The sequence below is a fragment of the Micromys minutus genome, assembly GCF_963924665.1.
Source record: "Micromys minutus genome assembly, chromosome: 1".
Lineage (NCBI taxonomy): Eukaryota > Metazoa > Chordata > Mammalia > Rodentia > Muridae > Micromys > Micromys minutus.
Genome location: NC_137969.1, coordinates 112,162,386 through 112,278,911, shown reverse-complemented (window position 1 = coordinate 112,278,911; position 116,526 = coordinate 112,162,386). Strand labels below are relative to the sequence as shown.

The 116,526-nt window shown below is 43.9% G+C and overlaps 3 protein-coding genes across 3 annotated transcripts in view; 1 reads left to right on the top strand and 2 right to left on the bottom strand.

The window, feature by feature from the left end:
* Positions 1-31,441: 31,441 nt before the first annotated feature.
* Positions 31,442-38,167, bottom strand: GCM2 (glial cells missing transcription factor 2; the record flags this gene model as incomplete). Its single annotated transcript, XM_080910624.1, has 5 exons — positions 31,442-32,374; positions 33,079-33,204; positions 33,920-34,032; positions 34,170-34,422; positions 38,078-38,167. 5 exons carry the CDS (start codon positions 38,165-38,167, stop codon positions 31,442-31,444), a joined length of 1,515 nt encoding a protein of 504 aa, XP_080766750.1.
* A 5,980-nt stretch (positions 38,168-44,147) lies between these two features.
* Positions 44,148-94,117, top strand: SYCP2L (synaptonemal complex protein 2 like; the record flags this gene model as incomplete). Its single annotated transcript, XM_080939648.1, is given in 29 exon segments — positions 44,148-44,237; positions 45,436-45,573; positions 45,659-45,782; positions 49,918-50,018; positions 50,473-50,497; positions 52,202-52,287; positions 52,395-52,483; positions 54,948-54,982; positions 56,119-56,261; positions 58,977-59,029; positions 59,801-59,846; positions 62,441-62,533; positions 62,634-62,694; positions 70,100-70,245; positions 72,306-72,399; positions 72,806-72,924; positions 76,024-76,168; positions 76,673-76,722; positions 78,543-78,669; positions 80,452-80,468; positions 80,472-80,574; positions 86,505-86,575; positions 86,739-86,799; positions 88,672-88,746; positions 89,754-89,929; positions 90,888-90,979; positions 93,238-93,363; positions 93,365-93,382; positions 93,994-94,117. Coding segments are annotated over 29 exon segments (2,628 nt in total).
* Positions 94,118-104,250: 10,133 nt separating this feature from the next.
* ELOVL2 (ELOVL fatty acid elongase 2) overlaps positions 104,251-116,526 on the bottom strand; it is a gene marked incomplete at both ends in the record, with an annotated part of 14,780 nt that continues 2,504 nt past the window's right edge. Inside the window, 6 exons of the mRNA XM_080940496.1 lie at positions 104,251-104,376; positions 107,252-107,386; positions 107,781-107,905; positions 110,382-110,553; positions 112,394-112,471; positions 115,180-115,367. Of these exons, the coding sequence (XP_080796622.1) occupies positions 104,251-104,376; positions 107,252-107,386; positions 107,781-107,905; positions 110,382-110,553; positions 112,394-112,471; positions 115,180-115,367 (824 nt within the window). The remainder of the gene's footprint in view (positions 104,377-107,251; positions 107,387-107,780; positions 107,906-110,381; positions 110,554-112,393; positions 112,472-115,179; positions 115,368-116,526) is intronic.

The window sequence follows — 116,526 nt, the reverse complement described above, 5'->3', positions numbered from 1 at the left end:
TGATGTGGGTACAGTAAATAAATGACTCGCGCCATCCTGTGTCAGTGTCCGGATCCTTTCACCAGTGACAGCAGGGTGCTCAGAAACCCCTGTTCTCTTCTTTGCACAACAGAAACCCAGGAAACTTTGCAGAAAGAAAAGGAACTCAATTATTTGAGGCTTTCCATCTTCAAGGCATTCAAGCTGCAGAAATAAACCTGTGAGGTCCCTCAAAGTCATTACGTCCTTCATCGAAGGCAAATGCTTTTCTCTAGATGACTGCTAATCTGCACTGAAACTCTATAGTCTCCCTCCTCACCCCCACCCCACCTCACCCCTCCTCACACCCCCTCCCCACCCTTTCTCACTCCCCCACCCCCTCCTCACACCCCCTCCCCTCCTCACCCCGCCCCGCCTCCCTTAGGTACAGAGTCCAGGGTATGGTCCCTTACTGCATTTACTGGTCAAGTGTCAAGTGACCAGTTTGAGGTTGTCCACAAAGTAACCACTCTCAGATCTGTGGTAACTGTACTCGAGTTTTTCATTAAATAACTGGAATTTTCTTTAATATTTTATTTGAATATTGAATAATTGATTTATATAACTTTTTAAATTTCAAAAATATAAAAATTATTACAACAATCCAAGGGGCAGAGCGTGGCTCCACACCAGGACCAGGTGCTCTCCTAGGGTCGTGTGGGACCAGAAATGATTTAGGTTTTAAATGTTTCAGAACTTTGGAATGCTTGAATGTGTTGAAGTAGTGAAAGATGGGGCCTAATTCTAAGCCTGAAGTCTAGGGATGTTTTGTGTCTACCTTTGCTACGTGGCTGGTTTGAAGGTAACTTTGTACGGTGCTGTAGTGAGCTTGAGGTTTCAGTGTCATGTGACTGTCACATGAAGTGATGGTGCAATTGTCTACTTTGGGGATTGCAGCGAACACAAAAATGCTAGGTTTTGCAACACCATGGACTTTCTATTTCTGGATTAGTTGCTCAATTTACATTTATGAAGCAGATGAGGACTGTATTGGTTGGTATACACAGATCGAGCAAACATTTGCTAATATGTATGTGAAACTCTTTCGAGAGTATGGGAGTCAGACATTTCCATATTTTAAAAAAGCAATGTGGTGGTCACATCTATGTTCCTGATGCCTTCAAGTAGTATCTCCATATACCTGCAAACAAATATATGGAAAATACAAAGAACAAAAGAGGCAGAGAGGGTAAAGGCTCCTGTCATTTGGCTCCTACTGTGACAAATGAATCTACACAACTTTATTTAAAAATTTTCATTTTTCCAGATAGGGATGCATGGACGTGGCTCCGGTGGTCTTTATGACTGTGATTGGACAAAGCGAGGTGCAGCCTGACCATGCTCTGTGTAGCAAGGATGCTCACTGGCTCCCTCCAAATTTCTGCTTTTGTTCTGCATTTCAACATGTGTCTCTTGACCATTCCTGGCTTTCAGAAATCTCTTGCTGTGCTAGAGACTTTATGCTAGGTCTTCAGATATCACCGTTAGGAAGACAGCTTACTGTAAAATGTCCCTTACAGTTCAGTCCTTCCTTCCAGGATGATGTTCCTTCTGCTGTAACACTTTTCACTTGAGGCAACTAACACTCAGAGGACGCTTCCCTCTGACGTGCAGTAACTGAGGCCCAACAAGAATGTGTCCCAGCTGTCCAAGTTTCCATGGCTTCAGAAAGCAGGCTGGCTCTGTCACCAGTCATGAAAGCACACACGATGGCAAAACCACGTGGCTCCTTGTTTTCAGGGTGTATCTGGAATGTGATGAGGCTTTAGATCATGGGAAGTGTCTATGAATTTATTGCTTCTTCAGATAGGAGACATTTTCTTCAAAGCTACACTGGAACAGGCTGAATAACTGACGCCATAGTGAGATGCCGTATATGTTTAGGGTTCCTTCACCTTCCTCAGCTTATGCCTAGGTAGAAGGTCCTAAGGAATGACAACAAATGCTGTCTTTATACTATACAAAGATACCAATCAAAATATCAAGGTATCAATGTAGAAAAATTACTGCAGAAACTACATCTAAAGTGTAGATTTAAAAAAGATTGTGGTCAATAGGACAAAACTGCAACCAACAGATTGGGAAAAGCTCTTTACCAATCCTACAACTGATAGAGGGTTAATATCTAATATATACAAAGAAGTCAAGAAGTTAGACTCCAGAGAACCAAATAACCCTGTTAAAAATGGGGGGCAGAGCTAAACAAAAAATTCTCAACTGAGGAATACCAAATGCCCAAGAAGCACCTAAAGACATGTTCAACATCCTTAGTCATCAGGGAAATGCAAATCAAAACAACCGTGAGATTCCACCTCACACCAGTCAGAATGGCTAAGATCAAAATCTTAGGTGACAGCAGATGCTGGTGAAAATGTGGAGAAAGAGGAACACTCCTCCATTGTTGGTGGAGTTGTTGGTGGAAATCAGTCTGGCAGTTCTTCAGAAAATTGGACATAGTACTACCTGAAGACCCAGCTGTACCACTCCTGGGCATATACTCAAAGATGCTCCAACATATAACAAGGACCCATGCTCCACTATGTTCATAGCAGCCTTATTTATAATAGCCAGAAGCTGGAAAGGACCCAGATGTCCTTCAACAGAAGAATGGATACAGAAAATGTGGTACATTTACACAATGGAGTACTACTCAGCTATTAACAATGACTTTATTCTTAGGTAAATGGATAGAACTTGAAGCTATCATCCTGAGTGAGGGAACCCAGTCACAAAAGAGCACACATGGTATGTACTCACTTATAAGTGAATATTAGCCCCAAAGCTTAGAATACCCAAGATATAATTCATATGAAGCTCAAGAAGAAGGAAGACCAAACTGTGGATGCTTCAGTCCTTCTTAGAAGGGGGAACAAAATACTCCTGGGAGTGTTGCAGCAAATAGTAAATGAATGGTTTATCCCTTTAATGGCCCCTGAGGTCTCACTTTGCAGATGCTGCTCTATCTATCAAGCCACTCTCTACACAAGATTCCTTTCCTAGGTGGTTCACTCCGCCCACCGTACTGTTTCTGTCCCGAGTAGATACGGCTACCCTGTTGTGTTCCTTTCCACTACTGCCCAGCACAAACATTACTCCAAAGCCCGATAGTTTTTCATGGTGGGTTTATATAATAAATTCTCAACCCACAAACCCTTTACACAATATGATTATATCCAATGTACGAAGATGCAAACTGCCCTTCCATATAGACCTATAGAATCCCTTGAAATATTCATTTCTACCTAATGCCAATTAAGTCCACCTGGATCCAGCTCATCCTTCTAGACATCCATCTTGATTTCCTTTTCTCTCCACCCCCTCTTCTGTTTTCCTACCTTTTCTCTGCCTACCTCTTCACTATCCAATTACTTATCACCTTAACATCAATCTACATGGGAAGAAATACAGGAACAAAGAGTGGAGCAGGAACTGAAGAAAAGGTCATCCAGAGACTGCCCCACCTAGGGATCCATCCCATATGCAGCTACCAAACACAGTCACTATTGCTGATGCCAAGAAGTGCTTGCTGACATGAGCCTGAGATAGATGTCTGCTCAGAGGCTCTGCCAGAGCCTGATAGAGATGAGGATGTTTGCAGCTAAACATCAGACTAAGCACTAGGACCCCAGTGGAGGACCTAGAGAAAGGACTGTAGGAGCTGAAGGGGTTTGCAACCTCATAGGAAGAACAACAATATCAACCAACTAGACCCCCCAGAGCTCCCAGGGACTAAACCACCAACCAAAGAGTACACATGGCTGCAGCTGCATATGTAGCAGAGAATGGCCTTGGCGGGCATCAATGGGAAGAGAGGCCCTTGGTCCTGTCAAGGCTCAATACCCTGGTGTAAGGGTGAGGTGGGAGTGGGTGGGTGGGAGGGGGAGCATCCTCAGAAGCAGGGGGAGGGGGAGGAGAGTGGGAGAGGGGAGAACAGAGAAAGGGGATAATATTTGAAATGTTAATACATAAAATGAAAAAAGGGTTTGTGTATTTGATGTATACTAATGTATATGAGTGTTTTGTCTGCCTACCAGAGGAAGGCACAGGATACTGTGGGATTACAGTTATAGATCCTGTGAGCCGACATGTGGGTGCTAGGATTTGAACTCAAGACCTTTGGGAAAGCAGCTAGGTCTCTTAACTGACAAGCCATCTCTCCAACCCTGATGTTCCTTAACTGAAATGTTTTCCCCCCCTTTTCCCACACGAGCAAACACAACTCTGAACAGTGTCTCGTGGTACTTGGTCTGTTTGGCGCCATGCGCTTTCATTTAGCGGCGCACAGACTAAAGCGTATTTGATTCGACCCCAGTTACTTTTGCAGTTGATGGAAGCACTTCAGATCGCTGCCCCGTCTTCCCAGCTACCCCATCCCCCGCCCCTTCAGGGGCACACGCCTGTCTTTTGGGGGAAATCGTTCTTAGAGGTTTATCAATCCTTTCTGGTTAAGCAACAACACAGAGCGTTTCTTTAGGCAGAAGACTGCATCAGATTATTCCACCAGTTAATAAGAATGTAAAACCCACGGGGAGTTGAACGAACTGTTTATGATCAACCAGAGAATCAAGGACAAAGCTGATCTGATAGTCATGTTCGGCTGGAAAGTATTTGGTTTCTGATTATGATATCTAACTTACAACTTCCTTTTTTTTTTTTTTTGTCTTTAAAGTTGCTTCACTTCAAAAAGGAACAATCACTTTGTTCCAAAGCTACATGGCCACCATACCATAGCTCAGCCATAAGACTCCTGGACTTATCAGCATGAGAACTGTCAGTGGACAGGGTCCTCAGCTGTCAGTGGACAGTAATAAATCATGTGGATATGTCTAGTTGTGGCACATCACTGTGGAGATTTAAGGTCTCTAACTTTAACTTAAAAGGTTAATGCTCTGAGCTTCACAGTGAATTTAAATTATTGAAGCTGATCAATTTTCAAAATGTTTTAGTGGGACGATTTGAAGAACAATAGGTATACGTTAAAGTTGGATCCACAAATTTCAGAACATTGACCATAGAATAATCCTGGGTGATTTGATGTTACTGTAGCTTGATTTAGGCATCCTTGGATTGCATCAGTTTTTAGTCTTAGGGAGGGTATGGCTCATGAGTGAAGTACATCTTCAGATGAAAGTAAGATACGAATGGGGAGTTCTATTGGTAGTACAACTCGATTACCAACTTCGAGAAGGTATAATTCACCTGTGGCTGGTGGTAACAGGGGCCACTCTCTACCTTGAAACTTCGAGTTGCACCTGGATCATTCTGATTTCTGAAAAGATATTAAAATGTTCCTGGAAGCAGTGAAGAGAAAGAAAGTTCTAGACACTAGAACCTGGAAGGTTAAGGCAGAAAAAGTCTACACAAAGCATTGTCATAAAAATAATGTAATTCTGGGACTGGAGAGATGGCTCAGTGGTTAAGAGCACTTGTTCTTGCAGAGGACCCAGGTTTGATTCCCAGCACCCACAAACAGTTCACAACTCCAGTTACAGGTTGCATACAACACACAGACGTACGTGCAAGCAAACCATTCACATGCATAAGATAAAAAGAAGCAAAGCTTTAAAATTAAAGTTTTGGGCTGGAGAGATGGCTCAGCGGTTAAGAGCACTGACTGGTCTTCCAGAGGTCCTGAGTTCAAATCCTAGCAACCACATGGTGGCTCACAACCACCTGTAATGAGATCTGATGCCCTCTTCTGGTGTGTCTGAAGACAGCTACAGTGTTCTTACATATAATAAATAAATAAATAAATCTTTAAAATTAAAGTTTTGAAGATGTACTTCAGGACCATGCTGGTGTGAGCACTGGAGAATTGGCTCCATGAGTAATAGGCACTGTTCTGAAAGTATGAGGGTCTGAGTGTGGATAGTCAGCATCCACAGGAAAACCTGGGTGTGTTCACATGTGCCTGTAACCCCAGGGTACTGGGAAGCAGAGACAGGGGGACCCCTGGTACACACTCACTTCCAGGCAAGCCCAGATTCAGGTGAGAGACCTGTCTTGTAGGGACTGTGGGAAAGTAGGACACCTGGCCTCCTCTGGCCTCTGAACACACACTGCACACACAGAGAGAATGTCTCCATAGACATCCTTTTACTCAATCTCTCTCCTGATAATGGCTAATGGGGCACAAAGCATTGGGAACATGAGGGGGATGAGTCATGGAGCTGGTCCTGAGGAGGGATACGCTGCTTTAAAAGGGACCAGAAAAGAGAGTGCTCATGAGCAAAGACATAGATAGGGGAGAGGGTGGGCTTAGGGTAGCAGTATCCAGAAGGGAGAAGAAGAAGGTAAGATTGTGCTTAAAAAAGCAGCAAAAACCACTTAGCACCCACTTCAGAATCTGGAAGATGGGCTGTTTGTCATCTTCCAACCACTGTTCAGACCATCAACCACCGGTGCCACCACGTCCAAGTGGAGGACCACCCTGCCTACTTGTGCCCGGCGCTCACAGTCAGCAGACCACCCACCCAACGATGGCTCTCTGCTCTGTTCTGGAAACTGAACCATTTTTGATGAAGTCATTTTGCAAACTTGATTTCTTAAGCCAAACTAACCGACCTCTGAATAAACAACAGAAATGGAAATTGTATTTTGAGGGCAGTGGTGGAAGAGGCCGACGGAACGGTCAGCAGAGACCACAGACATGTTCGGGAGGATAGCAATGATGGGTGCAGATGTCAGTGAATATTTAAAAGGTCAGATCTGTGAGAACCAGTCAGTTTGAAACCTCACCTCCTCTTCTGGTTAAACATGCATGTGCCCTACGTATCCAGTCAAATGCTTTAGAAAGGCTTCGCCTGAGTCATATTAACTATCGAGCAAACAATTTTCAGGTTGGAAGGTATTTCCTGTTCCTTCCATCCTCTGAAGATATAGGGGCGAGTCAACAAGAGGCTGCGTAGCTGTGAAGGCAGTGAGGGTGTGTGTAGACTACAGACGAACCTCTGGTGTCCTTCAGGACACGCCCACTTTGTTGTTTTGGGCAGGGCCTCTCACTAGATGCCAACCAGGAGACTAGATAACCAATAAAGCTTTGTCTGTCTTTGCCTTTGAAACTGCAGTGTGCACCACCACGTCTGTCCAGGTTTTTTTGTTTGTTTTCACACGCATTCTGTAGATCGAGCTCAGGTCCGCATACTCGTGTGGCGTGGAGCAAGCACCCACTCCTGAAGGTGGAAACCGGTATTCGCTGCCTGCATTCAGTGACTACTTTTACCAGCATAGCACAGCAAGCCTCCAAACTGGTTACTACTCAGAAAGCAGTGTGTCTAACCTGAGAACAAGGAAAACCACCACCCATGGGTCTCCGTCTCACGCACAGTAACAGTACTGTAAACTATTCGTGTAACACAACCGGCGACGACTCGGAATTTACGACGGACGGTTCAGCCGTAACACTCACCGACTTTCATACAGCTTCAACAAATATTCTATGCTGACCTTAAAAAGGACAGTCATTTAGAGTCTCAACCACAGAACCGTAATAAATATTCATCCTCTCACATTTACTCTGATCAAACTGCACAATCACTGCTTAAATGCACAGTTACTGTAAAATCTCAACTAGCTAATACGAGATTTAAATAGGATTAAAAAGGATTATCGTGGAGGGCAGATGGAGGGGAAAATGTGCCTTTTAATCACCCAGCAGATAAGGTCTGGAGAGGCCTTAGAAGAACACGGCATCAGAATATTTCAAAGCTGCCATTAATTTTGAAAACAAAACGGTCCCATTGAAGAATTGCTGAATCAGCTAAAAACAACCGGGGGGGGGGGGGCGCAAAACCGAAAAGCAAAGCAAAGATTCCACTTTGGTCAAGTGGCAGGCAAACTTACAGAAATCAAAAGAGAGATTATTGTAATGGGGAAAGAAAGATTTGTCCCTACCTCCTTCCCTTGCCCCTCTCCAGACTGGACCTCCTGAAGCCCAGACTAGGTTAATCACTCCTAATGGTTTTGAATTCTTGGTCTTTTCTGCCTTTACCTTCTAAGTGTTAGGACAGACAGAGCCACACCAGGCAGGAAACGATTTTGCCTCAGATTGTAAATCCAGAGTCAGCCCGGTTCGAACATTCACAAATTGTTTACAAATTAACTAATGGACCACAGCCGGAGAGATCTCTGAACAGGCCGCCCACACCCAGCTCTGAGGAGAGGGGAGGACTCTCTCTCTCTCTCTCTCATCACTGCCCGTAGGCAAGAAGTAATGTCTGCTCCCGCTACCACTTCCACTCCATTGGTAAAACAAGTGACCCTATTAGAATCTTTTACCGTTACAACAAATGACATAGTGACAACAAATGGCATTGCACAGTGACATAAATCCCGTTTCCCGTGTTCTATAGCTGCATGCTTCATTCAAGGCCCAGTCTGGCGGTAAAGAGCCAGTCTTTATCTGGCACACTCTGATCCTTTGGAGCTAAGTCCTCAGGGACAGATGTAATGGGGGTTAGGGACAGGAGATTCAGACCCTGGAGAGTAGATCTGGATTGAAGAGGACAGCTAGGCTGCCCCTCTGTGCCCTGCCTCAGCTTTCATCTGCACACACCCTGGAATGCCGCAAGGAGGGCTGGAGTTGGACTTTTCTTTTTTTCCTCCCTCCATTTATTTCCACTTTAAGATCTGCTCGTACCATCCCCTATCCAGTCTCGGGCTTTGCTCCTAAAAGTAGTTTCAATGCACCCGGAGCACCATGAGGATGTGTAGGGGATCCAGGGCACCGGGCTCAGGCTAGGGGGTCTCTCTGAAGAGGGGTTGGAGCGTAGCGCCAAGTCCTAGAGAGCCCCAGGGAGCCTGGGAAACTCTGGGGGAGACCTGGGAGCCCCTGGGAGTCCTGCGGGAACTAGGGATCTTAGCTAGCCCGGGAAGCCAGGCTCCTGCTCACATCCTTTCTACCCCGGGCCCGCCGCTCCGCCCTGGGACCCTCCTCCCGCCCGCCCGCCAGCCCGTACCGGCGTCCAGGTCCCGCCTCCCAGCGGAGAGTAGCCCTGGATGGTCTGGGTACCGAGGCCACATGCCCAGCGGCTTCGAAGCTCCGGTCGGGCTGGGTCCCGCAGCCTACTCGGGATTACCCGCCGGCGCGGGCAGCTTACCTCGATCGCTCCCTTGTGAAGCTCCAGCGCCTTGTGTGTTTCGTATCCTAGGAAACGGCCAGGGCGCGCCAGCCCGCGCGCCTAGCCCGCTCACGCCACGCCCACGGAGGGCGGGGTCGATCTGACACGCCACGCCCACCACCGTAAGTCTAGCCTTTGCGATTCAGGGAACACCTGGCTAATCTGTTCACCTGTCAATGTTTTTTGGTTGCAATATTTTTTAAAATGACTAACAGTGTTTATTTGTTCTTGAAACATTTTATTATATAATTGTCCTCTTGAAATTATATAGTTTACCTCTATAAGGTGGACTTTCTAGATATGCTTTTGTTGGCTTTCTAAGGTAAAAGTAAGGTGATTCAGAACTTGTTAGGAAATATATTGAAACTGGCAAGCTAGACTACTGCATAGTGAACTTGAATACTTATGACTTAGCACATTGGGTGTGTGCTAGGTTCCTTTCTTCCACTGACACAGAGAGGCAACACTTCACCACCATGAACAAACTCTCTGTGACTACAGATTGACAACTAGACTTACGATAATATGTAAATCAAGACAGGAACTAACACACAAGCACTGGACACCTTAAAATCGAATAGATCACTCATCAAACACTGTAGAATAAGCTAAGTCTGTCTTTAAGGGAAATATTTAGTCCTGTGTGAAGTAGTTTGCGCAGCTTGCATGTTGTAAGACTTTAATAGATAAGACACTGGATTGTGCATTTGAGTCATTCTCTTGTGAGCTAGGACAGGGACAACAAAATAAATCACGGGGGATGGAAGAAGGCGTAACAGTGGTGACATGCACGAAAGTACAGAGTGATCGTCGGACAATGAGGTCGTGGAGATTTGAAGGAAACAAGAAACATAGGCAATGTTCCCAAAGAGAGAGTTAACTCCTGAAATCAATTTTTATTTTTGAGATTATAAGTGTACCCTTTCTTTCCCTTTTCTCCCTCCAGACTCTCCCGTATAAACTCTCAAACTCACAGCATCTTTTCCTCTCATTCTATGTTGTTATGTGTCTATACGCATACACACGAATACTTCTGAAAATAACCAGCTCAGTCTGTATAATGTAACCTGTACGTATGTTTTCAGGGCTGATATTCAAAGCTAACCACAGGTGTGCTCTTCCCTGGGTAAGATCATTTCTCCCACTCTCAGGGTTCCTTGTTACCTGGAGTTCTTTGTGTATGGTTGAGACCTTGTGGTTTTCCCCCACATCCACCCAAACTCTGGCCCAGTCCACTAGGAAATATCTGCTGCTGTTGTCCTGGTTCAGCTCACGGTAAGTCTTGTAACTTCTGGCATTAGAAGACACACTCCCACAGCAAGCTCTGTAACTCCCCGGCTCTTACATTCTTTCCACCCCATCCCCTGCAATCCTCCCTGAACCTTAGGTACTAGAGTGGTGTGCTGGTTGTATCCACTGGGACTGGCCCCACAACTTTGTGTTTGATTGGTTGTTTTGTTTTGTTTTTTTTTTTCCCAATGATCTCATCTGTTGCAAAGAGAAGTTTCCTTCATGAGAGTGAGGACATGCCTGGAACTCAACATGTAGCCCAGGCTGGCCTAGAAAGGAGAGCCTTGATTACTAGGCTAGCTCTGTGATTTGGTTTTCCTCGGATTTAGTCCAAGTCTTGATTCATTAAATCGGTTCTCGGGCTGTGCAGCCTGGGAGAGGCCTCCGCTGGCCGGGGACTTGTGCTTTATGGACTGTGTTTGACGCTCTTGCCTCTCAGCTCCTTACACTGGACAATTTCTTGGGTCTGTTCTTCTCCCACAAGACTTCCTATGTCTATTTTCATTTATTCACTAAGAGAACGTACGGGGTTAGATGGTGGTATGGCAGAAATAAAAAGAAGAAAGTGTGACAAATGAGTGAACAGCGACTAGTGTAGAGCAAGAGGAGGGGCCACCGGTGGCACTGAGAAAAGCCAGGGGAGCCCCGAGTCAGGAGAAGCGAGGAAGAAGCAGTGCCTGGCCTGTCAGGGGTAACTATCAGGTACCACTGAGAAGGGGGTCAAGGTGAATAAATAGATCCTATCATAGTTTATCGTGAAACAGGCGGTCGAAGTAGAAAGTATGTTGGGCAGGGATGGTGGAACATACCTTTAATCCCAGCTCTCAGGACCCTGGGGGAGAAGACTGAGAGTTCTTAGGCCAGCCTGGGCCCCTCAGCGTCTTAAGCCCGGTAGAATGATGTATGACTATAACTCCAGCACTGGGGAGGTGGAGGCTGGAGGGTCAAGGCTAGCCTCAGCTACATAATAAATTTCAAGGCTAGTCTGGGACACATGAGATCATCGATAACATAAAACAAAATACCCCCCCCCCTTAATTAAAAAACCCAAACCCAAAACAAAACAACATTAGATCAGAGAGATCTTACTATGGGGAAGCCTACTCCCCATATGAATCAGTAGGGACCCAGAAAATTCCCCGGAAGTGACATTCCGATTTACATTTTATCTAGGTGAGTGAGCACAGAAGAGGAAGGCTCAGGACTCAGTGGTGTGTCTGGAGTCCAGAAGAGAAGAACGGGGCCACTGGAACAGAATCGGAAGGAACGACGGCATCCGAAGAGAGCAGAGAGGTTGGAGAGAGGACACAGAACTCAGGAAGATATAGGAGGTGGGACAGACAAGACGGCGACCCTAGATTACCGGTGGCTAGTGGAGCTATGGCTAAGATGACCAGAAGAGAGGAAGATCTAAGGGTGGCACAGGCAAGCGACACGTCTGGTTTGAGAGCTATTCAATTCGAAAGGAAGAGAAGTTGGTTTATATAATAGACGGTTGTAACTTAGTGTCTATCGGAGGTGTAAATGCTGATCTCTGATACTGTGAATGAAGTCAATGAAGCCGTGGGCGTGGAAATTAAAGCTACAAAACTGCAAGAAAAAAAAAGGTACAAGGCTTTGGAAAAGCCCGTATTTTAAAAAAAAAAAAAGATAACGGGAAAGAAGAAGCGATAGAGGGATGTGGAGGTATTTCATGAGGAACAAGAGGCCATCAGGAAAGACAAGGAGCAGTGAAAACAGCTTAGAGCAGGCAGCTTAGAGCATGGCAGGGATAAACAACCCCCATGCGCACGCTTAAAGCCCAGCTTTCTCCCAGGGTGCCACAGGAAGAGCAGTCTCTAAGCATTCACTAGCCCTTCCCAAAGGTGCCTAGTGCCCAAGCAGGCGTCCCAGACCCGCAGAAAAGACCAAGGTGGCCAAAGGCAAGGCCTATTTCAGCACAGCAGCAGCCAGCAGACCAAGGCGTCGCCAGCAGCAGGTCTGAATGAGAGATGAGTTTATCCAGGAGCCGTGGCTGCTGTAGTGCCCGGCCAGTAAGTTCTTGGTGTCAGCATAAGGACATGAGTTGGGCTCCTTAGAATTCATATAAAAGCCAGGCAAGACAGTGCAGGTCTACAAATCCAATGCTGATGCTTGGGACACAGGGGGGTCGGGTGGAGAGAACCAATTCCTGGAGACCCCTGGCTAGCCAGTCTATGCAGACAGTGCACTCCGGCTCAGTGAGACTATTTCACTGAGATGATGATGTAGATCAAAAAAAAAATAAGATGTAGAGCAAAAGAGAGACATATGACATTGAGTTCTGGCCTCCACATGTTGCACTCAGTGGGTGAATGCACACACACACACACACACACACACACACACACACACACACTCACTCACTCATACAAACACTCATTCATATACACAGAGAGACATACAAAGACATATGCACACACACACATACACATAGATATACAAACACACAGATATGCTCATAGAGGCTCGTCCATGCACACACGAAAACACACAAAAAGATAGAGAGGCATACACACAGATACACAGAGACAAACACAACACAGATGCACATATACACATACCAACACCCACAAATACACAGACACAGATATATACACAGACACATACACACAGACATTTTACCAACAATGAGCACAGCATAAATGAACTTCTAAGGGCTATACTTTAGGGTAAGGAATGAAACAGCAGGAGTGAGGGTGATGTAATAATCAGTTTATTTTGGTGTTGGAAATAATGGACTAAGCCATCAGGTAGCATTAGCTCTAGGTGCTAATACCAGATCTGGGGATTGAAGATCCTTATAGTGTCTACAGGCTTCAGTCTCTGTTAGATGTGAATGGAAAGTTTCAGGACTACCCAGGACTTGGGACGAGCTGTTTCTCTAGACACTCTTGTGGTGGCTCCTTTGAGTAAATGCGGGTGTTTGGAAACCGCTGGTTCCCAGTGTTTTCATCTGGCCCCAGTGCTGTGGCCAGTGTTTGAACAGCAATTCTACCAAGCAGTTAATTCACATGGGGTTTACTGCAACAGTGTACTAAAGACATTTAGATACATGTCTTAACAACTGTTCCATGAAAGTCAAGATTTCTTTACACATTCATGTATCCTTAGAACACACCCCCACAGAAAGGTTGTTTCTATTTGTATTTAGTTCTAGTGTTTCCAGCCTGTGCATGTGGTGGAACAAACGGTACAGAATGTTTGGAAAGAAAAACTACAGGAAGAGCACCATGTGCTTGGGTACGAGGGACAGAAGCACAGAAGTGCTAATTCTCCTAAACTGATCCAGAATCAGCAGATCTCCGTGAAACGCTGGAAGGGATTACACAACAATCCAATAAACTTATTCTTATCGATAACTGGACCTGGTGGTACGTTCCTGTAATCCCAGAACTCTGGAGGCTGATGCAGGAGGGTCTTGAGTTCAGGACTAGCCTGGGTTACACAGTGAGTGCAAGGACAGCCTGGTGTATAAACTGAGATCCTGTAGAACAACACTGGGGGCTAAGAAGGAGGAGTTGATGAATATGATCAATGCACATGTGTATGTCATTGTCAAAGAACAAACAAACATAAAAGTTAACCACCAAGAAAATGAGCAGCCCAGGTGGACTACCTAAATGAAAGACTTGAGCAGGGCTAAGTTGCTCCAGGAAGAATGAATGAATGAAGTGAGTCATCATCACATGATCTGCAATAACCCAGTGAGCTTGTCTCCCTCTCAGAATGATGGTGCCCACCTTTCCAGTTGCCAGGGTGGGATCTCAAGGTAAAGGACTGCCCAGAACTCACTTTGAGGCCACCACACTCTCAACCCCTCCTCTTATGACTTTTTGTTTTGAGGCATGTCTGATATTGGTTGTCACGAAGCTGAAAACCACCCAGTGCAGACATGAAAATGCTCATCAATTATGTATCTTCGAAAGGATCGGACATAGCCCAAGCTGGCCTTGAACTCACATTTAGAAGGCTGGGCTTGAACTGATGTTCTTCCAGCCCGAGGATCCAGGTTGGAAAGGGGAAATGGTGATTCCCACTGAGTCTTTCTGAGGGTAAACTCTGTGGTCACATAGCCCATTGCCTTTGGAGTACTGCAAAGTTTGAGAGCAATCTGACTTCCTTTCACTAGGTCTCTCCTTTTAAAGCCTCCACTGCCTCCCACTAGAGACACACACTGGGCTCTAAATCTCCATCTCCCTCTCCCCCTCCCCTTCCCCCTCCCTCTCACCCTTCCTCTCCTTCTCCCTCTCCCTTCAACCCCCCACCGTGCATGTATGTGCAGGTACACGTTTTCACTCACACTCAGATGTCAAAGGCAGACACCAGGCCCCCACTCTATCAGTCTCTGACTTTACTTCCTTTAGTTAAGGTCTGCCACTGAACCTGGAGTCAGGCTGGAGTCAATGCCCCTGTCTCAGCTCTCCACAGCACTGGGGCCATACACACATGCGGTCACACCTGGCATTTGAACTGAACTCTAAGGATTTCAGTTAGGTTCCTAGCACTTTAATAGCAAGTGCTGTCTTCCTGAGCTGTCTCCTCAGCATCTGCAGGGTCCAAACCTTTAACAGAAACACTGGAGACCCAAACTCTTGTACTTGATCACATTTTTTCAAATGTGCTTCTGACTCTACATATGCACCATCTTACCAGGGGAGGATGTTCATCCCAACTACAATTACACAGAGTAGCAAGGTTATTGCTATTCCTTTTATTTTCTGTAAGCTACACGTTCTTGTCACAATCAGATGTCAGTTTTAAGAAAACGTGGGAAGTCTTATTTACATGCTATACCAGAAATAGCCACAAGGTGACAGTGTTCTACAATCTACTCTCTCTTCCTCCCTCCCTCTCTTCCATCCATCCATCCATCCATCTTTTCTTGATTCCTTTCTTTCTAGGTTTCCTTCTCTCAATTTCTTTCATCTGTTCACTTGTCTGCCTATCTGTCTGTCTACTTTTTTTTCCAATGGGAATGTTACACAAGTTTATTTGTGAAGTTTTACTTTTTTTCATTTCTTTTTTGATTTGTTGAATATGTCATATTTGAGTACACTATAATTACATTATTTGCAAATCCCCTCCTTCCTAAAATTTATGACCTTTTAGATAATTATATATATATTTATTATTATTATTACTATTTATTATTATTATTATTATTATTATTATTGATACAGTGTCTCACTCTGTGGTCGAGGCTAGGCTGGAGCTCACCAAATAGCCTAAGATGGTGTCAAATCACAGCGATCTATCTGACTGATCTGCCTTAGCTTTCAGAGTGCTAGGATTACAGGTCTGAGCCGCCATGTCTGGTTAGGTATTTGCTTTTTGTTACTTCTTTAATGGAAAATGGCGTTTTCCCCATATACTTGAATTACAGTTCCCTTTTCCTCTTCTCTTCCCATTTTCTCCCCACCTCTCTCCATTCGGATCCACTCCCTTTCTCTCTCACTAGGAAACACACGGGATTCTAAGGGATAATAATAAAATAAGGTAAAATAAAATATAATATAGTAAGACAATCCCAACACTAACTCACTGGAATTGGACAGAACAAAGAAATACAAGGAAAAGAATCTGAGAAGGCACAAGAATCTGAAGCCCACTCAGGACTTGCACAGAAACACTAAACCAGACGCCATGACAGATCGCAAAGGGCCTGGTGCAGACCGGTGTGGAGCCTGTAAGTGCTGCGTCAGTCTCTGAGCTCATGTGAGAGTCTTGTTTTTTTGGTGTCTGTCCTTCATGCCCCCTAGGTTTTGTACTCTCTCTGTCTCCTCTTCTGCAGAGTTCCCAGAGTTCTTAGGGGAGAGATTTGGTGGAGACAACCCATTTAGGACGAAGGGTTCCATTCATACTGTCAGGCTGTAGGTCTCTGTATTTGGTCCCTTGTGCTGCAGGAGGGAGCTTCTCTGATGACGGCCGAGCAAGACCGTGATCTGAATATAGCAGAGTGTTATTAGAAGTCATTTCATTGATGCTTCGTTTTAATAGATCAGCAGGAGTTTGGTTACCCTAGGTCCTGGTGCTAGCAAGTCGAGGTTCTTGGTCAGCTGTGGGAGTTTCCTGGTGGAATTGTTAGGGTCACTTACACATACTATCATATCACCTGCAAACAAAGATACTTTGACTTCTTCCTTCCCAATTTGTACTCCGGATCTCCTTCAGTTAGTTGTCTTACCGCTCTAGCTAAGACTTCAAGTGCAATGCTCAATACGTTTGGACAGAGTGGACAACCTTGTCTTAGTCTAGATTGTAGTGAATTGCTTTGAGTTTCTCTCCATTTAAGTTGTAGTCGCATTTCTTTTATGACTCTGGGTGCCCTTGTGTTTGGTCATAGATGTTAAGAATTACAATGTCCTCGGTGAATTTTCCTTTGATGAGATGTAGTGTTCTTCCCTATCTCTTCTGATGAGTTTTGGTTTGAAGTCTATTTTGTCAGATATTAAAACGGCTGCTCCAGCGTGCTTCTCATGTTCAGGTTATTGGAATAGCCCTCTCCATCCTTTTACTCGCGGTGATGCCTGTCCTTGATGTTAAAGTATGTTCCTTAGATGCCACAGAAGGATGGATCCTGTTTTTATATCCTGTTAGTCTGTGTCTCTTTATTTTGGAATTGAGACCATTAATCTTGAGACATTAATGAACAGTGTTTGTTCATTCTTGTTATTCTGTTGTTGTTATGGGATGTGTGCGTGCATGAGTTTGTGTGCATGCATGCTTGTGCGTGTGTCTCCCCTCTTTTGATTGACCAGTCTGGAATTATTTATTCTAGAGTGTGGTTAGCCTCTTTAGGCTGGAGTTTTCCTGCTAGCCCCTACTGTAGGTCTGGATTTGTTGACAGCTATTGCTTAAGTTTTTTTTATCATGGATTGTCTTATACTTTTATGTTTTGTGATTGAAAGTTTTGCTGGGTATAGTAGTCTGAGATAGCATCTGTGGTCTCTTAGAGAAGTCCAACTGTCCAGGCCCTGCTGGCTTTTGGGGTCTCCATTGAAAAGTCAGGTGTAATTTTAGTAGGTCTGCATTTCTATGTTACCTAGTCTTTCCCGCTTGCAGCCTTTAACCGTCGTTCCTTGTTCTGTACATTTAGTGGTTTAGTTACTATGTCTTTCCTTGTTCTGTACATTTAGTGGTTTAGTTACTATGTGAGGGGGACCTTTTCTTCTGGTCCCATCTACTTGGTGTTCTGTATGCTTCTTGTACCTTGATGGTCATCTCCTTATTTAGTTTATGACAATTTTCCTGTGGATTTTTTCTTTCTTTTTGAAAATATTTTCTGTGCCTTTGACCTGGGTCTCTTCTTCCTATTATATTCTTATTATTCTTCAATTTGGTCTTTTCACAGTATCCCAGATTTCCTGAATGTTTTGTGCCAGAAACGTGTAGATTTATCATCTTCTCTGACCCAGGTACCCATTTGTCCCTTTTTAAATAACTTTTTTTATTCATTAAAACATTTTTTTTTTTGCAGTGTTGGAAATTGAACCCAAAGCCTTGGGCAGGCTGATTATCCTCTACTTCCCAATGGCAATACTGTAAATTGATGATAATGATTGTGCATATTTATAAGGTGCAATGTGGTGAATGTGCCAGTATGTTGGCAGAGCTGACCAGTACTCAGTATTCTTTCACTCTGCCTTCCAGGAGCCGAGATTACAGGCATTCACTACCACTGCCCCTCACTTTTCGGCATACAAATGCATAATAAACAGTCCAGGGGCTTTGACATTGGAATCACCTTGAACACTTACCCTGTGCCTAACACTTATAGAATGCAAGAGTTTCTGTGCTCATTTAAAAATCATAAGTAAACCTTAAATCTTAAGAGAAGTTTTAGATTTGCAGAAAATTGCCAAAATCGTGTGCTACTGTGACTATCTTAACATTTCTGTGGCACACCGTCAGGGCTAATTAATTAATACCAATACATCAACATTCATTAAAGACCATTGTTGGGGTACAATGGCAGCTGGCGTCTGGACAAACCACACCAGGCCAATACGGTCCCATGTGGAAGAGGCTTTTCGGGGATGACGGAGACAAGGGGAGAGAGAAAGGAAGAGAAAGAAAGAGAGGGGGCGACAGGGGGGTCTGCCTTTTATTTAGGCTTTGACATAGCTGCTCCCAGGTGTAAGTGGGGGATTGAACCAGTGCACACTGAGAATGTTTGGCCTTTGCTATGGCAACAAATGCTCTGGGTCCCTGTCCTCTGCGGTGGCAGGCAGTGCTGCTGGAGGCTAAAGAGGTTCCTGATCCCAACAACCATTGTTTATCCCCCTCCTTTTTACATTTGTTTTTATGTGCAAGCGTGAGTGAGTGTGTGCGTGTCTCTCTCTCTCTCTCTCTCTCTCTCTCTCTCTCTCTGTGTGTGTGTGTGTGTGTGTGTGTGTTCCACGTGTGTATTTGGATGCCAGAGGACAATTTACAGACTCCTTGGGTCTCAAGAACGGAACTCGCATTATCAGGCTTTGTGGCCAGCATCTTTACTGCTGAGCTATCTGGTTGGCCACATACTTTCTTTTGTTTCTTAGAACAAACAGAAAACTTTTTATGCGTTTATTGTGCAGGGGTAAGGGAGTGCCCGAGGGTCGGCTTGTGAAGGTTAGAGAAAGGCATTTGAGGGTCAGTTCTCTCCTTCCATCCTGTGAGTCCGAGCATCGGATTCAGGTCAATCATCAGGCATGGTGGCAGACTCATTTACCTGCTGAGCCATCTCGAAGGCCCAAATTAAAGCTCATGGTGTTTCTCTTATGATCTTTTTCTGATTCGGGGTTTCATCAAGAATATGCATGGGCCCTGCCACTGCTCCCAAGACAAGTCACAGCAATTCATGTGGTGGCAGCTATGTGGTGCAGCTCCATGACAGAATCGGAGTCGCATGCATCTCCTGTCACAAGCCGCCATGATGCCTAAGAGGAAAGTTAGGGCGGATAGAGCAGCGAAGGTGGAGCCCAAGGGCTGCTCAACCCCAGAGGCATGAGCTTGCTAAAATGGATGCAAAGCCGAAAAGGGTCACGGGAAAGGTTAAATCATCTGACCAAACATGCAAAGGGCGGATAGGCAGAAGTGGCTGACCTGCAAACCACACATCTGCCTGCAGAAAATGAAGCTGAAAAACCAGAGTCCCGCCTCTAAAGAAGAGAAAGAAGCTAAGTCTGACAAAGCATCCATTACATCTGTCAGAGGTTCCAGTTTCCCTTGTACAATCCAGAGGAATATTTTTTTAATCAACTATTTGGTAACTGCAAGGTTTTTTTTTGTTTCTTTTTTTTTTTTAAGTAGCTCTAGAAACATTTTTAAAAAGGGAGGGAATCCCACCTCATCCCATTTTTAAAAGTGTCATTTTTAAAAAGAGTTTAAATAATTTGCTGGTTGTGTATTTATTTATTTATTTATTTATTTATTTATTTATTTATTTATGTATAACCAGAAAGTGGCAGGATACTGAATCAGGAGAGGCTGTGACTGTCTCAGGGGTCACCATAATTTTCTGTAGAGGGGGCTAGTTTTATATTTCACAATAAAAGCATACTAAATGGCAATTTGGAGTCTTAGCTGTGTATTTGCATCTGGAACATTTTCAGTTACATTTGGTCCCGTGTTTCTAGTAGAACCATTCAGTGAGGAAGCCAGTCTTTGGTCCTTGCCCTGTCATGGTGCCTGTGGTCATGGACGTCCTTTTCCCTAACTGTCGTGACAATGTGCTGCAAACTATGGAAACTTTGAGTTTGCTCTGCATGTGGCATAAAATTGGGAGTCAGTGGAATTGACGCATGAGCATTTGACAGTTGTGTGAGATCTTACAGAAACTTGCCAAATTGGAGGCTGGAGCATCACTGGAGTAAGTTTGAAGAGAAACGACAGGCAGCTCTTCGTTTGCGTACAGGAACACAATGTGACTCTTCAGAGTCTGGGCATGTGCGCTAAGAACTGAAATGTCTGCGCACTCCGCTCCTCAACCAGTAAAACCTCGGATGTGAAAGAGAAGAATACAAGAGCGTATAGTATATTGAGATGTTGTATGTGCAAATTCTTCAGAGTATTTAAAATAGAGATAGTACTTGCTCTAGTGATTTTAATTTTTTGCATAGATTTAAGACACTTGATTGCAATTTTACACGGCTTCTTGGGGGACATTCTCTGCAGTATTCTATACAGCAGCCTGATTATCTGTCTACAAGGAAAAGGCAGGACAGACAGACAGACAGACAGACAGGGAAGTCCTTTTTTAGCCTTACAAAAGAAAATCCAGCTGTATGCTCTACACGGAGGACTCCCCTCCCGTTAATGAAGTATCATGAGATTCCTCAATGAGGATGCCTCTAAACTACCATAGAAGAAGAGGGAGGAGGAGGTGGGGTGGTTACCAAGGCTAAAGGACCCTTCTTGTTTGGTAGTTACAAAGTTTCAAAAAGCATCGGCAAACCTTTCCCAAAGGACTTCTAAACTAGTTCTTTCATTCCCCTTCTAAATAGGGTTTTCACTGTGGCTACAATATGTTAATTTTTTTTGGCATTCATGCTTGATGATTTTTACAGAATTAGGAATGCCAGTTACCAGCATCTGAGTGGCTGAGTGGCACGGAAGACCTGTGACCTTTCTCACCTATCCCATGCTGTTCCCAGGGGCCATAGTCAGAGCTGGTCCTTATTCAGAAGATCAAAAGACAGCAAACTCCAAACACCTGATTAGAACAGACAAAACATCTCTAGAGGGCACTCTTGGGATCTCAAAGCCCCCCCCCCCCAGGGGGGAGGGAGCTGGGAACTGGAGACCTGACCTGTCAGCAGCTGGTGCATGGCTGTCCAGCTCACCTCATTCCTTCCACTGATCAGTCCTGAGTTTGTCCCGCTTGGGAGGAAGTAATAAATTATATCACCTCAGGTGTGCTGTTTCTGTCAAAATGACTCTGTGGAACTGATCACTATCAATATGTCCCTAGGGCCACTGACCTTGTTTATAGTTTTGTTCATTGACTTAGAAAGTTTTACAGTAACATGATATCCAGTCACTGCCCCAAGTGAAGTTCAAGGGCCCTGAAATACGATTTAAAACCTACTTGAGAGACTTGATGAAACCCGGGGATGGGTGAAAATCTAAATCACTTCTCTTCCCCCCCCCCTTAAAATAAATTGTAGAGCTAGGTCACGATGGGATTTTGTGGGTATGTTTTTATGAAACAACTCTGGACATCTATGCAGCTCTTTGTAAGCATGAAAAGTGACTCTGGCCTTCATATATGAAAAGAAGTATTTCTGGCATGGCTTTTTTAGGAGGACACCACTCTGAGGTTCTACAGGTCTCTAATATTTAAGTACATTTCTAGTCCTTTATAGAAGAAATTTTATGGCAATTAACTTTGCCAGTTATAAACCTTAAATTTTAATTCATATCACAGACAAGAACTCTCATGAACATATGCAGAATAGAATTGAAGGACTGTAGATGCTCCACTTCTCTACACTCAACTAAGTGACAGAGAACCATTCACACAGAGGCTATTGTTTTATTCCAGGAAAACCAAAGAATCTACATTAAAGAAGTTGAAATAAAAAGTATAATGAGATACCATATCTTGGGTGCAGACTTTGTGTGTTTTTCTAATTGTACATTCAAGTCACCACAGCCTGGGTCAGTATGTAGATTGTTCACAGTCCCCTGATATCCTGGGAGCCAAGAGCAGCCAGGTACTAAGCTTCTATCCAGGTGCTCTGAATAATCTCACAAACCCGGACTCATGGAGTCTGTGCTCTTTTATGGCTCGTGGCTGTTCCCCTGCATCACCACAGAGGGCCATGTCTCAGTCTTGAAATCATTGATCACATGAAGCATGGACCTAAGTGTAAGCCTTTTCTCACACACTTGTTGGCCAGTTTGGTTAGTACAAAGCTGCCATGGCGATCCCTTGTGTATTTTGTGGAAATATATTCTTAGTTGTTTGGGGTGTCTGGAATTTCTGGGTCCTAATGCGTAGGGGTGGAGTGGTTTGTTTTAGGTAGTAACTGCGTGGTGAGGGACTCAGCATGCTGTGCTCAGGAGTTCAAGCCCTTCTTTGTTTTGTCAATAGTAATTATTGTCTATTACAACACATTGGCCATTCTCTGAGCTGTAAAAATTCCTGCTATAATTACATCATCCTGGTGATCAAAAACACTTGGCTTCCACACTTAATTTAATAGACAACATACCTTATTATTAGTCTTAAATTTCTAGAAAACCTCTTCCAATCTGCTGTTAATCTGTCTTGGGGTGGGGTTTGGTTTTTGCTTGGTTTAATTTCAGATGTTTAATTTTCAGTCCTAGCCTTCTTGTTTTGGTTTGGTTTTTGGTTGTACATATTTAGGGGGTAGAGCATGATGGTTGGGTTCACTTACATACCAAGTAGTAGCAAAAGTCAGGATAATTGGCACACCCAACTCCTCAAGCACTGGGCATTCCTGGTGCTGGGAACCATTGGACGCCCTTTTTAGTTCTTTGCAAAGTATATTTTAAATTGTTGCCCAGTGCGCCTGCCTGCTATGATAGCCAGCCCTAGAACCATTTCCTTTGGAGAACTGTACTTAAGTAAGCGCTGTAACCAGACCCTGTTTACTTTTCCCTCTTCCCTCCCCTCCTTAGCCTCTAGAGACTATAATCTCATTTTCTATGAAATCAGTGTTTTAAGTGTTTACCCATAAGGTAATGGTGTCTTCTTGTCTTTCTGTGTCTTATGTCACTTGACGTAATGTCACCTCATTCTATCCAAGTTGCTACAAATAATTTTATCCTTTGGTGGCTGAGTAATACTTCAAATATATGTCATCACATTTTCAAGATCTATTTCTCTAGCAACGGACACCTCAGTTTGATCCTGCCTTTTAGTTAATGTGAGCAGCAGAGCAGCGACAAGGAGTTCAGGTCAGACATGGGTTTTCATTACTGTGGATATATACTGTGGTCATTTTATTTTAATAGTGATTTTATTATATTAAACTTTTTATGAATTCTCTATACTGTTCCCCATAGATCCATTATAAATTACAATATAATTATACAAGTATTATATTTATATAAGAATGCAATGATAGTGATACATAATATCTTACAACAAATGCATATATAATACACATATACATATGTTATATTTTATATATATTTATATAGTCATATATATAGCAATTATATATATATATATGTATACATTATATTATATATAAGCACATGACTTCCCTTTTCTTTGCATCTGGCCTACATTTCCTTTGTTGCTGTTGCTGCTGACTTATTTACAGTCACTCCACCCAGGGTAGGGTGAAATCTCAAAGCAGTTTTCAGTCTCTTTTCCTGATACTGATCATTTGTTGTTGTTGTTGCTGTTTACACTTTGGGTACATTGGCCACTTTTATATCTGCTCTTGAGAAATATTTATCCATATCATTTGATTGTCTTTAATCAGATTGGCTTATTTCCCTCCACCTCTGAGGAGTGGCGAGAAGGCTTAGGGGATTCTGGACATCAGTCCCTTGTCAGAGGGATACAGGGATACGTTGTAGATCTATGGTCTGGTTTAGGGCAGTTCCCTGTCTGCCTCTGCTCTTGCTGCTTTTACAAAACACCTTCAGTGCCATGACCTTTGAAAGAACTTCCACTTTAGATAGCACCCCACTGCAGTCTCTGTGTCTTTAGTTGCTGTGACAATGGATGTGCTTTCAGTCAGTTGAGTATTTTTAACAGTTGTTACTCCCAACATCTGTGATATCCGGGATGGTTTTCTATTGGCAGGTTTTCCTTGTAATCTTGAGCTATTTTTCTACCTACATCTAGAAATGTTTTACATATGTGCCCTCTATATGAATCACTTGCCGAAGTCCCTTATATGCCCCCGCCCCATCTAGATTGGAACTGAACTCAGGACCTCACACATGCTCAGTGAGTGCTTCACAGCCTAGCTGTAGCCCGAGCCCAGGTCCCATCTCTCCGGGGAAGCTGAATTTTGTTTCAAGCACTCATTTTCAGTCTGGGTGACTCATTTCCAACCCGTGGGTGTTTGTTACTATCATTTTGTCTTGAGGTAAGATCTCACCATGTAATGCAGGCTGGGTTCAAACCTGTGACCCAGGGACCCACACGATTCTCACCCCTAACACAAGCTCAAAGTCGGCAGCCATTTTCTCTAGTCACACTTCTTCAGATGCCCTTTCTACATTCATCTTTCTATAAGCTCTTTTACATGTCCAAACCAAAATCAGATGCTGTACTGGACAATGTTTTTTTTTTTTTGTTTTGTTTTGTTTTGTTTTTGTTTTTTAGACCCCTAAAGCACAAGAAAAATAGAAAAATAGACAAATGGATTTATGTTATTCTCAAACAATCACATTTTCAGTCATCAATTCTGTTTTGTTTGGATTTGGGCTAGGTCTTGCTATTTAGTTACAGTTTGCCTACCCTTGTTTAAATATGTCAGGCTGGACTGGAACTTTCAGGAACTCACTTTACCTGTGTCTGCGTGCTGAGATCACAGCCCGAGCCACTACATTCAGTAGTTAAATCTTCACACACAAACACACACACACACACACACACACACACACACACACACACAAAGATATATATATATATATATATATTTCAATTTCCCTCACAGGGCAGAGTGTTCAATAGTCTGCTTTGAAAGTATCAGCATTTTTCTTATCTAAGACAGGCAGAACATCTTCGGGACACGGTGACTACGCAGACAGGGCCTGGCCTCGCAGCTTCTTGCATCTTGCAGACAGCATCTTTTTAATCTCATCAAAGATAAGCAGTCCTGGAGAAGATGTCATCACGTGGCCTTCTCAGAACTTCCGACTGATAATTCTTTGCAAGCAGATTGTGAATTGAGAAGTTTTCGGCTTCCTGTTCTTCTGCCAGGCCTGCTTTCCCTGCTTCAGGGACATTTATTCCTCAGGAATTGTAAAAACTCTTCCTTATGTTGGTTTTGATCATGGTATTTGTCTCAGCACCAGAAAAGTGATGGCTATTTCCACTTACTGTTTTACTTCTCCCCAGTAACTGTTCAGCTAGAGCGGCGTCCCAGCCCGCGCATGCGCATACTCACCAGTCTCTCTGCCCATATATCCACGTGCTCAGATCTCTATGCTTCCTTCTGCTGCCCATACTTCTAATTCCCCCTTTCTGGTTCCTTGTTTTTAATTATTAAAAATATTGATCTTATGTGCATTGGTGCGTTGCTTGCATGAAGGTGTTGAATCTCAGTTACAGTTTTGAGTTGCCATGTGGGTGCTGGGACTTGACCCCTGGTCCTCTGGAAGAGCAGTCCTAGTGCATTCAACCACTGAGCCAACTTCCCATCCCCCGCTTATTTGTTTTCAAGACAGGTTCTCTCTGCATAGCCCTGGCTAGCCTAAAATTCACTGAGTATCAAGGCTGACCTTGAATTTGTTGAGGAGATCCTTCACCCTTTGTGTCTCAAGTGCTGAGTCTGCTCCGTGCGAGACCTCTTAGACTGTTTTGTATTGCTACGAAAGAATACCACAGGCTGGATAATGTCTAAAAAGAAAATGTGGCTCTGGTGTTGGGAAAGTTCCGGATCAAGCAGCTGGCACCTGGCGCTTGGCTTAGACCTTCTTACTGTGGCCGAAAGTAAATTGGCTGTAGTGCTGTGAACAGGAAGTCAGGCCTGAGGCACAGCCCTTGGTATCTGATCTGCCCATAGACGGTTCAACTCTCAGCCTTATCACACTAATGGACACCCTCAAGCCACAGCGCCTGTTCCGCTTAACTTTCCTCCCTGGTGGGCATCACTGTGTGCCCTCTGTATGTTTTCTTGTTGACAGTCGTTTGCTGCGTAGTCAGTCTTCATAAACAGGATGTCAGCTCAGCAGAGGGCAGGCTTTGGATCTGCTCCTTTGCTGTTAAAGTTCTAGCACAGAAAGATGTCTAATGGTGAAGGGAAGGCTCCCGACACATGGTCAACTTAAATGTACAAAGCACTTTCAAGCTGGACCTGGTCTTCTGATTGTGTAATTCCAGCTGCTAAGGATGCTGAAATAGGAAGCGTAGAAGATTTAAGGCCACCTTGGGCTAGGTGCGAAGTTCAAGCCCAGCCTTGGTAAGTTAGTCAGAACTGTATCAAAAGCATAATGAGCTAGGTATGGTGGCACGTGCCTTTAATCCCAGTGCTTGGGATGCTGAGGCAGGAGGATCTCTGTGAGTTTGAGGCCCAACCAGATTCACAGAGTCAGTTTCAGGCCAGCCAGGGTTACATAGTGAGATCCTGACCATGGATAGATAATAGATAAATGGATGGATGGGTGGATGGATATATATATATATATATATATATATATATATATATATAGATAGATAGATATAGATATAGATATAGATATAGATATAGATATAGATAGATATAGATATAGATATAGATATAGATATATAGATATAGATATAGATATAGATAGATATAGATAGATGATATATAGATACATTAATAGATAGATGGCAAGTAGATGGTTGATGATAGATGACAGATGAGTATTTAGATAAATAGATAGATAGATAGATAGATGATGGATGGATGATGGATGGATGGATAGATAGATAGATAGATGAAAGAAAGAAAGAAAGAAAGAAAGAAAAAGAGTTGAAGATGTAGCTCACATGTTGTGGATTGTCCCAGAGATGTTTGTATTTTGATGCTAATCTCACTTTCCCAAGAAGGTTGGCCTAGTCAGGTGACTTCATCAGACCCTTCTTCCCACTTTAATTTGTAAAATAAAGGTGAGAGCTGGTGATTGGGCAGGGAGAGGGGAAGGTGAGGTGGAGAATTGAGGAGAGAGAGAGAGAGAGAGGGGTCACCAGAGGAGGAGGAAGAAGAAGAAGATGGGGTTGAAGCACATGGCCTGGAGAAACTACAAGTTCTAAGGGATTTCTTAGCAGGGGAACAGAGTAGTGTAGTGGTAGATCTGCCCAATCTAGGCATGCTGCTTGTATTCATATTAACTGAGTTGTGTTTTTATTGCATGGGCTTATTTGGGATGGAGAGGTTACTACAACACTCACATGGCACCAGAAAGATGATAGGACTTTGAGAAACATTTCCATTTTTGATCCTGTAACAGTTCTGTGGTAGGGTGCTCCACGGCCAGGATTCTGATGGGGAAACCACACACAGGGTGATTGATTACAGGACAATCTCGGTCACATAGTCAACCTCAAAGACAATAACTAAACACAAACTTCATGATTCTGGGTTCTGGGTTCCGCCATGTCTGCAGCACTCCATTCTGGTACCTCAAAGCTGAGTGTGCCCTCCATCATCCCCTGTCTGGAGAACAGCCACAGGTACCAGCTAGAGGAGGCTGTCCAGGTGCATTCATTTTGTATGTTTCAGATCTGGCTAAGTCACTAATACGAAATTAGCCCCTTACCAATTCTTTCTCTTTCTCTCTGTGTGTGTGCCGTACATATGTGTTCATGTGGGCGTGTACAAATGTGTGTGCCTGTGAAGCCAGAGGTTGATATCAGATGATGTCTTCTTCAAACCCTCTTTCCCTTCGCTTTGAGGCATGGTCTCTCACTGACCCTAGAGTTCATTCATGAACTCCACGGATCCAGCTATGTCTAACCTGCAGCACATCCCAGATGTATGCTGCTATGCCTACGTCTTACCTGGGTGGTAAAGAGCCAAACTTAGGTTCTCATGTTGTGTAGCAAGCACTTGATTGACTGGGCCATCTCCCCAGACCTACACTCTTGTTGTTGTTTGTTTGTTTGTTTGTTTGTTTGGGGCATGGCCTCACACTATATAGCCCTGGTTGGCTTGGCACTCACAGAGATCCTCCTGCCTCTGCCTCTGTAGTGTGGGGATTAAATTGTATACCACCACACCCAGAAGTCTTTAACATCTTAAATTGCTTTTTGTCAGGTACTTAGTTACTGGAAGAAAAATAATCAATACAAATTTGCAACATAGTTATCCTTATGTAAATTATGGTTGGAAACCTGGGAGAACTGTATCCAACCATTTTAAGGTCTGAAGAGTAAATATTGATGTTTCCAAGAGAAGGGAATCTGTCCCTGACTGCAGCAGCAGATCTTGAGTGTTTCTTGTCTGCTGGCCTGCTCTACAGATTTCACTCTTGTTAGCCTCATAGTCATGTTACCTGATGACTTAAAAACAATACAAAAAAAAATCCCTTTTCTATGTTTGTGTGTTATCTACACATAAATATAAGATATACACATGTGCATATATATGTGTACATATGTGCTCATTATATGATGGATTTATTTATTCCTCAATAGCGCCTATTTTATGTTGTAAATTATGTTGACAATGCCCTCCCTGAGTACCCTAGGTTAGCAACATACTAGAAGACAGCAAGCCACCCTCAGGTGGCTTTACCAGAAGCTAAAGCATAGGTTGTTTCCCACATGTCTGAGTTAGGGTTTTACTGCTGTGAAGAGACACCGTGACGAAAACAACTCTTATAAAGCTAAACATTTGGATGGGATAGGCTTATAGTTCCAGAGGTCCATCTGTTATCATCTTGGCAGGAAGCATGGCAGTGTGCAGGCAGACATGGTGCTGGAGAAGAAGCTGAGAGTTCTACATCTTGATTCAAAGGCACCTAGGAGGAGACTCACTTCTGAAGGCAGCCAGGAAGAGGGTTTCTCTTCCACCCTGGGTGGAGTTCGAGCATTGGACCTCAAGCCCACGCCAACAGTGACTTCTTCCAATAAGGCCACACCTCCTAATAGTGTCACTTCCCATGGGCCAAGCATATTCAAACTACCACACCACAGTAACAAAAACTGGTTCAAGGGCACATCAGGAGTTCAGGAAAAAACAAGTTCAAATTCAAAACTCTGATTCATACTGAATGCCATTGTTTGTATACTACTACAAAGAGAAAAAAAACCTGTAAGCTGGGAACTAGTGTGTGTGTGTGTGTGTGTGTGTGTGTGTGTGTGTGTGCATATTCATGAGTGTGCATCCATGTGCCTCCTAGTATTTCGTTTTCTCTAGAGAACACCTACCAATATGGAACCTTCCTGAATGCTGCACTTTCTGGCCGGAACTGTCCAGAATTCCACATTTTACTAAGTGGTAGAGGAGGTGGGCTCTGATGGGTCTGATGCCAGAATTGCTTAGGGAACAACTGCATGCCAGAAAGTATTATCGAGGTGTTTGGTCATGAGTATCTTGATTGACTGTTGAGTTGCCCTTAGCAGTGGGATAGCCCATCATGACACATGTCCAATCATCTGCCAATGTCCAATCATTTGGAGAATGTGCCCTTTGTATCAGTGGCCAGAAATTCCCCTGCGAAACTTTCAAATACTCATTGGTAACTATAGGAGTTTATGTTGTTTGTGTCTGTACTTTGTTGGATTATTTACCTTTTGGATTTTTTTTTTTTGGACATATTTACCTGTGTTGGAAATATTCACCTTTTTGAGAAAAACTTGAAATTTACACTTCTAGCCCAAGAAATACTCAAATCAAACTGTAAGGTGTTATCAGCTAGTAAGCACTTTTGATCTGTAATCTATGACAAGTTCCTGAGAATCACCTTGAAATAATTTTCCTGGCATCTGCACAAACTGACACAGGTCACTGGGAGCACTGACTCCTCTGTCATCACTCGCTACCCCCTTGGTTCAGTGAATGCCTGGTGTAGCATTTCACAGACTCAAGGCAACTTGTCCCCTTCAGAGAACCAGATCTCGAGGGTGTCCCAGCTGGAGCAGATGGTTAGCCACTGGATAACCAGCAACTGAGAAAGGACTACCAAACCCACCAGATTGTCACTGAACACCCACTGCTCCATAGATTACCTTCCATAGAACAAATACCAAGTGTATTTTATTAAAATAAAAACGATACTGAGTTGTGTCTCACCAGCAAGTTATAGGCCTGCACTTCTGCCCACAGCAACTCATGAAACACAGAAACTGTCTGGTAGAAATTGATATTTGAAAAGCCATCTGTAGCAAGTACCATGGGCTTATCCTCCTGCCTCAGCCTCAGCTCTTAAAGGAAATGGAAGATAATTTATTATGGGGCTAAACATAAGGTGATCATGAAGTAGGGAACATGGATTCAGGTTGTCCCCCAGTAACACATTCAAACATGGTAGGAAGAGCTTCATAAAGTTTTCATAGTAATAAAACAAAGGAACTCTTAAGTCAAGGCATTTGGAAAATCCATTTGTGGAAATACCAAGTAGGCAGGTTATATATAGTAAGGCAGAAAAAGATTTTTATTGGGTCTAAGATGCTACTTAATGACATTTTTAGTCTTTGGGGGAAGGGGAAATTGGGTCTTGTTTATACATCTCAAAGGGATTCACTTAATCATTTAAATGGTGATTCATGGCTATTAAGGGGTTAAAGTCACAGATCTGGCCTCAGACCTGCAACCTTGCAGTTCTCACGGAAGTTCTTGCCAGTCAGTCAACACTGCTGAGTCTTTAACACAGGTGAGGCTTGGCTCCCCCTCCTCTGGGAGCTTCAGTTCACAGATGTCATACAACCCCGAGTCATGGAGGGGTCCTCCTGGTTTACAGATTTATCAGCTGATATGTGGAAAAGGCTGCAGGGCTACAAAACACTCGCTACACTTCATACATTTCTCCCCAGGTTTTTGTGCTGATGCTACTTAAACAGCTTCTTGATGCTCTTCTTGGCTGTGTGAAATTCCCTAAAAGTCTAAAAGGCAAAGGTAAATGAGAGTAGGACCCTTAGCTAAGGGAGGTCAGGTAGGGACATTGCAGGTCCCTCCAGGTTGTTTATCTGCTCATCTGGGATGCCCTACTCCGAACAGCTTATGTGGCTGTGCTAACTTCCAACACCTATCATTCCCAATTCATAATCTCCCTGGTGCCTTTACGTTCGCTCTAGTGTTGTGTGTGTGTGTGGATGAACCACTTAAGTAATTGTCCCTTGGCATGCATTTCTTGCATGTACTTCATTGTCACAGTGTATGTATCCTGGGGTCCTCCTAAAAGTCCTCACTGTCAAAGCTAAAGGGCTGCCCTGTCCTATCCAAGTAACCCATCACAGAGCCCAGCCCAGACAGACACATATCCCACGCATCAGCGCCCTCCGTCCTGGAGGGACCTGTTTCTTGAGGGAAAGCCAGAGTGGGTCTGGCAGCCTGGCAGTCTCCAGGGACTTTCACAGCGACTCTCCCTGAAGGAGAGGCTGCCTGGGTGACTCCCTCTTGAGGGTCTAAGGCTTGTGGATAGATGGCCATCGGGAGGTTTTCAGAAGCATAGTTGCAGCAGGCAAGACTACTAACCTCCTGCACGCTGTCACCATGTTTCAGGGCTGGGTGCTGGTAATCCTGGTAAGCCACTGTGGTGGTAATCACTGTCTGCAAGGCCTGAGTGCCTGCTGGTGGCACTGGTAGGTACTTGCAGGGCAGCTCTAGGTTGTAATAAGGCGATGTGGGCACAGCCTGGCATGGCCCACAGTCAACCTTCTCCTCAAGGCCTGGTTTCCCATGCGTAGGTTTCCAGCCATGATATTTAGCTGTGAAATCCAAGCTCCTCTCATAGCTGCCATAGGAACTGACATTATATTGTAGTGAGTTTAGATGAATCCAGTCCGGGTCATCAGGGACAATGGAGGAATCTTTATACAGGGTGGGATATGGACTTGAACCTGTAACCCCAGGACTTGCCAATTCATAGCTCCAAGATGGCCCAGGGAAATAAATGCTTGGATTTGAATATTTCTGAAAGGGTAGTATTACATCTCCTTGAAAGGTGGGCAGGTCACAGGTAACTCTGTGAACATCAGAGTTGGGGAAAGAAGGGCAGGACTGCCCTGTAATCGGGAAGCTGGTATCGGCAGTCATATCAAACAGATCTGTGGGGTCCAGGGCAGGCATGCTATTGAGGTGTCCGCTGATGTCCTGAGCGCTTCCTGCCTAAAAAAAAAAAAAGAAAGGCACAAATACATACACATGACATATAATGCATACCATAACATATGATCTGTAAATGATATGAACATCTTCACCCATAGCAACAACTAACGACATAAATAAAATACACCTCTGTGTAGTGAACCATGCCCTGTCAAGGTTCACAGATGGGGTCTAGGGGTTGCTGATGGATGCCCTGGCCATGGGGCAGCATTTTAAATACAGGTTTAATTGTGGTTAGCAACTCCCCCCAGGGTTTCCGTAGCCCTGGAATTCATAGATTGGCAGGTGCAAGGGCTTGAAGAACGTCAGGGTCTGTTCGGCTCACGTTCTCTGCCTGTTTTGGTGGGGAATGCAGTTTGACCAAGTTGCCTGGGGAAAACGTGTCTGTTCCTTCATACAGCTACTTTAGCAGTAATGAATCATAATGAACTTAGAACACCCTGATCTCTCGGCGCATTGCACTGTTGGACAACTGCCCTTGTACAAGTCAGCAAACATCCTGACGTCTTCAGCCTCTAGAGATCACATACCTATTGTAAAGAAGGAATCAGAGCCCCGAGCCAAATGTTGATTCAACGGTGTTTGCTAGAGTATGTAATTTTCACATGAAATTCGCCCTTTGTAATTGATACCTGGCATTCACTTACAGCCGTCAGCGGCCCGTGTAAGTGAACACAGGCCTTTGGGTGGTGTCCACCCTTTACCTCAGGCTCCCCTGATCTTCTTTTCTGGGGTTGGTAGAAAGATGCCATCTGTCTCTTGAGGGCACTTCTTCTGCCTTCTGTCTCTGACTTACTCTCTGGTCTGGGGTGATCATGAACTCCTTTGGCCTGTGTTAATGAAGAAATTTAATTGTCTATTAGTTTCTCTAGAAGAAACTAATGACTGTGTGGGGAGCCAGTCCAAACTGGATTATGCCTTTCCCCAGTTGCCATTTACTTTTAAACTTTTCATCAAAAATGACTTAAGTGTTATTCAAAGTAAAACAGCACAGATAGCCAATGAAGTCATAGCTGGGCGTGGCAGCTCACACTGTTATCCAGCATTTGGCAGGCTGAAGCAGGAGGGTCATGGTATCTGCGAGGCCGTCTTAGGCTACACAGTGAGTTCCAGGGCATCCCAGGCTTTAGAACCCTGTTTCTCAAAGGAAGTAAAGCCAACAAGGACAATAGATATCTTAAAAGGGAGCTTGCAGCCCAAACATTCCCTTAAACAAATGTAACTAGATTCACACATCTGGTCCTTAAAGCACATAACTGTGCCATCCAAGGTACCACACAGCCATGATTCCAGAACTCAGCAGGCTAAAGTAGGCAGGTCATGAGTTCAAGACCAGCCTGGGCTACCCAGCAAGTTCCAGGTCTGACTGGATTCTGCAGCCTGACCCTGCCTGGGAAACAACAAAACCTATCCACCAGTGAGCTCACAGGGTTTCTGTGATTTAGTCTCCAGGGAGGCAGTTAGAATGGAATGTGTAACCATTCCATTCAGTGTACCTGGAGTGACAGACCTACTTAGTACAAAGGACCTTCTGACCCCACTCACCTGAAAAAATATTGCATTGCCATCAAGTCTCCAGAAGTTGGTGACAGGGTATCCACTGTGCCCTCGGCAAGGAACCAGCTCCAAAGCTGAATGACAGTTAGGGCAAGCTTTCTCTGCAAACCCCAGAGGGAGAAATGTTAAGTTCAACCAGTAGCCTAGAACCTTTTGAAGGAAGGTAGAAGGACACCAGCTAGGGACAGAGAACCCAGGACTCCAAAGCCACCCTTCCTGGGCCATCCTGCCCTCATACTTTGTTGTTTCAACCGGGCCTTGTCGCAGATGGCTGGCCTCAGCTGCAGGTGCGAGCCATCCTTCAGGGCGCAGGCGCGGGCGCACACCACCACACCTAGGCAGGACTTTTTGAGGATGTGGCCATTGTGGTTGTTGGTGTTGCGCATGGCCCAGCCGCTCAGGTGGCGCTGTGCCTTCTTCTCCTGGCTGCTGTAGATGAAGCGCACGTAGCCGTCGGGCCACTCCCTGAAGTGGTCAAAGTGAGCGGGCTCCTGGGAAAGATGGCAGACAGAACAGGATTTTATGTTAAGGAGCCTGAATCACAGGCACTGTGTCTTTAACTTTTTCCCTACACTGGAAGATAAAACAGGATTATTTTGTAGCTCTAGAAATGTTTATACCTCCAAATTATTTTAATATACTATATCAATCTCTAGCTGCATGCCTGACAGATCCTAAATAACGCATGTCTATGAGGTTCTGATGTTCATAAAGTTTCTAAGTGGCATCTGTATCTTAATATACCTAGCCCTTAAGCCATGTGTGGGCAGTAGGGACAATTACCGGGCCTATTTTATAAAATAGGTCCTGGAGATCAGAGAGATCAATCGACTTGTCAAAGTTCACACAACTACCAGGGCATGGTTACAAGCTATGTTTGACCTGTAGTTGATTCCAGAACCTAGGCCCTTTGTGGCTGACATTCTATTTAAACATTTCAAGGGCTAAAAGTCATCAGAATGCTTTCCCACTGGTATTTGGCAAATATCTTCAGGTCAGCAAATTTTCTCCTAAAGCTCCCGGCCCCCTGTCCTAAACCTGGCAATTGGTACAAGCCTGAACGATAAAGCTCAGAGGTAGTAAGTTTCCCACTGCACTCTGGCCTTAGCGCTGCAAGCTTCAAAAGGCACTCTGATATAGGACCTGATCCTCATGATAAATTGTAAGCTTTGGGAACAGAAGACGGTGTTTGAAACTGGACTACCTGCCCCCATATCAACAACATAGAATCTCTGTGCTCTTCAGCAAAGAACCACAGCTCAGGATAACGTCAAATCTAAAGTATTGAACATCAACTTGGCACCCGTATCTGCTGGTTCTTGCTTCATGCTTTATTTAAAATATAATAACTGTTCTTTTCTGTATAATTTTGACATACACGACCCTTTACTGAGCATTTTTTATTCACAAGATACTCTTGTGTGTTAATTTTGTTGCTGTTGTTTTTGTTGTTTGTGAGATAGGGTTTCTCTGTGTAGCCCTGGCTGTCCTGGAAATTACTCTGTAGACCAGGCTGGCCTCAAACGCACTGAGATCTGCCTGCTTCTGCCTCCTGGGTGCTGGTATTAAAAGCATGTGCCACTACCACCTGGCAATTCTTTTTAAAGGCAACCTATCATGTAGTCCAGGCTGGCCCTATGTAGCCAAGGATGACCTGAAATTCTTGGTCCTTCTGCTTTTATATTTTGGATGTTAGGATTATGGGTGTGAGGCTACCACCCCTGGTTTTCACCAAGCCCTGGAAGATTAAAGCACCTTTTAACCTCTGAATTTCACACCTCGGCTTTAAGGTCACCACAATGTAAACAAACGATGCCAAACCATAAAGCCAACGTTCTGTTTTATGGACAAGCTGTCAGGTCACAGACTGCTCACTCTTCCTAAGTCAGTATTTACACTGATGATCAGAATCTCCAAAGCAAGGCAACATTTAAAAACTTATAATTGACCAGCTGCCTTAAAAATAAACGTTTCAACTCTACCTCTATTTAGCAGTTGAGAGATTTATTTCATGCTTGTTTCTAATTGTGTGTGTGCATCTGTGTGTCTGTCTGTGTGGTATGCATACCCGAAGTAAGGCTTCATTTGCTCTATTGTATTGATAGCATGTGTGTGCACGTGTACACGTGTGTGTGTGTGTGTGTACACACACACACATGCTTATGCATTACAAGATGACAGTATGTCTGAGGAAGATTTGAGATTGTTATCTAGTTTCATCGTTTGATGACTGGACAGCAGCCAGAGACTAACAAAAGTTCAAGGGCACTCACAAGGTCGCAGAGCAAGTTTATCTCACTTGCCCACTGAGAAGGGCTGGCTAGAATAAGTTTCTCCAGCACATGTGTGTCTGTGCATCTGTGTGTTTGTGTGTCAGTGTATCTGTCTTGTGTAGTATGCATACCTGGAAGGAGGTTTCATTTATTCTAATGTGTTGACAGCACACACACACACACACACACACACACACACACACTCATGAGAGGGAGGGGGGAAGAGAGGGAGAGAGAGGGGAACAGAGAGAAAGAAAGGGGGAGGCAGAAAGAAGGAGAGGGAGAGGGAAAGGGAGGGGGAGAGGAGAAGGAGGGGGAGGGTGAAAGGGAGCATGAGATAATAACTGTGTTGTTATTGCTGTTTATGTCTCTGTTCCTGTTCTTTCTCTCGTGTTAGATATCTCCCGGTTAAAGACCAGACGGCTTAGCAGGTGAAGGCATGACCTTGCAAACTTGACCATGTGAGTTAAATCTTAAATCTTATGGTGGAAAGAGAGAACTGACTCATGAAAGGCATCCTGTGGCCTCCACACATGCCTCAATATAGGTGCACACATAGTATATGCACAATAAAAAATAAAAGCAGATTCCCTCCAAAAGGAAAGCTAATTTGGATTTATCAGGACGTCTACACATCTTTGAGGTCATGTCCTTATTGTATCATTTGGATCTGATTCTTCTATAAAATACAAGCTTAGATTGCTTTCTCTGGAGATTTCCCATGGCCGAAGTCAGCACTAACAAGACGTGCATACTGGGATCTCTTTACAGAATAGTTGTTCTGTAAGATGGTGAAGGAGATAGGCTGAACACTGGTGAGGGAGTCAAGGTCCTTACACACCTGGACATCAAAACAATGCTGACCTCCACCAGAGGCGGCATATCCTGATCACACATCACTCATCTCTGAGTGTTATCTGGCATAGCACAGAGGCCAAATAAATGTTGTTAAGTTTCAAACCCTTGGACCAGGACCTTACTGGAAGCCCACTTTACAAATGCTAAGGAAGCAATTCTCCTCCAGCCCCTAATTTCGTGTATGCATTTGCATTCATGAACAATACACACATACACACCCCATGTACACCACATACACCATACACACATCTCACATAGACACACACACACACCACATATACCACATACACCACACACACATCTCACACACACAGCACACACACACCACACACATATCTCACATACATACACACACACACACCCCACATACATCACACCTATACCCATCCACACCCATCCACACATACCACACACACACACACCTCACATACACCACACATACACACACATCCCCCACATACCACACCTACACCCATACACTACACACATATACACCACATATAACACACACACACACACACACACACACACACACACACACACTTTTCCATCATTAGTCTTGATCTAAACACAAATTGCCTAGCTCATTTCCTGGACTTGGTTCTGATAAAGAAAAAAACAAATTTACCCCAAAGGACAACCCTCCTTCTGCTGGGGCACGAGAGAGTGAAGCAAGGAGGCTTTGGCATCCCAACTGCAGGACCGTCTCAAGTACTCCAGACTGGACATGTGTCTCAGATTCCAGTCACTTCCTAGTGCCTGGTTTGGCAATGTGACAATTAGTGGTATTTACATTTCTCCAAACTTTCTCTTGAACTTAGAATAAGTGAATAAGGAATGAGGCTTATCATTGAGGCTTTGTTAAGTAGCTCGGCCTGGCTGTGAATTAGTACCAATCCAGAGTCTACGAGAGAGAGAGAGAGAGAGAGAGAGAGAGAGAGAGAGAGAGAGAGAGAGAGAGAGAGGTCTCCCATGAACTGGCTTGGGGTCTCCCCTTTGGCTGTGTCTTCCTCACCTGAGGCATCTGCGGATCATTGATGTCCCACGTGAGTTTCATCCCGTAGGAAAGCACAGGATCCGTGTCCTGCATGCTGTCTGCTGGCATCTGGAGGGGTCTCTAGTACTCTCTCGTCAGGATCCTGAAAGAGAAGTAAGAACAAGGCTTGCACAGGGGCACTTTTTTCCAAATGAGAAGTAGGGTGAGGGAGGTAAGGGGGAGGAGGGAGGTGAGGGGGAGGAGGGAGAAGAGGGGGAGGAGGGAGAAGAGGGGGAGGAGGGAGAAGAGGGGGAGGAGGGAGGTGAGGTGGAGGAGGGAGGTGAGGGGGAGGAGGGAGGTGAGGGGGAGGAGGGAGGTGAGGGGAGGAGGGAGACAGAGAAAGAGAGACACACAGACACAGAGAAACGAAGACAGAGATGGAGGAAGGAAGACAGACACATACAACACCCTCACACAGAGACAGACAGACAGACAGACAGACAGACACACATACAGGGGCGGGGAGACCCCCACCTCCCCACCCCCACAGTGGGTGCCCTGTCATTGACTGAGGTGCTGAAATGTAACCCTTTGAACAGAAACATCTTTAAGCAGGTTTGTACAGACACACCCAGCATCTCTGCCTCAGCTGCACCATTCCTGCACCAGGAGCTCCAGCTGCCAGCAGGCTTCTCTACCAGGAATCCTGGACCACAGGCAGAGTTAAGGTGAGCTGTGAGGCAAAGGGGAATTGAAGGTAAGCACCTGGCAGTGAGGAGCAAGTAGGACTGTTTCATTTATAGGACAGCCAAACCTGATGTTTGTCAACTCTGTTGGTTCTCCAGGGGGCTTAGGCTGAGGCTCTGGAACCAAAGGTTTCCAGCAGTCTCCCCAGAGCTAGTTCCAGGGTAGATGGGAAAGCTGAGGGACACTGAAGAGCCAGCAGCAGGCACCTCCAGTCTAGGTGACTCCCCAGTCACCTCTGTTCCTGCAGTAGTTTTTGCTGTCCCCCAAGCCTGTGCTCCGTGGTTTGGTCAGAATAAGCCTAGCATTGTAGCAAGTTCTCAAGACAGGCACAGCCTGGGACAGATCTTGGGAAGTAAAGCTGGAGGTTGGGGCCAGATTACCCTGGGATAGATGGAGGTCTAAAAAATTGTCTCCTTCTTTGTGTCTTCTCCCCTTCTCTTCTCCTCTCTTTTCCTCTCCTCTCCTCTCTTCCCCTCCCCTCCCTTCCTCTCTTCCTCTCCTCTCCCCTCCTCCTCCTCTTTTCTTCTTCCTCTTCCTCTTCTCCTCCCCTCCCCCACATCCATAGCTAAAGAAAGAGAGACCAGGATTTTTGTGTGCGCTCATTTGTCACCCAGAAGAACGTCCATGTCAAAGCAGGATGCATTGCTGTTGTTGCTTCTATCCCTAGATTTTATCCTCAGACACCAGAGAACCAGAAGGCTGAGAGCATCCACAACTGAGGCGAACTCCTCTCTCTTTAATCTGCCTCTCTTTGACAGCCCTGGCACGGGGGGGGGGGGGGGGGGGACACTCCATATAAGGAAGCCTCAAGCATCTCTCTCTGGCTACCACAGTAAGGCATCCTGGACCGCAGTGAAGGCAGGCTTCAAAAATCTCTTCCCAGAGCACTTGCCTTGCAGCGGGCACTGTTCCATTGTCAGCCTTAGCCGAAATAAAGAACTGCCTAAGTAGGTAAATAAATAGGGCAATCAAGAGATAATGAAGAATAAGAGCAGATCCCATAGAGCCTGTCACTGTCAGAGGAAGTGTTCCCAGTCTGTTTCGGTGCGCTTCCTGACATCTCAGATCCAGCAGAGAAGCATGGGTCCAGATTTGTTTGAGCAGTGCCAGGCCAGCGCCTTCCGTGAGTTTTCTCAGCGCCTGTGTAAACCCAGCAAGAGCTCTTGTGCTTTACTGTCAGGGTTTCCGTGCAACACCTCAGGAAGAAGGGATCGGACCCTGCACTCTCGGGCTCTCCCTCCCAGTCACAGGCTTACTAGGGAAAGTCAGCTCAACAGATCGTCTGGTTTCGCAGCAGCCAGCTATCCAGTTAGGACCCCGAGTGCAAGTGCGAAGAGAAGGCAGTGGGGGAGGGGAGCCCAGCTGGGGCAGCTCCTGAGCTTTCTCTGATCATCGCTCAAAGCTGGATTGATTCTTAGTCTATGTATGAAACCTCTTAGCAGATGAAAGTGATTTGTTAATCTTCAGAACGTCTCTCTTAACGTTCTTGTCTAAATATCGCTCACACAGGGTCATTCCGGAGGTGTAGTTGTGAACAAATCTGCCTCTCCATTTTCTCTTGGGCCCTCATGTTGCTGAAAGTCCAGCTACTGCCATCCGGTTGCCTTTTGGTTCCTTTTGTCTCTCAAAATTTAAGTTAAAACTAATTTTTAAAGATAGATTTATTTATTATATATAAGCACACCATAGCTGTCTTCAGACACACCAGAAGTGGGCATCAGATGGTTGTGAGCCACCATGTGGTTGCTGGGATTTGAACTCAGGAACTCTGGAAGAGCAGTCAGTACCCTTAACCACTGAGCCATCTCTCCAGCCCCAAGTTAAAACTATTGGCTTTTTTTTTTTTTAAATAAATTTAAACTTCATTAAAAGCAACAAAGACGATTTATGATTTTTGAAAGTGTTAAAAACACGACTTTAAAGACAGCCATTTAACATGACCTCTGAAAATGTATTTCTGGTCACACTGTTAGGATGCTCCTCGTCCCTATGCTTTTGAAAGATTCTAAAGCCGAGCTTTCAAAATCCAACGAGGAGCCAGCTTAGTGGGTAGGCACATTCAGTGAACAAGCCTAAAGATCTGAGTGGAAGCCTTCCAAAAAACGGAGGGAACAGACGCGTAGACAAATGTAGGTACTGTGACCCCCAACACACAAACAGAAGATGTAGTTTATATGTTAAATGCAGATTCATTTGATTGAGAGGGGAGAGGAAACAACCCAGTCAACACTCAATCAGGGTGCTGGTAAAACCCCAGGAGCTGGGAGGAGTATGAAGGAGGACCAAAGGTTCTAGGCCATAACAGGTTATATGAGACCTGGTCTCGAAAAAACAAAACAAAGCAACCAAAAGGTTTTTAGTTTGTGAAGAATGAAAACACACACTTCAGGTTGCCCTATAATTGAGTGTAAAGTATGTTGATAAAAGAAGTTAATCAAAGTGACATTACAAATAAGTTGTGATGCATTGGTGTCTGTCTTGTTGCTTTTAACAGCTTCTGAGGGTTGGGATACACTGTCACTGTAGGGTCTGGAAGTATATTATGTCTCCCAAATTCTGAAAATGGTTTCTTGCTAATACTTAAAAATACCAATTTTATTTAAATAATAATCATTTTAAATAGCGAAAGTACTGACTACTAAATATTGTATTCTCTAAAGTGGAATGTGTCTCAGTTGGATTGTGATCCCCACTTTTTAGAGGTCGCGCTCTTTCCTGCGTCACTCTCTGCACTGCCTTAGGAGGCTCTGCATTCACGTCTGTCACAGTCTTGATCGTATTTACTATGTACGAATCCGTTCGTGTGGGGGAGGAGCAAGCCTCCGAACCTGCAAGGTTTAAGTTTAAATTGGTAGATGAGTTATGGTGCGTTGCTATCTAGACCCTGGAGCTCAAGCCCAGGTTCCCGGGTTCATGGCAGGCTGAGCCACCTCGCCAGTGTTTACTTACGGAGGAAAACCAAAATGCAACTGTTTTTTCCCCCATGGAGTTTACATATTCTCTCTACAAAAAGCAGCCTGCCTCTAGCGCGCACACACAACTAGGTTAAATGAAGCGTTTGGAAACCAAGCTATTAAAAAAAAATTCTTAAGGTAGCTCAAGTCTGTTATCACAGCACCATGGGAGGCCGAGGCAAGAGTTCAGCCTGGGCTGCATACATAAGTATGACCCCTTTCCATCTGACTAAGGTGCTATATGACGCTTTATGGTATCAGATTGATTTAATAATTCTGTGTCCAAAGGCCACACCTCCTTCTGAACATAAAGTCCCCTTCCCAGGATGCTTTTGTTTGGTCAAGAAGCAGCTGGGATCCTGGCCTGGTGGTTTTTACTCTTTCTAAGCTTTCTAGGCTACAGAGTTCCCGGTCAGTCCCACCACACTCAAGTGATTCGCCCTAGGAAGTTGGTCAGTTTCCAGGGACCAGTAAACTTCACTGGCTTCAGCCACAAGGGTGCAAGCTCAGGACAGCTGCTCTTGAAGGTGTGTAAAGATTCTGCGCCTTCCTTTGCATCTGTGCCTGCAGGGCAGGCAGCCAGATCTTGCTGCTCGCCTGCTTTCTAGAATCTCAAACACCGGAGTCCAGGAGCAGGTTCATCCAATTGGAGCTTCTTGTAGAAAACACAAATCCAAGAGTCACCTGCGACTCGGATCCTCGCTTTGATTTCAGCGAGGATCTCTGACCATAGGAGGCAGGAGCTGCGCAGTTAGGCGCTGTGGACCTGCTGTGGATGAAAGTGGGCTGCGCAGTTAGGCGCTGTGGACCTGCAGTGGATGAAAGTGGGTCCCTTGAAGCCTCAGGATGCCAGTGGTGAGTGAGATCCGGAAGAGCAGCCCAGTCTTCCTTCCAGGGTCGGGGACAGAGGGAGCACTCTCTTTAGTGACACTCAGTCTAGGCTGCATCCCTGCCCCAGGGAGGCAGAAAAGTTTTTGGGGTATCAGGATATCTTGGGGTGCATCAATATCTTGGGTTTGCATGGGGCTATCTGGCAGCGTTCAGGGACAGAACAGGGATTCTGATCCTCTGCTCAAAACACCCCTGGGGAGGGGAAATGGAGGACTGGAGCTCCGCAGCTCTTTTGAAAGACCCAATGGACTACTTTTCCAGATTGGCTCCTGCAGACCTCTTTATCCCTTTCCTGTCCAGGCGACCTAGGGACCAGCAAGGAAAGGACAGTTTTGACAACAGATAGGGTCCTGAGCACCTGCTTTTCAGCTCCCAATTGCTTGCCATTGGCTAACCGGATGTTGAAAAAGCATAAACCTAGATGGAATGGGTCTTCTATTTCTCCTATTTTTACATAAGGACGATGAAAGAATTGCAAAATACAGCAACATTAGGGACTTTGATTCAGTTCCTCGAAACAGGACCTTTAACCTAAAGTAGATGTTTTGTTTTGCCTTGTGAGAGAGCAGCTCATTTGCCTAGGCCAGCATGGAATGTGGACGCTGAGGATATTTGAACTCTTGATGGACTTAAATGCTGGGATTACAGGTGGTACCGCCACAGCCCGCTGACGCAAAAAGAGCCACTTAGCAGAGGTTTATTTTGTGTACACTGTACTTTTCCACCAAATTGTCCAGGACAAATGAAGACGAAATGTACCAGCTCACTACACCTTTGGAAACCCCTTTTGTGGGTTGTAGATGTTTGTACCTTGAAATTTCACTGTATGGGCCCTAATGTTAAACTTTGTCACAAATATGAGGAACCTTTGAGTCTAATTTCTAATTACCATTTGTAATGTAAATTTTGGGTATGGGTTTGAACTTAAACATGAATTTTATTAACGCAGTGTCCCTTTCTATTTTAAAGCACTCTCTATAGAGATTGTTTATCTTGTCTGGACATTCATTCAGATGCTTTCTCTGCTTCTTGTGAGATGGTATTTTGTTTACACAGACCATGTCAAAGAAGGTAACTTTTTTTTTTGGGGGGGGGGGGGTGTTTGTTTTTAAACCCTATCTTACCTGCTGAAGTGCAGCTCTTCAGCAGTTAGTGGCTTGTGGGGTGGAGAGGATTCAGTTTTTTCTGCTGGGAGTGTGGTCATGCTCCAGTGAGTGTATGAGCAACACAAACTGGGCTCTGTATGTTTGTTTGTTTGTTCTCTGGGGAGGGCACAAGGGTGGGAGGGTGTGGGCCTGGAAGTAATGGGAAGTGAATGTGATGGGGTGCATTGTATGAAATTCCCAAATAAGAATATTGTGTTGGGAAAAAGAAACCCACGATCTTATTTAAACCCAGGATTAAGGATATACACAAATAGCAAACAAAACAACAAAAAACCTGTCCAAAAGAGCAGCATAAACATTTCTTCTATTTTTACAACTTGAAATGTGTTTTCAACCTTTATTTTTAAAAGAATGTCTCCTTATTGCACACAGAAGCATGAAAATTCTCTGCGGTCTGTTAGGGAAAATGCTGGAACTAGCAAGGCCCAAGATGCTTTCTGGGTAAAGATAGTTTATTTTCTCTTCTATATGTGTTAGAGTTAGGAGTGCTAGGTGGCTTTTCCATGTTCTTGTTCCGTAAGCCCAGAGCTGAGAAGTCTTGCCTTTCTCCACTGTGATGCCCTATCATAACCAAGTCTGCCCGACTTCACTCTGGCTAGCCCTTCAGAACCCCACTGTAAATTACCCAATGACTAGCATTTTTCTTCCAGGTAGAAGTAGCCGGCACTGAATAAAACATACTCAGTGCCTGTTATTAGGGAACTTGGGACCAGCAGAGAGCCAAACAACAGGTGCCCAGACCTAATTAGCAGGGTTGTAGAGCAGAATCATTGTAGGTGCCTGCATTGTTGAAGACGGTCCTGGAAATCGGTATCCCCCACTTCTGGGGGAGTCGGTTTTATTGAAGGATAGTAGTTTGGCTCAGGAGTCCAGACAGTGTGCCAAGACTAGAGGTGAGGCTGACTTTGCCTTGCTTTAGGAATTACCTTTTGTTTTCTTTCCTCTGTTGCTCTTCTGACCCTCAGTGGGGAGCTCGGGCTTGAATAGTTTTGGTTTAGATCGTGCAGTGCTCACGGCTAACCCATAACTGTAGTTTCCCGAAAGTCCATGGTTATGAAACTCACAGGGTCAATGGGGGTCTGAAGTCGTGTGAAATTCCGAGGATATGCAGCTGCTGCAGGAGGCCCACCAACCCCTCATCAAGAAGTTTTGTTCTCACAAGTGAAAGCTCCCACACCTTGATAAGTGATTGTCAATATTTTGCTATTTGTGTAGTCCTCACATTTAATCATTTTGTCTAAAGCCAACGAAAATTCTAACTTTTTTTTTTTTTTGAGTGCTTGTCTGTGGACACACTCTGCAGATTGAGACTGAAGTCTTTTATTGTATTTTCACTCTATATTATTTCACTCTGAATTATTATTTGCAACGATGATGTTGGCACAGGGGTCTTTCTCATGTTAGACAAGTTTTCTGCTACTGGACTGCATCCCTAGCCACAAGATTACGTTTGTTCATTTCTTTGGTAGTGCAGGGCTTTGAACCCAGGTCCTTGCCTGTGCTAAGTGAGAACTTTACCACTGAGCTACATCCTGGCTCTCACAGGCTTTTGTTGTTGAGCACAACATTAATTTGAAGTGTTGGTATAAAACAACTGTGCTTTGAAAAATTAGTAATCCACAAAGAATCTCCTTTCTAGCTCCAGTCTCTTATTACTGACGCATTTCATGGCAAAGGATTTCACATGATAGAAGAATATCTTCAGCAGAAAAAGAGCCATGTACCTCAGAAATATAACCATCTTCTCCTACACCATCTTGACAGATTGATGAATGAGGCAAGTGGACTTTTTGTTTGGGGATTAAAGCACCAATGTAGGTACAGCAGACAGAGCTTTGAAGCCAGTGTGTTCTGATGCCCAGGAACTGGATAAAAACAAGTTCCAGAATTGTTCCCTGCTGCTGAAATGTATCCAGAGATTCTTCAAAGATGACCCAGACCAAGAGGAGCCCTTGCTTATTCAGCAGGGATTGATCCCAAAGATAAGTGCCCTTTACGGCTGGAGAGTTTGGGTCAGCTCAGAGAAGCAGTGTTGGGAGGAGATGAGGGTGCTGCTCAGTGGTGGAGCACCTGCCTAAGGTGCATGAGCCCCCAGGTTGGGGAAGGGATAAAACAGAAACTAGTATGCTGGGGCCCACGATGTGGTGCATGCTTTTATTTAACACTTGGAGGCAGATCTGAGTTTGAGTCTGGTTTACAGAGCAAGTTCCAGGACAGCCAGGGCTACACATAGAAACCCTGTCTTCAAGAAACAAAACAAAAGCCTAGTACTAGTTTAATTGAATAGTTTTTTTTTTTCCTTTAAAATCAAATTTGATAAAAACAGGAGTCCATACTTGTTACTTCTGTCTCATAAGTTCCTGTTGGGTAGAGCTCAGCCGTCAGTTCTGAAGTTCTGGAGGACTGTGCCCAGACCTTATATATGCTAGGTAAATGCCCTGAGCCACATCCCCAGGCCTCAGAGCACATGGAGGATATATGGAATTGCATGGTTGTGCAATAATAATTTAGCCCTGTTCTTTGCAGGCCTATGTGGTGATGGCATTTTACTGGAGGGGAGGGAACAGAGGCTGCTGTAGGCTAGGCTGATCTCAAACTTGCCGCAAGGATGACCTTACCTCTGTTCACCCAACCTATAGCTTCTGAGTTCTGGGCATAAAACCTGGGGCTTTCTGCATGATACAACTAAGTGGCCTCCCAAGCCACTATTTTTGTTCTCTTAAAGTGTGTGTGTGTGTGTGTGTGTGTGTGTGTGTGTGTGTGTGTGTGTAGTGCCTGTGGCATCCAGAGGTTTTCCAGATTTTCCTAGAGTTTGTAGGTGATTGTGAGATGTGAGATATGGTTGATGGGAACCAAACACTGGTCCTCTGCTAGAACAGTTGCTCTCTTCTGAGCCATCTCTACAATGCTCTTTTATTTTTCTCTTTCTGTGACAGGGGCCTTTCTATAAAGTATCAGGCTGGTCGCAAAGTCCTAACAGTCTTTTGGCTTTGGTTTCCCACATGCTGGGCTTGCAGGCCTGTTCTGTGCTGCTAAGCCCAGTGAGTAATGGTTGCTAGTGATTGTTTCAGAGACTCTGGGGAAGATGTGGTGATCAGGGAGCCGGCTTTCTGTTTGAGTAGACTTCCTGAACATGATCAGACTATTGTTTGCTTATTCAATAGTCACCCGAGTGACATTTCACTGCTTTTAAAAATTAGCCGGGTAATCATGGTGTGTTAATAATATGGTATTGATTGCAGCTGGAAGCAAAGCACTTCGAAAACCTCTTACTGCAACTCTCAACACAGCGAGGTGTTTGCTTCTCTGTTTGTTGGAGAGAAAGTGAGGGAGAGCATGCAGTTGCTGAAGGCAATGGGGAGAATATTAATACATGTCTGCTCTACCACCTGCGGGTATCTTGCTCTTAGCGTCTACTGAGACCTGATTGGACCAAGAAAGTACTACCATTTTAAAATAAACTGCCACTCTAACTGAGGTGTCCTCTTCCCAGGGAAAAGAGTAAGCTGTAGGTTTTCTCAAATTCTTTTCTAGGGTTTTTATTTAATATTATTGAGTGTGTAGTGTGTGTGTGTGTGTGTGTGCAGGTGCATACATGCATGTGTGCCACAGTATTTGTGTGCACGTGTGTGTTTCTGTTTGCATACATACATGTTCATCTACATGTGTGTGCTTGGGTTCTCTCTCTCTCTCTCTCTCTCTCTCTCTCTCTCTTTCTCTCTCTCTCTCTCTCTCCCTCCCTCCCTCTCTCGTGTTATGCGTAGGTCAAAGACAACTTTCAGGTGTCAGTTCTGTCAGATTCTGGTAATCAAACTCGAGTCATCAGGCTTGGTGGCAAGTACTTTTACTTGCTTGGCCATCTTGCCAGCTCCTCTCTGGGACCCTGCAGAGGACACTAAAGACTGTGCTTTATCTGGGCCTGGTGACTAAGGTCTGGAATCCCAGCTGTTTATGAGTCTAATGGCCGGGAAAGCAAAGTGGTTCTGGGCTTCAGGATGAGTTCAAGAGTGGTGTGGGCAGCTTAGACATTGTCTCGAAATAAAAAGTAAAGAAAATTCCTCCCATGAGGCTTCTCCTACTCTTGGGAGTTCTTTATCATTTTTCCTTCAACCTATATTTTTCTTTTTCCAACAGTAAAATAACATAATGGGTAAAAGAGAACTAGGGATATAGGTCAATTGTAGAGCACTTGCCCTAGTCTGGATGAGGCCCAATACCCAGTACCACTGAAATACAAAAGGCATGAGATAATTTTGTATTTGATGTTCCTTAGTTTCCAGATGCCCTAACTTGTGCAGATAATAGGAAGCAAGGAAAAGGAGATGACCCTCAAAGAAAATGGGGCAGGCATGTCCTACAGGCACTTTGGAACCTAAGCTGATTGTTGGGAGGTTGTGGGGGCGGCTGTGAGTTAAAATATGCCCCAGCCTGATTTTTCTATTTAGGTCTTAAAGGCTATATTAGATACTCCATTTATGTCTATGATAAAATGCCTTAAGTAGATTTTGGCTCACAGTTTGAGGGTATAGTCGATCATGATGAGAATTCCCACGGAAGCAACATGAAACAGTTGGTCACCTTGTACCCACACTCTGCAAGCCAATCAAACTGAAGGCTGGTACTCAGTTCTTCATTTTTATTGAGTCTAGGACCCCGGCCCATATCATGGTGCCATCCACATTCATGGTGGATCTTCCATACCTGGGTCATCTTCCTGAAACCCCCCCTCACAGACACACCCAGAGGTGTGTTTCTGTATGTATGCCCCTCCCTCCCTCTGTGTGTATGTGTGTGTGTGTGTGTACTATTCCAAACCTAGTAAAGTTGACAGTGAAGGTTAGTATCAGTATATAAGAATGAGTCACATCAAATCCTTACTGGATTTTGAAATGGAAACTTTCATGTTTCCATGGAAATTGTACCTGGTGATGAGACTGTCACAACTATCTCAGGCACCTTCTGAGGGTCTATTACTTGTGTGTTTTGACCAAGGAGAGCAGATGGGCCTTGTGGAGAAGAAATGGATACTGGGTTCTGTATTAGAAGACCAATTATCAGTTCAGCATACAGTGTGCTTAGGCATTAATTCTACCTCAGAGAGCAAAAATTCTTTGCAGAAAGCCCACATCTAGCCCTGTCTCTAGGATCCAAGAGTACTCGGTGACACATCATTGCTCTTGTCCTGTGAGGTAGACCATGTACCATTGGTGCACATAAAAGGGCTTAGGGAATACTTCCTATTACTAAGCAGTGATCAACTGTGCAGTAGCACCCCCTTTTCCAACTCCACTCAAGAGCTGTTCATCAGGAGCACATGCTGAGTGTTTTCTTACCCGCTTCTGTGTCTGTCTCTCTGTGTCTCACTAGAGACTACATGCTATGTAGGTGCTCTACCCCTAAGCTATATCTTCAGACTTGTTTTCTTATGAACAGCTAGACTCAGCAAAAATGGTCCCAAAGGTGACCCATACTTTGAGTCCATCTGTTTCAAGATGCCACAGAAGTTCATCCCAACCATCCCAGGCAGAGCAGCATGGCAACTGGACATACGTTCCTATGAGGGAAAAAGTCCAATGAGCTAAAAGCTCTTGGAAGAAGATGGCAAGGCCCGAGGCATATTTCCTATAGCTTCAAAGGCTTCTGCAGCAATGCCCAAACTGTTCCTCTTGTTTGTTTAATTTGGTTTGGTGAGAGGATCTTGCTGTGTAGTTTGGGTTGGCCTTGAACTCTCAGCGGTCCTTCCACCTCATCCTCCCAAGGCTTGCTCCACCACGTCCAGCATACTTGTGTTTTTTGATTGTGTTTGATAGCTTGCTTCTCCAAGCCACATTTGTTACCCTGTGCTGCACAGGTTCACCTAACCCTGAACTCTTCTGAAGCTTCCACTGTGGGGTTGGGTACCAATCCTCATCAATCTTACTGATGTGTGGGACCTTCCTTTCTGTAATTCTGGACTGTTTGTGTCCTTTTTGACTTGCTCTTGATGGACGGGAAGCCTATGTTGCACATGAGAGAAGGTCTGCAGGCTGCTTTTTCTCCAATGGGAAATGGTCAGTCTTGTGGAATAGGGGCCCCCACTCAGACCCATGCGGTTCCATCAGCATTTCTTCTGTGCACATAGTTTCCTGGTTTGAGACAGTAACAAGATTGCTGGTCGTCAAAGTGCTGGCCTCGGAGGCACTGCTGACCAATGCCGTGGAAGACTTCCTCAGCACAGCGCTGGTAAGGATGGACGTGCTTTAAGGGACAATATGGCCACTGATGACCGGGTTCTGTCACTCATAAAGCCTCCTTTTCTGTCTGATGTTGGAGTTTTTTAAGTCCTTTTCGAGGTTGGCTCTTTTTAAGATGTGAATTTTAAAAGGGCCGTCACATTTTATGATTGAGTCGTTGTCTGAAAGATTGACATTAATGCATGCAACCAATGACTCGGGAAGCTGAGAAGTCATCTGTTTTATATGTTTAAATGCATTGTTTGACTGTAGGGAAGGTGCTCATTCTCATGAAGTGGTTGTGATCCTAACAGGTTTTTTTTTTTTTTTTTTTTTCCCCTAGTGGATTTTTTCCTTTGTCTCTTGGGTACAGTTCCTGTCAGTTAGTGTTCATGCATTAGCGTCAGAACATGTGATGCTTCAAAATAACAAGTTGTACTTTTTTTTTTCTTTCTTTTTATTAGGTCATTTCCAGCCACAGCAGGAAAGGTAAGTATATGAGCAGCTACCAACTGTATGGTTTTTATCAAGAGACTAGTTTGACACAGATGGTTTAAGTGACAGGCAAGGGTGAAGCTTTACCCATCTGAATTTATCCACCGCTTTACATGGTCTCACTCTGGTGCTGGAGGGCATTTTGCTGCCTTAGTTCTCAGCCATAATATTTTGCTTAGTGGCTGTTGTCACTGCTGTAGCCAACTTTCCTCTGTTCAGATAAGATTTTGTACCCAAAGTGGCTGGAGTTTAGTTCTCTGGGTTGGAGTCTGCCTGGGTCCATGTGCTAGAGGCTTGGCCCTGCCGTCAACATCACATGAGGCAGTTTTGTAGACAGCTCTGTGTAGAGGTTAATTAGGCGAGGAACTGGACTAGTTCCATGAGAATGGGAACTAATTACTTAATTATAATTACTTATTACAAAGAGTTTGGCTGTTGCCTTCTCCTTTCCTGGGCTCTGCTTCCCAGGTGACTTCCTCCACACTGTGTTCCTCACATTGTGACTCTGTCCTCTGTGAGTTCCTCTCCAGAAGTCACAGTATGCTGGTGTACTTTCCGGCTTCCAGAACTGTGAGCTAAACTGTCTTTTCTTTGTTAAGTGGACCCAGCTTCAAGTATCCAGTTATAGCAACAGAAAGTTAAACCAAAGACACTGCCTGGTGCGTTATCCTACACGTTTTCTCCTGGTTTCTCTCAATGTAGCTCATATTGTGTGTTTTTCATCCCAGGACAGTGAACCAACTGTTTCTTTTGCTTTTTGACAAAGTGTCTTGACACATGTCTCAGAAGTTAGTTTCTGTCACCCAAGCTCCCTTCTTCTGTGTCACTTCTCTAGCTCCTCTCAAAATGGAAACGTGGTGTGTGGTGTTTGCTAGCCAGCAGGGCACATACAGACACCCTCAGGAGTCTTGCTGTCTAGCTGGGCTTTGTTAGAACCTTTGAGTCTGGTGGGCACCAGGTCCAGCTGAGTTTCCGTGTCTCTCTGGCTATCTAACTGTGCTAGTGTGGCTTGTTTGAACTGAAGACAGTACTTTTATTCTTCTGTTTGGCTTTCTACCATCGTAAGAGTTATACTGGAGTAAAAAGTATATGCTTTGTGATAAATTACTTGCACATTGAGATGGTCTGAACCTATTAAAATTATACTCTGAATCTGGCATTTTTTTTCACGGTGTTCACCACTGTTTCCACATGCTACCTTAATATATATGTCCCCAGAGGTAACCGTAAAAGGTGGCACGTTCAGTTATGTATGAAATAGTATCTGTCATGTTTTCTCTCATGTATAGATAGCTGGGGAAGTTTCTGTGTTATATGAATAAAGACCAACTCATTTGAAAGTTTCTGCTTCCCTGCCATGCATTTGATTTGTATATTGTGCACAATGCTTTTGTATGACTACATAGTATTACACATATGAGTACAGACTCCTTTAAAGCATGTTAACAGCACAGCCCATGTACCTGCTCTTAGAACATTGCTCACTGTGGATAAAGAATGACTTTGCTCGGGTTCCAGCCATGACAGTGAAGTCACCCCCACTTTGCTCAGGTTGCTGCAATGGTCCTTTGTGGACATTTATGAAGGCAAACGTTGTCTGGGGCTGCTGTGACTTGAAGCTGGCTGTTACCCGTCTTCCTGCTACATAGGAGTCAATTCCACCTCTTTCCATTTGATGGCCACACAATGTGCTTTCAGGGACAATCCAGATGTTGGACTCGTTCATACTTCGTTTAGGATTCCTGGTGGCAGAAGGCTCTGTGAGGCTCTCTATTCAGCAGGAAGTGAGTTGTGACGAAACAGTTAATGGTTGCTCCGGAAAACTCTGGAAGCTATGGGTGAGGTGTCATTTTGTTTCTTTGCCATGAATCCTTGAACCAATTCTGAGCAGGCTCTGTGGACTTTGAACTGCATTTTGAACGCTGCACCCCTGAGAGAGAGAAGACAGCTCTCTTCAGCAGAAGGCGCGTGCTGCCTAATGTAAGTGAACTCACACTTAGGTGATGGTATACGCCCCAAGTCTGTGTGATTCTTTGTGCCCTGCACCCCTGCCTACTTCATGCTTCCTTACAGTATATTGTTTTACATTGGCTATCGTCATCTTTTAGGACATGGAATTCATTGCACTTCTGAGTTTTACTTAGTTTACAGTGAGAAACAAGCTGTTAATCTGATGGGTTTCTTTTATGTGTGAGTGACTTGAAGTTTTTTTCTTTTGCCATTTTTAATACTCGTTCTTTGTTCTGTATACTTGGTGGTTTTGCTATGATGTGCTGTGGGCATTTTCCTTTCTGGTGCTGTGTACTTGGGTGTGCTGTGTGCTGCTGCTTGTCTCTGCACGAGTGTGTCCTCTCTTAGCTTGGGGAGCTTTTGTGTTCTTGTTGAAGGTCTGGTCTATGCCGTTGATTTGTTGATTTGAGATTCTTCTTCATTGATGTCTATAGTTTAAAAGTTTTTTTCCCCCCATGGTGTTCCACATTGTGTTTTAGAAAACAAAATCCCAAACTCTGACTCTGGAGCCAGATGCTGTGGTGAAAACCTGCCGGCTCAGAGAGACAGAGAAAGCACCCAGCTGACCTTCCTTGTCAGCTGATGTCCCAGCAGGAAAGGGCTCCTTCTCCACACTGACTTAAATGCCCTTCGACTCAAAAGTCCCTCCTTCCTCTTTCCTGGGTCCCTGTCAACTGGCTGCCTACTCAGCCTCTTGACCTTTATTTAGCTCCTGCTTACAGCTCTACAGGTGTGTACCAGGGCTGAGCCACACCACAACAGTTTTTCCAGTTCACAACCTTGGGGTTCACCACGTATTCAAATCTCCCGCAGCACCACATTTCCTGTGTTTGTAAAGCTCATGTTCCTCGATTGTTTGGTCCAGAGTCTCTGTTTTATCTTTTAAGACCCAATGTTCTGTCCTCTTCTCCATTTGTTCCGATTGGGGAGGCTTCCCTCTGAGTTTTCTACGTGGGCTATTTGCTTGTTTGTTTTTCCAATTTCATCTTCGTTTCAGCTGGAGTTCTCTTCAAAGTTCCTATCTCCTGCTTGAATTCTGCTCTGAAGCTCGGATTGCCTTCTCCATCAGCCTCCCCTCCCGTTTGTGTTTTCTTGGGCATTGCTTAGGCGTTCATTCTCCTTAAATGTTTTCTCTTGGATCTCATCAAGCCATTTCTCTGTGTCTTCTTTAAACTCCTCAACTTCTTTGAGGAGGTTCACGTTCATGTTTTGTTTTTGTTTTTTAATGTCTGTGTCCTGGATTTTAACGGGGCAGTTCTCACTGGCAAGCATTTCTAGGTTTTAGAGAGAAGATGCCGGCTTGATCTTTCATTTCTGTGATGAGGCCTGGGCCCCTGGGACCTCTGATAGGTCTGAGTTGATTATGGATGGGCAGGGATAGGGCTGAGTATGGCGGCGGCTTGTGCCAAGCCCAGGGAGGGGGGTGGGGGTAGATGTATGAGTAGAAAAGTTAGCCAGGGCACGGAAAAGCCCCGTGGTTTGATGGATTGGTAGTGAGGCTCCTTGCCCATAGAGCTCTTCTGTAAGGAAGACAGATGACGCCAGACTAGGCTGGTGGGTTGTGGGGCCGAGGCTAACCCTGGTAGATTGTGGAAAAGACATAGATGATGAGGTCAGGGCTACTCACCAAGTTAGATTTTGGAAGGGGACATGGGAAGTTTGGGTACGGGGGTGGTTGATGGGGGCAGGTCAAAGGGTCCTGTGTGGGTGGATGTGGGTAGGGCCAGTCTCAGTGGGAGTATAGGGTTGACTGCACAGCAGGAGGCGACACTGAGACTAGGGCTGGCTGGGAATATGGGACCCGGGGAAACCTAGAGGTTGGCTGCCATGGGAGCCTAGCTAGATATGATGAGTTTCACAAAAAGCACGGGGTAGTAGAGGAAACTTGCCAGGGTAGGCCTTGGAGGAGGATGTGGATGTCTGGAATTTTCCGTGTGGCTTCTGTAACTAGAACTCAGGTACGCATGCGTCTAAACTATGTTCTTTGTGGTTTTCGCTATCTTCCCGTCTACACGACTTCTTTATTCTTTAAAAGGAGAGATTTTTGCCAGGTGTGGTAATGTATCTACCTCCCTCCCACAGCCCCCGGCATCCCAGTCCTGGAGGTAGAGACAAGTTAAGGCCAGTTTGGGCTTAGTTAAATGGATTCAAAACAGTAAGGGATATGGATGTAGCTGAATGAAGCTCCTGGTCCTCAGCACCCCTTCCCCCAGCTCCAAACGCTAGTGCGCGTAAAATTAAATAATTAAAAAAATTTAAATGCATATTGATCATCAATGTGTAAACTTAAAAGTTCTATTAAAATGCATTACACATTGTGGAAATTCTGATACTGGTTTCAAAAATATCTCTTGGTTTTAAACTTACTAATTTGATAAGGGCTTACCTCTTGCTGTTCATCTCAGTAAAATGTTAATTTCTGTAAATGTTTCAGGAAAGAATTGGCAAAGACTATCTTGACCGTGGGCGGTAAGAAGTATTTAGAATTTTAAATTCGTAGACTATTGGGCACTAGGAGACTCATGAGAATGTTGAAAGTATGAGGAATAAATTATGTTCTGTTTGAAGTTAGGAAATTACTAATTTTTTTTTCCTGAGAGGTTCTGGCCTGCTGAAAATCATAATAGCTAACAGATACCTACTGGCCAGTTTTGTCACGTTTCAATAAATAGCCACACATGCTTCAACTAAAATTCTTTTATGGAAAAGACAGCAGTCATGAATAAAGAAGCCCTCTGTGTTTATAGCCCTATGCTCTGTCTTTGACTCAGGTACCTTTTTATTCCCAAACACAATCTTTGTGCTTTTAATCTGCATAATAATTACATGATTATTTTATAGATTTTTAAAAGCCTTCTGTAACTACTACCTTGTCAGTCCATCCGATTACATTCCTCTCTTTGCCTTTACAGTTATTTGAGGTTTCAACTGTGTCTGTGGGTGCTTAGTTAACATGCACAAAACCCTGGATGAGTTTGAGCCCTAACTCCCCTAAACCTGGTGTGGGAACATGTGTTCGTACTCTCAGCATTTGGGAGAAGGGAAGAGAATCAGTAGTTGATGGTTATCCTTGGCTAGAGACAGTGAATCTGAGTCCATCCTGCGCTACAACAAGACCCTGCTTTTTAAATAGAATTATTTGACATTTGAGCACATACTGTAACTGCAGTAAAATATTGTAACTTTAATGAGATTTAATTTTTGTTGTAGAAATATTGTAAGGCTATTTGATCTGATTTGGTATTTTAATGTTCCTTAAATATAAAATCTAAAAATATATGTTACATCTATATTATACATATATTTTTTACAGTACTAACTAGGGATTGAGCTCAGCTCTTTATACTTAGTAGGCAAACATTCTACTAATTAGACAATATTCCCAACCCTCAGAAACAGCATTTTAAAGATGTTATCTGTGAAATGTATTCGGATTTCCCCCTAGCAATCCTTAAGTAGGCTTTATGTGGCCACAATGACTCAGTGTGTTTTGCTGCATTTTACCAAGTGCTTAGCTCTAGACAAAATGCTGACTTTAAAACATTTTGTTTGCTGTTGCTCTGCACCCAGAATTCACCTAGTTCCCCTGTGCTTTGAATCTCTAGATTACAGCCAGCAGGTTGCTCTCTCCGAGGCCCTGTGTCGAATGACGGTTGGCTCACAGAGGAATGAACTTGCTTTTCAGTGGTTTGATGATGCTGTCCTGGCTGAAGCTTTCAAAGAAATTAAGAATCGGGAATTTGAGACGGTGAGAATTCTGGTTAAAATACTCAGGCAGCATTTGTTGAGGATTCTTTTAGACTTTCTTAGATTTTTAGCTCAGGAGAAGATTAAATTTTCTTTTCTTTTTTTTTTTTCTAAAAAAGATTCATTTATTATATATAAGTACACCATAGCTATCTTCAGACACACCAGAAGAGGGCATCAGATCCCATTACAGATGGTTGTGAATCACCATGTGTTTGCTGGGAATTGTACGTCAGACCTCCAGAAGTGCAATCAGTGCTCTTAACCACTGAGCCATCTCTCCAGCCCAAGATTTAATTTTCTTAACAGACATGCACTCACATACACATTTCTTCTTTACATACACACACATAATGAAAAAAAAAGTTTTCATCTTTAAAACCACACCAGGGTTATCTGCAAAAGCAGTGTATGTCCTAACTGCTGAACCATCTCTCCGGCCCCTCGCTGCTTAAAATATGATCAGATTGTGATTCTTAATGTTCTGTTTGCCCTTGTGAGTGAAACAATTTGAAGGTGCATAAGCAAAATGCTTAGAGGACACAGGAGAAGATGCGTACAGGGCTCTTTAGAGGGAATCGACCAGGAGGCCAACTGTGAATTTGATGGGTTCAGGCAAGGAAAACATTTGGGAGCAGGTGGAGATTTTGAATGGCCCCTGAAGAGTAGGGATACACTTGAAGAATAAAGAGAAAAGATTGGAGCTGTGAAGAGGGACTCTGTGACCACGATGGGTGGCTGGCATTGGTAATTGCACTAGGGTGGTGAGACTATAGAGTGACCCTGTTGCTGCCGTGGGAAGGACAGAGGTTTTCGGCAGTTGGTAGCTTAGTTTGTTTTCTGCAATAAGCTTAGTATGATTGTTCTCAAAGGGCACAAAAATAGCTTTTGGCTTTGTCTCTACCTTCCTCCTCCAATTGCTTTCTAAAAAAATAAATTATAGATTTTTTTCCCCTTGATTTTTCTTTTTCTTTTCTTTTTATATGAGTACACTGTTGCTGTCTTCAGACATACTGAAAGAGGGCATTACAAATGGTTATGAGCCACCATGTGGTTGCTGGGAATTGAACTCAGGACCTCTGGAAGAACAGTCAGTGCTCTTAACCACTGAGCCATCTCTCCAGCCCCTCCTCCAATTGCTAGTGCCATTTCCTTTATTCTTTCTCACATGCCTTTCAATCAGGGTGAGGGTTTCAGGAAAAGTAAAATTCATATTGAGTGCTCATTTTAATGAAGCCTTCTAATCAACACCAGTGTGTAATCAGGATCATCACATGACTTACACTGGACTAAATTTGAACCTTTCCCATATGTTCGGGAAAGGTCACGATCCAGGGACTTTTTTGGTTTTGAGTTTTACCTCAAGTTAGAGTTCAACCTGTTTGACTTAGGTGATGTGTGCATGAACTTAGGTGACATGAATAAGGACATGGACTGGTGAAGTCTATTGCATCTGTCAAGTGGGAATAAATCCTACCTTAAAATGGGAGTTTCTTAGATAGGGTTACTATTGCTATTATAAAACACCACAAACAAAAGCAACTTGGGCAAGTAAGAGAGGGTTTATTTGGCTTTTATTTCCTGAATTACAACTCATTGATGGGAGCCAAAGCAGGAACTCAAACTAGGCAGGAAGCAGAAGCTGATGTAGAGGCTGTGGAGTGGTGCTTACTGGTTTACCCCTCTTGGCTTAGCTGATCTTCTTACAGTACCTAGTGCCACCAGCTCAGGGGGTAGCATCTCCCCAAATACTGGGCTGGGTCCTCCCACATCAATAACTAAGAAAATGCCCTTCAAACTGCCTACAAAATAATATACGGGACATGTGGGCAGATAAATATGGAGCTTCTTTAGAGGGAACTGAGCCAGGAGACAAATTGTGAATTCAATGGCTTTTATAAAGTCAATCTTCCCAATTGAGGTTCCCTCATCTAAGATGGCTCCAGCTTGTGTCAACTTCACATAAAACTAGCTAGCAGGGGAAGGCGGGGAGACAGACAGACACCAAAGTGCCTGGGATGTTGTGGGCAACATACACTGCTCATCTGTCTCTACAGATGATGAGAATAGAGAAATTACCCTGTTTCCAAAACCATCTCTCCAGCAACCTCCCATTCAACCAGCTTCTCTACTGAATTGATTTTAAATTAAAGTCTTATGTTGGTCATGTCTATTGAGGGCCAAATACATATTTGAAGTGTGAGAAAAGTTTGGTGACAACAGCCAGTCCTTGGAAACAAAAAAAATGAAGACAGAGTAGAACTGGAGCCGGGTACCTCTTTGTCCTTAGGATGTCAGGGCAAAGCAGTCACTGCCTTGATGGCTGTTATTTATAATTCTAGAGGTGGTCTTTGTTCTTGGAGAACATGGCATTAGGTGATCTACAAAGGAAAGGCATGGGGAATATGTCCACATGAATTCTCTCAAAACTGATAGGTCGTACGGCTTGTGTTAGGCAGGTATCAGGGAAGTATGTGGTATGAATTAGTCTATTTTTCTTGTTCACTTTTTCGCCCCAATGAACCTGTCATGCATTGGCTTTTGAGCCCTAAGTATTCTTCAGCTGAGTAGATAATGCTGAGGGTAAGAAGAGGCAGCTTGCCTACAACCTTCTTTTTGAGCACAAAGCAGTGAATCCTTGTGAATCTTATGGCTGGCCAGGATGGTGGTCAAGGTAGTGTGCTTCTAAATGTAAGACTCACATTGCTTATTTTAGGACTGTCGGCAGTTTCTCAATTTCCTGAATAGCAGACTCGGTGACCAGAGAAGGTATGTGTCTTTGGGAATATTTTATAGGAAAGTTATGATATTGTATGATATGTTAAGATTACGATCTTTTTAATTTTAAGAGTGTACAGGATCAACATTTTACTAGTAGAACCAAGTGGTTAATTGGTTAGAAATCTAGGAAGAGCCTGGTACGGTGGCTCACACATGTGATCCTAGTATGTGGGAGGCTGAAGTGGGTGGGTTTTTGTTTGTTTAGATTTGTTTTGTTTCAAATGTATTTATTTTATGTGTATGAGCGTTGAACCTCTGTGTATATATACCAGATGTGTACCTGGAGGGTATGGGGTCGCCTGGATCTGGAGTTAGAGATAGTCGTGAGCTACCATGTGTGTTGGGAACTGGACCCAGGTTCCCAACACACATGGTAGGAACTGGACCCAACAAGTGCTCTCAACACTTTCCTTTCCTGAGAGTTCTTGGATTTCTCAAAGAGTAATTTTGAAAAGACCAAAGGTGCCCAAGGATAGGCATCTCATGGACAGGGAACTTTTTGATGAGACAATATTTGTCAAATTCACACTGTTCTTTAGGAATTAGGAGTAAGTGATTTTTTTTTTCTGAAATGAATGCCAACAATCCTGATTTATAAACTGTCCACTGGAGGTGAAATCTCACTACAGTAGATCTTTATTTGCAGAGCTGAAGCCCCTCACAAATCCTGTGTATGAGGGACTTTCCAGCCTGCCATAGTGGTGAAAACGATAAGGCATCTCCAGGTCATTTTGATTTCCATTGTGAGGTGTTTTGCAGGGTCTACTCATTCCCATGCTTGGCTGCTTTTGCTGATGCTCAGGAGGTAGGTCTGCGAGCCCGCTCCCTCTCTCCACACGGGAGGTAGGTCTGTGATTCCCGCTCCCTCTCTCTTCATAAAGATGGCGTGGAATGAAACACTATTAGGTTTGCACAGTTAGGTCAGACTTTTGCTGTGAGTACTCTGTGGGGCTATTTACTTGTATGTGCATGTATGTTCATGTGCGCAGCCACAGATATGTAGAGGTCAGAATAACCCTGGCTGTCACTCCTCAGGCACTGGGCACACAGAGGAGTCTTTTCAAAAGGGATGCTAACTTCTCTTAGTGACTTTCCCTTCAAGCTGATCAGTTCATGACATAACCAGGATGTGTTTTCACAAAGTTTAAAGGGGTCTGTGGCTGTCCTGGGAGGGAGGGGTCTCAGAGTTGAAATTGTGAGTGTCAGACCCTCGTTGCACTTTACCTGTTCACAGGGAACATTACTCATGACTGAACCGGAAGGTGAAGAGCCAAGGTTCTCTTAATTCCCCATCTATCTAATAATCTCTCTCCCTCTTTTCCTAGCAACTAGTCCGCTTTCCTGTACTGCACTCTGTGCGCTGTAGTTCAAGGCACGTTGGTGCAAACGATCTTTCTGAATTAGGTGCCATCGTAGATCACACTCCATGGCACCAGAGTGTGCCTTCTAGCTCCCGCTCTTCCTCATACTTTGGAGACTAAGGCTAACTAGTTTCTTTTTTTCATCTTTTGGGGGTTCTAGAAAAAGGGTTTTTCACATAACGGGATTCCAAGCAACGGTGTCACGGCTTCGAGGTGAAATGCACCTACTTACGTAGAACCGTGGCTCAGCTGAGGTCTTGTCTTCACTAACCATTCTGATCATTTCTTTGTCATGGGTTCAGGGACTGCTTCATGGCTCTTGGGGCTGAGCTTTTCAACTCACAACACAAAGTTCTTTCTTCCCACAGCTGAATTATGGATGCTTGCCTGTCATGTCCCTGAGGATTTTAGTCTTTGGTCATTCTTGCCAGAGTTGCCAGGCTGCCATCTGGTTAAATCTGGGCTCTTCGGCTAGCACCTTGTACTGGCTTTTAGTGTGTGTATTGTGGAGAAGCTCTTTGTTCATCTCTGTGGCCACTGTGGTAGGCCTGAGTAATGGAGAGAAAAATTGTCCAAAGAATCCTATTCACTAAAAAGTGGGTTCTAGCATAGTGAATCTGGTCCACTGTTGAGGGATAAAGGCATTATGCATAAGGTTGAATATCCTATGCCAAAGTTCTAACATGTCCCAAAGAGCCTGACCTACTGAGTGCTCCATGGTATCAAATGGAAAGATTAGGACTTCAGAACATAGTCAGAAATGCACCTTCCTCATGAGCATGAAGACAGGAGTTTAATCCTTAAAAATAATACTTTTTTTTTTTTAAAGCTAGGAGTGGTAGTATCCATTTGTAATTCTAGTTCTGGGTACTCCAGTCTGCACTGAGACAGGAGGACCCCTGGACTCACTGGCCAAGCAAATAGATCCTAAGGAATTTTTGGCAAGAGTCCTGTATACGGAATAGAAAGTTAGAAGCTACTTGAGGTTCAACACCCATGTACACACCCATGTACACACCCATGTACACACACATAAACACACTAGCACACAAAAAGGAGGGAAAGCCTCACGGCCCACGGAGATGTCCATCAGATAAAGGGTGCTTTTGCCAAGCCCACTGACCTGAATTTAGTCCCTGAGAGATGCATGGTAGGGGCAAACTGGCTCCTGCAAGTTCTCCGACCCTCAGGTGTATGTCATGGCATGCACTCATGCGAATGCAAACACACAGTTAATATGATGCAGAAAAACCATAAAATTTCCCATGCCTGTCTTCATGCAAGGCACAAGTAGAATACAAGTGTATATGAAGTACTGTATACATTTCCCCCAGGAGAGGAGTGAGTGTCTGTTTGCAGTATGAATGAGTCCCTTCCCTTTATGTACATGCAGATGTTCCAAAATCAGAACTGCTCTGGTCTAAGCATTTCAGATAAGTGGTCTTAGCCTGGACTTCTGGCGTTCGTCAAGAATGCCTCTAGGGAGGATCGCAGGCATTGCAGGAGGAGCCTCTGGGCAGATGCCTATGGGAAGTTGGACAGAAAAGTTGTTTATTCTTTCCAGAACACCGCATTGCTGAAATCTTGACTTATACTATGAGTGTATATCTTTTAATGATAAAAGCAAAAGCAATCTGAGCTCAACTACTAGCTGTTCCCTGACTGATGATAAGCCGGACACCGGATCACCACTCCCTTGCTCACAACATCTAACTTGTTAGGAGTTTCCATCAGTATTCAGTGTGGCTTACTACAGAGTCAACAGGTTTCCTCTACCTTCATGATTTTCACCAAGGGAAGAATGTGTGTGGGTAAAGTCCTGTAACACATTTAAGTGTCTGGTAGATATTCTGAGGACAATGGGAATCTTCCTGGAAAGGGCTTGGAGTACGAGACCGAGACCCACTTCTGATTTACATGGGGTTTTGGTACTAAGAGCTGAGGGTAGTTCTGTTCTAGGAGCATGGTTAGTGAGTAATTTAAATCAGACCCTTTGACATGAAATTCCCGTATAACTTTTGCTGAAATTCTCCCACAGATGAGAAAACCAGCAGATGAGAAATTAGAGGAATTTTGGATTGATTTCAACCTAGGAAGCCAGAGCGTGACCTTTTACATAGATAATGCAGAGGTAACTAGGATTCATTCCCAGCAGGCCTAAGCATTTAAGAATTCTTTGTGTAAAAATGATTATGCATTCATGACTTTCCCTCATTCCCCCCACCCCCAAGAGTGCTCTGTGGGAGCCAGTACAACTTTTGAAGGAAGCCATGGTCAAATTCATCATTACAGGTAAGATGTGAACGCCTTCCCAGGAAGCTTCAACTGTGGCTTCTGTTGATGTTGTGATGTTTAGTTATTTGCAGTCTCTTTTATTTTAAAAGGTTAATTTTATGTGTATGTTCGTCTCTGTGTCCAGGAATGCTTGCATGTGTGTGGATGTCTTCAGAGGCCAAAAGAGGGCATCGGAGGTTCTGGAGGTGTTTGTGAGCTGCCTGGTGTGGGTTCTGGGAACAGAATTTGGGTCTTTTGAAAGAATAAAACAAGTTCCCTCTTGACCTTTGAGCTGTCTCTCCAGACTCAGAAGAGAAGCTTCTCTGAATGGGAATTAACTCAGCCTGAGGTAGTGAGCACGTCAAGTTTGTAAGCACTAGACAACCAAGAAATATTTGAAATAGTCTCTTAGCTTCATTAAGTCAAAGAGTGGATTCGTTTTTTTTTTTCTTTTTATTAGATACTCTCTGTACTTTTGAAATGTTTTCTCCTTCCCCCCTCCCATCCCCATCTCCCTCCACTTGTCTCCATGAAGGTGAATCTTCTAATCACCCTCTCCACCTCAGTGCCTTGGAAATCCTCTAAATTGGGAAAAATGTGCCCTCTCTGGACCAAAGGTCTCTTCTAACATTGATGCCAGACACTGCTATCCTCTGCTACATAAACAACTGGAGCCATGGGTCTCTCTATGTGTGCTCAATGGTTGGTGTTTTAGTCAATGGAAGTTGTGGAGGGTTTGGTTGGTTGATAATGTTGTTCTTCCCATGAGGTTGCAACCCCTTTCAGCTCCTTCAGTCCTGTCTTTAGCACCTTCATTGGGGTCCTCTGTGTTCATCCCAATGGTTAGCTGCAAGCATGCCCAGTTGTATCTGTATGACTCTGGCAGAGCCCCTGAGGAGGCATCCATATCTGGATCCTGCCAGAAAGCACTTCTTGGCATCAGCAATAGTGCTTGGGTTTGGTGGCTGCATATGAGGTGGATCCCAAGATGAGGCAGCCTCTGAATAATTTTTTCTTCAATCCCTGCTCCTCTATTTGACCTTGTATTTCCTCCTATGAGTGTTTTATTCTCCCTTCTAAAAAGAACTGAGGCATCCCCATTTTGGCCTTCCTTCTTTTTGAGCTTCATAAGGTGTGTGAGTTTCTTCTTGGGTATTCAGAGCTTTCTGGGGCTAGTATCCGCTTATTAGTGAGTGCATTCCATGTGGGTTCTTTTGTGACTGGGTTGCCTCACTCGAGATGATAGTTTCTAGTTCCACCCATTTGCCTAGGAATTTCGTAAAGTCGTTGTTTCTAATAGCTGAGTAGTACTCCATTGTGTAAATGTACCACACTTTCTGTATCGATTCCTCTGTTGAAGGACAGCTGGGTTCTTTCCAGCTTCTGGCTATTATAAATAAGGCTGCTATGAACATGGTGGAGCAGTGTTCTTGTTCTATGTTGGAGTGTCTTTTGGGTATATGCCCAGGAGTGGAATAGCTGGGCCTTCAGGTAGTATTATGTCCAATTTTCTGAGGAACCACCAGACTGATTTTCAGAGTGGTTGTACAGGCTTGGAACCCCACCAACAATGGAGGACTGTTCTTTCTCCGCTTCCTCTCCAGCATCTGCTGTCACCTGAGTTTTTGGTCTTAGCCATTCTTACTAGTGTGAGGTGAAATTTCAGGGTTGTTTTGATTTGCATTTCCCTGATGACTAGGGATGTTGAGCATTTCTTTAGGTGCTTCTTGGCCATTCAGTATTCCTCAGTTGAGAATTCTTTGTTTAGTTCTATACCCCATTTTTTAAAATAGGATTGTTTGATTCTCTGGAGTCTAACTTCTTGAGTTCTTTGTATATATTGGATAGTAGACCTCTATCAGATGTGGGACTGGTAAAGATCCTTTCCCATTCTGTTTGCTGCTGTTTTATCTTCTTGACAGTGTCCTTAGCCTTACAGAAACTTTGTAATTTCATGAGGTTCCATTTCTTGATTCTTGATCTTAGAGCATAAGCCATTGGTGTTCTGTGCCTATGTGTTCAAAGCTCTTCCCCACTTTCTCTTCTAATAGTTTCAGTGTACCTGGTTTTATGTAGAGGTCTTTGATTCACTTGCATTTGAGCTTTGTTGGAGATAAGAATGGGTCGATTTACATTCTTTTGTATGCTGACTGTCAGTTGAAACAACACCATTTGTTGAAGATGTGGTCCTTTCTCCATTCAATGTTTTTAGTTCTTTTGTCAAAGATCAAGTTGACCATAGGTGTGTGGGTTTATTTCTGGGTCTTCAATTCTGTTCCATTAATCTATCTCTATACCAATATCATGCAGTTTTTATCACCATTGATCTGTAATATAGCTTGAAGTTAGGGATGGTAATTCTCCTGGAAGTTTTTTTTATTGTTGACAATAGTTTTCACTATCCTAGGTTTTTTTGTTATTCCAAATGAATTTGAAAATTGTTCTTTCTAACTCTATGAAAAATTGTGTTAGAATTTTGATGGGGATTGCATTGAATCTGTAGATTGCTTTTGGCAAGATGGCCATTTTTACAATGTTGATCCTTCTAATCCATGAACATGGAAGATATTTCCACCTTCTGAGGTCTTCTTTAATTTTCTTCTTTAGAAATTTGAAGTTCTTGTCATTAAGATCTTTTGCTTGCTTAGTTAGGGTCACAAAGATGTATTTCATATTATTTGTGACTACTGTGAAGGGCGTTTTTCCCCTAATTTCTTTCTTAGCATGTTTATTCTTTGAGTAGAGGAAGGCTACTGATTTAATTTTATATCCAGCTACTTTGCTGAAGTTGTTTATCAACTGTAGGACTTCTCTGGGGGGAGTTTTGGGATCACATGTCACCATAAAATAGCGATATTTTGACTACTTCCTTTTCAACTTGTATCCCTTTGACTTCCTTTTGCTGTCTAATTTCTCTGGCCAGGACTTCCAGTACTATATTGTATTTGTAGGGGGAGAGTGGGCAGCTTTGTCTAGTCCCTCAGTTTAGTGGGATTGCTTTCAGTTTCTTATTATTTAGTTTGATGTTGGCAACTGGTTTGCTGTATATTGCTTTTACTATGTTTAGATATGGGCCTTTAATTCCCGATTTTTCCAAGACTTTTTACATGAAGGGGTATTGAGTTTTGTCAAATTTTTTCTCAGCACCTAGTGAGATAATCATGTGGTTTTTATCCTTTGAGTTTGTCTATATGGTGGATTACATTATATTGAACCATCCCTGCTTCCCTAGGATGAAGTCTACTTGATCATGGTAAATCATTATTTAGATGTGTTCTGGGATTCAGTTTGCAAGAATTTTATTTATTATTTCTGCTCAATTTATTGAGTATATTTGTTCATGAGGGAAAGTGGTCTGAAGTTCTCTTTCTTTGTAGGGTCTTTGTGTGGTTTAGGTATTAGCATAATTGTGGCTTCAAAGAACAAGCTGGGTAGTGTTCTTTCTGTTTCTAAATAGTTCAGAGAGTGTTGTATTATGTCTTCTGCATTGAACCAATCTGGTCCTGGACTGTTTTTGCTTGTGAGGCTTTTGATGACTGCTTCTATTTCTTTAGGAGTTATTGGACTGTTTAGATGTTTTATCTGATCTTATTTTAGCTTTGGTACATAATATCTGTTAGAAAATTGTTCATTTCCTCTAGACTTCCCAGTTTTGTTGAGTATAGGCTTTTGTAGTAGGATCTGATGATTTCTTGAACTTCCTCAGCTTTTGTTATGTCTCCCCTTTCATTTCTGATTTTGTTAATTTGGATACTCTCTCTGTGCCCTCTAGTTAGTCTGGCTAAGGGTTTATCGATCTTGCTGATTTTCTCAAAGAACCAGCTCTTGGTTCTGTTGATTCTTTGTATAGTTATTTTTGTTTCTACTTGGTTAATTTCTGCTCTGAGTTTGATTATTTCCTGTTGTCTACTCCTCTTGAGTGTATCTGCTTCTATTTGTTCTAGAGCTTTCAACTGTGCTGTCAAGCTGCTAGTGTATGCTCTCTCCTGTTTCTTTTTGGAGGCACTCAACTATGAGTTTTCCTCTTAGTACTGCTTTCATTGCATCCCATATGTTTGGGTATGTTGTGCCTTCATTTTTGTTAAATTCTAAAAAAAAAAAAAAATCCTTAATTTCTTTCTTTCTTTCTTCCTTGACCATGTTATCATTGAGTAGAGTATTGTTCAGCTTCCAAGTATATGTGGGCTTTTTGTTGTTTTTGTTGCTGAAGACCAGCCTTACTTAGTCCATGGTGATCTGACAGGATGCATGGGAGTATTTCAATCTTCTTATATCTATTGAGGCTTGTTTTGTGACTGACTATATGGTCAATTTTGGAGAAGGTGCCATGAGCTGCTGAGAAGAAGGTATATTCTTTTGTTTTAGGATAAAATATTCTATAGATGTCTGTTAAACCATTTGGTTTATAACCTCTGTTAGTTTCACTGTATCCTTGTTCAGTTTCTGCTTCCATGATCTGTCCATTGATGAGAGTGGGGTGTTGAACTCTCCCACTATTATTGTGTGTGTTGCAATACATGGTTTGAGCTTTAGTGAGGTTTCTTTTATGAATCTGGGTGCCCTTGTATTTGGAGTATATATGTTCAGGACTAAGAGTTCATCTTGATAGATTTTTTTCCCTGTAATGAGTAAAAAGTGTCTTTTCTTATCTTTTTGATAACTTTTGGTTGAAAATCTATTTTATTTGATATTAGTATGGCTACTCCAGTTTGTTTCTTGGGACCACTTGTTTGGAAGGTTTTTTTCCCCCCAGCCTTTTACTCTGAGGTAGTGTCTGTTTTTGTCTCTGAAATGAGTTTCCTATATGCAGCAAAATGCTGAGTCCTGTTTACATACCCAGTGTAATAGTCTATGTCACTTTTGGGGGGCAATTAAGTCCATTGGCATTAAGAGATATCAAGGAATAGTGATTGTTGTTTCCTGCTAGTTTTGTTGTTAGGGGTAGAATAGTGTTTGTGTGCTTTTCCTCTTTTGGTTTTCTTGCTTATTTTCTTGCTTTTCATAGGGTGTAGTTTCCCTCTTTGTGTTGGATTTTCCCTTCTATTATTCTCTGTAGGCTAGGTTTGTGGACAAATATTGTATAAATTTGGTTTTGTCCTGAAATATCTTACTTTCTCCATCTATGGCAATTGAGAGTTTTGCTGGATATGTTACCTGGGCTGGCATTTGTTTTCTCTTAGGGTTTGTATGACATCTGTCCAGGATCTTCTAGCTTTCACAGTCACTGTTAAGAAGTCTGGTATAATTCTGATTGGTCTGCCTTTATATGTTACTTGTCCTTTTTCCCTTACTGTTTTTAGTATTTTTTCTTTGTTTTGAACATTTGGTGTTTTGACTATTATGTGTCTGGAGGAGTTTCTTTTTTGGTCCAACCTATTTGGAGTTCTGTAGGCTTCTAGTATGTTCACTGTCACCTCATTCTTAAGGGTAGGGACGTTTTCTTCTCTGATTTAGTTGAAGATATTTACTGTGCCTTTTAGTTAGGAGTCTTTGTCCTCTTCTACTCCTATTGTCCTTAGGTTTGGTCTTCTCATTGTGTCCTGGATTTCCTGGATGTTTTGGGTTAGGAGATTTTTATTTTTTACATTTTCTCGGACTATTGTGTCAATGTTTTCTATGTTATCTTCTGCCCCTGAGATTCTCTCTTTCATCTCCTGTAGTCTGTTGGTGATGCTTGCGCCTATGACTCCTAATTTCTTTCCTAGGTTCTTTATCTCCAGGGTTGTCTACTTTTGTGATTTCTTTGTTTCTATTTCTGTTTTCAATTCCTTCATCTGTTTGGTTGTGTGTTCCTGTAGCTCTTTGAGTGATTTTTGTGTTTCCTCTTTAAGGGCTTCTACTTGTTTACATGTGTTCTCCTGGTTCTCTTCTAATTGTTTAATGGAGTTATTCATGCACTTCTCAAGGAACTCCATCATCATCATGAAGTATGATTTTAAGTCCATATCTTGTTTTTCAGGTGTGTTGGGGTGTGTTGGGAAATCTACTACTTACTGTGGTGGGAGAACTGGGTTCTGCTGTTGCCAGGTTGTCTTGGTTTCCATTGCTTAGGTTCTTGCGCTTTCCTCTTGCCAACTTGTTATCTGTGATGTTCAGTGATCTTGCTGTCTCTGACTAGAACTTGTCTCTCCTGTGGGTCTGAGGGCCTGTGGGCTCAGGGGGGAGATTGCTCCTGGGTGTTCAGCTCTTTGCAGACAGGCACTGAGTTTTGATGGCGGTGACTCAGGTCTGTCTCTGTGGGTTTGGGTGGGAGAGTGCTTCTGAGACTCTTCTGGGAGCTTAACAGTCTGAATGCAGGCTCTGAGTTCTGATGGCGGTGACCTGGCTCTCTCTCTCTGGACTGGCAGGGACCATTCCCAGAGAACACCACACTATTCAGAGTTCCTGGCATTCCCTCCCTGGATAGCTGGTGTGTGGGGGGGGGTTGGTGGTGGCAGGTTCATTGTGGGCTCAGGTGGGAGAGCGCTTGTGAGGCTCTTCTGGGTGTTCAGGCATCTGTGGCCAGGTCCTGAGTCCTGATGGCGGTAACAAAGCCCTCTCTCTGGGCAAGAACGGACCCTGTGGATTAGTTTTAATTCACTATTTAACTGACTCTTTGAAAGATATTAACTTGTAATTAAGATAAAGATAGTTGTGCTGTTGTATGAATTAAAACCTTTACAGTCTGATGTAGTTCTATATAGGCAGACCATGGTAGATTGTAATTAGCCAATAGTTTCAAGAAGGTTACCATCTTGGACCATGCAGGTAAAGAAGACCTGTCTATGTCTCCCTTTCTCTCCTTTTCTCTTTCTTCTCTTTCTTTCTTTTTTCCTCTTCCTTCCTTTCTTCCTTCCTTTCCTTTTTCCTACCTTGGTATGTACTTGGCTCTTAGCTTTGTCTGCTCTTTCCTGACCTTACTACTAAATCTAGCATCTATCTAGCCTATACTTATTGTGGTTTTTTTATTTTCTTGGAGACTAAACTTTTATTTTGAGCCAAGTAATTTTAAGTTTTGAAACCGACTATTGATTTGCCACAGCAGTATGATGGACGAGGCTGTTGTGTAAGACCCAGGCATCTCCACAGATGCTTGCACGTCTCTGAGATGTCTGTTGAGATGGATATTGGCACATTGGAAACTGAATTTTAGAACTGTGGGGGGGGGGGAAGCAGGAGAGAGAGAGAGAGAGAAAGTGAGAGAGAGAGAGATGGAATGGTACCATATGAAATGCTACTTATCATGTTTTCAGATAGTAGGCCTCTAAGTTATGTATTTGTGTGTGTGTGTAAATAAAAATTTCAAAGTCACTTCTATTTACTATAACTTCATATTCATGTTGCAGAAAATTATGAACAGTTGACAACGACTTTCAATACACTGACATACCTGATATGACATGGTTTCTTTTTTTTTTTTTTTTTTTTTTTTTTTTTTTGTTAGAAAACGGTAGGATAAAGATGTTCATCATTTACCTGAAGCAGCCAATTGTTATCAGCAAGAGAGAAGCAAAGAAAATAGAAATCCACTTCGCTAAGCAACTTGGCATAGCACAAGCTGCTGTTCGAGCTTTGGGAGAAGACAAACAGATGGTCTGTCTGTCTGTCTGTCTGTCTATCTATCTATCTATCTATCTATCTATCTATCTATCTATCTATCTCTTCCCCCTCTTTCCTCATCCCCTCCCTCTTTCTCCCTAGCTTTTTCCTCTCTCTCTCTCTCTCTCTCTCTCTCTGTCTCTCTCTCTTTCTTTCTTTCTTTCTTCCCTTTCTTCCTTCCTCCATCCCTCTTTCTTTCTTTTAAAAACAGGAATTCTCTCTATAGCCCTGGAAGTCACCCTGTAGGCCAGGCTGGCCTTGAACACAGAGATCCACTTGCCTCTGCCTTGAAAGTGCTGGCATCAAAGGCCAGTGCTAACATGCCTGGCTTCAATTCCTTTATTTGAAAGTGTATTTTCAATCTCCTGAGTTTTGATGTATCCTTTGGTCAAGAAGAAGACTTGAGAGTTCTGGGTTCAATCTGAACTCCTCCTCATGTGTCATTATCTTAGATACACAGGGCACAAAGGCCCTTTCTCATTACATGGCTTTATTGCATGTACTGTGGACAGTGCAGCTTGTATGCAGTATTATGACTTCCTTTCCATGCTCCCACGGAGACAGCAGGGCTTCTTGACTTTTCCTCCTGATCCTGTGGGAGTCAGCAGGGAGGTCCCCAGCTCTGTACAGGTCTTTCCTGATAGAAATGCCCTGCACCTGCCTTGAGATTCTGTGGTCTCTCCACTTGATCCCACTTCTTATACACTCCCCAGCGCGTGCACACACACACACACACACACACACACACACACACACACACACACACGGGTGTTTTCCCACCTCACACAGTAGGCAACGCAATGAGATTTGTGATAAGAGGACATCAAACAACAGACAAAGAAACTGGATGAAAAGGCCAGAGGAAGGGAAGGAGGGAGGTGCGGGAGGAAGCCTTTGCTTTGCTTGAGTTACATATTAAAGCATCTTACAGATGATAAAGTATTGTACAGATGAAGCTCTCAAGGTGTACACAAGGAGGATGAGGGTGAGAGAGGAAGGACCACTAACACTTAGGAAGACTTCTCTGGAATGTTACAACAGGGGCCACTTTACTTGTGAGCACCATTAACTCAGCACATCTCCACACTCCCCACACTGAGATGGGTTTGGTGTGGAGGGCTGGAGTCTACACCAGAGGAAGCCACAGTTCCTGGAGTAGGAACTCCTGTAAGAAAAGGTGGGGATTGGAGGATCATTATTGGGTGTTCAGTGCAGACTCACATTGAGAAAGCCACATGCCAGGAAAATGTGGATTAAACGTCACTCCAGGCCTTACATCAATTTAAGCTGGAAGAATCTGTCTGCCAGGTTTTTTCTTTTTTCTTTCTTTCTTCCTTCCCCTCCCCGTCCTCTTCTTTCTCCTTCTCCACCTCCCCTTCTTCCCCTTCCTCCTCTTCCCTCTCCCCTCTCCCCTGTCTTCCTCTCCCCTTCCCCCTCTCCACTCCCCCTCCCCTGCTCTCTCTCCCTCTCCCCTTCCTCTATTTCCCTCTCCCTTCTCCCTCCCCTTTTTCCCCCTTTTCCCTCTTCCTCCCTCCCCACACCTCCCTCCTCCCCTCCTTCCTCCCTCCCCTTTCTTCTCCCTCCCCCTTCTCCTCCCCCCTCCCCCTTATCCCCCTCCTACCTCTGTTCTGTTGTCCATATGTTGTTATATGTCATCAACAGGCTGGGTCACTGTTAAAGAAACAGTGTTCATTTAGCTTTGGATGCTGTAGTGACCTTTGACCTTTGCCCTGACATCTGTCTAGCCTCTGAAGGCCTGCACTCAGAAACAAAAGTCTTACAGTCCCATCTCCCATCAGAGCTACTGCATCAGGGATATGGTTTCTAATAAGCAAACACTGAAGAACACACTCAAGTTCTGACAGATGACTAAAGACCGTGGGAGAGTGACTGAACAACCGGAGTGGATCTAGAAGATGGTGGTTGGGGGAGGGGTGACTGTAGGGGATTGTAGGCTGGAAAGAACAGCATGCAAAAGACCATAGAAGATACTCTACTCCACGAATTTATCAGCTTGCTGTGGAATAAGCTTTAGAACTGTTTTTTAAAAGGCCCCTTCATTTCAGACTCCTGTTTTGAGAAAAGTCTCCTTTGGTCTTGGAAAAGAAGACGGCGAGATTCCTAGTAGCCTCAAAAGAGAAACAGGTATGTTTAGAGGTGGCAGAATTATGACTCTAAATTCTCTGTAAAAGCATGAGGGTGCCTTGGGTGAAGTCCTGCACACCCTGAGCTAGTCACATAACAGCATCCCATGAAGACCCAATCATAACCTTGAAGCTCCTTCTCATTCTGCTTCTGTCCCTCTTTGGGGACGCCTGGAAGTGGCCAAGAAGAACAGATGCTGGGTGTGTCAGGAGGCACAACTCTGCAGGACCTTTTTGCTCTTGAATTTTCATTTCAAGTGCTTAGCTTTGAATTTGAGTCTAGGCACAACTTCACTACCAGCTCTTACCACTAGGTGGCGGTGTACTAGAGCCAGGTTTGCTTGGAGAGTAAGGAGCAGTTTGGCTTATGGAGGTTGTTGGTTTTCTGTTCCGTTCTTACGGTATAGAGGATGCAGAAGAATCTACAATCCCGTCAGAGTTCATGGATGCTGAAGTTGATCGATGCCTAATAACTCACTGCTTTAATGTCCAGTCGGTGCCTGCTGTGAGTAAAGGGAGCCGGGAGGTTGGAATTTGTGGTCTGTGGGTTAGACAAGCACATGTCCCCTCTCCTGAATGCCAGCCAAGTTTTCTCTTCCACAGCTGCTGGTCAATAATTTGTTGTCTTTAGATTGAATTCATGTTCCAAGCTGATGTATTCTCACTGTTCATTGAACATGGCTCTTCCATGAAATGCCTGGCTAGACTGCTCTGTCTTGTCCGCTTATTTGGTATCTGGGGGAGGATAATCTACAAATGAATGTAGGGAAGGAGCCTGCGGGATAGATGTGGTTTCTCTCTCTAGCTGGGAGTGTGTGGATACATTGACTAATACTGCTGTTCTCAGGGCTCTGTATCAGCCGAGGTTTTCTACTTAGGGTTTTTTTCACTGTCAAGAAATCCTATGGGCAAAGCAACGTGGGGAGGAAAGGGTTTGTTTGGATTACTCTTTTATACCACTGTTCATCACTGAAGGAAGCCAGGACAGGAACTAAAGCAGGGCAGGAACCTGGAGCCAGGAACTGAGACAGAGATCATGGAAGGGTGCTGCTTACTAGTTTGCTCAGCATGCTTTCATATAGAACCTAGGACCACCAGCCCAGGGGAGGCCCCATCCAGGATGGACTGGAACCTTTCCCACCAACCTCTCATTAAGAGAATGCCCAGCAGGCTTCCTCCAGACTACTCTTATGGAGACATTTTCCCTTACTGATGACTCCAGTTTATGTTGAGCTGACATAAAACTCTTCCAGCTCAGGAAGTGACTCCTAGATCTTAGGTCTGGCCTTTCCAGGAGTTAAAAGAAATGTGTGCTCAGTTATCAACTGTCTGGGGCAAGAAGGGCCAGCGTGCTGTTTCTCAGCAGGATGACTGGGGGTAACAATGGTGCTGGACGAAAGGGTTTGGGATGTTCTCACTATAAAACAATAAAAGTGTTTGAGGACATACATGTGCTTAACTTGACTTAGCAGACTTTGTACAATGCAGACAACAGGAAACAAGCCCGAACTTATGTCACACATGTGCACTTCGATGTGCAAGCTTAAAAATGAAACCACATAAGAGCCCCTGGGTGGCTTATTTATCCGTTCATTCCATTCCTTGTTTTCCTGTATGAACACACAGTATGAAGGTAAGACTGATAACCGTGTCAGGGCTTTTACCTTTTAATAGCCAGAGATGAGTCTTTCAGATAAATTGTCACCTTTTAATGTCACCATTTGGTGTCTTGGGAAGGGGTGAATTTCATGGTAAGTCCTATTTGCTGGTGACTAGATCATAGAAGACGTAAACCAAACCCCTTCAGTCAGACTTTGTATAGTTCGCAGACCCTTGAAAGGAGCCTCCTTGCCTCATGGTAGATGAGAGGCGATAGGACCTTTCTCTGGGGCCCAACGAGGCACACTGGGCAAAAATGGGTGTTACTATGGTGACTAACACATTAAAGCCAAAGAAATCTATCAGAAGGGCAGATGTGGGGGTCTACTCCAACCCCCCCAACCCTGTTAAGTTAAATTGGTCCTAGAGGCTCAAGCTTGCTCTTGCTTCAGAAAAGAAAAAAGCTGATGGACCCAGAGAACACCCACCACTCACCACTAGTGGATTTTGACCTGCTAAGAAAACTGACCAGGTATGGTGGCTCACACCTGTAATTCAGCACGTGGCAGGCTGAGGCAGGAGGATTTTCATGAGTTCAAGGCCAGTTTGGGCTACAGAGCAAGACAGTCTCAAAACCAAAAAATTACAAATCCAACAAAATAAAATGCTTCTGAGTGAGTGTTAAAGTTGTGACTTTCTGTCTTTGTGAGCCTAATGGCACCCATCCAGGAGACCCTGGCTTAGTGTCCTTACAGGGGAAAACACAGGCCCTTAAGGCTGCATTTCAGTGTATTAAAAAATAAAAAAATTAAAAATAAAGCACTGGGGAAAAAGGCTTTTCTAAAACTGAGATCATAAGCTGCCAGCAAATGTGTCCTGTAGTCATTCTTAGCCTCAGTCCCTGAGACTCCGAATTTTCCCACTTGGCTTCTGCAGACAAAAAGAAGCCTGGAAGTTTTGACCCCATTGATAGAGGACACAGCCAAGCATAAAAAAAATCCAAGTATTGCCAGGTGTCAGTTGCTGTGACAAATGGAGGAAATCAGCTGCAAGACGAGAGGGTCTCCTTGGTTCACTGCCACAGTCTGGAGGTGGGAGAAGGGAGCTGACTAAAGTCTCATGCAATAGCCAACTTTATTCAGAGCCTCAGACAATTTATACTGTGGGTTAAGAAAGGTCACCTGAGTAACATTCTCATGAGTTCAAGCTGTAAACTATCACAAGCCAAGCCACATGTGGCAAAAACATGTTTTTCCACAGAGGCATATGAAAGATGGTGTAAGCATTTAATTGCATTTAGTTGAATACCAACAGCCAACAATGACGAGTAGTCTGAGTAACTTCACTCCCATTTGCTACACCTGCATTACAAAGACATCCCTCTGCCTTCCTTTCCCTCACGGTGGGTTTTGTCATGTCAACCTGTGCTTGACGTGGTGATGTTGGTGTAATATTGGGGTGCTGCTGCTTTGGGACACTTACTAATTTCCTTTAAGTTCCAAATACTTGACTAGAGAGAATTTCTCATCCTTTGCAGGGCTCCTCTTGTGGGAACTGATTCAAGGAATAACGCCCCTCCTTTCTTCCCTCCTCCCTCTCACTTCTGTACCTTTTTCTTTCTTTCTTTCTTTTCTTTCTTTCTCTTTCTTTCTTTCTTTCTTTCTTCCTTCCTTCCTTCGTTCCTTCCTTCCTTCCTTCCTTCCTTCCTTCCTTCCTTCCTTCCTTCCTTCTTTCCTCCCTCTCCCTCTCCCTCTCCCTCTCCCCTCCCTTTCCCTCTCCCTCTCCCCTCCCTCTCCCTCTCCCCTCCCTCTCCCTCTCCCCTCCCCCTCCCCTTCCCCTTCCCCCCTCCCTCTCCCTTTCTCTCTTCCTTTCTCCTTGTGGTGGAAGAGAACCTAGTTTTGTATCAGGGTTGTGTCGTGCAAATTGAATCAGTGTTTAGTGTGCATGTGCATGTGTTGTTTATTTGTATACAGATGGTACTTAGCCCCACGTTCGGTGTTCTCATTTGTCATCTGTTTTGGAAAAGTTTAATGATAGGAAGCATTATCTCTTGGGGAGTAACGAAGATTCAAGTTCAAGTGCCAGTGAACGATCCTGGACCCAGAGCCACAAAAGGAAATCCATAAGAACGTATTCCCAGAGGAGGAAGCAGAGAGTCAGTTCTCTACGGAGTAAGCTCAGTTTGCTTGCGTTTGGGCTACTTCTCAGTAAGTCAGCAGATATTTATGTTCCCGTATGTGATGGGGAAGAAAGATACCAAGGAAATATGTGGTCTTGGGGACATCCTTCCCTGTAACACCTGCGGAGGTAGAATGCTCGCACACCTGGGGCCAGTCTACAGTTGTGAAATAGGAGGTATAGAAAAAGGGTGGGCAATCAGTGAAGAGCAATCGGGCATAGGTTAGAACCATCTTCTGTAAGAAGTGTGTGGGTCTTGAGGAAGAGTAGGATTTGAAAAGCTGAGAAGAGTCATTTATCCTTCGGTGACAATGAGGGTGATGGTGAGGATGGGGTGGGGGATGGGCAGGGAAAGAGGATAAATGAGGAGAAAAGCCTCCTTCGTGCAGACTCTGAGCCAGGCCAGGAATTGATAAGCGTATACATGTGTGACTGGAGGAGGGGTGGGTGGATCTCTGTCTCACATGGAAATGTGCCTACTGTGTGCTCACTTTCAGTCCTGCCACTCTCCCCCATCAGAAGTGGCCACGCTCCTGAGAAAGATGACGTAAGTATACTTTATTGGTTGCCCCGGTGCATTGTGGGTGGGTCAAACTTAGCTTTCTTCAGGACTGTGAGAGTAACAAATCAGGGGTCTCCCGGTATGCCTTGTAGAATATCAAAGACTTCTAAATATTTGCAAAGACTCTCCAGGTAAATTTAGGGCTTTTCCCCCCTGGTCATTCTGAAAACGGTGTTATTTTAACACCGTTGCTGTTCTGATTCCCCACAAATGCATGCTCTTGAATTTCCACTTCAAGATGAACACATTGATGTAATTCTTCCTTTTGTTTCTAGTTCTTTGAGATAATACATTTTAAAAAGTTTTAAAAAATATTTTAGCATTTGAACCTTAAGTCTACAAGGTTGCAACACCTTTAGGTTCATACAAATTCTATCCATAAAATCATACAATTCTAAATTTCTCTCTCTCTCTCTTTTTTTAAGCAAAGGACTAAGGAATATAGACCCTAGTACCCTGTATCCCATGCAAAAGCAAGTAGTTCATCTTATCTTAATCAAGTGACTTCCTTCTCTCAGCAGTGTTTGTCTTACACACACACACACACACACACACACACACACACACACACACACACACACTACAGAGTAAGACACCAGTTCATCATAGTTTAATAAAAAGTAGCTGCTAGGATTCTGAGGGCACTCTACCTGCTTTTGCAGAAATAGAATGTAGTTGGTTTTCCAGCCCCAGCTCTACCTGTTTTATTCCATAGCTCATAGGCTAAACCTGTGAGTCAGGATGGGTATACCTGTCCTTTGTGATCTCTGGGCAGTTGGTTCCAGTATACAGCCTGGATACCAAAAGCTATAAAAAAGTGCATGCCTCCTAAACTAGCACAGAATCTATGTATGACCTGTGGCCTTTAAATCACCATCAGATGACTTATAGTACCCAATTCAGTGTCTTGCTATATAGTTACTATTCTATATTATACATACACACATACATACATATATAATATTATTATAACCAAAATGTTGGTCTGAACATATTGGTATTGTCCTATTATTTTCCTGAATATTTTTTATCCATAATTTGTCGAATTCATGGTTGGAAAGAAAATCTGTGGCTATTGGCAGCAACTTTTATTTAATGTTCTGTTGAATAGCACAGCCGGAAATAAGAAGTTACCTATTATAAACATGCCAAAAGAAGCTATTCAAATAATTACAACTTTGGTTTTAATTAACCGGCAAGAAACTCCACAGCATCAAACCTTTAAAAACTGTTCAATGAGCAAGAATTCTATACTGGGTTTTCAGTGAGGGTGTCAGGCTGACTTTCCCATTCTCTACATTGGATTGAAAGGAAGTAACTTGGGGCAAGGGCTAGAAAATATTTTCTGTTAAGGGGAAGATACGTGCCATAGATTCACCATGGCAGCAGGTCAGAAAACTGCCTTGGACTAGAAACAAATGGACTGTACACGTACTTATGAGAACCGGCAGTGATTAATAACTTGCCAACCCCCCACTTAAAGTCAGCAGAGTGACCAGGATGACTTGCTAGGTACTGGACACTGCCTGTCTCTGGTTGACTATCTTGTAGGTGGGAAGTGAGGATTTGCTTCTCTGTTGAGTTCCTCTCTTGCTGGTGCTCTGACCTGCATCACACTTCAGAGGCACCAGGCTGGAGTTATCAGTTTGGGGATGTCGGGGTCTCAGTGTTTGTTTGTTTTTTTTTTTAACTCAGAAAACCCAGTAGTTAGTCTTCTTAAAGGCTATTGAAAACGTCTTGTGAGTTTTTGCCGTTATGTTTGAGTGTTGTGACCATTAATGCTGAGTAAGACTGTTATATTTTAGGCTGAGCTAACTCCACTATGGAAAGGCATCTCCAGGAGAAGTGAGTCCACTCTTCTAAACATTTCTGAAACAAAACTACGAGACAGTTCTGTGCTTTTAACTCCCGAGGCATCTACACAGAAAATAGGTACTGAATTTTAAGTTAGTTTATAGTATAGAAAATTGTAGTTTGGGATATGGCTTATGAAAGAAACTGCAATTTGACTTTTAGAAATGTGTGTGTGTGTGTGTGTGCTTTTGTGTGACAGCATCCTTAAGGAGATCAGAGGACAGCCTGCAGGAACAGGTTCTCTCCTTCCATGTGGGTTCTGGGATCTGAACTGAAGGCATCTATCTTGCCACTGTCATCCATTAAACTATATCCTGGCTCTGAAGAAAATCTTAAAAATAATCTCTGAATGAGTGACATCGTGGTGCTCTCTCAGTTTAAAGTTTCTGCTCGCAGACAGTGACGTCATGGTGTGCCCTGTTTCTGCTTGCAGATGGTTGCTCCCTCTATTAACTTTGCTGTGATGCTGGAGCTCGGCTTGTCCGTGAGAACCTGGCACTCCTCTCTGAGACAGGGAAACACAAGTGGTGACCAACAGAAAGGAGTGTAAACTTCTAAAAGGACTGATTGATGATAGTTTGCTTTCTGACCCTTGCTTTTGTTTCCACCACTCAATTTTTTTGGTAGTTGCAGAACAAAGTCAGCCACAAATGAGAAACAGTAATTAAGGTTTCCAAGAGAGGAGGAGCACAGGACTTGATGGGTCTCTGAGTGAATTGTATCCAACAGTTAAAGAATTTACAACAGAATTTCCCAAACTCCAAAAACCCAAGAGGAGATAACTCTACAAAACACATCTCATGAGTCCAAAAGCTCCTCAATATCCAAGCTAGATAAGGGAATGGTTTTAAAAAAAAGAAATTACATATGATCCCTAAAAACATACATGTGATATTCCACTGGTGTGCTGGCCAGTTTTTATGTCACAGTGTGACACAGGCTGGGGTCTTATAGGATGAGGAACCTCAGTTAAGAAAATGCCTCCATCAGATTGTCTGTAGTAAGTCTGTAGTTTCTTGATTAATGGTTGTGTAAGAGGGCCCCAGATCGCTGTGGGTGGTGTAGGCCCTGGGCAGGTGAGGTGGTCCTCAATAGTATTAAGAAAGCAGGGCGTTCGAGCCACAAGGAACAAACCAAGCAGTATTTCTCCATGACTCCTGCTTTAGGAGTTACCTCCAGGTTCCAGACTTGGGTTTGAGCCCTGGTTTTCTTCCTGCCTTTGCTTCCCTTTGATGACAAGTGATGGTGATGTGAAAGGGAAAGACCAATTAACCCTTTCCTCTCCACGCTGCTCTTGGTCGCGGTGCAGTACGCGAGCAACAGAAACCGACAACTGGGAAACTGATTTCAGCAGCACATTAAATGCATCGTGCGTCGTAATCAAGCGAGATTCCCCACCCCCAGAATTTGAGGATGGTTCAACTTAGGAAAACTGATAAGTGGCATTGTAATGATTACAATAACAAAATGGGCATAACATTTCATTACTGCAGTGGATTCAGAAGAGTATTGGAGAAAATCTACATCCTTTTAAGATTAAAAATCACTCTCAAAATTAAATATATATGGGATATACCTCTGCTATTAAAGGCTATGAGTGAGAAGCCTCATATAAAGGGGTGACAAGGTTTTATCAAAATCCAGAAGAACTTGGCTACTATAACCATTCAAGTCAATGCCGTCCCAGAAGCCCTTACCAGAGCAATCAGCAAGACAGACATAGAATAAATGGTTGAAGATATCATTTCATATCAAGAGAAATCCCGGAATGTTACCTAAAACTGTTGGAATAAACCAATTCATTAAAATTAAACAAAACCAATATATAAAAACAAATTGGGCCATTCCCTGGTGACCTAGGATTCCAGATGCCTGAATAAAGAGGCTCAGAACCCAGCTCCTTCACAAAGAAGACAGGAGTAACCGATGCCTGCACCATAGAACTGAGCTTGGGAACCCAGCTCCTTCACAAAGAAGACAGGAGTAACCGATGCCTGCACCTTAGAACTGAGCTTCATGGCCAGGCCAAGAGGGAGCTGTCCTGGACTAGGAGATCAGTGTGCTCTAGGAGAGGGGGTGTTGCCTGCTGTTCTGGGGCTTGTGCCAAGACAGTGGAATGGCTCCTGTCTCTCTCCATCTTGTACTGAGCCCAGGTACCTGCTACTAACAGGGAGAGGACACCTAGATTTTTCTGCTGCCATGTTTTCAGGAGTTTCTGGAGGATTCTTGAACAACTCCATGAGTTCAAGCTAAAAACCCTGCCTCTGGGTGAATATGCGTGAAAGGGCTTCTAAAGGATCTCTGACTAGCTTTCGAGGTAGTCTCATGACTGAGCACAGAGGCTGCAGGAAGGAAGGCCACCGGTGTTTCTGCTACCCATGCACAGATTCTGCTACGGCCACCGTCTTACCACACACCGCTGTCAGAGCGCAGGGGCCACAGGAGGCGAGTCCTGCCGGCAGTTCATGCCTCCCCTATCTCGGGCATCATCTTGATCCACGTCACTGCTAGTGATCTATCTCTTGGGATTTTCATTTAATTGACTTAATTGTCCATTTTAAGCACTTCTGTTTGTGTTTCAAAGTTGCAGTCATTTTGCTAAATTTTCTCTCTATTTTGAATTCTGATTTCTAACTCACTGTTAGATTCACTTTGGAGACAGTCTGGTCAAGACTTGGATACATTTTTTATATATATATTTGTTTAACTCTTGTAACCAAGCATCATTATTTTTTTTTTAACAAGCAACTCTGATGTTCTCTTCCAGACATAATCAGTGGTCTCTGTAGTTTTTGGTTCCCTTACAGGGAGCTTTTCAGATGGGAATGGCTTGGATGTGCTGGTTGTGTCTTACCAACAGACATTTTGAAGGCACACTAAATCATGAGAAAAAAAAATTAAAGATTGAAACAAATTAAAGTAGAAACTAACGTATCAGAACATGTGGGATGCAGGAAAGGTAGCATTAAGAGGGAGGTTGGGGGCTGGAGAGCTGTCCCAGCGGCTAAGAACACTCTTGGAGTTCTCACAGATGACCCCGGTTCATTCCCAACATCCACATGGTGGCTCACAACCATCCCTTAGCTTCAGTTTCGGGGATTCTGGCATACTCCTCTGGCCTCTGTGGGAATCAGTCATCCACATACAGGCAGGCACAAAAGGAAAAAAATTATCTTAATTGATTTATCCAATAGAGGTGAAGGACACATGACATATTTATGGTTATAAAAATCTTTTCTGCCATTTCTGTTAATGTTTTCATTGATTGTTTGGAAATCTCACATAATGCATCCAGTTCCAGTCCTTTAGAGCCTACCTCAACCCCCATGACTTCCTCCAAAACAAAAGAAAAAAGATTTGGGAAAAAGCCCGGATCTGTTTGTGATGCCCATATACTCACTGGAGCATGGCCAAATTTCTAGTGATCAGCCTCTTAAACTAAAGTTCTTTCTCTATCCCACCCCCACCAGGAGTCACCAACCATGAAGAGCTACACACGTCACATCCTTGTCACAATTATAAAAATATTTTTTATTTTATGAGCATTGGTGTTTGGCCTGCATGTCTGTGTGGGGGTGTTGGATCTCCTGGAAGTGTGAACTGCCATGGGGGTGCTGGGAATTGAACCCAGGTCCTCTGGAAGAGCAGCCAGTGCTCTTAACCATTGAGGCAAGTCTCCACTCCTCCCCCATCACAAGTTTTAGAGTTCTCTTCAATGGCTTTCTGTCTAAACTGTTTCTTTACAAAAATCTTTTTTAAAAGAAGGAATGCCTAGAACAATTAGTGTCTCCTTAAAAAAAAATGTTTAAAATAGCCTAGCATTGCATCCCAGTCAAGGATGTAAAAAAACAAGCTCACAAGGGACAGACAACTAAAATAGGGACAAAAAGTCAACATATCAAAAAGGCAGTGAAAGTGGTATTTTAAAAAGATAAAAAGATAAAAAAGATAAAAAAATTATTTTTAAAAAAAAATTCTGTTGACTCTGATATTAATCAACAGAAGAGAATAACTCAATCTGTGATATGGATAATAATCAATGCCACAGAAATACAGATTATTATAAATAGTTATGTAAAAAACTATTTTGACAAATTAGAGGCTTCAAAGAAATAGGCAAATCTTTGGACACACTTTCTACCAAAATTGATCCATGAGGACCCAAAATCTAGCAAGCACTGGGACTGAAGTAACAATAAACAGTTTCCCTTCTAATGAAAAGCCTTGAAACTGGATAACTATACTGCTGAATTTTCCCCAAAATTTTAAAGAATAAAGTCCTCAAATTATTTTATAACACTAAAAATAGAAAATAATTTTTTTCTAATTCCTTTAAAAATGGTTGTGTGTGTGTGTGTGTGTGTGTGTGTGTGTGTGTGTGTGTGTGTGCGCACGCGCCAGTGCCAGCAGTTGACATGCAGTGGCAGTGTCCTTTTCGATTGCTCTTTATCTTAATTTGATATGTACGTGCAGGTCAAGGACAGCTGGTGTCAGGTCTTGCCTTCTCACTGTGACTGCCACCACAACTAGCTGTTCCATGAGTTTTGGGAGAGTCTTTTGCCTTTATCTCCCTCCTCTCTCTCTTATGGGCACAGTAGCATATCTACAGATGTTTCTGCTATAGCATCTGCTTTTTATGTCGGGTCTAGGGGTCCAGACATAGGTCTTCAGACTTGCACAGCAAGCATTTCTAACTCACTGAGCCACCATTTCGACCTGTTACCTGCATTGGTGACAGTCCTGCCCTGATACCAAAATGTAAGGGCACAACAAACTGCAGAGCAGAATGTCTGATGATACACATGGATGTTTGATATGGTAGCAAATCAATTAATTTTTTTTTACCATTATAAAGTTGTTTCCACCCTAGGGACGAAAGATGTGGGGGTGATTCCAAGGGGAGAAAATGTGCTATAGAATTAGCCACTAAGGAAATGAGTATCAAACCAATAAGTGAGTGGCAGGGGTTAATACCAGTGAGAGGTCACGTGAATGATGGACACTGGGTTAGTCTTTAGCATGAAGCAAACCAATCAATCCAAAACAACAAAACCCAAATCTAGCTGTAACAAGAAATTAACATCCTAGTTATGATGACATTTAAAAATACTTTTGGCAAGGATATGGCCAATGGGACGTTTTTGCATACCGTTGGTGTTCATGCAAATTAATGCAAATTAGTGTAGCAGTTACAGAGACTAATTTTGAGCTCCTCACAAAATAAACAATAGCCTTACCATATGGCATAACTGTCCCATGTATGCACATGTAACCAAAGGGAATAAATCAGAACACCAAAGAGACAGACCTTCAGGATGTGCCACACAGCTGCTAAAATAAGGAATGGGTCGGGGGAGCCCTGCACAGAAAGATGCACAGGTAGCAAAAAATGTAGCATGTGTATGAAACCTATTAAGCCACAGAGAAGAATGACAGCTGGACTTTTGTGTCAAAATGGACGGAACCTAAGAGGATTTGTGTGAAATGAGCCAAACACAGACCGGTACCATGTGCTCTTTCTCATCTGTAGAAACTAAACTGATCCTGACCTTAGTAGAAGCTAGGTTACTAAAAGTTGGGGAGGAGTGTGAGACGGAGAGGGTAGACAGGATGGTTGGCTTTAATCAACACACTATTTTGATGTAGAGAAATGCCATTCTTCACTAACATACACAATTCATGTTCATTTCTATGTTAGCTGAGAACTATCTGAAACAAGATTTAAGAGAATGATTCGATTTATAATAGAAGAGATAATAGCATATTAAACTGAAAGCTCTGTATTCTCAAGGGGAAAAAGTCACTAACAGAAGTATTTGAAAAAGAAATGAATACATGAGAGCCCTTTCATCCCCTGAACTGGAAGATCTGATATATTTTAAGGATATCTCAGCTCCCAAGGTAACCTACAGTTTACATGCAGTCTTTATCAACATTCCAAATGCATTCTTCACCAAAATAGAAAAATCCTAAAACTCATATGAAGCCTGGAAGATCTCAAACTACTATAGCAATGACGGGAAAGAACAGAGCTCAGAGTCCCAGGACAAACCTCTCTCATTCCAATACATTACAACTCCATAGAAAATAAAGTTGGTATTAAAAAAAAGTCTGGTTTGTTCAAATTCAAACAACACAGATATCTTTATCAACTGATCTTTGTCAAGGATGCTAAAGTACGCAAGGAAAAGTGCTTAGCGTTGGGATTGAAAGTGATCTCCATGTGCAAAAGAATTGAGTAAGACCTTTGTTTTAAACCAGGAACAAAACTCAATGGATTGAATGTCATGTTAGAAACTATTGCAGCATGAATCACAATGGCCATGCTTCAATCTAGCGGTCACAGAAATGACTCAGCAGTTACGATCAAATGCTCTTCCAGAGATCCTGGTTCAATTCTCAGCGCTCACATTGTGGCTCACAATTTCTACAACAGTAGCTCCATCAACTCCAAAGATATCTTCTGGTGTGGTGGGCATACATGCCGACCAAATACTCATATGCATCAAGTAAATCTTTTTTTAAAATGTACTTCTGCAGGGACTTGATAATGCCAGGGTGGGGGGATGCCCAGGAGGACCCTACCCTCTCAGAGGAGAAGGGGAGGGACTCTGAGGGGGAGATGAGGGGCAGCAATTGGGATGTAAAAAAATTTTTTTTAAATGTGGTACATACACAAAGGAATGTGTTTAATTATTTTTGGACAATGGCTACAATTGGAGCTAATCAGAGTAAATGAGCCTGTAACAAATACCAAATTTTAACTTTTGGTTTATGTGTCTGGGTGTTTTTTTTTTCTGCATATATGTATGTATGTGCACCATATGTGTGCCTAGTCCCATGAAGGCCAGAAGAGGGTATCAAAATCTTTGGAAGTGAAGTAAAAGATGGTTGTGGGCTACCATGGGGGTGCTGGCAATCAAACTGGGGACGTCTGGAAGAGCTGCCATTGCTCTTAATTACTGAGCCCTCCCTTCAGCCCTTAAACGTTTTTCCTTATTTGTGGGTACTAGGCTTTATAGATACATAAAACTGTACATACATAGGACATGAAAATAGAAGGAAATCTGAGGAGCAAAGGAGACAGGCAAGCAGTCTTAAAGCACAGGGAAAGACATGTAATTACATAGTTTGTGCAGCAGGGGCATACCTGACCACTCACAGGGAAGATGTTTGCCTAGAACTGGTAAAGTGCTGATATTTAAAACCTAGAAGAAACTCAGTTTCAGCATAAAAAATAATTAAAAGTGGGCAAAGCGCTCAAATGTCCATCAAATCTATGAGAAGGTGCTCATTGTCATTAACCTACAGTAAGTTGGTGTAACAACTTAAGTGTTTATTAAGGAGTTAGGTGGTTGACAAAAAATGTGAGCATACGACTCTATCCCGTGTACTATAAAAAGAAAGCCTTAGGCAGACAGGATGGGCCTATAGGACGTCACTATGTGACGCGAATGGATGGAGAGGCACTGTGTGATCTTTACCTTAAACGTATAGAAACTACAAAATTCAAAACCCCAGAAGCAGAAAATAAGATGTTTCCCACGTGGGTGGGAAAATGAAGATGTCAGTCAAAGCATGGAGACCTTACATTTTTAGATGATGTTTGGTAGGTGGCTCAGATTAATCTGTGCTAGTCGGCGGATGACATAGGAAAGGAGGTAACTTAAGTCAGGAGAGAGAAGCAGGAATGCACGGAACAGCCATGGAGGCTGCTGGGGGAACTGGCTGCTCATTTATCCATGGACACAGAGACCCAACAAGCATGCGTGCCCCAAGAGAGACCAAGCTTTTGTCAGGACTGTTGCCCCTCCTCTAATCATGATCTGATATGGAAGGACCACCACAGAGGGCTATGTGACTTTGTCTCTTGATCTGTTTACTCACTGGGAATTGTTTTCTCTAATATTCAGAGCTCCGAAGCTCTCATCCACTCAGCCCGACTTCCTCAGAGAACCCAGAAGTAGAGGAAGATGTACCTCAGGTACTGCGTACTATCCGTTCGATTATTCCAGACTTAAAATTCTATTTGCATGAAACCAGTGCCGATTCTTTTAAGAGGATGGTACACCACCACTTCCTTGTTTTATTACCACTTACATTCCATACTCTGTAATCATATGTGTCTGGTTTTTTTTGTATTTTAGGTTATGAACCAAGACTCACTCAGCAGCTTCAAGCACAAACTAGAAAACTTGGAATATAGAGGTAGTCATGTAGTTCTTTTTTCTCTAAGAGAAAAAAAAGTAATTAATCTGAGTTGTTTTCTTCAGATTATTTCTGATAAAAACATCACTGTGCACATGTGTTCCCTTCATGTGTGTTTTAAAAAGTGATCCTGTTCTTTGATGGTGTGGCCTAGATACTCTACTTTATGTTCAGGTCCCAGTATTTTCTCTTCTGCTGATCCCACCAATCAAGATTTACTTTTAGATTTCTGATTGGGTAGTTTTTTTTATCAGTCCCAATTTCATTTCCACTTGAATTTTCTTCAGTGTTTCTCTCTTTTTATCTAAGTCACTCACGAATTCCGAATTGTTCTTGTCATTTCCTTTAGTGTGTGTTTGTGTTTTCTTGGGTTTCCATCAGGAGTTTCTTTCTTACCTCTTTAAGTTCATTCGTGTTTGTTCTTGTCCTTCTTAAACTTCTTGAATTCTTTGAGCATGTTGAAAATCTTAAAAAGGTTCCTTGTCATTGGATTCATCTAGCTAATTCTCCTGGGTAAACATTTCTATAATTTGTGGAGTTTGGGGAGAGTCCTGTCTTGGCCTTTCATGGTTTATGTATTTTTGGGATGTGACCTGGGCATGTGGACTTGTCTCGCTGGTTGTGCACCTAACCAGCCCCTGATGAGGGCAAGTTTTGTTCTTGTCCAAGACTGGTTGACTTCAGATCAGGTCTGGAGGGTCATAAGTCAATCCTTTGGGTGTTTGGCATTGACTTTTGACAGGGTTGATTAAATTCCACTGGCAACCAAAAAGTAAGGGACTGTGGCTCTAAGCTGGGTCTGAGCATAGGAAATTGGGATGTGTAACAGAGCAGGGGCCAACTGTCTTACTGGCAGAGTATGTGAGAGGCTCTTTCTGGTGAGTCCAAATGACATGATGCTCTGGGAGGGTTGGGGTGCTGTGGGCAGGCATCTGAAAGACTCTGGTAGCATCCCTTCTGTGTGACTTCAGATAGTCTTGTGTGTGGGGTTGGGGAACTTTTCTGGATAGCTGTACTGCTGTGAGACTGTCAATGGGCCTGAGCAGAGAGAAGAGGGGAGAGGTGGTTTACACTCTTGTTCAGTTCTTGATGGGCTTGGACTAGGTTGCATAGGGGCTGACTACCATGTTTTCTTTAGTTAATTCATTTGCTGATGAACATGTAGGCTCATTTTGTGGCTTGGTTATTTTGAATGGTGCCTCAAATGGATAGCCATGTGTCTCTATACTTGGGTCCTTTGGATACGGTCCGAGGAATGGTACAGCTGTGTCATACGGTAGCTCTGGTCTTGGTGTTTTAAGGGCAGAGGTGTTGAACATTCACGACATGACTGTCTACACAAAACCTGCAAAGAACACACCAACTGACACCCCAGCTTAGGTGCAGGAAAACCTTATATGGTCCACCCTTGGTGAAGCACTGTGGCCAGTCAGTGGCTGCTAAGGAGAAACACTGTTTTTTCTTCAGGGATGAGACCCCGAAACCCAAGGAGTTAGCCCCAAAGGCATGGAAGTAGATGTAACACTAACTGGACTTAGTTGGATGTGCTAATGTGTGTGTGTGTGTCTGTCTGTCTATCTCTGTGTGTCTGACTGTCTTTCCATATGTGTGTCTGTATGTGTGTGAATGTGTGTACATGTCTGTCTGTCTCTGTGTCTGTCTGTCTATCTGTAGGGGTTATGAGTGCAAGAAGGGGGTGTGTTGGAAAATGCAAGAAGAGCTGGCTGGGCAGAGGGATGTAGAAAGACCTACATCAACATATGGTACAGATACAGTGAACATACATGTAAAGTCCACAGACAGAAGAAGACAAGATACACTGGACATGAAAGAGGTACCTATATAAATGGTTTGTGATATGTTTACGTTTAGAGAGCCCCGATGGGAGTGTCATTGTCATAAAGCAATCAAGATTAGAAGATGCTCCAGGATCCCCCGTTGTGACAGGTAACTCCGTACACTCAGCAGCTGAGGGAGGGATGTGATGGATGTGTCTGTTCTTAATGTACTGAAGTGAACCACCGGGCTGCAGTCAGCCCTCATGCTAAGCCTTTGTTCTTTCTGAAATGGACAAATTGCTGCACAAATGTGGATAGAAGCAAGCACGCTCTTCCTCCAGCACTTTGATTTCTGCTCTGTAGCTCTTCCTTAAGACCGGCAGGTTCTAAAACTAGAGTTTCTGCTTAGCTGATAGGTATTACATTTGTGTGCACACATAATTTATACTCAAAGCGAGGGATAGATCATATCTGCATGAGCTTGGCTAAATTTCTGGGTGAACAGTACCATAGATCTTGAAATGAGGGGCTCCAAAAAGACAAACTGGGGAGCCCAGAGGCAAAGATAGTCACGATTTGAGATAGCCTGGGTCCAATTTTTGGAGCTGCTGGCGTGAGCTGGCAGAAGTCAGATGGTGTCAGTGCCTCATGAGAATCCTAGAAGCTCCTACCCTGTTTTTTTGTGAGGAATGAAGAAGTTGGTGAAGGCTCTTGTGTAGTTCTCTCCTGATAGAGGATCCAAAGACTGAACTTAGGTCATCATGCGTGATGACAAGCACTCTTACTCGCTGAGTCATTACTCTGTCTTCCATGTTTTATGTTCCTAACAACTTCGTGTAACACCCAAGCTGCCTTTTTAGACACACTATGAGTTGATCTGATTTAAGGTGCTGAGAGGGTTTGACTGAAATGAATACTTGAAAGAGGCAAGGATTTGGTGGGAGGTAGCATGAGGTGCCTGCCTTCCTGATTCAACATAAGCTAGCTAGTGTGGTCAGGTCGGGGTCAGCCATGATGCAGAATCAGATGCAGAATCAGATTCAGAGAGCTGGGGGAGTCTGTGGTTGACATTTGTGCTTCTGACAAATTGTTGCATCCTTTGGCAAGAAGAAACCAAGCATGTTCACTTGAACTTTTCTTTTTTAGTTATCATTAATATTTTATTTTTGTTCACAGACATTTCTACTCCATCTCAAGAAGATGCGCCAGAAAGTACAAATGGTTTTGCATTAGAAACAGCTTTTGAAAACTTCATTAGAGATCTGAAAAGAAAATTTGAGGTACCAGTCCATGAAAGCAGGAGACGTGAGACGAGCCAGACAGACACTGACTGCATGACGTCACCTGTCTACGTGAGATCTGAGAGAGCTGAAATAGAAGGAAGAATGTAGGGGTGGTTACCAGAGGACAGGGAGAGGCAGGGAACAGACAGGTACTGGTCAGAGGGCACAAATGGATGGAGCAATCTCTCTAGTCCCATATTTCTACTTTGTCAGCTGTATCTCTCAATGGAGTTGGGCAAAACGTGCAACAGAAAGAGTGCTCAGCTCATCCCGACTTTGCCACATCCCTTTCATTCCCTAATAGTATAATACCCTCCATGTATGAAGGTCCAAGCAAGAGGCAGGTGCACTCATCTTGACTGTGGTCACAATATTGAATGGATGAGACTATCCCTGTCTGTGCTCTTGGCTCAGACCCACTGGTAGTGTTGAGGAAAGACCATGGTTGGACGTCAGTGCCATGCAAATAGAACAGGAAGGAGGGAACCTTGCAGGAAAGCAGACTCTAATACACAGCAGGAGGGATTTGGAGGGTATCTGCCTAATAACAGCAGATCTTTAAGACACTGGGTGTGCAAGTCATCTCCGTCTTTTCTCTAGGCTGCGTATCACAGTAATTTCAGATTTCTCTGACTTTGTCTTATTATTGGGAAGTCCCTAGCGACTTCTGTTCTTTATCAGCACATTCAAGAAAAATATCACACCCAGCCCACACCACCTCTTTAATTCAGGAGACCTCTAGAGTCTCACTTTGGGCAATAAGCCAATGTATAATGGATATGTGTCCCCACTACCTGATGCATATCAATGGTATGGATGTAGGTTTGTCTGGTTTCTCCTGTTCTTTATAGCACTAACCTAGAGACTATGCCTCCAGTATACACAGGATTATGCCTTGCTGGTCTCTCAGCAGGAAGGCTTCCTGTGAGTGTCACTGTGTGCAGGTGGTGTCTTTTGAATATGGTAAACACTCAACCTTCATGTCATGTTTCCCCCAAATGGCCTCGTTTTGTTTCTGTGTTAATAGCTTCAGCAGAATGAGATCACACTTTCTTCAGAAAAAGCAAAGGAAGTGCCAGCTTGTCTAACAAGACTTTGGAACCAGATACACGAGTGCAGGTAACTACTTGAAAAGCAAACCATGGGGGTGAAGCAGCACCTGTGACCATGACCTTGCGGTTGAGGAGATAGCGTGAGATGTGAGGCTTCCTGTATCTCTGCAGCTTTATGGAGTCTGGTTCTCCATCTACAATATGGGATGTGGAACTCGGCTCTCTCCTCCAGCTTCCTCATGACCTACCAGTGAATGATGCTAAAAGATGCTCATTGAAAATGATGAACTGTGTGTGAAGGTGGGGCAGGCTTGTGGAGCTTTGAAAACAGACAAGGTGGAGCACGGTATAATCCAGCCCACTCTCATCCGCTTCGGGAAGACATTTGTTTTTAGTTAAAGTATAATTATATCACTTCCCCCTTCTGGCCTTAAGCCTCTCCCAAATGCTCTCCCTACAGGACCCTCCATATCACCCCACTCTAGACAGCTAGTCTCTCTCTTTTGGATTATTACACACACGCGCATGCACATATGCACATGCATGCACAGATTGCTGTGCCCTAAACATGGTTGAACATTGAAAACACTAAGAGTAAAAAGCCAGGCTCTTAGAGGGTAAATATTGCATGATTTCACTTAAATGAGGTACCTACTGGAGTGAGTAGAAATTTGTAGAGACAGAGGCTGTGTGTATGTGTGGGGGGGGGTGGGGTGGGGGTCAACTGTTACTTGTTTAATAGGCACAGAATTTCTGTTTCCCATGATGGGAAAACTTGGCAGGTGAGTAGCAGCGAGGCGGTAGAGCGCCATAAAAATACCTAGGGCTTGGCCTCTTTAACATGGTTAGAAGGAAAATCTGTATGTTGTGACAAGAAGATATGGTACGCAGAGCACCCTTATATGAATAAATACAGTACATGTTGTACCAAGGTGCCTCCATTTCTGAGATGTGAAGAGGGAAACGGAAGTGAGGGACCGGTCTCTATGTGGTAGTCAGTTCGGAACAACTGCGGGGGGAGTGCTCTTTGAGATCTTGGATACGAAGACTTAAGTGTCAGGAAGATGACTATAGTGATTGTTCCATACTAGAGAGAGTGGCTTGAAGTGGAGGTGGGGGACGGGATTCTTGCTGAGCTAGAGTAGAAAGGTTCTTGGGGTTAGAATGCATTGTTTGAGTAAAAAGTTGTTATTTTTTAAAAGAAGTTCTTGTATCTCTGCAATGGCCAAGACAAAGCCACAGAGGGCTCTGGACTTGATGAATTCCTATTTTATTTGAAGAGCTTTACCCTCAGCCACAACTCCACTCCGCTAAAACACACTGAGCAGTAACGCCAGGCGCTTGCTCTGTGTGTGTGCTCAGTGTGAGAGATCAGTGAGAGCAGCCAGACATGAGGTAGCATTCTGATTATTACCACATACCTGAGGTGGCCAGGCATGGTGGCCCAGGTCTGTAACTCCAACACTGTCAGAGGCTGAGGCAGGAGAGATGCCATGATTTGGGGCCTGTCTCGGATACATAATGAGTTTTCAATCAGGCTGAGATTGTAAACCAAGACCTTGTTACAATAAAGCTACGCGCTCATGTATGTGTGCATGCAGATGCTTTGACTTGTGGTTTTGGGGGATTCGGTCTGATTAATTGGCCCTTTTACTCTAGGTTCTGTGGTAGAGGAAGGCGTCATGACCAGAACAGGTAGTAGAGACAGGAAATCAAAAGAGTCCCAAGTCTCAAGCCTTTTAGCACAGGCTCATCAATGATCTAAGACCTCCCAGTAGGCCCCACCCCCATCACTTTACAAAACTACGACCATGGACAGAGATTTTGACATTCTACATCCAAAGATGCAGAAAGCCACAGTTGCTCTTGTTTATGCAGAGCATTGACCCTAAAGGAAAAGAGGCAGGGGAACCATTTACATCACACAGAATGGCACCAGACACAGTATGATATGTGCTGGAAAGTCTGATAGGAAAGGGTAAGTGAACCCACCAACCACGCCTCTCCCTGCAGTGCGAGGCCACACAGCGGAGAACAGAGGTGGAAGGGTGTTTGTGTGTATGTGTGGGGTGCCCGGTCTCCTTTCCTGAGCCTTCTGTCCTAGATTGTGTTGCTATTGGTAGCCTAGTGGCTGGCTCTGAGCCACTGCTGGGGGGGGAGCCTAGGCAAGAGGTCACCAAGTTTCTGGGATCAGGGAATCACTGAACAAGAAAAGGTGGAAAGAGAGGGAAGGCACCAACATGTTCATAAGGCAGGACTGTCTTGGGCACCGCTCTGTCACACACAGTCGGTGCCACTGAAGTCAGCTGCTTTCATGTTCGGCAGACTGGACAAGCTGAAGAGGTTTCATAGCTCTGTCCTTCAGGAGCTGAGCGACTTGGAGAAGGACCTTCAGACGCTGAAATGCCTCGAGAGGGATGCTCTGGCAAGTTCTCCTGTGCTGTCGCTGGGGTGAGAGGGCCTTCTCCAGGCAAAGCATGGAGTGTTTGTCGAAACCTTGTTTTGTTTCAGGAGCTTTGGGAGAGACAGTCGGCCGACTTGCAATTGTTCTGTGGTCAGCAAGAGCAGAGGTACTATAAAACTATTCTTTCAAGAAGTATCGTTTGTTGTCTTGATGTCTGTCTGTTTGAGGTCGGTTTCTATATGGAGCCCTGGCTGCCCTGGAACTCACTCTGTATCCCAAGATGGCCCCAACGTCTCAGAGGTCTGCCACCCCGGCCTCCCATGTCCTGGGGATTCAAATTGTATGCCATCTTATTTGGCTCATTATAACTTTTCAAAAATGTAAAATTTTTATTTATTCTGTGTGTGTGTGTGTGTGTGTGTGTGGTAGGGGGGTATGTATGCGTGCTTCCACACAGGGCTCATTTTGTGAGGACAGTTCTCCCACCTTGAAGTGGGTTCCAATGATCAAACTGAGGTTGTCAGGGTTACATAGCAAACATCCTTATCCGCTGGACCATCTCATACCCCTGTTATGACATTTTCATGGAAGTCACCTTCTCCTGTCTGCCTCTCATTCCTGCTGGTCACCTCCCTCTCAGTAACCAGTCTCCCTCCTGCTTCCATGTCTTCTGGCAGGAACGAGGATGAGGAGGCTGCTCACAGAAGCACAGACACCCCGGTCAGTGACCCCCAGCTGTCTCCCCGCTTCTTGGACCTGCCTTTGCATCCTGTAGCTGCTAAGAAACAGAGGTTGCAATAATGAGAAAAAGCAAATGATGTGCTAGTGTTATTCCCACTTTAGCAAAGCTTTAGGCACTCCCCGGCACACACTCAGAGCGCCGGTAGGAAGCAACTGCTTTTAACCTCAGAGAAGGTCTCCTAAACCATGAAGACTCACTGATTTCAACTGCTCCCATCCCCAGTGTAGGCACCGCCTCTTCAGTTAACACTGCTAGGCAGTAATGACCGCAGCAACGATTTTGGAGTTTGGGTTTCTTTGGAAAACACAAATATTCTAAGAATATGTTTTCATCTTCATCCCAGCTGTCAGATGTGGAACCGCTCCAGACTGTCCACAGCAGCTGGCCACCAGTTGTCCCGGGCTTTGGCGGGGTTGTGATGTTGCCAGCTGCAGAGGGCTTCTGTGATTGTTTGGTGTTTGGAATTCTGGGGACTTTTTAGAGGGTAGATAAATGGCTAAGACCCCAAGAGGTGGCTGTTGGTTCTTGAGTTTTGGTTGCTATTGGCCACAGTTTGTTAAGTAGTTGTGTGCAGAGAAGAAACAACAGCAAGAAGAATTTAGCTATCCTGATGGCAAAGATCATCCTTGCCCCAAGGAACTCAACACCTCGAATCAGCAGGAAGTAGTTTAATGTTGATGTTACCCTGACTTTATTCAGGGATCTCTTTCCTTTCTCTCTGTGCTTTTTTTTTTTTTTTTTTTTTTTTTTTTTTTTTTTTTTTTTGCCTCTAATGTTAGTGGTTTGAAAGGGTGGAAGAGGAAAGGAACACACACACACACACACACACACACACACACACACACACACACACAGATAGCCAAAGACAGCTACAAAACACTCTTTACATTTGTCTTCCTTTGATTCAGCTCCGTGCTGAATTTAGACTGTCTCTCTTCCAAATATACTTCCTTAGGCTGTAAAAATATAAATTTGTTTTTCCTTCAGGCTACTTAGTTCCCAACAGCAACAACTCGGAGACTAATTATTTATTATTAAGTGCCTGGGCCATAAGATTTGGCTCATTTCCTGACTAGCTCTTCATTTATTTAACCCATCCAAACCATTCTGTCTTCCAGTTGGTAGTCGCCTCTTCTTCAGTTTCATGCCTCCAAGTCCGGGGCAGATCTCTTTATTCTATCCTGAGTTCAGCCATCTGCTAGTTTACACAGCTCTCCCTTGAGTTCCTGGGTGTTTTTCCTTTTTATTCTCTCGATATTTCCCAGAATCCTCTCTTCCTGCCAGTGTCCCACCTACTTCCTGCCTCAGCTCATTGGACATCGGCTTTTTTTATTGACAGGCGATGCTGATAAGAGATTTTTTTTCCTACATTAAGCTTTTGCTTTTATTCTCTTTTCTTTCTGAGGCATAAGAAAACTGCCCACTCTCTGGCTTGCAAATAGCAGATAAGAATACTGCTTTTAGCTCACACTGAGTGGTGACTGGGCTCCCTGCTCTAGACTGAGTGTTCAGTGTTTAGTACCCCTGTTAGAGGCTAGTTAGCTCAATCAAGATCACACAGGTATCCAGTGGCTGCTCCTCTGTCAAGGATTTCTCTCAATATTAGCATTCTCTCTCTTCCTAGGATACCCTCAAAGGAGATTATTTCTGCCTCTAGCCTACAGCTTCAAGAGTTAAGGATTCTAGGCTTTGAGTGTTGCTTATAAAATGCCCCATATGTGTGGTCTAGTAGTTTTGATAGAGACAATTCCTAAGACAGACATGGGTGGAAAAATACACGAAGCTTTTATGTTGATAACCTGGGTTGCCACAAACCCTCCTTGGGTATTGCCATGAAACAATCTATAGAATAACTCTGTGTTATACACACAAATGCACATTCTTGTCTTCAGCATGCCTAATATGAATGTAATAAGTGATGGACTATCTTCTTCCAGGTTTGACTCAACTCATTCTTAATGAGGAAAGCCAAAGCTTGGCTTTATGATTACACCCTCAGGTAGGTACAGAGGTTGGCATTGTTCAGTCCTTGAGCAGTGAGGTGGGAAAGTGTAAGCACTGAAAACCCTTAATGCTTTATGTCACCTTTCTGCTGTGAGCATCCTCCAAACCCACAATTAGGCCCTTGGTTTAGCCATTCAGTTTTTATAATTGAGTGTATGCATTAAACATGGCTGATCAGCATGCAAACATATTTCTACCATACCAAAAAAGTTCTAAGCCAGGACAATGGTTTACTGAACCTGTAAACCTGAGTTCAATACCTGTAATCCACATGATGGAAGGAAAGAATCCTAAGAATTGTTTTTTTGTCTATGCCCCCCACAATTATATATACATACACACAATACACACACTTATATACATACACACATACATATATATATACATACAATTATATATACATACATACACTTATACACACATACACACACATATACACAATTATATATATATATACACACATATACATACACACATACATATATATACATATATACACACATACACATACATATGTACACATATATACACAATTATATATATACACACATACACACATATATACACAATTATATATATATAAAGATATACACACATACACACGTATACACATAAATACACATGCAATCATGAAATTTAAGACAATAACAACTCAAGACTAGACAGAACTAGAGGGATGGTTCAGTGGTTAAGAGCCCTTCTAGAGGACTCGGGTTCAGTTCCCAGCACCTACAACCCATCCATACCTCCAGCTTCAGGATCCAATTACTTTTTCCAGACTCCTCGGGCACTGCACACATGTGGCAATACAGACATGCATTCAAGCAAAACACCCACACATAAAAATATCTATGTAATTAAGGGGCCATCTACAAAATAACTTCATGTTTGGATAAGTACATTGAATTTGGTAAGTTACATCATACAGAGCATATTCATACTCACCTTAGCTTGCCAAAGCATGCTGATGACTTTCCATTACTAATATCTTAGCATAGGACTGAAGGGCTGTGAAAGCATGCTGATCGCTTTCCATTACTAATGTCTTAGCGGAGGACTGAAGGGCTGTGAAAACATGCTGATCGCTTTCCATTACTAATGTCTTAGCGGAGGACTGAAGGGCTGTGAAAGCATGCTGATCGCTTTCCATTACTAATGTCTTAGCGGAGGACTGAAGGGCTGTGAAAGCATGCTGATCGCTTTCCATTACTAATGTCTTAGCGGAGGACTGAAGGGCTGTGTTTATGATTGTGATCCCCAAATATATCAGAGTCATGGACATAGCTCTCAAACAGTGACGATGGCCTTGTTGGCTCTGAGTTCCAAGGGCCCAAGATGTGTGGTGGTTGCGGCTTGACTCATGCTCTTCTCCATTTCCTTTGTCACCAGGAACAACATCCTGAGGAGAAAGATGGAGATTGAATCTGGGGTGCCGTGGCCCAAGAGCATCCTTCAGAGTTCTGCTCAGCAGCAAACAGCCCCTTCTCAGCTGCTGAGCTTGGATAGGGCGGGTCCACAGCTATCCAGTTACTTCCCGACACTACTGACCTTCCTCTTCAAACTTGGTCCAGTAATAGAAAAATCCAACGTGTTCAGCAATTCCAAGTGGCTTACTTTTCATACAGTTTTTAAAGTAAGCTTTATTTCATTCAAGAAATGCTTTTAAGTTTTGTAAAAAAGAGAAAAGAAATTCATCAGCCCTGGCATAGAGATTATTTTATAAACCTCCTTAAAGGAAAAGTAACCTGAACACAATTGGTGAAAAGCATTGGGCATGAGATTATAATGGGGGAGGCACCTTTGCTCTCCATTTTCCTAGCCCTCTACCCCAAAGCACATGCTCAGTTGAGGAGAAATATTCCTCCTGAGATCACTATGATGTTTGTCTGCAGAGAGCTGGGTGTACACTGGGGGCATTTGAATTCATTTTAGAGAAATTAAAGCCCATATAATTTAAGTGCACCTACAGAGTCAGTATGTGGTTGGATCAGTAGAGACGGTGCACTGAAAAGTATGTTCTTTAGGATTCTAACACAGTGAGCTATGTTCTAGCTAACATATTAGTTTGTAGTTTTTCCCTAATACAAACATGTAACCCTAATTGAATTCTTGAGTTTTTTATAACATTTAACAAATGTTATGTTTAATGCATTGTCATAAGGTGGTGTTTATTAAGAGCACACACACAATTAAAAATAAAATCTTTCAAAGAGAATCAGTTAATGAGGTTATTAATTGATCTCTCTGCAGTTAGACACATCCAGTTCGTGGCTCATCCCTTCTGATGACAATATTTTGTGGGTTTCATGTGTTCCTGATGGAAACTAAGGAGTACATGTGACCTCCTGTGACTGGGGAGTACACACTTGACACTGTTTCCTAGAAAAGCCTTGAGTTTAGCTTATACAGAAGAAGCCAGAATATGTCCTAAGACATGACTGTAGATGCTAAGAGAACAAGAGCATCCAGATGAGACTTCATGTGCCACATCACAAGGAAAGAGTGGTCATCTTCACTGGGCCATCAGGAATGGCTCTCTCGAGGATCTTTCAGGATAAAGGATGGTTTTCTTAGGATTCTCCTATACTTGCATTTTTCAAGTAGGGAGCTAGGTCATTTGTTGACTTTACTGTATTTTAACTGATTTTTTTTTTTTCAGAGTAGGTATTTAAACTGTTACTGTGTTATTTTTAATCCCTGGAGGCAGAGACAGGAGGGAGGGAGGGGCAGTGGAACTCTTGGGGCCCACTTAACTCACCTGGGCCATGGGTAGGGCCAGAGCCTTCTGGGTACTCTATTCTTACCCAAGTGATAGGTGGGACTAATATGCTCCAGACACGTTAGCCTCACAGGGTGACTCACAGCTGTGCTCTCCTGCGCCATGGTATGTGGTGGAGTATGAAGTCTTGAAGATAACACTGAAGGCAGGGGGAGGGGTCGATGGGCTGGACTTATGCTTTCTGGATACACTGTGCTCACCCAAGTCCTTGAGTTTTGTCACCTTGGAAACACATCATTGCGTTGACATATGGGGTAGAGCTCTTGGGAAGGCAGGACTGAGGACTCACAGATATGTAGTCTCCACCTGGGTGACAGGTAGGTCTCAACTCTCACAGGCCTGCAGTCCCCTTGGGACAATCGGCAGGTGAACAGCTGTATCACTGAAAAGTCCCAGCCCACCATGGATTTTGACATTCCCATAGCTTCGTGGATGGAGTCCTATGAGTCTAGTGGAATAATAAAATTTGTTTATTTGAATTCAACCATGAAAACCATGATCAATCAGCATTAAACTCTCTTAGAAAGTCTTCTTGGTGTAGATCATTTCTACTGTTTTATAACTAAATGTTTCCTCCTAGACTATGACTCTAAGGGTACATATTCATCTGGATAATTTTGTGTTTTTATGACAGTGCATAACACTATACAGCATTGATTTGATGAAAACTTAAAAGAATTATTAGATACTGTCTGTAATTACATTTGAAATCTTATCCCCTTTTCCCACCCTGCTCCCTTCCTCCCTCTCCCTCTACTTGTCTTTACGAAGGTGCAGTAACTCCCAGTCACCCTCTCCACCTCAGTTTCCCCTACATTGGGAAAACGTGCCCTCACTGGAACAAAGACCTCTTCTCCCATTGATGCCAGACAATGTTATTTTCCACTACATATGCAACTGGAGACATGGGCCTCTCAATGCGTGCTCAGTGGTTGGTGTTTTAGCCCATGGGAGCTGAGGAGGATTTGGTTGGTCGACAATGTTGTTCTTCCCATGAGGCCGCAACCCCCTTCAGCTCCTTCATCCCCCCCCCAGCACCCTCACTGGGGTCCCCATGCTCAGTCTGGTGGTTATCTGCAAGTATGCTTAGCTGCATGACTCTGGCAGAGCCCCTGAGGAGGCACCCCTATCTGGTTCCTGCCAGCAAGCATCTCTCAGGCTCAGCGATAGTGCCTGCCTGGGCCCATTGGCTGCACATGGGGTGGATCCCCAGGTGAGGCAGTCCCTGAATGATCCCCTCTTCAATCCCTGCTCTTCCACTTGATGCTGTACCTCCTCCTGTGAGTGTTTTGTTCTCCCTTCTAAGGACTGAGGCTTCCACATTTTGGCCTTCCTTCTTTTTGAGCTTCATAAAGTCTGTGAATTGTCTTTTTTTCCCCCTTGATGAAAACTTTTTATTAAATATGACATTTTTCAGAGTGAATCTAAAAATCTGTAAGTAAGCTAGGTTTAAAAAAAATAAAGGCTTTGGTATGACTTAGATGTACAACGTCTTCCATAGGCTGTGTGTTTGAATAGTTGGTTCTCAGCTCAAGACGTGGTTGAAGGATATTGTGGATGCTAAGAATTTGTGCCTTGTTGCAAAATGACTTATACTGCTCCAACTCATGACCAGTCCCATTTACTAAAGGTCAAGTCCCATTTACAATATTTAGGCGACTGTAGTCTGTAAGAGTGGATGTTCCTTTACGTGTCTCAGGAGCTCGAATATATAAAAATCATCTGACTTGGAAGAAAGCCTTCAAGAATAAAGTGTGCTGAAGCTTTTCTTTACATGAAGTGGGAAAGAGACATTAGATGTTTATTATAAAACAATTCTTTTAATTTGCAATAGCTAATTTATCATAGAAACATTGGGCATACATTTTTTGAGACAGCCAAGTATTTCAGGAACCTGTATCCTAAAGTGGCTTTAACTCAGAGACATTCTCCTGCCTCAGCTTTATGCATGCCAGGATTTCAGGGATGTGTCACTCTTTCTTGCCTTTCAGTTTTAAAAACAAAGTTTTAACGAGATTATCCCACCCACAGCTTAAAATAGTGAAGTGAAATGAGGCTCTTAAAATGCTCACTCTTTCCCTGAACTCTATCCCCACTCACTCCAAGTTCCTTCTGACTTTCCCTGCTCTTGCCTTCCTAACTCCCTTGCCCTGACCATTTCTACCTTGGAATGCAAGCAACTTTACGTCAAACTTTGACCATACTATTGGGGCCACTTCTAAGCTGGTGCCTTGGGCTCTTCATCGTAGTGGAGACTGTAGCCTCTGTGCTGACAAATCAGACGGTGGCCCTGCTTCAGCTCCTGAGAAGAAACCACTGACACTGCAGGTGTCCAGGGTATTGGTAACCATGTCACGTGTGAACCGGTTGCACAGAGTAGCGTGCTATGTTATAGTTACCTACTATAGTATATATAGTTTAACAAGGCACATTTTTATACTATATAGTAAGTGGATTTTAAGAGTTGCAGCCTCTGCTTATCTCATTGCTATTAAATTTTCCTTGTGAGTAACCAGCTTCTTAGATAGCTTAACTGGGTTTATAAACACTGGATTAATAATGTTGCCTTAACATCCTACTGCTTGTTGAAATGAATTAAGAATCTAAGATTAATTGTTAATATATCACTTTATGGTAAATATAATCTCTAAATTATAGGCCACTTGGAATACCATACAGGCTCCCATTTTAGTTTCTTTGAGCCAAATAAGAAAAATTGCAACGTGTTTTAGTGTAAAAATCAATTTATTATACAACAATCACACAGAATGCTTTTCATCTAAAAGAAAAATGGCTTCTGCCTCCCTTTCCACCCGAGTCATGATACTGTGTACTTCAGATGCATACTTTCAAAGGAAAACAAAAGGTCCTCAATTTCCAAAGAAGCAACATCTACTAACATTCTTAAATGACACAGGAATGTTCGGAAGGACTAGAAAAGAATGGTCTCCAACATACAAAATGCTATTCTGCCCATTTTGGTAAAAAAAAAAAAAAATAATTCTCTGATATGGGAAGACAGGAACTTATCCATCAATATGTATAAATATAATTCTGATGGGTTGACATTTCCTATGCTTAATTCATATAGCAAATATTCCATTTTATTTTAAAAGTTGGGGAAATTAAGGTTTTATATTATCCAAGTACTTTTGTTCTCATGAATAAAAGGGAATTTACTTGGGAAAACACATTTTTTATCAGATTATAGAGGCAAATTTTTATACGTCTATTTCAGAAAATTCACACTAAGGATGAATGGGTGAAAATATTTACCAGCTCCCGTTTACTCCGTGAAGATCTCATAGCTCTCCACGGTTTGACAGCCCTCGGGTGGTTTAAGGCATTGTGCTGCACTGAGCTGTGCTCTGGGAGGTCTAAAGCTGGCTGGTACTTTGAGCTGCCATTGTTGATCTGCCATAGGAAGGCAACACTCTCTGTGCTACACAGATCTGAGGTCATGGGAACTAAACTGAAGGCGTGATGCACAGTGAACCTCAGTGTGTCTCACTGGCCAGCAAGAATAATGTGGTGCTATGACCAGTGATGCCTCTTGAATCTCATTTTTTACCCAGAATTCATTTTAGTAACATTTCAGATCATGTTTGAAAGTTAAAGCTGAACTCCAGATTCACCAAGGAGTTTGCTCCTTTGGTCTAGTCATAGAAGAACAATAACACACTCAAAGCTAAACCTTGAAATGAATTCCTGGGAAAGAGTAATACACCGACTTGAACCTAAGTCACCAGAGATGGTGGTAATAAAGCACCTGGGAGCAGATCAGTTTGAGAAAATTGTGTGGACAACACTGAAGTATAGGTGGTCACCAGACAGGAAGAGTCTGTTCAACAGGAATGGCAGAGAGATGGCACAGGGCATCGGGCTCTGGTGTTCTCCAAAAGACACCAGTGAGAAGGGCAGTATACTTACACATTTAAAATGTCAGTACAATTTTTAACAGGGAAAGTTAAAACGGGAGCGTGCCCAGAAAGGGAAGACGGAGGTGGACAGGCCCCACTGTTGGCACTCTAGGAAAGCCTGTCTGGTGTCCGTGAGCCAGATGCCAGTGCCATGAACCAAGAACATATTTGTTAAAATGGAGGGAAAAGAGTCAAAGTAAGTTATGTTTTGTGTACGTTTTGGAACATGCACTTTCCCCCGCTTGGTATTAATAGTGGAGATTCATTAGTTAGAGGAGAAGGAAGTAGTCCAGTGCCTTGGTCTGCCTCTGTACTAGCTTCTCCATAGAGACCACAGTTCTGAGCAGGAAGAGCATTGCTGCTTAGGCCAGACACATCATCATGGCTTATTACCACCCTATGGGATCTTCCCAAACTACTACTCCTTTTCTCCTTTATGAAACTTAAAATTAACTCATGAAGACTAATAGCAACTACTTGCAGTAATGTTCACAAGCAGGCTCAGCAGCAACAGTAGACAAAGAGGATGTCTATTTTGCCCCTGCGTCTCTGTTGATTATGATTTGTAAGTATTCCAGTTGCATTTCTGTGCCAAGAAGAACTGCAATTTGACTCTAGCTTTTGCTCAGAAAGGGCATAGCAGCTGTATGTAGACACTGGCTTTGGATTCATGGGGAATGTAACTCCAATGAATCCAGACTAACAAGGGAAGTAGACAGGAATGGGTGAATGAGGAAGCCAATTGAAACTGGGAGACAGCTCCTGTCCAAAGCCCTGAGTTATGATGATTTGGCAAACAAATATTCTTTTCTGGATGAGACAGGGTCTTGTGCCTGTGTGCCCCAGGCTGTCTCAATACCCAAATGCTGGAACCACATATGGGCACCACCACAGCCAGCTCAAGAGCTGTTCCTTCACAGAATGAATAATTTTCAAAGTATGTTGAAGATTAATGAGTTTCATTACCATGTCACTAAGTTTAAAATCAGAGGTGGTAAAAATGTAGCAGATGAGACTCCTGGCTTGAGAGAGGAAGGGTTTTGCTAGATTCTGTCTTGCTAAGGATCCCATTTAAATGCCTCCTGGGGATGATGCCTTAAGCAATAGTGGACTAATCGATTTATGCACTGACAGTTATTGACATAGACTAGAACAGACCCTGACATTTACGATACAATTAACATTTTTACACATTTAATCTAAAGAAAATTAACTCTGAAGACCTGCCAAGAAAAAGCCCGAGTCTCCTGGTTTTCTACATGAATAAGGCATTGCAAAGAGCTCAGGAGAGGGGGCTGTGCACCTGTTCTGAGGTTTGTAGAGGTCGGCATCGCTCCAGTTAATAGAGTAACCTAATAGCAATATATTATAATACATTCTGGGTACAAATGATTTACAAACTCAAAAGGAATTAGTTTATGCTAAAACATACAACTTTCAATTCAGTCTCTGCTTTAAAACAAGCTCAGTCTGTGTTTCTGACACTTCATTATTGCGCCTTCTTGTCCGTCATGCCGTTAGCCGCGATGAAGTGGGCTTTGGAGAAACCGTTCTTCACTTCTGACCCTGCAGGGTGCTCTTGTATCTCTTTCTTCACTGGCTTTTTGCGGTATGTCTGTCAGAGTGTAGACAGGAGAAAAAACAGAGGAGATGTTTTAATAAGTCTCTAACCTCTGACACAGCATGTAGTTAAGATTCTACCCAATTTTTCTTGGCACTGGACCTTCTAATAAGAATTTATGTTCATTTTTAAGCCTCTGCTGCAAAGCTCAGGTAAAAACCAGCACAAGTACATGAAAGCCAGTCAAGGCCATTTCATTTTATCTGTGTGACATCATAAGCAGCTAGCGCTCAAATCACTTAAATTAGTAATTTGCTTGGAAAAACAAAAGTTCCTTTAAAATTCAAGATAAAAGGAGCTGTTATCTTATGTTTCTTATTTTGAGATTGCAATTTAATTGCATCTCCTGATTCTAGCAGGGCTTTAGTTGGGGAGATGGAAAGCAGGGTCTCATGCAAGTTACGTATGTCAACTGCCACAGAACCCCACGCCAGCCTCGGGGAGGGGTCTCCTCTGCCACTCTGGTAAAACACCTGATCTGTCAGCTTATGTTTGTTTGTTTATTGAGACAAGGTCTCATGCAGCCCAGCTGGTCTCCAACGTGCTATGTAACAGACGATACCTTGATCTCCTGCCTCTACAGCCTCGGTGCTTGGGTAACAGCAGTTTTACTTTTGAAAAGGCAGTGATGGTGTTAACAAGAGTCAAGACTGGAATGATGTGAAATGCGAACTAAGATTCAGTTGACCCAGTGTGTGGAAATAGTTCACTGCCTACCACTATGGGGCTGCAGGGAGCCTTGCTGTTCCTTTTATGTTCCTGTGCACACTCGTGGGTCTGTTTGGTCCCACTGAGGGTTCTTTCTTTACACATCCTCAAAGGAAACTTACTTGTTACAAGAGGCAAAGGCCAGCCAGTCCAGTTCAGAAACACAAAATCTAAAAAGCTGTCAAAGGCCCAGTTCCCACAGTGGTCCTTCATAAAAATCCACTGCACTGGCTGGTTTTGTGTCAACTTGACACAGCTGGAGTTATCACAGAGAAAGGAGCCTCAGTTGAGGAAATGCCTCCATGAGATCCAGCTGTAAGGCATTTTCTCAACTAGTGATCAAGGGGGGAGGGCCCAGCCCATTGTGGGTGGTGCCATCCCTGGGCTGGTAGACCTGGGTTCTATAAGGAAGCAAGCTGAGCAAGCCAGGGGAGGCAAGCCAGTAAGTAACATCCCTCCATGGCCTCTGCATCAGCTCCTGATTCCTGACCTGCTTGGGTTCCAGTCCTGACTTCCTTTGGTGCTGAACAGAAGTGTGGAAGTCTAAGCTGAATAAACTTTTTCCTCCCCAACTTTGCTTTTTGGTCATATTTGTGTAGGAATAGAAACCTTAACTAAGACAGCTACCATGGAACAAAAACCAAAAAAAAAAGAGTAATTGTCTGGAGAAAAAAATAATTGAATAGAACTTGAAAAGTACTGTTTTAATACAAACTATGTTGTTTTGTTTGAAGCAGCCTTTCCATTTCTCTAGCCCAGCAATTTAAAACCCATAACCACCTGAGACCTTTCCTACCACAGCCTACATGGCCTCTTATATAACAAAGTCACTTGAGGGACTCTCATTTAAATTGTTAATTGAAAAGAAAATGTCACTAGACAAAGAGCCAACATGCCCTTTCCATGCTGGTTTGCCTTAAAGGAATTTTCCCAAACACTGCCTCTAACCCTCAGAGCAGGCAACAAGGTTTAAAAACTATTAAACACTGTTGTTCCCAAGCCTTTCTCTGTTCCAGCTTCCTGGCTCTGTGTCACTACATTTCTCTTCAGATGCCAGATTTGGTGCCATGATGCAAATGCATGAGTAGGCATGACACAGTCTTTCCGAACAAGGTATCAACAAAGACCAGCTGGGCTGTTCTTGGAATAGGAGGATGTGGGAAAAGGAGTTAGAAGGTGTTCCCCCTCCTCTGTGCACACTGTGGAGGTGTTCTCCCTCCTCTGTGCACACTGTAGAGGTGCTCTCCCTCCTCTGTGTACACTATGGAGGTGCTCCCCCTCCTCTGTGCACACTGTGGAGGTGCTCCCCCTCCTCCTGTGCACACTGTGGAAGTGCTCTCCCTCCTCTGTGCACACTGTAGAGGTGCTCTCCCTCCTCTGTGCACACTGTGGAAGTGCTCTCCCTCCTCTGTGCACACTGTGGAGGTGCTCCCCTCCTCTATGCACACTGTGGAGGTGCTCCCCCTCCTCTGTGCACACTGTGGAAGTGCTCTCCCTCTGTGCACACTGTGGAGGTGCTCTCCCTCCTCTGTGCACACTGTGGAGATGCTCCCCCTCCTCTGTGCACACTGTGGAGGTGCTCTCCCTCCTCTGTGCACACTGTGGAAGTGCTCTCCCTCCTCTGTGCACACTGTGGAGGTGCTCTCCCTCCTCTGTGCACACTGTGGAGGTGCTCCCCCTCCTCTGTGCACACTGTGGAGGTGCTCTCCCTCCTCTGTGCACACTGTGGAGGTGCTCCCCCTCCTCTGTGCACACTGTGGAGGTGCTCCCCCTCCTCTGTGCACACTGTGGAAGTGCTCTCCCTCTGTGCACACTGTGGAGGTGCTCTCCCTCCTCTGTGCACACTGTGGAGGTGCTCCCCCTCCTCTGTGCACACTGTGGAGGTGCTCCCCCTCCTCTGTGCACACTGTGGAGGTGCTCTCCCTCCTCTGTGCACACTGTGGAGGTGCTCCCCCTCCTCTGTGCACACTGTGGAGGTGCTCCCCCTCCTCTGTGCACACTGTGGGGGTGCTCCCCCTCCTCTGTGCACACTGTGGGGGTGCTCCCCCTCCTCTGTGCACACTGTGGGGGTGCTCCCCCTCCTCCTGTGTACAGTTATCTTCACCACACAGTGCAGTGGGCTGTCTGATACATTGCCCCTGAATACTTGCATCTTACATACCTGAATATAGAAGTTTAAGAACAGAATGACCAGTGTCATCATATAGGAAGACTGGAAGATGAGACAGCCAAAGGGGAAGCCGCAGGGCTTCACCACGGCACTCAGCGTGTGTGTGATGGTGAGTACGAACTGCACCTGGAAGGAAAGAGAGGCTGTCGGTGAGGACAGGCTCTGTGGTGGGCGCTCTAGAGGTCTACATGCGGCTATTGTCACTTGTTATATTCTGTAGAAGCAAATCAAGAAATATGTCTCCAATGTCGCACTGCCCTGCTCAGAAACTTTATTTGAAATTATGTAAGTGCATTTTGTCTATTTTCTGATGGAAATAGAGCAGTTGAGATTAATTTAATAAAAATGACCTAAGTGTTCACATATACTCCAAAGAAGAAACTTTCCATTGGAAGCTACAATGCACACAGAAGATACTATAATGAAGTATGATTCCTCAGGCCGCACCAGGGAGAAGCCAGAGTTGCCTATTCCTTCACTGTCTGTGAGCCACATGGGAAACAAAGAGAGGGCAACCTACCAGCTGAGCCTGTGTGAGGTACTTCTTCCACCAAAGGTACTTGTGCATGGACGGGAACACAGACAGTCCGTAGTAGGAATACATGAGAATGTGGATAAAACTGTTCAGGGTTGGTCCAAAGAAGCCTGTGTCAGTGGAGAATGTGAGTTAGTTTCTCAGAAGTGAGGCCCCTCCCCCTTCCTCCTTCTGTGATGGTCTCTGTATCCTGATTGAAAAGCACTAACAGGTCTAGACAATCATGCAACAGCATTCACATGGACACCCCCCCCCCAACTGCTACCATCTCTCCAGGCTTCATAAAACCTCATAGACAGGAGGTGTGAACTGGGAGATGTGTGAACTGGGGAGGGGTGTTCAGCCAAATGAACCAGTCGCTCAGTATCTATCGACTAATGGGGGAGACAGGGAAGGGTGAGCTTAAGTCTGGCTGCAGAGCGTTGATGGCAGAGCCTCTTGTGCCTGGAGAGGTGCAGTGTTGCCTAGTAGTTAGTTGCATGCTCTCGTAAGCTATCTTCTTCTCTTGGACCCACTCAAGGCTGTGGCAGGACCGAGAGCCACCACACTGCAGGACTAAAGAGCACTGCCCACTGCTCCAGGCTGTGGCAGGACTGAGAGCCACCACACTGCAGGACTAAAGAGCGCTGCCCACTGCTCCTCAGGTGGCCGGTTTAAACTCTCTAGCCTCAGTTTCTCACCCTACATGAGTAACCCAGACAACCAAGAAGGGAAGGAGCAGCATTAGTGAATTCTCAGCAAATACTGGCAGAATGTGCTCTGATGCCTGGGTTTCTATGGAAACAAACATTTTGGGAGTAGTCAGCAAGGTGAGTAATCTTTATTCAGCTGTCTGGGTTCTCATTTCTGAGGAGCTCTGTACTTAACATTTCTGTAATCATCTTGGAGACACAGTATACAGATATTCACAGAACCGCCTCTACGCAGTGCAGTGTGAATTTTAAATGCCTGATGAAACTGCTAAAACTGAAAAACAAAAACAAAAGCCATCTCCTCAGTGGCGGCACTGTTCCTTTCCATCCTGCGTCCGCCATCTGAGTAGGGTGACAGCCATCGTTTTCTGGGTACTTTCATTCCCTGCACGGGGGTTTTCATTTGTACCATGACAGCTGGGGCTATCATGACTTCATGGTGGCACTATTAATGATCTTTCAACTTAATGACAGGATCAAAATGATGCAGATTGAGGAAAGAACACAGAGTCTTGCCTGTTGCCCTCCATGTTAGTGACAGTGTCTGACGCTGCGTGACAGACATGACCATAGTCACCTGTGCTGTAACCAGGAGGTGAGACCACTGAGGTGTTCTCTGTACTGTGGCTATGGCGGGGGTGCTCGGTGGGCTGAGCACATTACATGCAGTTTTAACTTATGGTGCTTTCAATTCACAGTGGGTTTGTCAGATTGGACGCTTTGATGGGCCACGGGTATCTGTATCCCACATGCCCTTGGCAGTTTCCAGCATCGATGCAAGCCCCCGACTCCTGAGGAAAACTACAGGCATGTCCAGCCATATCCACTTAAGACAAATTTAAAGCCACCACTCATAATTTGATTTTGGGTTTTGTGTGTGTGTGTGTGTGTGTGTGTGTGTGTGTGTGTGTGTGTGTGGTATTGGTGATGGAGTGTCCCTGTATATTCTAAGCAAGTGCTCCATTGATGAGCTGTGCTCAGCCCTCTAAAATAATTTTTTTAGTAAGTTTTGTCCCATCTAATTTTTCACATAATATTTTCAAACTCACGGGAACATGACGATTTAAATGAAAGAGTACCATTCTCTTTAGTTTGGTCATAAGTGACCACCCCACCTCTCCCCCCTGAGCTATGAAGAAGCCTCTGTAGGGAGACTGCATCAAGTGCTCACAGCGAACATAGAGCAGGATTAAAGCTAGATACACAGCGTACCACATAGGGCCAAGGTCAGTGCTACCTCATGAAGCTCTTGCTTCATGCAAAGTATGTGATAGGAATGAGCACACTGGTTTATCGTGTGTGAGTGTGTGTGTGTGTGTGTGTGTGTGTGTGTGTGTGTGTGTGTGTAGATAGGTAGGCACGGACATGTGTTTTGAGACAGTGTTGCCAAGTGGCAGCCCTCCTTCCCCAGTGCTAGGATTGCAGGTATATGCATCGACACATCAGCTTAGGATCCTGTTTGTTGTTGTTGTTGTTTGGTTTTTGTTTTGAGGTTGAAAGCAGTGCTTTAGTGGGTCACACAGAGATGTCTTTATTTTTCAGACTAAAGTCAAGAATCCATAAGAGCTCAAATAGTTAACGTGTGTCCCTGTGAAGTGCTGTGTTGGGCGAAGAGGCACAGGGTGCTTTCTATGGAGTGGGTGGCTCTTTGGGTGGCTCTGGCTGAGGCCTTGGTCTCTATGCCCATCTGACAATTTGTGCCTGGTGAAGAAACAACTTTTTAAACTTAAAGTCTTGCTCAGTCAAAACTCTAGACACTAAATGGCAAGTGAGCTGCCTGTGGCGACATGACTTTAGGGGCTGCCACCTCTCACACAAGATCAGCACACAAGAGGTGAGCCAGTGGCCTTGTGAGACTCATTCCACAGAACCAAGAGTTACCACAATGACTTACTTTGACCACAAGGTATCCAGTTCAAAACACACCACCAGATGTTAAACATGGACGCATGGTGATAGACGTGAAGGAAGGTGATCTGACTGGTCTTCTTTCGAAGAACAAAGAAAATTGTGTCCAGGAACTCCATTAGTTTGGAGAAGTAGTACCACCACAGGACCTTGGCTACCTATAACAAGTTCAAGGAGGGAGAAAGGTGATGGTGTGCCGAAGCTATGCCCATTGCCAGGGCCCTGCCTCCGGCCTGTGTTTCCTCCAGCCCTCAGAACACTGCTGATCTGCTGCCTTTCCTCAGTTTCCTCTTACTGCCCTCTCTACGAAGCATGGGGCCTTCCCCAAACATTTATCCAGACAAGTTACTCCTCCACAGCCACAAGCTATTCAGCCATGATTCCCACCTAAGGACAGACCCTCCACCAACATTCTGCAAGGCTTCCATGAACCCTGACAGTGGTCTCATCGCCTGAATCTCCATCCCTAACTGCATCTTACACCTTTAGCCACCCTTCACTAAGCCCTCTCTTGGCAGGCACCTTCTCTCAGCAGACTCACCCAGCTAGCTACCTCTGTTCTTTTCTCAGAACTGTTTCAGTCCCAGGCTGTCAGAGCTCCGAATATGCAGTGGTGCAGTGAGTCCTCCGGGATTCCTCACAACACCAGAGGGCATCCCCTCTCATTCAGATGATAAACGTCTTCACAAAGTGATGCTCTGATTCTACCGTGACTAAAGACATTTCTTTCCTAACATTTCCCCCTTGTGTCTTTGGAAAGTCACATATAAAGATGAGATGTATGTTTAATTCTTTGCCTTAACTTTTTCCTGTAATGATGTTGTGTCCTTTCAACTTTGAAAGGTGACAGTGACAGTCCTTCTTTCTTCTAAAGCCTGCACCTGATGTGTTTCAGCCCATCCCAGGCAGTGTTTTTCCAGATGCTTCAACTGTCCTTGATAGCCAATGAGAGGGGTTCTTTCAAGATGGTTTCTGTAACCATGCATGACCCTAATAACCTTGTGTAGTCCTTTGCTGAGGGTCACAGGATGTCCTTGAGTCATCTTACATTTCCTGATCTACAACTGGAACTAAATACTTATCCCTTGTGTTAGGTAGCAACTCTGTAATGTCAAGCTGAGTGTGTTGAGTTGTCACAGACTAAAGAGGCCTTTTCTGCAGATAAAACTGTGAAATATATCCTCTTCTGTGATGTTAACTATGATATTTCCAGTTTTTATCTAAGATTTCTGTGTTTAATTTTTACTACTTTTAAAAATAGAAGCTTCTTTTTTAAAGTACTAGTTAGCACTTGTTACTTTATTATATACTTCATTCTTCTGTGTCCAATGGCTGTCTGAGAGCAGCAATGCATTTTTATTAATAATAGCAACAAAACCCCCAAATTCTGTAATGATGCTGCCCATGGGGACTATCCTCTCCATGTAGTAACTTCTGTCAGGTTCCTTCCTGTGCACGCGAATTTATTTACTCTAACTAATTCTCACATTTGGAGGAGGGAACTTGCCTTGTTTCCTTTTAAAACTTAATTTTGTTTTATAGTTTACGTAAGAGAATGATTCCAAAATCAGACACAGCACAAGGTGTGCTGAGGGCAGTGTGGCTTCCATCTTATCCCCCTGCCTGCTGCCTCCATAAAGGAGACTGTTTGAACTAGCTTCTGGTCTCTTCTGCCATCATTTCCTCTTTTAAAATGTGAGTGAATACAAACATTTTCTCACAAAAAGGCATTCTTGATAATCAGAGTCTGTGACTGGCTAGCTTTTACTTAAATATTTCCTGAGGCAGTAGCGGTGGCTTTGAGGCTATCCATTCCCTCTGTGTCTGGGAGAGGCACCCATTGCAGGGATGTGCTCCGTCAGCCCATCACCTGGTCACTTCTCAGACATGTGTCCCTGATTCTTTCCATCTGAGCTAAAATCTCTCCATGCAAACCCAGCTTCCTACTGCAGAAAGCGTCCTCTGCTCGCTTCCAACGGACAAAGTCTCAGGACTCACCCGGATGTCACTTTCTCCCGCACTGTCGAGATTCTGACACTGCAAGTTGTAGCCTCCTTCCCAGCTCGAGAGGATGAGCTGCCAAAGCACCAAGAAAGGGAAAGAAATCAACTCGAGGATGTGGCAACACGAACAACACATCCCAGTAGGGCTGTAGCCACACTGAACGACATCCCAACTAACGTCACCTCGTCACCAGGACAGAAGTGGTCCAGAATCAGACCCAGTTTTGTCCTCAAGCATTAGCCAGAGCTCATGCGCACTGGTGCACAGACTGGTGCACAGACCCCAGTATGTGCTGCTTCTCCCCCATGCATCTGTTCAGGTCACTCAGAGTGAGAGGACCATCTCTGAAGTAAGAATTCTCACCGTCTGTCTCCACAGCACTCTAGTCTCCTCATGTTTGCTCATGATCCTAATCCCTCCAAGTTTCAACAGTCCTATGAGATGTGCGTTCAGTTTTACAGATATTAAAAAGGTGTTTCTTCACTGACACTTGATCATCAAATAATCTGCTGACTGATGCCTGCCTTCCCCACTCTTCTTTAAAACCTGTCATCCAGACATCCCTGCCCGTTCCTGGAGACAGCGAGACAGTGATGAGCGATGTGCTCTGGGGCACAGCACAGTGTGGCAGGCACGTCACGGTAATTCAGAATTCCTACCTCATTCTTTTCTGTTCTGTCTATGACAGGAGAAAGCAAGTGGTAAATTCCTCATTGAAAACTCTACAGAGGCAGCTCTCCCCCTGCAACAATGTTAAACTCTAGAATATGAACTGTTCCAGGACAAGGCCTAGAATTTTCTTCTGCCTTAGATACTGATGTCTAAGTAACTGATGTTTGGAGCCTTGGCCTCTTCACTGTTCTGATGTAGTTGGCGTATCTCTCTTCTAACAACAGCACCTTAAGGAAATGAGTTTCTGAGGACAGGTGAGGCCAGTGAGTGCAGAAACACCAGCGTTTCCCAAAGCTCTCTGGTGTGAATCGGGTCCCTGCAGCCTCCTGGGCTTTATGCTCATGTCCCTCGATGCCCATCTGCGGCAGGCTGGACACCCAGGATACCAGGAAGGAAAAGTAATGTTTATCTGTGTGTGCTGGTGCAGTTTTCAGACGGAGAAGCTACACTGCACACAGATATGTCAAACCTCTGATGGATGAAAGCTGTAGCTGAAGGGATCGGTGTGCTTTCTATCCTGACAGCGCAGCCTAACCCTAAGTGTGTGCTTTCTATCCTGACAGCGCAGCCTAACCCTAAGTGTGTGCTTTCTATCCTGACAGTGCAGCCTAACCCTTAGCATCAACAGGGGACATTCTGTTTGTCAGGCTGTTGCCAATCCTGCTCTACCTTTCTAACTACTTAGTAACTGGAGCAGAATTACAGAGCAAGCCTCAGGAAGCTGCCTTCTGGGCTATTCACAATCTTCTAGTTGGGCTGTACATCTGAGCCACCTGAGCTAACCAACCTCTGTACTGAAAGAATCAAATGAGCTTGTTAAAGAAGAGTAAGCTTAAGCTGGTGCGGGCTCAGTAGCTCCAAACCTCACCTCGTCAGTCTATCGGCTTTAGCCCATCCTTTTCACCTTAATCCAAATTCATTCCACTGCAGCCTGCAATGCTGTGTGCTTCCAGGCTCCTGATCAAGGGAGGGCCTCTCTCCCTTCAGTCACGTAAAGAAACTAAGTCTGGCATGGTGACACACACTTCTATTCCCAGCACTCAGGAGGCAGAGGTAGATGAATCTCTATGAGTTCAAGACCTACCTGGTTTACATAGCGAGTTCCAGGACAGCCAGAGCTACAGAGAAAAATCCTGTGTCAAGGAAAATAAACTAAATCCATCACTTTATCTGATCAGTTTACACCTGCCATGCCAAATACAGTTTAATAAAGAACCGAAAACTGTCCTTCAGTGTCAGAAGACTTAGTGGTCCCTGTGTGATGAGATACTCAGACTGTTTACACAGCTTTCATCTCCCCAAATGCTGCTTTATTTTGATCACTATGGCAACAGCTAATGGCTACTATTAAAATGGTGCACATTAGCAGGTACACAAACTACAGTCACAGTGAAAAACCTGCATTTTAAGACAAGCATGTTCTACCTTTTAAAATCCATGGACAGTGGGAATGTCTGACTTGCATCATTATTAGGCATTTATAACCTTTATGGATAGCTTTACCCTAATTTTTTCTTTAAAATGACTGTTTTTGCCCTTTCTCCTCTTTATTTTTGCTAAAGCAAGTTGAATACTTTAGATTTCTCCTGGTATTAGGTGAAGGGGCCATTATGTCTGGCTTTGGTCTGATGCTTTGCAGGTTGGGAAGCCGCTAAAGGTGAAGGCTTGGTAGGCACCAGAGCCAACTAGCATCAAGCCAGGCTTGGCCGCACATTGCAAAGCCTCGGAAGGACTCTCCACAGGAACATCAGCATCTCTACACAGGAACCTGAACACTAACTGCATGTGACATTTGACTCTGCTGAGCCTCTGACTCATACAGTACATAAGGGAAGAAAAGTATCAGACATGACCTCCCAAAGCCCTTTCACCCCAAGTCGTGGTTCTAGTTTTAGTTTGGCTGTGGAACACAGAAACAGGCCCAGACTCAAGTCAGAAGCAAGGGCTTCTGACACTTAGGATAGACAGAGTTCCCAGGTTCTGACGGCTGGTAAAACACCAACTGCAACCTTGCACAGCTCTGGAAGGTACAACTAACCAGTTCTCAAACTCAGATACTAGATACTTGCCAGGTTAGGCAAGCCAGCGTGCAGGCCGCACACACTTACCTCCACCAGCATATATGCAGAAAGAAGTGTGATTCCGAGGTTATACAAGGTGAGGATTCCCCTGAGAGAAAGAGCAGGCCTGTTCTTCATGTACTTGTTACCCAGACATATTGAGAGCAGATACGTGATAGTGAGAATGAAGGTGGGAAGGTAAGAGTCCAGCAGGAACCACCCCCGAACTCGAGAATCTGCAAAGAAATATTTACGTTGAGGAGCCCAAGGAGTGACATCCCCGTGGTTAGTAAGCCTGACCATCTGTGCAGCCGGCAGTCACATCCAACAGTCCCCAGTGAGCACACGTCCCGTCCTCACTGAGCACTTGGTGTTTGGGATAAACGCACATAACCAGGTCAAGTTGCTTTTTCCTGAACAAATTCACAGACACTCTGATGCTTTCTTGGCAACCTCAGCATTGGAATTTTTCTTATTAAGTTGGGAACTTTCATCTTTTCACTTAAAGGATCCAGTTTATGGTTTTGTCTGTGTCACTAAAACCGGTGTTACTTTGATACCAGCCCTGGGCTGCTACTGCACAGTCTTGACATGGATACACTGGACAAAAGGCTAATTCAGTTTCCTGAAAGGATGCGCCACTTTAAACATACAGATTATTACTCCTGAAATTTCCCATTAATTTTTTGGTAGTATAGTAGATTATGGGTAACAGAAACTACAGAACAAAGCCTCAGATAAGGAACACACACACACACACACACACACACGGGGCAGGGGAAAGAGACAGACACACACAGACAGAGAGAGAGGGAAGAAGACAGACAGACAGACACTTTAGATTTACAATGTTTTCATGGGACAAATAGCTCCCATGGACACTGGCTGAGAGTAAGGTGAGAGGAGGAAGCTCCAGAGTGGCTGGCATCTGTCACAGCCTTTGCTCATGCTGACACATCTTACAGATGGAAACAGACAGAGAGAAGACAATATGAAGGACGGCGGCAGCGTCTGCACTGCGTTACTGCTGCCACCTCAGCCCCAGATGCCTTGCTAGCACCTCCCACTGGAATGATCAGGGGAAGAGAGCACACCGCATTGCATCCTAATCCATAATGCCCAGGATCTGCACAGGCTCACTGCAGCAAACCCAGCTGAGTTCACTGGGTGGTGGCATTTCACAACAGAGGCAATGAGGACAAAATGGCACAGCCCTGGAGTGGGTAGCTGAGGACAGCCTCCTACAAAACTGCAGATATAGAGTTGTGTTGGAACTAGAAATGTCAATAGCAGGGACAAGAGCCCTTCCTCCAGAGAGAAAAAATTTGATGTCATACAAAGCCCATGATTCTGTCACAAGGTACCCCTGGAAGTAGCCAGTAGGCACAGGGAGAT